Raw genomic sequence first — 115,125 nt, 5'->3', positions numbered from 1 at the left:
TGATTCCTTAGTTCATTTCAGGTTAATTGAATCCTTTAAAAGCGCAGAGACACGTGAAAGAGGAGAGCTGGAGGTATGGGTAAAGAGAGTAAGAGAACCGCCCGTCACTGGTAATGGCCTGGTTTGTTTGTTTTCATATCCATGCTAGAGAACGTGACCCAAAAGTAAACTTGGGTCAGACGCTGCAGCATTACTCTGACAGCCGAATGTCTCTTTTAGTGCTGTCTGCAAACAAAAATATCTCTGTCCTAAAGACGCGCCACCAGCAGGAGGTCACTAATGAAAACTTATGTAGCCTTTATCACACTAAACTTTTGCTTGTAAGTCGAAGCCATATCAATCACACTGCTGTGTGAATTCAAGCATGCTTCAGTTCTCCTCCTTCTCTCTTTGCATATTTCTGTTCTGTTGATGCATCCTGTTTTCCTTTACTCTCCCTCCTCTTCCATCCTCTCGTGTTGCTGTTAGCTGATAAGGGAATTGCGCCTTTCATTGACGGATCCTTTCATTCTCTCCTTTTAATCAAGCCTGTTAGTACTTCTTAATTAAGACATCACAGTCGCGTTTGATCACACTTGCGTTTCTGTGTGTGTGTGTGTGTGTGTGTGTGTGTGTGAGAGAGAGAGAGAGAGAGAGACAGAGCATGAGAAAGAGTGGGGATACTCTACCAGTCCCTATTCTGTGTGTGAAGATGACTGAACAGCTTCAAGTGGGGCAGATACACCTCCTCCAACTCTGTTCTGCCAGCCCTTGAGGCTTGTGGTGTGTACATCTCCCAAGCCAACAGGCGTCAACCTCCAGAGATCCATACTAGACAGATGGTATTGGAGGCTGGGTAGGACGGCTATCGAGCTCCCTACTGTCAGTTTGTTGTGATGATCACACACACCAGGCTGTCAATACTCACAGTCCACTAATCAAAGAGCGGGGGAAAAAACAAACCCCACACAAAGACTATTTAGAAGGCAAAACTTAACTTTTACGGGATTTCATTAAAGAAGTGGGGCTGTGAACACTAAAAGTAACTTGTATATTGTTGCTTGTATTGACACACTGTGTGCATGCAGTCAGTATAGTGAAGGGTTTTAGCCTGCCTTTGGCCTTAGTGTTTTCCCCCCCTAAAGGCGGTCAACACTATTAGTGCTTCTTCTCTCTAATGGTGCGGGTGGGTGGGAATATGTGTTAGTACGGGGTGGGGGGCCTCTACTGTACATATACTGAGGGTCCTAATGGAAAGCTATGGGACCTCTATCCTCGGGCAAGAAGTGATGCATAGAGGGCAGGGAGGGGAGGGGGGGGATGACAGAAGCCTTAGTCTGACAGGCCTGACCTATATCCCACTTTGCTTAATAGAGAGAGGGAGAGAGTAATTGGTAGATACACATTTGCAGTTGGGAGTGCTCTCTTTCTGGATAGTGTTTGCTGTGGTGGGTATATAGAGCAGGAGGCGAGGGTGCAGAGTTTCCTCGTCTCTTGTTTGTCACCTTTGGAAAAGACCCGAGTTAATAAGACAAGCCTCGTCTTGACACAGGAAATTGTCCGTGTCATTAGCAGGGTTGGGGAATAACGGAATACAAGTAATGGGATTACATTCATGAAAGGAAAAATATGTAATAGTATAAAATAGTATTGTTTCAGTTGAAATTGGTGGTATTATGAATGCATCTTTAAAAATAGATTACTTGACTGTGTGTGTGTGTGTGTGTGTGTGTGTGTGTGTGGTCCCCCTGGCATGTCCTGGATCCTGTAGTGGGATACGCAGCCCTTTCTGCCTGGTTTACTGATGGGGGCTGTTCGGCTTCCAGACAATTTAGCAAAGGAAACTGTGCACAACAAACATAAACAGACACGGACTGATCCAGGCAATAACAGAGAGAGCATACACAAACACACACAGTGACACACGTGTAGATATGCAAACAAAAGACATAGTAATTATCATACATGAAGGGCTTGGATGAGTACGTACCACATGGATGATTCAGATGACACTTTGCCATCCACCCGAGTCCCGTCTCTTATTCCTATACAATCACTCCCTCTCTCTCTCTCTGCTCCCCCACTTTCTAACTACAAGCTACAAGATTCTCCTCTCCGGATTAGAGCTTGCAGCTTCCCTTTCTCTCGACAAGCAGTCCATTTGCCCCTAAGGTAGAGGAGAGAAGGGGCAAAGAATGGGAGAGGAGAAAGGAAGGAAAAAAAGAGAGGTCAGGATGGAAAACAACTTAGATCCTTAGAGCGGGACATGGGCCCAAGTGGTGATGGCGAGCTGGCATGGGGAAGCAGAGCATTGCGTGCGTGTGTGTTTGTGTTCCTCTTCGGTCACTGTAGTTCAAAAGCTGAACCGCGTCCAAGCCTTGGTAATGATGCAGCCGGCCACAACAGACTACAATAACCAACAGTCTATGGCTGGCCAATTACTGTCCGCCACAATTATATTTCCAATTCAGAGGTAACAAGGGAAAGTGGCCCAACTCAACTAATCATTTCGAGCAATTACTTTTAAAACTAATTAGAATGTCAGGTTTGGCTGTGCGTGCCTGAGCTCGGGGGAGGTTTTTGTTTGTGTTTTTGTTGCTGTTTTCACTTTGTCAAATGGGTGGACTTGAAAGGAGAGAGCAGGAGGAGGGAGCAATATCAGCAACAGTGCAAGCCAAACATCAACCACAGCCATGGATTGAGAGACTGGGTCATTATGGGAGTTTGGTGAGATCGGGGGAATCCATTGTGCGAGAGAGAATGCTGTGCTCATTCTGTTGATGCCAGGCACTTTGCTAGACTGGTAAAAGGAGTTCTTGGTGATGTCAGCTGAAATGCTGTGAGAGAGCACAGATCTGCGGAGCCTCTGAACTGAACAGAGACAGAGAGAAGAGACACTTTGTCATAAAACATCATCAATATGTGTTTGTTCCAGTTGTAACGAGTTGAAGACTTTAAAAGAATTGAAGGCAAGCTGAATGATAAGTATAAATAGATTTTAAAAGATCAGAATGTAGGCCTATTCATTTTTGAAATCATTTAATATCATTCTTGTTGTGCAGGAATAATCAATCTGAAAATGACCATTTGTATATCAATCCCCTTTTCACAAACATTTTTCTTGCATGCCTCTATGATGAACGTGGTATCCAGAAAGGGAGAAAATCCTTGATGAATTATAGTAAAGGGGGGCCATGTTTAACAACAGCAAAATTATATCAAATCATCCATTTACAAAAACTCTCAAACAAATCATGCAGCATAATTCAAAGTCTCATTATCCAGTCGGATGCTTAGTACTTTCCAAACACATTTTTTGCTTTAATCTTTTTATCTTCTATTTAAAACGCATCCAGTCCAAAGACTGTTTGATAATAGTGGACATAGTCACCGCAACGTCACCCATTGTTTGTGGACTCCGGTTGTCTTCCACCATCTTGGTTTATGGCTATCACCATATTTTTATTTAAATGATGCTACATCCTCAGCTAACACTAGCACTAGCTATCCTGTTTGTAAGCAAGGGACAATGATTCTCTTTCTTTTTGTATAGTCGGAGGAAGTGACAGTTTCAACACTTTAATGAGATGGTTAATGCGTAAGTGTTTCAAATAGAGAGACTTAGGTTATCTATCTATCTACAAAAGCAAGAAGCGTCTGTGTGCGTGTGTCTAGGGCATATCTCTCTGACCCTTAGTCAGACTGACGTAATATTTAGTATGTGGCTTGTGCATGGCACGAAGGTGTGCATCCTCGATTTTGAAGATTTTTGAATTCATTTTTCAAAATATCATCATTATTTACGTAGGACTTGTTGCGCATTGCACTGTTTCTGATCGGACGCCTTTTAGGGGAGCTCCGCCCCATTGCGTGATAGGCCTACACCTGGTCAGTAACACAATTCACTCTGGATTTCCACGACTAACTCATCTCATCTGTAAGTCTATTTAGCCTACCTATCTTTCAGAGTTTTAAAGTGCGCTACAAGGTTTGATTATCCAATAATATTTGAATAGTTTACAGTGAATATCAATGTTCAGTGTGTATGTGCTGGATGGTGTACATACCTTATGAAAAGTAAGTGTTTATGGAGTTGCAGACGTTGTAGTGGTCTGCATGTAATTTGAAAATTCTGTTATTCAACGGAGATTTAGCTTTATTCACTTCTTATGTTGCATTACTATGTAATTCAGGGATGACATTCATCTTGCTTAGCATAATGCCCATAATCATTTGATATGAGATATTTACATGCAATATAGTATATCAGCTAATTGGGTTCATGTTAATGTAATTTTAGTGGAGCATACTGCATAATGTGCTATCTCACGATTAGCATGCTAAGCGGAGATTTAAGCCCTTTCTTCCGCATCAGTTTGATTGAAAACAGTAAAAACAAAACTTTATTAACTGACAGCTAAGCATAATACAGATGGAAATATAGCATTTCTGTGTTATTTAAGGTTACACTAGCAAGAATAATCTACTTACTTCCAACGGCCACTGCACTATAGTAATATATGGGAGTTTTCAAAAGGATGTTTTGATATCATTTCTATATTGTTAAATGCTGCTCCCATTTACTTCAATTCATCAAGGATTTTCTAATTTCTGGATTCTTCATTCACTGTGGAGGCATCTGAGAAAAACAAGTTGTTTTTTTTCAATAATTCAAAGAAACATTCAAGGCTGTAATTAATATTCAAATGCATTGCATTGCATTGCATGTGAAGTATTCCTTTAAGTTGATTTGTATCATAATGATGTGATCAAATAATGTTTTAATAGTATAACAAACATTTGTTGTCATTAGCAAAATGTAATTAGAACATAATACAAACCTTTTTTTATCATTTGAAAATTGGGAAACAGGTCTTTGCTTTGAACATCAGTTAGATTACCTGATGTGGTTGCACATACATTTGCTTTGTCAATATAGTATAATTCTAGGAAATATAGTCATGCATTCAAACTGAGCAAAGAGTGGGACTAGGACATGTAATAATAGTATTCATTTTTTTTTCTCAACAGTAACACACGGAATGAATGAGTCATGTCATTTAATAGTAACAGATTAAACAGACGTGCTGTACTAACCGTTTTAAAGGAGCATTTCCCCTGCTTAAAAAGATGACAGCACACCAGAGTGTGAGTGCATGTTGAATGTGTGTGTGCCAATGTTTCCAATCGGAAAATCTGCAAGATGGGCTGTGTTATATATTTTATGAGTCTTGGGGTTTCTTTTTATACCATACCACTCTCAGACACGCAAATACCTGCTATACATAAAGCTGGTTAAGACACACACACGCACACACGGTGACTTGTAAATGTAAAAAGCTTGCTTTAAAAAGAAGTGGATGGTCCACCTCAATAACACTGATTCATCCAATAATGCACAGCAGGGTTACATCAGCTCACGCAAGTCGAGTACGCACGTGTAGTTATTAAATGTAAATTAAGACATTTAATGTGATTAATTTGACCAAATAGCTTAAATGAATGCCAAAAAATATTTATAATTTCCATACAAGATAAGTACTTTATGTTCATAATATCAGTGCTGAGACTCACATTTTTGATCCTTTATTTTTCCTGTTGCATTCTTGGACAAAAATATAGTTGTCTATATCATTCTAGTGATTCTGTCCTCTGTCACAAGTGTAATTATTCTTGCCTCTTCCCCTGCATTAATATTTGTCATGTCCATCATAACAAATGCACTGTAGGTCTTTTTAATCCTAGAAATCTTCATTATTCAGTGTTTGCTTCAGGCCACGAGTGTCCAAATATACACACATACACACATACTCTATACAAACAAACAAAAACACACAAAAATGCCTCTGGTAGTTGTCATAACAGACCACTCCTGATGGAGTGATGTCTCATTAATAGACAGCTCGCAGCGAAAGAATGGCGTTACCTCTCCCACTTTTACTGGGCCATGGTGACAGTTCTGCTTTTATCAACGAGCAAGTTTCCATCTCTGGTCCGTCGCTAACACACGTCCATACTGGAAGTGGAACAAGTCAACAAGTTTCTGTTGCAATACAATCAAATATAATGTTTTTCATTTCTGTTAAATATGTTGTTGGGCGCTCTAAGGTATGACAGTATAGTTTCATCAGTCAAGGGAATTTAATCTATTACATTTAATCTATTAGTCGAACCCCAATTGACCAGACATTTCAGAAAATTCAATATTAAAGCATAAGGCATAATAATGCTGTTTAGCCTAAAATACTGTCAATAGGAGGCTTTGTAGTGTGCTATAATGTTTCTCAAAATAGTTTTACTGCTGTAATTATAGACAGTGTGAGCAGTGCAGTTGTGGAGGCCTGTAGCGAAAGCAGGCCCTCTAAAAATGTGTTGGACGGAATACGCCCGGAAATACACCTGTGTTAAAAAACAATTAAAAATGGTGCCATTTGCTGTGTATGCCCTCAAAAATCCAAAACAATCTCCCTCAAAGTTTTCTTTTTCTATGTGTGTGTGTGTGTATTCGTACTTCCTACATATTGAGGACCAGAACAAATTTTTAACCAACAGAGTGAGGACATTTTTGGGAAGTAAGGGCATTTTGGCTGGTCCTCACTTCTTCAAAGGCCTGTTTAGGTAAGACTTGGTTTTAAGGTTAAGGTTACAATAAGGTTTGGGTCAGGGTTAGGGTAAGGGTTGGGGTTGTGATGGTTAAGGTTAGGGTTAGGGGTGAGGGAAAGGGAAATTATGTTAATGAGTCCTCACAAAGGAATAAGTAGAAGGATGTGTGTGTGTGTGTGTGTGTGTGTGTGTGTGTGTGTGTGTGTGTGTGTGTGTGTGTGCGTGCTTGTGAGAGAGTGTGCAGCATTAGTAACAAGTAACTAGCACTGTCTCCGCTCGTAACTACCTTATGCCACTGACATGGAACAAATTGAGACTTGAACCTGTTGAATGAAGTTGTCTTTCTTAGATTTTGGCTTTGTGTCTTTAAATGTTATTCAGCATTTTTCTTCTACAGGAAACATTATAATCAAAGTCTTCAGGTGGGCATGTGCATTGATTTATTGTTTCAAACATCAGTCAGTCACAGTTTCTGTTAATTCCTTGTTCCTCTTTCTTCCATGCAGCTTATTTTGTTTTTGTTTTTTAGAATTGATGGATGGATGATTTAGACTTTAGCTACAAATTAAACAAATTGAGAGGGGAACGCACTTTATTCTCATAACAATTTGTTTCATGCCATTGCACAGTCGTGTAATTATCATTCTGGTAATTACTAATTAGGTAAAAGGGATCCACCATTGTTGATTGTTATTTGTTATCTAATGCACTAAGGGACAAGGGGGGAATGGTTGGACAGAATGTTCTGATGTTTGTTTTCTACTTCACTGTGGCTGTTGTCCTTGCTGATATGCAATTAGCTGACCCATTAAAATGCCTTATTATTTACAGATACACATCTGTAATTGATGTTTGCTGTCATCGGTGCCCCGACTGATCCTTGTCGGAGCATCATGCTCATTATGTTCACTGCGAGGTTCTCCAGGCTGGAGATTAGAACCACAGTTTTCTGGAGTGTGCACACTGTGAAGGAGAGGAGTCGAGATGGAAGAAATAGACACACATAGAGAGGAGGGGCCGCAGAGAGCAAAAGTGGAAAAAGAGGAGAGATACTTTGATTGACAGTTGTCTGGCTTGGTGCCTGCTGAGGTTGTTCCCCCCGTCGACTGCTATTATCAGCAGAAGGACTTCCCCATCGCCTTGGCAGGGACTGTGTCACCCCTCTCCCCTGGAGGATGCTATCCCATTTGGGAGGAGATGAATAGGGGTCCCCTTGCCCCGTATGAGGTCTCTGTGTACAGAATCTTTACAGAGGGAGCACAGTGGAGTAAACAGGCTTTATGTCAATACCAGCATCCCCGACATCATAGCAACTACTGGCCCTCCAATACATTGTAGTTGGGTTTTAAACTGGTCCAGCTGGGGAATTTGTCTGTGATGTGACTGTAGAAGAAAGATCCATTTAAATTATTATTTTCCACTTTTTTGTTTCAAAACAAAAAAAAAACAACAGAATACAATACAATGCCATCGTAACAGCCCAGCAGTTTCTCTCAGTTAGAATTAATTCATAATTCATTGTTCATGAGGTTTTTACTGGGAGCACAGGTCTTCTCCTCTCTAAAACAAATAGACCAGGTGATCAAAACCGATTAAAACACTGAATATAGTAGTTTCACTTTTTTTTTAAAATCAATGTTTTTCTGATGTTGTTTGGCATGCTGACAGCTTCTTACAGACAACCACAATGCTGAGTGGTTATGACGCCATTGACAGGAAACAGGCACTGAACATGTCCTTGATTAAAGTTACAGATTTGATTCGGTTTAAATATTGTTGAAAACATTTCCAATAATGTAAATGCACAACTCAACAAAGTATGTAGTACAGTTCTAGTTGTTTTGGAAATATTACATATCATAGTATATCTTTAATGTGACAAATGTGAATAAACATTACTCAAAATATTTTCATGGAAAAACAATATAGGTATTATACTATTAGTATTTAATGATTTTCAGTTTGTGGTTTATTTACTACTGTTTATACTTTATCCACCTGTGGATTTATAACAACAGTATTGTCAGTTGTGGTTCCAGAAACAGAAATTACAACAGTTGTCTGTCACTATAAGGTTCGGCTAAGCTTACAAGGTATGACATCCTGAAATTAATCTTGGAATTAAAATGCGGTGAAGGGGTGTGAGACTACACAGTAGCAGAGCAGCTCCGAGTTCATTTGTGTTCTGAATCATTGCAGTATGAATTTAATATCTTGGTCAGCATTAGTCATTCAGTTATGGTAATTAAAAAACTATTTGAGTGATTTTGACATGCATCTGATGGAACAGCTTGTCACGACATTTGTCCCCACTTTAGCATTTAAAGCTGCGTGTCTGAGAGTATTTGAGGTGCACAGTTAATTTCCAAAGGAATGCAGACAGCTCACAGACAACACACAGACAGCTGCACTGTTGGGTGATTGGCATGTTCAATGTACTGTGTGTAACACAAGTAAATCCTTCACTTAGGCAGGTGTGTGTGTGTGTCATAGAGAAAGAGAAAACACAAGAGACGCTGAGAGAAAGAAAGTGTGTGTGCAGGTGTCATGGACAGGTTTATTAAATTTTGTTCTTTTGACAACATCCCCGCAGCGGTGGGTGTGGACAGCCTCTTGACTCACTTTTAAATTTACATGTGTTGTTCTTTCTTACTCTTGGATCAGCGGTGAGCAGGCCACCAGGAGGGAAAGTCTCAGGCAGACCACATGTGAGCGCAGACGCCTGCAGTTTGAAGTCCATGTCTAATATTATCACACATATGATTTTCCTCCATTGAAGAGCCATCTGGGTAAATGGGAACACTTTTATCTACAGTACTGTGGCCTAATGTGGTTAGTGAGTGTGATAAATACAGACGACAGTATCCCCGGTGAGAAACTATAGGCATGTATTGTACACTTTATGTATACCACGACACCTGAACCCACTCACCTACACTGTCGTCCCTGCTTTCAACTTGCAGCAGCATAAAGCTGACCACACACACACACACACACACACACACACACACACACACACACACACACACACACACACACACACAAGCACACTTCACTTCTTCACTCTCAATTTAACCCTGGTGTGTGATGGGGCCCATAGTTAGGCTCCTTGCGGGTGTTAATGGCCAATGGAGCAGATATCGTAATGAGTGATCAATCTAGTTGCTTGCCGTCACAGCAACACATTAGCCATTCATACAGATTCAGTCCACTCGCCCAAGCAGAAGATCTGGATGCATATTTAATGTTTATCTTTTACAGATCTCGTTTAAGCGGACCTGTTCGTACAGCAAAGTCTTTGAAAAGGTGGCAAAGTCCATGTGAAGCCAGCGCCTGCCTGACAGAATCAAACAAGTTCGCACTGGATCTCTAAGAAGTGATACTCGATTTTTTAATGAAGAAGCTAAACAATTCTGACTCTGTGAATGATAATGAGGTGATTATTTTAAGATCTGTTGAAACTGTCTTGCAATTAAATCTTGCAAAAGGTGCATTACATCAATTAAAAGAGACCTTAAAAAAATGTGGCAGGAGATGAAAGAGAGCTGATGCATATAATGTCAGGACTGAAACGCATGAGGAGAATCACTGCAACCCTGGGAGATCAGTAGAGAGGAGGAGAGTCGCTGAGAGTGTCTCCTTTTAAGTACCTCAATCATGCACCTGTCACTCCGTTTCCTCACGTAGACATCAGTGTTTACCAAAATGAGGGCTGACAGAAGACATCAGGGCTGGTTTGTGTGCAAACAGCTTGTGCGGACAGCCTCATGGAGCCAGCCGCTTCTCGCACACTGATGCATTTTTTAGGTTTTACAATCATGCAAGATCCCATTTAGTGCTATTTGAAGCAGGAGAAACTTACACGTGTCAGGAAGTCATTTTGCGTCAGTTGCTGAAACAGCATGAAACACTGCACACAGTTCCCCTACCATGCTTTACTGGCAGGCTAATTGTAATTATTATCCCAGGCCAGTGCAATACAGTATGAAACATGTGAAGTATCTTGGTATGTTAAAATAACCCTGAATTCATTTGCAATGGAGCCCCCATTTCCAAAAGCTCAACAATTGCAGCATCATGCATCCCAAGTCACCCGAACAAAGTCTGAAAGCAGGTTTCAGGCAAGGCTGGTTCCAATTCAACTGTGATAAATGGGCAGATAAGACAATCAGTGCACACCGTGACATAGAGCAGCGTTAGCTGTCAGACCAGCACTCTGCTGGGGAGTCCAGGTGCACCTACAGTCCTCCAGCCAAGGAAGGAGGGAAAAGAAAGGGCACAAGGAGGCGTCTTGCAGCCTGTGTGTATAAATACCCAAACTACAGTATAAAAGGTAACTCCACTGTCAAGCACGTGCATGTTATTGAGGCCTGTAAACGTGGAGAAGTATACATTTTTGGGATGATTAAAACCAGAGTGTATTAAGGACTTGAACTCCAACCACAACCAGGATGGAAAAGAGGCCTGCAGTTGAGAAACCCGTACCTGTGTGAAGTGGTGAGTTGGCCAGATACCTAAATACCATTTGCCAATGACTGACGAATGTAAACTGTGTGCTTGGCTGGCTGTAGAGTGTATGAATGGAGCAGGCTGTTTGAAGTGCTTCTGGTGTATTGTTGTGGGAAATGTCTACATGTGTACATGATTCACTGTCTCCAAAGGGTGCCAGGGCACAGCAGGGGAGTGCCCACGTTGCATTTCTCTCATCTCCAGGATACAATAATGAGTCTAATTGTGTGTTGTACACACCATGCGGCTGTTAGTGCCTCTCTTTCTAGCTCGCTCTCAGCGTTGGAACAAGCGCTGCTCTGCACGCAAAGCTCCCACCAACCTCAAACCAAAACACCTTGCTCCATATAACATATGAGGGATGCACACACACCCCAGTGCCTAAAATACTTCAATGTAGATGACTGCATGGTTGTGATGATGATGCTTTTTTTGCCCTCAGCACTGGGATGACTTCACCTTTGTGTCATATACAGTAACTACTGCGTCCTCTTGAACTGAAAAGTATTTCTTTAGACTTAATGGAAAGGGATAGAATTTTTTTTACTCCACAAGGTCAGCTGAGAGTTTCATTCAAACAACTTTAGTTGGGAATACATTTCTATAACATTGGTAAGAGGTGCTTTCATGCTTATGTACAGTGGATGTTAAGTCATGGGTTTTGTTTAAATATAGATTTTTCTGACTGCAACAACTTAAGCTTTTATGCTGGATCAAACACACATAGAAGGGCCCTGTGGCACCTCCTGGAATGGAATATTTTATGTAGTATTGAGTATTTTGTGCTGCATTGAGAGAGTGCAAGGTAGATAATCAGCTTTTACCAGCAGACATCGTATTCTACTGCGGCTGAAGACTGTTGAGATTTTTGTGGAGTTGTGCAAACTGAAGAACAGAGAGACTAGTTTAAGAGGTTGATATGACAATACTGCCACCTAGAGGTGTGGGGAGGACTGAGGCAGGAGCACAAGGTTGACTAAAGCCTCCTGCAGTCCTTCTACAGTTGATGACAAAGGCCAACTAAATACATATGTCGCTGCCATTTCACAGAATTGACGCTCAGTCTGAATTTAAGGCTATAATTGTTTGCACCTCTCTGCTGTGGTTATAGGAAAAGGCGTCTCTAGCTGCATAATGGTTACATCAGGTGGGTCATTCACCGAATGTCATCCCATCTGGCCCGCAGAAGTAACCCTGCACATGCTGACCTGCTCCCATTTGAGAAGCGGGACATGACTTTAAAGAAAAGGATCGGCAGAGGAAAAAAGAGGACTCACCTGTGAACCAGAAATGCCCCATTCAGGTGGGACCTGTTTTGACCTGTTGCATCGGGGACCCTAATGTCAGGGGGCGTGGGGGGTAGACATGTGGTGTGTGTTTGTCAGAGAAAGTGTGTTCTTTTGTTTATGTTGCTATCAAAAGGCATTAATAGGCCAATGGATCTTTCATGGAACAGCATGAAAAATGATAAACAATCTCAAACTTGTTGTTAACGATGTACAAATTTGCTGCACATTTCATAATGAAAACATGTGCCATAAAACTTGACATATACATGAGGAATCTTTTATGTTATAACTCCCTTAATATCAAGAATAAAAAAATCTTTATTTTTATTACTTTAGTACACACTTGGCATACATGAAAGCAAAATATTGTTATGTATACAACAGATGACACACACCATTATAAGAATTCACCAATAAAATAGTGAAATGAGACAATAATTATGATACATATAACATATTAGATGGTTGCAAAGAGTTTGCATCTTATACCATATATAATTTCAGGCAACCCTGCCTGGCGCTGTGCATCACAGCAAACATGGTATTTATTTTGTATGTCATTTACATTTAGGTAACATCCTGACCACAGATGTGGGGAGCTACACTAGTTAACCATACAGACACCTAAAGGGAAACTATTTTCAAAATTCATACATGTTATTGTTATGGTCTTAGGCAGTCAGAAAGCATTAACAACTTTCTCCTGGATCCAAAAACTAGAGTGTGATGTGATCAAAAAGCACATAAAAGTCTCAAAAAGCTCCATAGACAATAAACTTGGGAAAATACACCCAGAAAATCTGTCTCCCCTTCATTGTCTGTGGACCAGACTTTATACTTCATCATCAGTATTGACTCATCATAGCATGATAAGAAGTTTTGAAAATCCTCTGACAATGACAATAATGTGATCCTCTATTTTTTACAGTCAAAGGTCATCTGCTTCTACGATTGTAACAATAACAGTCAAAACAAAATCACACACACTAATCGGAACAATAACATACACCGACTCCGACAGCGAATGACCTTTGTTGTTTATACAGAAGAGCTGGTTGTCTGACAATCCACACGCATGCACGCAAACATAAGCATGCACAAAAATATACAGGCACACACTTACCTCTTGAGAGTTTGTGATAAATCTAATTGGGATTTAAATTGGTTAGAGGCCTGGGGGCCTTGTTTGGCTGCATGGTTTGTCTGTCTCTTGTTTCTTTCTCTCTAAGGTCATTTAGAGTGCTTGTTTAGGGATGAGTGATTAGCAGAGATGTCCAGGGGCTTGCTACTCATCTGAGGCTTCCTGGAAAGGCAGGGTAGACCTGCTACAGTGGCATGGCTGTATAGTGCAGGCTCCGGGGGCTTTGCCATCCAATACAGCAGGGATTCTGTTGTGGTTGTGAGCTTAGTGTATCAGTGACACGGAGGCTTTTGTGTTTAAATTGCATGTGTTGTGATATTGTAACATTCCATATTAAAGGCACGATGTGCAGGAATTGTTGTTTTCTGTTTGCAAACACAGCATTCAAACTTGGCCCCTCCTCCACGGCTCAATGTCAGTGAATGCAAACCCCAGATTTACTTTCGTTTTGGATTGAACTTGGTGTTTCGCCTTTTACGTTTTTCTGCTGTTTTAACAGCTTTGTGCCCAAAGGGTGAAGTGTCCTGAACACAGCAAAATGAAAATAAAAGAGAGAAACCAGGGCAGGGTCTGTGCAGATACAGACACAGCTATAAACTGCATGTCATAAGTGATGATTGAGAGGAGTCATTTCTGTTTGAGTCTATACATTGTTTTTTTCTTTTTAATTAAAGTCCTGCATATTATATCTTTAAAGTTTGCTTTTGGGATTTCTAAAGTGAAGGTATTTCAGCAGTGTTTTATTCTCTGACCCAGACCCTCTAATACCAAGAGACAACATGTTATCACATTTAAACGACGACATTGAACACGCACACACACATTTATGCGCACGCAGGCTTGCATGTGCACACAAACAGACAAGCATTCGATGTAACAAAGTCCTCTGTTGACCCTGACATCCAATTTAACAAACACCAGTTTAAAGTCCTGTTGACAAGAAGCAGGAAGCGAGAAGAGAAAGAGGATATGACATGAGGAGAAATCGGCTCCTTCTGTTCCTTGTCACTCCATATTATTGAAGACTTACCCAACATGCACCTGGGGGAATCAGTGTCTGTCCACCCGAGTCTCTCTGTCTCATGTTGCTCTGCCTCCCTCAAACACACACACACACACACACACACGCACGCACACACATGAACGCACACACACATTTCTTCTCTTTCTCTTTCCTCTCTCCTTCTTTTCCTCTAAGTCTTAATCAAATGTGCTCCTACTGTACACTCTCTTTCACATTCTTTTTTTTTTTTTTTTATCAAAGCATTTGGGCTCCAACGGGTCCAGCGTGGGCATGTATGTCAGCCTGTGTATGTTTATACATATGTGTACATGTGTGAGCAGATGTTTGCTCGAGGCGGTCTCGCATGTCCGTCCCTGATAGCTCAATAGAAATGTGGGACAAACTTGAAATCACAAAAGAACTTCGCATTCAGATGTATTCAGCACACATACGGAATAACTAATACGACTGCAATCAGCTCATCTCCATCAAATCATACTGTCCCCATTTTTGGCCTGACTATTCATTACTTGACAATTTATTATAATTTGCATTATTTCTATGTGTTCAAGGAGGAGGAAAAATACATCTGTTAATAGCGCAAATCCCTTGATAACGTCCCTGCAGAATAGACTTCTCCTCTCCATCTGATATTAATAGGTCTTAGAAACACAGCTATAGTTATTACAGTTATTTATATATTTTACTTCACAAAGCCAGCATACCTCAGTGAGCACCAAATATATTTTGTCAAACTCTTTAATGGTAATTTAATGAACCGTGACCTTTGGATGACAATTAATGCCAGATGTATTTCTTCAATGTTCATTTATTACTGGCTAATTTTACCTTGCCTGCATTTTCTCCTGTGCAGATATTCATGCAAGTCTCGTCTAAATGAGCTTTTCATCATTAGTTAGCCTCACCAGGACAAAGACATCCATGTCCACCTCCTGGAACAGTATTTGAAAATCCAGCTATCAATTCTTAATGAATATGTTTATGAAAAGCAGATGTATTAACTGCCCTTTTTTTATCATGAGTGGTTTTGATAAAGATGATAAAGCCAGATGGATGCGCTCATTATTGGGGTACAAATATTTTAGGTTTGTAGAGCTTTTTTGAGAGTTGAATTCAATGCTAAACCAAAGATTTCCAGACTCCCGAGGCCTTCATCATCACATCTAAATTTTTGCATGAATGTAATCAGAAAAATAAGGTTTAAATTATCATTTATACCTCCGGCAATTGTTTCACTTAAAAAAATTAAAGATTTGTGCTTTACATGAGTAAGTTGAAAATCAAGCATTTTTAAAGCAGTAAGCATATTCCTTACCTTGAAACATAATGGTTAAAAAGAAGCACTTTCCAAATGTCAAACACTTGTGTTAACCCTGAATGTATAGCTAGACTTTGAGATATGTGTCATAAAGATAACCTGCCTGAACAAATGTGGTTCTATTCATTACTTCACTAAAACAATTGATCCAGAACCAATTGGTCTGAGATTGGGCGTTCTGAGCATCCTTATGAAGTGCTTCTAATTTCTAAGCCTTATCATAAGTCCGGAACAGTTGTTTTTTTTGGATCAAGTGAGACAGTCATCACAAGATCTCAGAAATATCTAGTTTCCTCTCGTTCCCTTTTCTCCCCCACCCTTTCTCACTATGTTTCCAGTCTATCATACATCCCCCCCTTACTGGGATCAGTGGGGCCATCACGCGCGCACCTTTGATGTCTCCCAGAGTTAAGCTGGTTTTGAAGTCAGATTAGTGAATTGTAAACACCCTTTTAGACCTTCAGACTCTCTCCGCAGAATGAGAGAGAGTGAGAGAGGGAGAGAAAGTGAAAGAGTTGTGGGATTAACCCATACACTGCAGCTCAAAGGTTAGCCGATCTAAAACCATGCTCCATATTGCCATGTGCAAAATCATAAACTGAGGTGTTCCACTCCTTTATCATCTGCTTCCCTCCCCTGTCTCACCCTTTTTCCTTTCATTTCATCATATTTTTGGGATGCTGTTGAAATGGCTGGATTGAAGCAGACAGTATATATGTGTGGGAGCAAGAGTGCCCTCTCAACTCTCACACACACACATGCAGACACACACATATATACACACGTGTACGGAGAGAGGGCACTGTTTTTCAGACGAGAAGCCCGTCTGTCTCTTTCACATTCCATTAGTTCCTGGAGCTACATCAGAGGGCAGAGAGAGCACACAGACATTCCTGCAAGACGCAGATGTCAGGATCAAAAGTCAGACTGACTCCTGTACGCAGCAGGGGAGAAAGACAGAAAGGAAGAAAAGAGAGGGAGAGAGCAAAGGAAGGGAAAGAATTTATGCTGGGTATGGCGAGAAAGCGAGGCTGCATCTTTTTGAACATCCCTTGTGTTGAAATCCATAAAAGCATTATACTCCCCAATTTTCTGCAAACAAAGGCCTTATCCGCTGCCTTGTGTTTCCATCTACACCTGTAATGCTTTGTGTATTTACTGTTCTCAGGGCTATTGTTGCTATTGTTACTTACTGCTCTCTCGCTGCCAGGCTGATGGGAAACCATGCACCATGCTGCCTACATCTTGTGCCTTGTTTCAGTTATTAAAAGGCACGGGACCAGATGGTGTGTGTGTGTGTGTGTGTGTGTGTGTGTGTGTGTGTGTGTGTGTGTGTGTGTGTGTGTGTCCAGGTCTACACTCTGGCTCCAGGCTCCTCCAGAACTGGCACAAGCCCAACTGGGTCATCCATGCAAAGACTATCTCTCTCCTCCTCACCAAGAGCGCATCTGTGTAGGCCTTTACATGGGGAATGTGTGTGTGTGTGTGTGTGTGTGTATGTGTGTGGTTTCAGTAGAGATAGAATGTGTTATAGAAAGGCGGGGGGGGGGGGGGGGGGGGGGGGGGGGGGGGGGGTAGGGTGGTGCTGGGCAAAGTACAAGCGCTCCTCAACAAAACATAAATTCTGGTCTGCATATGTCCATCTCTCCTCCTGGGTCTCTCAGCCTCTCTCTCTTCTCTCTGTTTATTTTCCATCTCATTTGTTTTTTTATCTCTTCCTCCCTCTCATCTCGGGCCAGCAGAGCAGCCAGGTGAACACTCACTCAAGTGATCAAGTGATGCTATTTTTTGCTATTTTCACAGGAGAACTTTAGGAAGTGAGAGAGACAGAGGAGAAAATAAAAGAGCACTGTGGGATTAGGAAGAGGGGGGGGGGGGGGGCAAAAGGGAGTCAAGGTGGGTAACAGTGAGCTGCAGACATATGTGCAGGGACACTGAAGGTAATGGTAGAGGATGGGAGGGTAAACACTTTCAGCATCGGGCTGAGAAAAAGATAGGAAGACAGAAGGAGTTAAGAAGAGCCACGGGCCTAGTAGAGCTGTCAAGACGGCCAGGGAGCTGCGGGACTACAGACTGTCAGGAAACATCGAGTCCCTCCCAGAACAACCAGAACTCATCTCAGCTCACAGCGCGGTTGTGATTTAACAGATATGTCTCCAAGTAGCAAATCACTGTTTTAATATCTCCTCATAGATTCTGCTCAAATATTTACGTGTCACTGTTAGATTAAGCGAGTTTAAGACGAGACATCAGGGTCTGGGATTCAGCTTGGAGCTCTGCCGCAGATATTTTGTCCGTCATATTGTGTGTATTTAAGTTATGAAACAAAGATTGAAATTTGACACGCAAGAGACTGCCTCTGTTTGCTCCAAGCTGTGCTTTCACTCTGCATAACCTCCTAAATGAAAGAAATCATAAGAAATTGTACTTTACTTGAATATTTCTATTTCATGCTACTTTATACTTCTACTCTAAACAAATATAGCACTTTTTCCTCCACTACATTTATTCTATTGTTATTACATTATTATTATCATTATTAAAAAAATCTAATAAAATAAATGATGATGCATTATGCTAGATTACGCTACCTGATTTTATAAAGTGTGCATCAATAATTATTATCCAATAAGATTATATTTATATGATAAAATATGCATAATGAGTACTACTGCAATAACAATATCTCCGTTTAGATTTATTTTCCTATTTATTTTTTTATTTTTTTGTAGCGCAGTCAAGGGAATATCAAACAAACTGCTGTGGGGTTGTTTTAATGAACTATATGAACATTTTTTTCCAAATCCAATCATTGTTTATTGTCAAAAAAGTCAAAAAGTGTTGGTTTATTCATTTTTGTCTGTTTTTGCAAATTAACTTTTCTAATACTCGTTCTATTCAAGTAAAATAATTAAGTATTTTTTATCGGTTGTGTTGCCACTTTTTTTTTTAGTAACAAGTACTTCTGTGTCTGTTTATTTGTGCTTATTCATGCACACTTTCTCCTTGCACAATATATACTGTAAATATAACTGTAATATATAAGGCATCCTTAGTGCTCGGCGTCTGCCTCTTCTCCCACCTGTCTCACTGCTAATCTTTCCCTCCACCACCTGCCTTTCGGCCAGCAGACAGCACTGATTACATTGGTCCTCAGAGGGCTGACCAGATCAATACAGAGTCACTGTTCAATCCAATACAATCAGAGCCTGTCGCTAATGAGAGGGAGAAAGAGACAGACAGAGAAAACTGGTAACGCTCTGCTCTGTGTTTTCTCCTCAAAGTGGAATTGAATCATAGATTTGTCTTCTGTGGATGACAGATACACAGACCTCCATTTTTCCTTCATCAATACTGCATCGTGATTTTGGCATTTACTGTAGTGTGACTGTGCCAATCTCCCTCTTTCCTTTCATCCGATGTCCCTCTTCCATTCTGCCTGTCTCCGACTGTCCCATTGTCTATCACAGGCTCTCTTTTTTTGGCTCCCTCTTTCTCTCTCTCACACATCGCTGTTTAATGATGGTAATTTTCTACCCAGGTCCGAGTGTGAGCTGATGTGGTGAGGCTCTTGGCCCCCCGCTGTTCCTGATGAGGCATGATGGGAAATTACCCAGAGCTCTCTGTTGTCAGATTGTAACTCACTGTTTGGTTGTAATAAGCAGGCAAACCCCTGCTCGCTTGTTCGCACACACACACGTATACAGACACCTCTGATTGTGTGCATTAATTACACTGTGTGAGATCACCACAGTGACCACAGCTGTGTGGGCCACGCCTTGCTTTCCGGGTCACTTGGGTCATCAACTCCCTATAACGGCTACAGCACCGTCGCTGTCAGACAAAACAGCACATAATGAGAGTTCTCCTCGCTATGTTGCTGCTCAGATACCACTCAAACACTCTCCATCCATCCATCCATCCATCACTTCCTTTCTCTCACTTACTTTCCCTCTCCGTTCCCCTCAATGTTCCCAGGTTGCCGATGATGTGTGTGTGTGTGGGTGTGTGTGTGTGTGTGTGTGTGGGGCCGCCTGTGGTTTATTGACTGACGTGGCCAAGGTACAGGGCCCACTGGGGCACCACCGCTGGGTGAGTGGATGGTGGTGGAGAGGGTGGAGGGTGGAGGGGGGCTGCCCCTGTCACTGTGGTGTGTCACCTCTGCAGCAGTGCTGTCACCAACAAATGGAGCTGTAGTGGAACCCTGTAAAGAGAGTCCTGCTGAGGTACTGTTTGAATCAGCTTGGGGCCAGTGGGGGACTGCAGGTTCTGTTTGATCAACATCAGCGGATGTTGGGAGGATGTCCACTGTCAGCTTAACTACAAATGACCATCCACAGTCAACACAGACGGTGGGTATTTGTTTTTAAGTGGCAATATATTAAAGCAAGGTTTAAGAGAAAAGGATGTCATATTCTGCAGCTTCAAATCAATGTAAGAATTAGATATGCACAATATGGATTTGTTTTCAGCTGATACTGATAATTGCCTGCCTTTAATAGTTAATACCAATATGTAAAGCAGATTTTCAAATTTAGTATTTCCAAAAAAAAGATACTGATACAGATGACCAAAGCCCAAGGCCCAGAGGGGTCCCATCAAAGCGGCCTTTGATGCTGGAGTGGGTGTGGATGAGGGGCCTAATTTAGAAAATCGTGTCACCTGTCAATATTTCCTAAAGGCTGGCTTGAGAACATTTTTTGTATTGCAAACTGCAGTAGTGTAGTCTTCCTCTGATACTGTGAAAAATGTCCACAACAACATGTTTGGCTCTAGTCAGCATGCCGGCTTCTTCCTTCCTCTTTTTCTTCATGTTAATTTGCAGATCAAAAACCAAGTTTAAAGATGCATACTGCCCCCTACTGTATCGGAGTTTGCAGATGCTATGTCAATTCATTTGGCTGATAATTTCTTTATTGGAATAATGCATAACAAAATTAATTTGTTATCATCGACTGATAATTAATGGGCTGATGAGAGTGCAGTGGTTTTCAACCAGTGGACTGGGGTCTCCGAGGGGTCCTTGAGGGAGGTTAGGTCCATCAGGCAAACCTGGAATAATCTTTTTTTTTTTTTTTATTCACGCAAGTGAGCCCAATGTTAGTAAGAGTCACAAGAATCAGAATCTTTCAGATGGAGGTCTTTGATTTATCAAATGGGTGTCTGTGACCTAATGTGGCTCAATTTAGGGGTCCTTGACACAAAATCAGGGAATCACTTGTCTAGAAGACAAATTTTGTTCGAATGTAAAAATGTAACAACTGGGAACACTACCTACGAAAGCAATAATTATAGTGTCCTATGTTTAAATATCCGCACTAGACATACTTTGAGATATATAAAAATATTCTCGTTTTAATATTATTTTATAATATTTTGTGTCTGAAGAGGCTTGTCTTGTCCTTCTCTTGTTCCTTACGTATTCAAGAATCTATAAATCGGCAAATATATTTCTTGTTTCAAAAGTCTCCTTATTCACATTATAGTACATTCTTGGTAAAAGTGTGCAGAGAGTTTTGAAACACTTGAACCATGGCTTCCAAACTAGCTGTAATGTCCAAAATAATCCATTTAAGGTACACATACATGTCTTAACCTCAAATTTAAGGTGAGAGCATTGAAACCTTCACCCTTCAGCAGCAGAATGTGAAAAATCTTCTAATGTCAAACACTGTTAACATCACATCATTCTGCACAGTGAAGGTCAAATATCCAATTAAAGAAAAGTAAAACTAAAATCTAAATATGAATCTAAAATATTATGTATATTCTGAAAACATGTTTATTGATAACATGGCAGATGCTGTAAAGCATATCAGGAAGGTACTGTTCAGTCTTAATTATGAATCTAAATCTAAAACAAAATATGTTCTAAAAATATGTCCACTCATGATGAAAAGCACAGACTTTACAACACATTAGGCACACTTCACAAAGTCCCCCTGATGAGGTTGATGAGGACATTTTAACTGACATATTTCCTAATTATTGTAAAACTATAAATGGTAAATGATGCGATGCAGACAAAGAGGAGCAGATCTTTGGATGTTAAATCATCAAACCCACTGTGTAATTCATTGTAATTTAGAATATTTAGAAAATGTGCATACTGTACATTCATTGAAATATGATTATAGATGATGTAATGATCTCCTTAGATTCTATTGTGATGCCTCAGTGAATCTCCACATCACATCTTTGATATATCTGTGATATCTGTATCATATTGAGGGCATAGTAATTACATTTCTCCCCGCAGCGCTGGCTGCCATGCCCAGCACCTCCCTGCTTCGCTGTGGAGATACCCTTCTAAGAAAGGCTTTAGCTAAAGGATAACGGTCAGCATTACCACTATCATAGTGCCGCTGGCTGAATGTGGGCAAAATGGCAAGGCCCAACTAAACTGGTGTGACTGAGAACGGCCTCAGATAGGGCAAAATCAGTCCTGTGCTCACACACATACACACACACACTCACACACACACCCAGGGGCCAGGAGCTGACAGTAAATAAAACCAGAGTCCCTCCTTAATTAGCTTTCTGCCTGAGGGTGAAAACAGAGAGAAAGTGTGTCAGTCTCTTCCCATGTTGGACACTAAGCTGCCACCCCGTCCCTCTGACCAGGGACACCAAGGAACACATCAGCACACTGATTTGTGTGTAGATGTAGCTAGATTGCATGTATTTACTTGAGTATAAGCTGTTCTAAAGCCCACGCTCCTTCCTCCTTATTTTTTTTTATTTATCTCTCATAGTTATTTTTTAATTGTCACTTATACAGCTCAAAAAACAATGACAGTCTTGTGCAGAGACAGCAAAAATAGATAGTTAGACGTGCTCTCTAATGGTATCTAATTAGACGTAGAAATAAAGTGAATTTCAATTTGAGCCAGAACGCCATGAGATATCTGAATTCACTGAGGTGAATATTATAAACGCTGATTAAATTTAACAATTACAAGGTAATGTCGGTCTCTACCTTTGTGCATCAGTGATGTCTCAGCCTTTTACTCCAACCCAAGTTCATTATGATTTTAAAATGAGAGCTCTTGTCCACGAATTACTGACCCTCATCCACATTTTTAATATGAGCTATAAGCATGAAAATAATTATCTTTAATAATATGTGTTTTGCTTATTTTCTGCAATTCCAAGTGATTTAACTGGATATTTAGCATCACTATCCGCTATGTAGAATACAGACAATTATGTTACATTGTAAATGTATTTCACATATTTAAGTAACCATATGTGAAAGCTTGGTGCAGTTGGTTTGTAAGAAGCCGGCTTAGCTCTGATAGTAGGGCACTACTGACCCCTGCTGGTGTGATGTTGCCCAGAAAAACAGTAGCTTTAAAGTCAACATATATCTTTTTCCTGACTTAAAATGATCTACTTTATTGCTCTTCAAGACGTTATCAATATGTTTTTACTGAGTTTTACTGAACCTGAATACATGGTTTTGAATTAATGTACTGCCCATTACATGAGATACTATCTTTCCCAGTAAAAACATAAATTCATTCTATTATATATATTGCAGAAAGCTTTTTGCAGGACTTACCACGTACGGATTGTTTATTTGTCGTTTATTCTATTCTTTTTTGTAGATTAGTGCTGTTATTGGATGATTGGCCATATAGTTCAAAGGGCAGTTCTCCCCAAAATCGTAAAAAAACAAACATATTTTACCCGTATCTTACCTTTATCAGTCTAGATTGTCGTGTTGCTGAGTGGTGAGCTGCAAAGAGTTGGTGGAGTTCTCCTCTCGAAAAAAATGGAACTAGATGGCACTCCACTTGTGGAGCTCAACAATGTCCCTTTCCAGAAATCAATTTTCTATCTAGTATAGTTCCTACATGAAACTGCTCTCAACAGGATCTGTGGATTATCTTCAACTGAAGAGATATTGCTGTTGAGTTTTTCAAATGCTTTTTTTTTCTTCATTTTGCTCTTTTAGCACCACAGTTCTAGCCTAGTGTCGTCATGTTCCCATTGTTAACAAATAAAGCAGACTTCTCCAACTGATTTCTTCAACACTAAGCAACTCACGACTAAAACAATCTACATTGAGACACAGCACTACAGGCAAAAGAAGAAAAAAATACATATATAATATATATATATATATATATATATATATATATATATATATATATATATGTGTATATATATATGTGTGCGTGTGTGCGTGTGTGTGTGTGTGTGTGTGATTTGATTGTAAACTGTCCCTTTGAGAGACAGGAAACATGGAAAGAGATAGAGTGGAGTTCTATAAAGAGCAAAGGTAATGAACTTTATTCTCATTTTGAATGACATACTATGACTTTTCTGAGGCTGAAATCAAACCAGGAGCATTGCAGTTATGTTCATCCACTAGACAACCAGAACACCCAACGAAACATTTAGTTAATCTTTCAACCTCAACAGCACTAGAAGCACCAAAACAAATCTCAGCTCAAGTAGATATACAATATATTTTCTCTGTCTAACAGGCTTGTGTGTGTCACACCTGACTTCACTGTGGCAGGGGTCCATAAGAACAGCGGATTTACACCTCGTTGACCATCCGATGTCACTAAGCCATGGGTCAGAGGGAGGAGGAGAGTGCTTGTAAATAAAACCTCTGGGGAGGAGAAGGTTCAGGAGGTTAAATCCATCTCGTAGTGAAGGGACACAGAAGGGACTTGTTAGGTCTCAATTCATCATTCAACAAGCGCTAGAAGAGTGGATCATCCTAAAACATGATGTGCCTGAGAAGTATAAAAAACATGTTTTTCTGCTCTACAGCTTGATGATGTTTGAAAGTGCATCCTGTCCTCTGACTACAGTGTACAGCTGAGTGTTGTCTTAGACAGATTCTTGTATAAGGCCAGCAACTGTATGAGATCAGACAGGCACAGGACACACGTCATTAACAGCGGATGGCAGTGGCCCTGGAGCCATGGCTGGCTATGAGTGGACTATCAGTCGCCACTGTAAGGAAAGGCCCAATTAAGAACATTAATTATGCTTCCTTGGCACTAACTCTATCACTCTCTTTTTTGCCCGGAGAGCATTTAAGTCGGACGCCGCGGCTGCACGCTCCCTCTCGTGCTGTAATCCAATCTAGTTGAGGAAGTTTGTCATGTTTGGCAGAACTGGACTTTCTGGGATGAGCTGGGAAATCCAGATGGACAGGGGAGCAGAGTGGAGCTCATCCACAGGGTAAGGATGTGAAGTCGCACAGAAAATGCGGTGTGATCTCAAAGACTGATTCTACAAGGTTCTCCTAATGCACTGTGAAAAACCTGTGAGGGAGGCAGATGCAACATGTTTCACATCAGCATGCCTCATAGCTCTTTACTGACACAGAAAATGCTAAACTGATACAGGCTTAATGTCAATTAGAATTTCTAAATACAGTGAAAGCGAGGAAGCTGTGGAGAATGTGTGCAGTATTTCTCTGTAGAAACTGACGTTAATTATAGGGAGTGAAATGTGCTTTTACTGTTAACAGCCCCATGCTGCCTGAGGCAGGCTGCCTTAATATATAAAGGCTTTTATTTGTGAGGGTTCTTTTTTCCCTCAGACTTAGTTCCCTTGCTCGTCTGTTCACTAATTAGTAACATAATCAGGTTTACCAACTCCTGCAGATTAGCTTGATGTCTGTCACATTAGAAAAGGCTGCATTCTTCCAACTATATAAAAACTTTTTAGGAGTCTTTATCTCAGCAAATAAGTAATTTGCATTGAACTAAAGCCCTTTGACAGGTTCATAAAAATATGTCTTTGTAGGGGAGCAAATTACTTTCCAGTTAAGGACATCACCTCAAAACATAATTATAGAGCCTGAGCGATATTGGTTCAGCACAGATATATCCGTATCTACTGGTATTGCCGTATATTTATTTTCTGATATCCGCAGATATGAATATCCTTTTACACAGAACATATATTGCAGAAAATTACACTTGATGTGATTTAGAATTCATTTTGACTATGTATTTTTTTATTTCTTTATTTAATGGTCAGCAATTGACTGATACTAAACATATTAGCTGTTTGTTTCATTTTTATTTATTCTTTATTTTTTCAGTGTTCATTTCTAGATTTAGTTGACAGTGACATTGTATGCATGCTGTGTAATAATTTATAATAATGTTAAATATTATGTTTTAATGTATAAATAAAATTATATTATTATTTATTTAAGAAAACAGACTACAGACTACCTTAACAAATCTGCATTATTATCAGTCTCAAAAATCCCATATCAGTCGGACTCCAATAATAATTGTCCAAAGACACAAAGCAGTTAGTTTGTTAGTTTGTGATCAAATTAAAACAATTAATATTGGACTGAAAATAAATTGAAAGTGAAAACGATACCAAAAATGTTGTGTAGCCCTTTATTGCCAGTGAAATGTTTATTCTTTGGGGCCTAGATAATTGAGATGATACAGCTCAAATAAGCATGCCCCGTAGAGGGCCAAGAGTCTGGAAGTTTCACTACACTACGTTAGCTGATTTCACTCATCACTTCCTCCTCTCTACCATAACTTCTGCTAATCAGCAAATCAGCTGGTGTAGTGGTTAGAATAAAAACCTCAATACTCTCTGCCCTCCATGGTTGTTCATTCCTGTAATTGAGCACAGAGGAGAGCAAAATGAAAAAGAGATCATGCCTCTATGAGTCTTTCGTGAACTAAACTGGCACAGTGCAGCACACCTGCTGCCATGTCAGGTCAAACAGTTTTGAGTTTCAAATAGCATGCAAGCAAATGCTAAAAATGCTGGGGAAAAAAATAATAAAAAAATTTGTGATCACTGCCTGCATCTCACATGGCACCTGGAACATGGTATTTTCTGACTTAATGCCCCACCCGGTCGGTCAATTCTTCAATGTTCTGGCAGTCTGTCCTTTAACTTAAAATTCACCCAATCTTTGTATCACACCATCCAATCCCAATCTGTGTTTTGGTAGCCAGTTTATGGTGTTGCCATAAAACATATTTTGCCAAACCAAGATCCCATTGTTGAAACATAATGATAATTACTGTAGAAACTGGCTCCAGCACAAGTGCTCTGGCAAGTTGGCAATGATAATTAGCCGGTTGGAAAAGTTGCTTTAATTGAGTTATAGAACACACTATAAGCATTAAAATGTGTGGATGTAACTCTTTTGGTTTTAAATGCTTATGTCCAATTACAAATTCTTTACCCAAGTTACAAAATGATCAGTGGATTTCACAAAGGGTGATAAAAGCATGTTGATTTTTTTTTTCAAATTTACAGCATTGTAGTTCTCCTTCATAGTCTACAATATATCCTGTATTTATTTGGATTTTGAATAATAATCAAAAAAATTTAGTTCCTGAAAAACATCATATTACACAGAAACATAGCTGGCAAAGGAATTGTTGCGTTGATAATGTCCATGTTATCCATGTTATTTCCACATTACAACTCAAAGCTCATGAGGAAACCAAAGTTGTAAAAACAACTTCTCAACTCAAAAAAATTGGACCATCCAAGCTGCACATGAATACACCATTAATAGACCTATATCAACTCCAAGTCCTGGAAATTAAAAAATGGTAGAAGGCCTATTGCACTAAAAGTTACACCGTATCATCAGAAATTGCGATGGAAAATGATAAGACATCTGTACACTTTTCAATACTATGCATCCTTAGATTTCACTCCCTGAAAGTTCAAAAGTTTTTGTTTGATCAAATCTTCATGTCCATTACTGTCCCAAGCTGCAGCTCACACAACTCAGTCATGATGGAGCTCTAAAATAATTCCCAGATTACCAGACCTCAGTTTTCATGGCCAACAGAACATTAGCATGCTTATTGCTCTCACCGATTATCCTCACTATGTACGGTACATTAGCGAACTGTACGATTGGCCAACCCCCTGCCTGCACAATCAACAGAGAGCGTGAATGAATGATCAGCCATTAGCAGGTCGGGTGTGAACTGTGAAAATGGGCTCTCACACCAATGACTGCAGGAGGCCTTGATTTGCTTTTAGCCTAGCCTAGCATCCTGCTAGCAAGGCCCTGCACTTGTTACACTGTGGTAGTGCATCAGCTACCATTAGCCTGCTCTGCCCAATGTAATGCAGTGGAATACAGACAAGTGTAGCGTACTGAAGCCCAGTCTAGTGGAGTGCTGTGTGCAAGATCATAGTAAGACTCCTTGCTAGCATATGCTTGTGTTTAATGCAGCGACCTGCTTCTGCATGGTGAGTTTACACATACCCTGCAGTGAAGGTAGTGTGTGTATGTTTGTGTGTGTGTATGTGTGTGTGTGTAATATCAGTAATCAGTGTACCTCAAACAGGCAGAGTATAACTAGGCCTGGTGTGTTGAGAGTGCTGTAGACCAGCTCTCTGCCGGCCCATGCTGACTGTTTCAGTCGCTGTGTGAGTGTGTGTGTGGTCATGGATACTTAAATTGGAGTCTCCACCTTCAGATGCCACCAAGACGGTGAAGGCCCAAAAGGTTAAGGTAACAGTGAGAGGTGCCACTGTTTGTGTGTGTGTGTGTGTGTGTGTGTGTTGTTTGTTCCTCACAGTGTGTGTGTTTTTAGAGTAAGGAAAAGTTCCTTTGGTGAGGAAGAATGTGATTGTTCATGTGTGTTTTTGTTCCATAGTTCAACAAAGACCTCTGTGTGTTTCACGTCTCAGTGTGTGTGTGTGTGTGTGTGTGTGTGTGTGTGGCGGTTTGTGTATGTGTGTCTTCGTCAGGTCTCTGTGGATGGTATGCTATTAGAGCTGCCAGCATGAAGGCAGCAGCATGTCGAGGGTCAAAGGAGGATTGCAGATGGACAGAGAGAAATCTGATGGAATGCAGCCAAAAGATCCTCCGTAGTGATTTGTCAAAATTAATGGAAAAAATAACACAAAGAAATACAGATGAAGATACAGATACTCATGATGAAGCTAAAAAAAAGTTAACCACTTTTTCATTATCTTACAAATTGCAGTCTCTTGAAGTCAAATGCTTAGAAAAGTGAGACATGAGTTTCACTCTGGTTTTCAAACAACTTCATTTTGTTGGTTGAGAGATATGTTCATGGCTTAATAATTCAAGTTAGAGAGAAAGGAGACAGTATTTCAACAAGCTTGAGGCAAAGACGGCACATTAGTCACAACAGAGAAGCCGAGATACTTCTGATTGTGGACAATTTTCTTCTTTATCGAGTTTGACAGTGTCGAGGCGCAGGAATGAGACAGGCGAGAGAGCGTGATACCGTGTTTCAACCTCATGCTTATTTGGTTTTTCCACTTTCACACCCCAGTCTAATTTCACAGTACAGAATCCTGGCTGCATGATGGCTCGTTGTAGTCCCTCGAATCAGTGGACCCGAGTGGACTCGGGGCCACTGCCTGAGCCCACGGCTCACCGATATCAGCTCAACATGCCGACGCCTGCATGTGTGCATGGTTAATTTGGTTGTTATTGTCGCTTATGTGTGTCCCAGTGGAGCCAAGGCGTGTTGGTTTCGCGGGCCAGGTTTTAGTTCCACTCACTAGTCTAAATGCACACATGAAGGCTGATGTGAGGTCCCTCTGGGCCGCTCCCCTCTTCATGTGTGACAACCTGAAACTCTTATCTGACACTGACTACATTAGTTTGGTATTTTTTATTTGATAGAAATGGCGAGGCCCCGGTTAGATATTTTTGGGTCTGATTGTTTGCATGCACTTATGGTTTCATTTCGTGAGTCAAAATAATGGTTGTTGGCTTATGAATAATGTAGAAAACACACAAACACACACACTGAACATTATCAGTGTTACTACCACTATTACATCCACAATGAACACTTTTACTGACATCTAACAATAAATCAAGTAATTGCAGTAAGTAAGTAAACAAAGCGTGTCAGTCAGCTTTTGTGATCATTTTGTTAATATTCTGTTTATTATTCAATGCAATAAGAATAATGTATGAGCAGCTGAACACACATAAAACATTTCACAGTCGAGTTGCTTTACTGTATCTGCTCCAGCACAGATAAATGATAAACTCTATGTTCTCTGCCACTGAACAGCCTAAGGACCATCAAATCCTTATCCCACACTCACATCACAGTGCTCATTTTCAGTCTCCCCTTCAGAAACAAACATTTCATTATCGCTTCAAATCACTGGCAGATCATTAATTCATCGCTCACACACTCAAACCAGACTTTTTTTAAAAAATAAATAAATAATAGCACCTAAAGTTCATCCACATATAAACATTTCACTCCTTCATCCTGACTGCCTCATCTCTGGGATGTGGTCAGTGGCTGTGTGATATGGACATTGTGTGTGTAGTCGCCAAATAATGAGTAAGCTTTAAAACAAATAATGGCTGAGCTTTACTATTAAACTCTCACACTAGGGATTTGTAGATTAGTGTCGCTTTTTGATCTCATATCCTCGACCCGTTGATGTGGCATCGTAGACGCCGTTGCCCTGATCTTCATGCAGGCTTGATAACGAGCAACAGGATGGGTGCAACAAGGGACCGCGAGACAAATACTGGATGCATGTGCTGTAAAGTGTAAACACTCTTAACTGGATTCACCTGATTTGTGCCGGTTTATGCCTCAATGTGCTGATCTGCGTTAGATATTCAGCACCCAGACTCATTATAAGCCCTAATTCAATTGACCTGGAGATGTAAACACATGTGTATGGGGATATTAGAGGGCCAATTAGGAGGGCCACGACACTGAACTGCAGTGATTTGAGGATAATCGCCGCAGAGCCTTAAAAGTAATAGTGAGAAACACAGGCAACCTCGTGTTTTGTAGTTCCTTGTCTGAGAGGGAGACAAAAAGAGAGAGAAAGAGAGGGGGGTCAGTGCAGGCCCAGCTAGTGTCCCATGCTTACTTGGGTGTAATGACCCATCAATGGTGACATCTTGTTTCATCAACTTCTGCTTCCCTTCACTTGTCTGTCTGGGCCTGCTCTCTCCCTTTCTCCTGCCCTTCTCCCCTCCTGCCTCCTGAAATCCATCTTCCTCTCTCATGTTTTCCATGTCTGTGTAACTACCAGAGAGCCTCCGCTGGATGTAAAGGAGAACCCTGAACCATGTACTCGAGGACATCCAGATTCAGAGCATGTGATTTATTTTTATGTGAGGCAGTGTCCGTATAGGGCTGGGTATAAATGGGTAAAATCAATACCACATTTCAATACCAAGCCGTGTGGATGCTCATAAAGTTGGAATACATTTTATTTTATGGTATATATTTTATTTTTTGAAGTGTATATCTTCTCAAAATTGTATTAATCAATCTCTTTCAAACTTATCACAATGAAAATGAGACCACAATTAACACATGATTGTTTCTGAAAACAAAATGATTCCAACTTCATGGGCAATGGTGTCTATCCCATTTCTTGCAATGTATGTGCAAAATTAAATCTTAAATAATCAAACTCATGTTCAACACAGAAAACTCACTGTGCTCACTTTGCCTTAGATACAATTCTTTGCATATGTAACAAAAACTTTTTTTAAGTTTGTCCGAACTCTTTAACTTGGACAACAGAAGTTTGTATAACAATTGCAATATGATCATATGGTCCTAATATAACTCAATGTAAAGTAGATTTTTTTTTAAAGTTATTGATTAATCAGTCAGCCAGTCTGCATAAAATCAAGAAAGAAAGAAAGAAAGAAAGAAAGAAAGAAAGAAAGAAAGAAAGAAAGAAAAAGAATCCCTGCCAAGAGATGAAAATAGTTCCAGCTTCTCATATGTGAGTATTTTATGGTTTCTTAGTCTTCTGTGAGAGTGAATCCTTTGGGTTTTGAACTGTCAGACCAAACAAGTCATTTGAAGATGCCTTCTTGGACTCTTGGCAAAGTGTGTGTGTGTGTGTGTGTGTGTGTGTGAGTGTGTGTGTGTGATTGTGACAAAACAACTGATCTATTGAGAAAAGTGTGTGAGATTATTCAATAGAAAAAAAATATTGTCAATCCTTTTCACATTTAGCATTTAAATCCTTTAACTTAATAATCTCAAAGATTTTCATTTAAATACATTTCTGTTAAGTCACTATTGGCGATTGAGGTAGCACAAGTGTGACTGAGCCCACAGCCCAATGATGAAAGTCCTTGTGTTTGCAATATTACGTACTGGGAGCCTGTAACTTTAATGCCTAGCAAGTTTTTTTCAAACTTGAATCAATTATGCAAAAAGAAAACTGAAAAGAAGTTAAATAAACAAAAATAATTGTAAGAATTGAGGTTGTGTTGTAGGGACGTATAGTGATATTCTGAGGAAAGGTGAAAGTGGTGTGAATCAAAAATGCCATAACAGCATAAACTGCATTTTTAATGTTCTCTGTGTTTGTTTGTGTGTGTATGCGTGTGTGTGTGTGTGTGTGAAGAGGCAGGGGGCCCAGCTGACTAGGCCTCTCACTGGGACACTGGCAGGCCCAACTCGCCGCAGGCCCGGCCCTCAGCTCTTCCTCTGACAGGCTTCATACTTATTGCTCAATGACATTCGATGTTTTCCTTCAGTTTGCTGTAAGATTGATTTCCCAGATACGTTTGAAATATCTCCAGAGCCCTACAGCAGGGTGACTGGCACAGTGGCACAGAGAGAGAGAGAGAGAGATGGTGTGTACGGTGAAAGGGGAAGGAGAAGAAGTACATACAAAAACCAAATACAGACTTCGAAATCAACAGATGAGCTGTCAGTTACCTGCAGAATACTTAGTTGTTTGTTTGATAATTTAATTGTTTAGTTAGAAAAAGGTTTTTAAATAAAGCCTATCAATCCAAAGTTAAAGATGCACCGATGTTTAAATTCATAATTTTTCCCGAAAAAATGTATTAAATATATCCCTGATGTCAAACAAATATGCTGAATGCATTTCCTTCCTTATAAAACATCTGCAAAAGCTGGTTTTAAAAATCTTTTATGCTTTTATTGCTCTTTCCTCCTTTACTGCTTTTGTTGGTGCATTGCTGCACAGCTTTGCACATTACTACCAACAACTGTCAGTCAGCAAAAAGTGTAATACTGTATTGTGTTGCAAGCATGCTTATGCAGATGTGTCCAATACAAACGTATAACATTGTAAAACATGTAAAACGTTGCTCTGTAGGGCTTATATTGGCCAGAATCTCCACATGGTAGCTGTAATGTCCCCATTCTTCTAGATTTGAACAAGCAGTTCAAATATTTTACATGTTTATAAGAGCTGTCAAAGTTAATAATATTGAATTAAAATCACATATCACATTGGACAAGACCAAAGTTTTTATGCAGTAACTGTTGATGTGAATTGTAGTATAAATTTGGTTTTAAACCCCATTTGCCAGCAAAGCACACAGCTAATGCAGACAATCCTGCAATCCACGACAGTTTTGGGGTCTCGTCCAGGATCACCACTTGAGTGGGACCAGGATTATTCTGCAGTTGAGGAACGATCTTGGAAGTCATATACCTTCCCTCAGGCACAGGCTGTTTGAGGTTTGAGCGCCTGCTGAATGATCTGGAACTACTCAATGCGTGATTTTACCGGAAGTAAACATGGATGAGCCATCACTCAGTTCTACTAATTTAAATGTAGCAGAATATATGTCCTGTATAGTTGTGTAAATGTGTAGTGCAGTGTAACTTGCATGTAAAGTAAACACGGGGTGTCTCCGATGGGTCAAATCTGTAATGGGACCATAGACTGTATATAAATAATGGACGTAGTCACCGTGACGTCACCCATTGGTTTGTGGACTGCCCATTGGAAGCCTCGAGTTCAGCGTTATACTCGTCGCCACCTTGCGTCGCCATCTTGTTTCCAATATGTGGAGCAGACCATAATTGGACTGTGGCGGAGCGCGAGGGATCTGACGACACTGACTACACGCCTCTCTACACCGGCAACCCGACTGAGAGAAGCTGCTGCTAATTCATGTTAGCATTAATTGGAGCATTAACTGGGATGTTAGTTTTGGCTAGCAAAAAAACAAAAACAAAATGTATCTTTCTTAACTCAGAAAACTGAGCAGCGACTCCTTGGAGTGTCTGTTAGTCCAACCAAACACTGAACAAGACATTTTTACTGAACAAAACGTTCAAATAAACTGTCATTAAGTGAAAATACAGTGTGAAAGGGTCAAATATATCTATCTATATCTATCTATATAACGTTATATATAACTTAATTGACACGTTGCCATGGATATGCATTGCTCTGCTTCTCTCCTGATGACGGCTCGCCTTGTCAGTGACCTGTAGCCACGGCCCAAATCATACGATTCTTTATCTTCTATTTTCTTCTAAATGGGGCCATTATTAGAACTATTGACATCAAATTGTCTTGAAGATGATTTTTTACTAGCGATTGAGACCATATTGTTGGCCTGAAAAAAATTTCTGAGGTAATAAATCAAGTCAGAAGTTTTAAAATTTTGCACTGAAATGAATGGGCAGATTTTTTTTGCAGCCAAACTTAGAACCCCCTGCTGGAATTTTCGGTAGATTGCAGGCTTAAGGCACTTCCTGGTTGGCCTCCATGCTCAGACACGGAGATTGCCGCCTGAATGGGACTCAGATTTAGATAGATGGATGGATGGATGGATGGATGGATGGATGGATGGATGGATGGATGGATGGATGGATGGATGGATGGATGGATAGATAGATAGATAGATAGATAGATAGATAGATAGATAGATAGATAGATAGATAGATAGATAGATAGATAGATAGATAGACTTTATTTATCCCAAGCTGGGAAATTACAGCGTAGCAGCAGCATTACACACAGAGACAATGACAACACAATTAAATAAAAAGAACAACCTAGGCATACTTCAAGCAATAAAATATAAAAATACAATAAAAATACAATAAAAAATAAAGTGTCTAAAGAAGAGTATGTATTAAGGAGTGGAATGGAATTCCAGTGCAGAATAAATATGAATATACAGTATAAAAATGTTGGTGCTATGAAACAAATAAGGTGCAATGAACAGTGTACATAAAAAACACATAAAGTGCATAGACAGTATGTAATGAACCAGGTTATTATTTGTTATTGTACAGTGTGATGGCATGTGGCAGGAAAGATTTTTTATATCTGTCCCTATGACAGCGGAGCTGGAGCAGCCTGTGAGAGAAGGTGCTCCGCTGTCTTTCTACTGTGTGATGGAGAGGGTGCTGATCATTGTCCATGATGGACAGCAGTTTGTTCAGTGTTCTCCTCTCCACCACAGTCTCAAAAGTCTCCAGCCTGAGACCAAGTACAGAGCCAGCCTTCTTGATAATCTTATCAAGTCTGTTGGTGTCGCTGGCTCTGATGCTGCTGCCCAAACACACAGCAGCAAAGAAAATGGCGCTGGCAACAACAGACTGGTAGAAGATCTCCAACATCTTGCTGCACACATTGAAGGATCTCAGCTTCCTCAGGAAATAGAGTCTGCTCATCCCCTTCTTGTACACAGCCTCTGTGTTTAGTTGGGCTTACTTGTGTAATTAGGAATTACATATTGAAGAAAACACAGGGTGTTTTCATGGCCAACTGCAGACCGATGGGTCGAATCTGTAGTGGGACTCAGATTTAGTTGGGCCTTTTTATTACATACAAGGTGTTTATTGTTTTTGTTTATCCGTCTATACATGTCATAGCTAACAGTAGGAATCTGTGTGGAACATGTATTATATTAGTTACTAGTCACATTTTAAAAAATCCATTCCCATTTTTTAGATCAATGGCTCTTTAAATTTAAATAAGTGTTAATTATGTTAACTATGTTAACAAAGAGGGGGAGAGAGGTGTTGACTGTCCATGCCTTGATTGCTTTTTCTCATCTTCGGTGAAGCCTTGAAATCTTCCCTTTTGTCTTGTATGTTAAGTGAAAACCCTAGCATTGAAGAAAATGGGTTGTTCACTGGGAAAAAAGACAAAACTAATTCCATTAGCTGGGCCAGCAAGATTTATGTATGAAAACTATGGTGAGTGGACATGTGAACAGCTTGATCTGTGGGATAAACTGGGATTTTCAATCCATCAAATCAAAGAAATTAATGAAGGTTAAAGTTGACTGGGAAGCACTTGAGCTGTGGGTGATAGAGGCAGAGGCCAGGGCCAGACAACAAACTTCTAATGTTGCAACTGTTCCAGAGACAGAGACAAGCCTGGAGCCAGCCCTGGACTGTCTCCCCAGCAGCCAAGCAGTGATGACTCCTGGCCGAGAACCCCAGCCACCACGTCACAGCCAGCTTGTCCACAACCCAAAGGTGATGGGTGTGCCGGAACCAGTTACCCACCTCCAACAAGGAGATGAACTCAACACATCTCCACCTTCTGCACCAGCATTGGACACTTGCAGTGATGCAAGGAGAGATCTGTCTGTGACTTCCCCCATACCTGGCCACTGCCCCTGCCACCAGCCGTCGACGCCAGGGATTGAGACTCAATCCACACTGCACGGTGGCCAATCAACACGACAAAAGGAGTATTTGATTCAGGAGCTGGACCATGGAGGCCAGTCAGCGTCTGAGCCCAGAGGAGAGACAAGCAATGCCTGACCTTACGGAACTATCCAAGGAGTGGGGGAAGAACTTCTCAAAGGCCTTGCTGCCCTTGCTGCCCTTGCTCACCCATTAACTTAGTGCAGTTGTCAAAATTGCCACGATACCTGTTAGCCCTGAAACATCTCGCATTCGGCAGGTCGGATTACATTCTGGAGGATGAGGGTCTGCACTGACTATTAAGAGTATGAAGTGCGTTTGAGAGCCACGCAGTATGAGAGATACACAACTTGTTTGAAGACCGCACAAGGGAACGACTCAATTAAAGCACTCACTAGAGACTTTTCGACTCAGCAATCACAGTTACATATATTATTTTATAGTTAGAATATTCCACTCCCATGTTGCTAAATTGCTATTCAATACTTGAAAAACCTCCATTTAAGGTACAGTATTAACAATAAAACCATACGTGATTCATTAACTATTACTTTATTCATATAAAATACAGTAACAGCAAAATGTATTAACATTTGAGAAGTTAAGACATTTAAAGTTTATAATTATTGCTTGATTAATGTCTTGAATGACTTTTTCCAAGACATTGATTTAAAAAAAATGATTTTTGTTTGTTTGTTCAGTGAATCACTTATGGATTAATTATTGCAGTAGTAATTGTTTTAATGACTTATGTTGAACTTTCAGTATACTCTGCTCTTCCCTTTAAATACAGTAATGTTATAATAAACTGCTTGACCCGTAGCGTCCTGACAGTCCCTTTGCTGAGACTGCTGCTGTGGCATCAAGTTCATCTCCTGAGTTGTTTATCAGGATTGGATTAGGCCTCATGATGAAATGTTCTCCTTTGTGAAAACGCACCCTCGGTGCATATTACATTATGTCACGCCTCGTCACTGAGCATTTGAGCACATTTACTGCTTTGTTTTCTTGGGAGCGTAGAGGGGAGGGGCAGTGCACATATCTACTGTTTTAAACTCTTTAATGCAATTTAACAATGCCACATATTCTTTTCACGTTTCATTGGGGTCCTTTACGTGTGAAATTGCAGCGGCTTGCCCAGCCTGAGCGACACGGCGCAGCAGAGGCAGGGTCACACAGAAGCGCCAGATGTGGGAGGGAGAGCGAAATTAATTGCTACACATTGTTCAGTGGGTGTGTACGCACCTTCAGTGAATTAACCGCTCTCAGGGTGCGACTGTTTGAATAACGGGAATTAGGTATGAGGCCTCTCACTCACAGCTGAAGCCAACTGCAGGCATTGCATCCAATTAGCTTATCTGGCCCCAAATTCACATGCTTAACTTGTCGTTTGTTAGTGCATGAAGAAGGAAAACACGTCGTATATTGTTTGTTGTGGAGTTCTCACACATACAATACACCTCTCTAAACTCTTATTTTTAAAATTGTTTTCACATATTTCAAAATGGGAAACCATTTCTTTTAAGTATTTTAACATTATTAAGTACATTTTAAGAATCATTAAGGGGCAAGCCACTTAATTCAAGTGACATATTCAGATAGACAGTTTTAATAGAGATGCCCTGAAAGCTATGCATTAGGTGAAAATGGCAAACCAATTAGAGGGACCATCAATGTGAGCCCATTAATGTGACTCTTAATGCTGTCTGTTCAGTCTTGTATTGCTATCAGATTAGACTTCACAATGAGGTTGAGTGCAGAGGTAATGCACATTAATGACAGTTGGATGGCAGACATCAGGAGCATATGGTGCTCTCCTATGGCCATTACAAGTTCAAACCATCCCTTCACCCATATGGAGAACGACAAATAAAATCCATTTTGTGACAGAATTCCTCATATATTTAAATAATACAACTATGTTACTACTTTAAATAACATTTGATCTAATTTAGCTCAGATGCAGCTTTATTGTATGAAAGCTATTTTCATTCCATTCCACACACCGTTACCTTAAGACCTACAGTGTCAAAAGTGGCAGTACATATTCCTCTGAGGTCTACAATTACCATCTAAGCAGCTCACACTGACCCTAACCCACGCTGCCAGCATCATCCGTATCAGAGGAACTAGCAGTGTCGTGCCCACCGTAATCTTGACCCGAGTGTAGTCTCCGGTGTGGAGAGCTTCTTGTTGCCTAACCCAGCTCAATAGAGCACCTCTTCCCTCCACCTGCCCCCTCCTGTCTCTCTATTTTCCTGGGCAATAGGAGGTTGGAGGGACGGAGGGTGGGTTGGGGGGAATTTGATGGAGAGGTGGTGGTGGTGGTGGGGGGCACTCTGCTTCCCCTGGGGCTGCCTGCTGGAGCGAGGTGACCCAGCTTGTCGCTCGGTGACCTGTGAGAGGGACATTATGAAGTGTGAGTGGCTGTCACCCTAACCGCTTGTGACAGCACGGCTCCCGGCACAGCTGTGCCAGCCTGCCCCAGCCAGAGACCCTGGGCCCATGGAGAAGGGGGCGGGAGGGAGGCTGCTTTGGAGAAGGCGCGGGCTAGGGTGGGGTGTTTGGAGAGTGTCTGTGGTGGAGCAGAAGGGTAGGAGTAGAAGGAGAAAGGAGGTGAGGGTGATCAGGGCCTTTGCTCTTAGCGGTGTAATGACTTCTCCATTGATTCTGGTGCTTAGGGGACAGCCTTGTGGCTCCGCAAAGTCAAAGCCAGCACAGTTGCGCTTTGAGCTACAGGACGATGTAGAGATGTGACGGTAGAGGTGTTAGCGACCAGCTGTTATCCTTTAAGCCAGCAGGGTTACATACATGTGCTGTGTTTGGCATCTATATGTTGTGCCAAAAATAACTTCTGAACTTGACGTCAGGTTCTCCTCTCAGGCAGAAGTGTTTCCTCCTCGTCAAGCATGGGAGAGACACTTTTATTCTATATTCAGAAACATGTTGGTGCCTTCATCAGGTCTGTGTAGAAAAGCATCACAGTACATGACAGTATTGGTTCTGTCACTTTCGGTACACTCTCCACCTCATGTTGAACCTCAGCTGGATTTAGTTCTGTTTCGTCCTCTGCAAATCTCTCTGATTAAGGCTCTAAAGAAAGGGTCAGAGACCTATGACATGTTTGCTGTCACCTTGCTTAACTCAGTTTGTTGACTCACCAGAGGGACAATATAAGATTAAGCTGCACACTTTTTTCATCTTCTTGTGATAGTTCACTGCACACTCTAACATCTCTTCATTGATTTTTAAGTTCAGGTCATTATTTTACCCTTGAAACTTTTGGATGTGGGCTGAGGTCTCAGTGGCTGATGTTGAAGGTGGTGGAAGTTGCCAAAAGTAAAATATTCAAGTGCTTTATTTAAAAAAGGTGGAGTGTTAGTCACCTAAGATTTTACCTGCAAATAAAGTCTGCCCAGTAACACAAGGAAAACAAAGAACATTAGTTTCATTTAAAAATCGAAATATATCAATATCAAATAAATTTCAGCCCAACCCTAAACAAAGTTGTGATGTAAATAAAAGGAGTATAAAATTCACATAATTCTGAGCAATTTGTTCATTTCACAAAATTGTGTATTGCTTACAGACTCGGGGTGATCGAGCCTTTGAATCTATAGCACCCAAACTTTGGAACGTTCTGCCTGCATCCTTACGGTCTGCGGTGTCCGTGGATTCTTTTAAATGTCAGATTAAGACATATCTCTTTGGACAAGCATATAGTTGACTTTATGGACCCGGTCAACTAGACGTCTAGGTTTTAATTGTGTTTTCCTGGTGTATTGTGTTTTTCTGCGTTTGCCTGTATGTTGTTTCATGCCCTTGTAAAGCACTTTGTGACCTTGTGCCTGTGAAAAGCATTTATAAATAAAATTCACTTACGTACTTACTTAAATTTGTTGTGTGTGCTTCTTGGCACACATTGGCTGTAGGCTTTGAATGCCTGTTCTTGCCATATGTTCCCAAAAGAAGTATGCAAGGTTTTACGACACTAACACCCCCCACCCCCCAATTCTTTCACATATTTGGTGAAATTGGCTCTTTTTTGTTGGAGAAAATGTTTTTTTCTTCCTCCTTTTGACCTCCCGACTCGCTGTGACTAGCCACTGTTAGCCAGTTAGCTGGCTTGTTATGCCTGGTGTAGTTGCACTTGATGTTTGGCTGTGTTAGCAATGTATTCAAATGTATTTTGATCACAAGTAATGTAAATATTAAATAAGGAGTATGTACAGTGGTTCATATTTGCGACAGCATAGAAATGACTTGCACTCTGGAACTATCGGGTGCTATATTGTAAAAAATGACCAATTCTACAAGTATTGCATTGGCTGAGCTGTGAGGGACTGAGAACATTGTAAACACAAGAAAAACTCTGAGAATAAAGGGCATACCATTCTGGAGGTTTATGCTTATACTGCATCTGGCAGTGTTTTTTTTTTAAGTTTTACAGTCGCACAGCCAGCATCAATGTCTGAAATTGTACATTGCATCAACCCAACTTCCCCGTGGATGAGCACACACTGTGATTTTTTAAAACATGTCTGTAATTCCCCAAATCACTTTACATTGCAAAACATGTTAATTACACATGGATGAGCAAACAAAGAAACAGAGCCTGACTTCTCTTGAGATATTCCCACGCATCAAATGAGTCCATGCGGCTTACATTCACCTCCTTTATAAGAAAAGTAATTTGAAAATGTCAGAATTGAGCAATATGATGCATAATTCCTTTATAGCTACAATTTAAACATTTAAATCTTGACATCTTTGTGTCCTTTAGAAATAACAGTTTGCATCAGCTGTTGATGGTGATGATTTGATCCACCTCACTGCAGGCTGCAAGGAGGCAGCTAATATGCAAACATAAGAGGTGACGTGAAATTGGCCTAATTGAGTAATAGAACTGGAATAAACCTGTTAAATGGAACAACCTATTTTCCCACAATACAAGACATCTGTATCTTAATGCTAATTCACCCAGCCTGACAGTCGAACGACTAAGTATGGAGCGGGATTTAAGGGGCAGGTGTATCCATTCCAGGTTCTGATAAGTTTGACTCAATTTAAATCCATAAAAATGTAATATTCCGTTTTATTTATGTATTATGTTTGTTTGTACTTGCAGTGGCTAAGATACACATCTATACATTATAAAAACAGGTTTGGCCACACAGCCGGTAAACTTTCATTTAAAATAAATAATTTGGCAAACTACTGCTGGATATATGACATATGGTAATGCTTAAATTATGTTTTGTGAAAAGTCATTATTGATACAATTTTAACTTGTGATAAATAATAATATTAAATTATAAAACCATTTTCTAAGTGATGGCAGATACTTGTTAGAAATGTTATCCCTGAACCTTTTGCTGATAAAAACTGCAGATTTTTCAAAGATGTAACTTACCTTTCTGCAGTTTAAACTGTGACAGATACAACAATACAAGTGATGCCATGTGTGTTTTGAATGCTGTTATAGCTAACTATGTGCTGCTTTTGTTAAATGCATCACATTTGCAGTGCAATTCAATCAGTATCCTTTATTTAACCAGGTGAAAAACTCATTGAGATTAAAAACCTCTTTTCCAAGAGTGACCTGGCCAAGACGGCAGCACAAAAGACAAAATTGTTACGCTAAACACATAAGACACAAATAAAATACAGTCACACTACAAGAAAAACGAGTTGGCCGACAGGATTACACAGAGCATTCACATGATCCAATTGAGCTTATTTCTCTGTCTTTTAAAATTGACTTGAATTCCCCTAGAGTTACAAGAAGAATTGGATACATTTACAGTTAATCTCCTCCTTGATGTTAAATGAGAAGTTACCAAGTAAAATATAGGTGCAATGTAAAAAACTAAAACAAACAGAAACAGAAAAAATCCTCATGATGATGGTACTTCCATCAAGTGTAAAAAAAAAATAAGGACTTCATGGGATTGTCTTGCAACTGCATCCCTTCCAGTATCTCTGCTCTGTATCTGAACCTCACTACTTTACTCTACACCTCTCCCTCTCTCTCTCTCTCTCTCTCTCTCTCTCTCTGTATCCCTCTGTCACGGCTGACCTGCGTCCTCTCTCTGCAGGGCCTCTCCTGGTAGCGCCCAGCTGGCGCACTGCGAGTCGGCTGGGCAGAGGCAGGAGGCAGTGCCAGCTCTACTGGTGCAGAAAGGGGCACACCAGGCAGACAGGCCCAGTGTCAGCAGCAGCAACAGCATGCTATCCCCCGGCTGCCACATTCACAACACACACATATGCCCTCATATATATTGCTAAGACCCAAACGCGTGAACACCGGCATCAGCGGACCAATGCCAAATAGGTTTGGTCCGACTGGGACCTAGTTAACTGGGACAAAACATTTGTTTACACACTAGACTAGTGCAAACAGGCACACAGACACATTGAGCCACACACACATTCACATGGCAGGAGATATTCACATGGAGAGAAGCAGTGCTGTTTGTAGACTCCTAAGTGATTGTCAGCCTAGGGCCTGTTATCCCCTGAAGGACTCAGAGCAGCACGGAACATGTAATAGAGCACATATTGAACGGCACGCATGTTATTGGCTTGTATTTGTCCTCAGGGTCGACACTTGAAGCTACTTGTAATTAAGAAGATGGAGACAGGGCCTTCAGCCTGGGTGTTGCTCACTGTTCTCTGCCTACCACTTCATCTTGACCTTCCTGTAGCAGCTACTTTATTAACCCAAGTAAAACCCTGCTGCCCTGAAATCAGACCTGCGGTAATTAAGATCAGCGGGGAGAGAGGAGAGCATGTTGCACCTTGACTTACATAATTTAAAAACTGGTGAGCTCAGATGCCACGAATGTAAATGTCAAGATATATACAACATAATGCAATGTATATGTGACATGAATTTAACTTGCATCCATCCATATTGAGATTCTATCTCAGACATTCATGTGGGGATTGTTTGTCTCCACACAGAAAAGCTAATTTGCATACTCTTTGATTATCGGACTCTTGAGTATTCAGCCAAACTTCCTTATTTGTGTTTGTGCCGCTGTGTGTGTGTGTGTGTGTGTGTGTGTGTGTGTGTGTGTGTGTGTGTGTGTGTGTGTGTGTGTCGACCTCTTTCACACAGAGAGACCCCCAATTGTGTTCCAGTAGCCAGCCGAGCTCAGTGAAGCAGAGCCTATATGCTCACTGGCATTTCACACACCCAAACGCGTGCATGTAAACACACATGAATACCATTTATCCAGCTGGGGTCCCATGCGACACACACACGCACACACATATGCACACTGACAGTGGCTCAGATATGGAAATAATGGTTGGGGTCTTATCCCCTAATGTACGTCTCGCTGGCGCCTCTCTGCAGCAGCAAACCCCTTAGCAATATCTCCACTGTTTTCTGTCCAACTCTTCTTTGACTCTGCAGGTCAGCCCACCCTTTGCCATCCCTGGGATTTGAGGCACACTTCCGCCTTAAAAGTTGTACGCCACTACCTTTGATAATCAAGATAGAACCTAATTGAGCTCACCCATGCAGAAGGATGCTCTCGCCTTTTCGCGCACACACACTTTTTGAGGAGACGGGGGCCTATACTGTTTCAGTTCATCCAACTGTGAGATTCTCCTTTCCCCTCTCTAGTCCTGCCATCATCTCACTAATGGTGTTTCTATCTCTTCTCCATAGGAGGTAAATGAAGCTTTTAAGCAGGGTGGAGGGAAGGGGGACCACTGCAAAGATTAATTGACTTTCTGCAGAGCTTCACTTATCCTCCACCGGCACCTTTGACTTGTGAGTGTATTTGTGTTTGGATTACATGATTATATCACCATTATTGCAGCAATTTGTGGTTTGTTCAAAACTGTGCCAGGAAATATCAAACTGTGTCCCATCAACCATTTCATCTTCAGTGGCTGCTTGGTACCTTTATGCAATTAGTGAAAATCTTGGTGGCATGCTTGGTAAAATATTTTGTAATTATAAATCATTAATGTAATAAAGATGATTCTAAACTCATATATTTATGCAGATTTATAAATTTGCAATTTCAAAATGGTGGAAATAAAACAACGTCACAGTGAAGCAGATCACACATTATGTACAGTATACATAGCATTTTCTCTTGTTTTTTCCTGACATTGTATATGGCCCTTGTTAGTTACTTACTTTTAGAACATCTAATTCTGAGGAACAGAACACAAAAAACCGGGACCACAGACCTGCATACGCTCACTGCTGTGATAGTGCAAGTTAAAGACATAGTTCAGATTTTTTCAAGTAGGGGTTTTAAGAGGTACTGACTATCAGTGTATTACCTGCTAGTATTACCCAGTAGATGGTATGTAAATATGCTGCCTTATTATAAAAGGTGTTGGTTATTCTGTATGTTGCTGATGATGATAATGTGTGACAGCGATCCCTAACAAGAAGCTCTCAGAAGCTCTTTCTTTATAAATACGGATTGAACATCTCTTTGCATATTTTTAGTATAGGGTAAGACAAGGAGCTGTGCATGTTTTTTGCAGATTTAAAGTGTGATGCTCAACCTTTGTCGACTGTGGGGGGCCTCAGTATGAAACCTTGAAAACCCCTGATTTAGATGGTTGAAATGCTCCTCGCTGACTATTTTAGTGTGGCAAGATATGATGTACTGTATTGTGGAACAAGACTATGAATGGCTGTATGGTGAGAGTATGGTGTTGGACTTAGTTGACAAATAAAATCTCCATGTCTGTGTCCAGTATGAAAGTGTGTTTTATTATTATTTTTTGACATATTTTTTTTATTTTTATTTGGTGAGAGCATTATCATACAGTGCTTACTTTCAGACAATATACAATAGTATTTCTGCCACTCACAATCAAGGTTTTTTGTTTACAAAACAAGAAACAAGATACAGAAAGTTAAACGTATTACATTTGAGAATTTTGAACAAACTGGGAAAGGTAGACATATGTAAAAGAGCAAATAGAAAAAAGAAAAAGAAATTATCCACCATGGAGTTTCGAAATGAAATATAAGTAATACAAACTAATCATTAGACCCAATAAAACATAGTACAATGTTACAGTACAAAACAGCACTACAGGGTCATCCTTACAGTACTTCTGTCTGTTCCAGATTAACATATTTAACCCACTTGGACCACAGTTTAATACATTTATCTTTCTGAAGGCGAAGGGAGAGGGTAATCCTCTCCATAAGATAAATGTCATTTACTATACCTATCCACTAGTGTGTTTTATTCTGATCTCACAACATCCTCTAGTTTCCTCCTATCACCTTCTATTAACCTCCATAACTTCAGAGTTGATTCTCCTGCAAAGTGAATCACCCTTCATCTTATTTTACACAGTAAAATATTTAATTTTTTACTGTATGTGTATTGTCTGTTTGTCTCTCAGAGACTCAGGGACAAGCGTACATACGATCGACAATTTGCACATATCTCACAGAGACTGAACTAAGTTTGACTTTGACTCCAAATGCTGCTCTGGTGAGAAAAGAGCCAAATGTGTGAATGCACAAAGAGTTCGCTCCCCACCCCCACCTCGCCACTGTAAACTCCACCACCCACAGCTGCACACACTTCTCCTGTCACGGTGATAATCTCTTTGTCAGGAGCCGTCTGTTAGAGATTTGTCCGTCTGATTCGGTGAACGTCCGAGTGGCAGGTCTAGCTGTAGTGCCACAGGGTGTCCGTGGGTCTGTGTGTGTGTGTGTGTGTGTATGTGTGTGTGTGCGCGCCATAGGTGGTGGGATCTCCGTCCATGTCAGAGTGTGTATGTCGCTTGTCTTCAGAACTCTGTTTTGTGACAGAAGAGGAATGTTGAGCAGAAGAGGAACAGATACAGATACACGAGAGAGTGTATCTTCAAGAGAATGCATTTTACATTTAAAAGCCAGTTCAGTATCAATCAGTATCATCTTTATTTTACTTATTTTGTAGCCAGAATGACTGGAGATATATCATGACACTGTGTCATCCATAACTAAATGTGAAATATGAAAAAGCTTTTATTACCTTCATAGAAAATGTGAAATTGGAGATCCACTAGATGGCTCTGCTTTCTGCATAAAACTATGTGTAATTGCTTTCATAAATTAACAAGCGATTTTTATATTAATTTCTTAACTAGGTGTTTGAAGCATAAAGTGATATCTAAGTGTTTCAGGAAAAAATAAAAATAATTGTTAATAGATAGAAAAATAGATAATAGTTCCAGTTATATATTTGTCAGTGGACATCAAGTGATATTTTGCAATATATCCATTAATCATCTTTCAAATGTTGTAAAATCCAAGTTTTTAATACTACGCTAATCGCAAAATAAGCATCATCTCTTTAGTCTTTAATCCCTCAGAATAAAATGTGATTCATGCCATCTTTGTTATATCCGCCACGATAGAAAGCACCTACTGTGATAAATAGTACCCTCTTCTCCTGTATGTTGGATGCAGTAATTAGTACTTAACACTTTTTCCCCCCAGAATTTTCTAAAATTTCCTACATATTCTTTTCTACAGTGAGGACAGTATGACTGCCTCTCCTGTAGTATTCAAACTGAAATATGTTGTTGATGATGAAGAGATGATGAGCTTGATGATCTGAAGCTTGTTAGTTGTGGAGTACACAGGATTGCTCCAAGAATAACTGCCTGCATAATCTGCAGATTGCTGCCAAACATTTCTTCACTTGACTTCATGGTGTTTTGTGTATTCTTGAGGCAAAAAACTACAGACAAAACCATCATTTTTTTCATACCCAGTCAATTTTGAGAGTGTTTCTTCTGTCAGGGAACTGAAAAAAAGCATCCAAACTACAAATTCAGATTTTTATTTTACTACACGTTGTTTATTTATGTCTGAAGATTTCTCCTAAATTCACCATAAGTTAGCACTGGATAATGCCTCATTTGTACATTTGAAAATAAAGTTTCAGAAAACTTGTAATACAAAAATTGAATGTTTTAATGTAAGTAATCACCTGGGGAAATTTTATATGTTGGTTTAAGTTTTCTCCTATTCGCCTGTAGCGTCTTGCTAAATGTATGACATTTTTACATTACATAATAATTAAAAGCTGTTTTCTCCAAAGGAGAACATTTTCAATTTTTTCTTATACTCTGAGTCGGAAATTAAATGATATCTATATTCTGAAGGTTTCAACTCCTGGGTCTGTTATGATCATATATCATCCATATTTTAATTCATAGAATATTTCATTCCTAACAACATGCCCAATATGTTGGCTGTTGACTGATTTATGAGTAATGAAAGAGATATCCAATATTTCCTCAGCAAAAACATGACTACTATCTGAACAAAATGAAATAAGAATGTTGAAAAATGTTCAGATTTCTGTTCTTGAAATGTATGTAATTTAGCATATATTTAAAAATATAATGCCTTACTGACATATTTTCAGAAAGGTCAGAGATCAAGTAATGCTACACAGCAGCACCTTCAGAGTGGGTAATTATTCAGTATCTTGTTCAACGACACTTTAGCATTTTTGGCATCACAAGGACCTAAACATTCAGACAGTCATTACAATAAAGAACAAAGCTGACTCTATAACTAATGGACTGTATGTCAGAGTGAAATTATATGATTTGTTCAAGCTACACAAGTGTGACAATATTATCTTGCAATAGACTATAAACATCATTATACAGAGTTTTAATAAGATGAGAAAGTACATTTTGAAGTTCTTCCTGTTTGAAAGATAATCAAAATTCTGACAAAGCTGTAATTGTTGGGTTGAGTTATTGTTTCTCGAAGCTCTTCTTCTTTCTTTTGCCTTTCATCTCTCCCCTCACGACACCTTCTCCTTCCTCTATCTGTTGTTTGGTCTCCTCTTGTCACTCCACTGCAATCATCTTCGCAGGGGGGCTTGTCATCTGTATCTACTCATATCCTACAATCCCTTTTGCTCTGAGCACTACTGCACTTAAATGTCAGGGCTGATGAGCCTGCCACACCCACCTGACACATCAGCTCAGCGCCTGCTAAAAGCTTTTATGGAACAGAGTGTGAGCCTGGTGGTTGATATAAATTAAAGTGTTCTTTGCTTCTTTTTTGGGGGGATTATGGCTCTAAAGGGACAACTTCTGGGAAGAAATAGAAAGAGAGAAAGTGGGAGCAAAGGCTATGATTGGTTGCCATCTAGTGGCTAGCTGTGACATTATCATGGATAGAAAGAATAACAGAACTCTTAAAGCCTAAAACTACATAACAATTCACACAAATCAAAGACAAAGCAAATAATATACATTTCCTCCACCTCTGGTAGTTATTAGTAATTCTCTTGTTTTGATTTTAATGCATGCAGTTTGACCGACCTTTCAAAATAAAAACAGGTAGGACTAATTTAGAAATAATTATAATCACAAAGAAAGTTATTGTTAATAGTTATAAGGTCAAGTCAGGGAAGCTAAAAGTATATTTATAGTATTCAATATCAAGAGTGTCTTAGTGTTGCCGGCAAAATTGCTGCAAACATTCAATAGGATCTGGAAAAAGCTATGCAATGAGAATGTATTGAACATAAAACTACATTAAGATAAGATAAGATAAGATAAGATAAGATAAGATAAGATAAGATAAGATAAGATAAGATAAGATAAGATAAGATAAGATAAGATAAGATAAGATACTTTATTCATCCCAGCAAAAACTTAGTTCCCTGACCGGGAATCGAACCCGGGCCGCGGCGGTGAGAGCGCCGAATCCTAACCACTAGACCACCAGGGAGCTGCGCGTCTACGAGAGGCTCGGACTGGAGTGATTCAAGTGATACTCGTAACTAATATGATTGTATTTGAAATAACGTGACAAAATAAAGTATTCCAGGGCAGATTTAGATTTTACTTTTTTTTAATTATTTTTATTTTTATTATTTTTACGTATTTGCTATAATTCATCGTCTAAATTCACATTGGAGTATTCTAATGCACCAACACCTGTCTCAGATGTTAGGTTTATGTATAAATGTCAGTTTGAGAGAGGCTTTGTGTTGCCAAAAAACGTATTTTCTGTTTTTTTAAATTAACTTTAAATAATTTATGGCTTGTTACAAAAAAACTGCAGGATATTTCAGGAGAAATTTTAACCCAAAGTCCACAATAGTGTAGTGCCCAGACATGGGTACCACAATCACTTTCTAGCCACTTTTTCACAGTTCACCTGATGGCTTATTGCAGAATTTAAAAGACTGTTTACTTTGTTATATGTAAATTAATTTTAGTATTTCATGTCTTTATTCACTAATCTGCCTGTCTTTAACTGCAACTGTACAATCAGGGGTGTTCTGATATACTGGTGGTAATCATTACCATGCTTTATTTATTTATTTAAATAAAAAATGAAATATTGATATTGTAAATAATTCCCATCTTCTTTTTTTGCACGCTTTTGTACAGTTATGGTTACGGATTATGTTTCCACCTCCCTACACTTTATATTTTGAGTGGAATGTAATTATTTTTTATAAAAATAGGCAATAATAATAATAATAATAATATGAGGTACAAACTTTTCTTGCTGCCTCTCACCCCTCACAATTGATCTTTCGCTTCATTCTAACCAGTTCTTGCTTTGAGATTTAGGTGCTGTCTTCATCCTTTAAGCTCCACATTTTTTTTATTGGATTGAGGTGTAATGTTGAATATTGCACTGTGCTAATACACCTTTTTCACAGACATCATTTTGATGGGTCATAGTAATTAATGATGACTGTATTCCAATTAGCTCCTTCAATTTCAGGATCCTGGCACAGTGCATGCTGGATCACTGTCACATTGTGACAGCTTACTGAGACACTTGAATTAAAAGCTTTAAGAAGACATCACACAACGCACTGTGTAGTGTTTACTCTGAATGGGGGCCATTATTTAAAAACTGAACATCATCCTGTATTGAAGAAAACTTGAAATTAGAAATTGAGACCAATAACGTATTATGAGAATACTCACTCAAAAGTTCTGCCATACTATACTTTATTTTTTTCCTTTAATTTTTACTATAATATGGTGTTTTATGATGGGGGTTTTTGAGAACTTCACGATGACCAGTTTCTCCCCCATTTTTCATATTCATGTATAGTATTTTACAACATACGATACAATTACCATGATCAGGGTAGTATTCTAAAACCTTTGTATCCATTTTTGGTAAAAAAAAAACAAACAAAACTGTAATATTTTAAAAAAAATTTTTTACATTTTTCTATACTATGGCGTTTATTTTTTGTTTTTTTTGGACAGACTGTAATATAGTGTTTTTATTATATTTTTGAACATATCATGCTATTTACTTTGGTACTTAATTACTTTGGTAAAACACTAGAAAGGGTCAAATATGGCATCTTACTTGAAGGACAAGTCAAAATGTTTGCTTTAGAAAAAACGCGCTGTTATCTATGAGTTTATTTCATGTGATATACTCTGATTTAAAGAATAAAATAAAATGCTTCACTTATTTCAGCTGTGTTTCTTTTATTTTCTTTTATTTGTAAAACTTTGGCATTCTAGCCAATAATTTCAATGATTGGCCAGGTATAGACAGTATGTACACTCAGAGCAATGGATGCACGACACAATATATTATGTACAATCTCTATATATCTGCAAACACAATATATACAGTCTTCCTGCTTGCCGATAGTTGTACAACACGATATGTACAATCTAGATTAGTAAACAATATTTACAGCTTTACCTGGAACTCGTGGTTGTACGGCACAATATCTACAACCTGATCTGCATACTCTTAGTTGCATCAGCCCCAGCTCCACCTTTCACAGTTGTGCAATGCATCACAACACAAACAGCCTGCGTATCGGCAAACACCATATGTACAGAATGACTGTATCTCTGCTACAGTACTTTTGGTTACACCTCACAATATGTTTTGTTTTACCTCTGACCAGTAAGTATGCATATTAACTGTGGAGCATCATAATCTACATTCCTACTGGTACACAGTATAACACTGTTATCATACAACACAAAGTGTGCTACTCATGTCTGCAAAACACCCTGTTCAGTCTTACCTCGTATTATTGATTGTACAACTTATTAGATACAATCAGGGCAGCAGCAATAGACAGTATATACAATCCTCTGACACAGTGGCTCTCAAACATTTTGGCTTTCAGACACTAACAGCAAACAGAAGTGTACCGGCAGCTACTTGCACACACTGACAGATTATCTATCACACTGAATGCTGAGTTCATAATACAAAGCAGTGTAGGCTGCAGAGTTTTGCTATGATTGTGACTTTTACCAAATGGTCTTATGATGCTCTCCATGACTACTCTTAGGCCAAATAACATTTGGAATATGTTATGAAAAAAAACACAACAAACTACGTTCAACATAAATTCCTTCATAACCCACTGTTCTATCTGAGCTGGGAAATTCAGTGTGTGCGATACATTTAACAATACATTTTACAAGGCTGTATTTATGGAAGACAACAATACATACATTTAAAATTATTAAGCATAGTATGAACAATAAGACTTCAATGGCATTGTTAACTCAATGATTCCCTTTGGTAGGTTATTTACATTTTTAACATGCATAAGTCTGTAGAATTCAGAGAAAAAAATCCTATAATCAGAGTGAGAGTACTCTTTCAAATACAAGCTAACACTCTAACAAACCTATGTCTATAGTTAGATACTATATGTCAGAGCGATGACTGTGGAAGACAGTATTGATGTATGTGAACTCCTTGTGACATATATGTGGCACTGAATACTGCTTTTTTTGTTTTGGTGACCAGACTAATTTGTCTCACATTAGCTGCTGGAGCTGCTAAGGATATGGACAATTAGTCTATGTATATTGCACTAAACCTCTTATTGTACATGTAGGACCAAAAAATGTCCATGTGTTCACTTTGATATCAGCTGCACATTAGTTCCTGACACTTTTATTGCCATGACCAAACTTTGAGAAATGCTTTCTTCTGAGAGTCGGGCTTAAAATTAAAGTGAGTATATAATTTAGGTAAAAGGTTTTCTCAACCAGTTGAAATCAAGGGTGACTTTCAAAGTGAGTTTGTAATACCCACAAGACAAATCCAGAAGGATCGACAAAGGCTTCAGTGTGACTAAATAAAACCCTCTGTGTTCAGGATTAAGAATGATTCATTTTAGCACAATAATAGTCAACTCATTCAAGCCATTGGGTTTGTTCAGATTGAAAAGTGCAGGTGCACATGATGGATGTTATTTTGCACAGTATCAGATTTGTTTAAAAATTAATTTAGTTTTTAGCTTAGTTCCTTTGTGATGGGATTTTTTAAAATCTGATACATTTTATGGGCACTTTGGAACAATGTTTATCCTTTTCTAAAGCTTTTATTTTGTGGTCCATGTTGAATTTGTTTTGAGTTTCATACAGATTTATCAGGCTACTCCTTTTCTTTAGGGTCTGGATTTAGTTTGGGACTCCCAAGTTTTTTCATTCCTCGCCGCTGAGCCAGGCTGGAGGACTGAACCGGCTCCAGGACCGGAGCAGGAGCACAGCGCTTCAGAGCAGAGTAGGTGGCAGACAGCGCCCCCTGGTGGAACAAAAAGGAGAACATATGCAATCATATTAATAGTGGTCTAATCTGTTCAGAAACTGAATTTGGTGGTAGACAGTGCCACCCGATGGACAGACAGAGAATTACAAAGGCTTACAGGTTTTGCTGATGCTGACATGAACTCTGTTTTGAATAAAAAAAGATTCTAATCACACTTTATTTCACAGCTCAGTCATTTACGGCAAAAAAAATCCTGCCACATACAAACTCTCACAAATATTACATACAATGAGGCCTAAGTGTTTCCTCAGCCCTTCCGATTGGCAAAATAAATCACAATTTTGGCAATTGTTTTTCAATAAACTGTGCATTCACTAGGCACGGAAAAAAAATGTTTTTCATGCAGTTCAATTGTTGATCAAGATATTTACTTCCATAGCATGTAAAAGAAAACATTCAAAGTACACACTGGGGTGTTTATTTTACTGCATGTAGTTCATTTGGAGATTTCATACAACAAACAAATGTCTTAATGTAAGTGAGAAGTTTCCTGATGATAACTATTTGTTAACATTTTAACAATATTCACCTGTAGTCTCTCCCCTTAAACTATCATTCTCGTACCGTTATTATATGGCTACACTCAGACACACTTAACTGACAATAACAAGTTTTTTATGTGATGTTCTGATAATATTTTCTGTATAGACATGGACACAGGGCTGACCTTTACAGTGAGAGCATCTTGTCTGCTGAGAGCTCTTTCAGAGAGCTGGTCTCTGTCTACAATCCAGGGGTGACGAAGAACCTAATGGGCATCACAGCAAAAATTATTTCCTGATATTTTTTTAAAAGACTGCTCCTAACGTTGATACATGCAACAACAATACATCAAGTTAATATATATATATATACATATATATATATATACACATATATATATATATATTATATATATATATACACTGTAATATGTTGTATGTATTCAATAATGCTTCCAGTCAAGTTTGTAAATGGTCAGTACTATAGTAAAAACTATTAGGATGAAAAGTAGCATCAGTGGGACGTGCAGTAGCAGTACCATATGAAATATAAAGCATACCAAGTCATATTACAAAGTAATCGTACCTGGGGTGCAGTCAGGCGCTGGTGAGGGTCCACATGGAGCATCTTGATCACTATGTCCTATTAGAAATAAGCACAGGTGAAATTAGTATATTTAGACAGTACCAGCAACACAATCACCAAGTGTATCTTTCTCCAAATGAAATTAAAAAAAAAAAAAAACAGAACCTTGGCAGCTTCTGAAACCAGGTCCCAGTTCCCTCCTGTGATGATGAATTTCCCACAGCCGATTTGAGCCAGAATTTCCTCCACTGTGTCCTCAGAACTGCTGGCAAATGGGCTGAAACTGCACCCAAAAAAATTTTAAGTATTTAATACGTTTTACATAAGTTTTAGAGAACAGAGAACAATTCAAAGGTTGGGTGAATTACAATAACAGAGAATAAGTTAGTCCAAAGGGAGCCTTCTAAAATCTACAACTGGTGTAAAAAACATATGATAAATTAAAACCTCTTGCATTATGAAATCTGGCGACAGTAAAAGCTCACTGTGGAGAACATAAAGAGCAATAACCTTTGATTTGACAGGGGTAAAATCATTTTTAGAATAATAATTAACATCGAACTGACCCAGCTATCATGGTGTAGAGCAGGATCCCCAGACTCCAGATGTCACAGGCTGCATCATAACCCTGTTTTTTTAGGACCTGTACACACACACACACACACACACACACACACACACAGAGGTCATTTCAGTAGAGTGCCTGGGGAAATGTGATTAGTTTGTGTGATTAATTATTTTAAATGCATTTCTGATAGCAGTGTCATGAAGTGTTGGTGACATATCAGATACTTGTTGTTGTAATTACTGATATACTGACCTCAGGAGCCATGAACGTAGCTGTGTAACAGGGGGTCATCAATAAGCCATTCTCAGCCCTGAGCTGTTTGGCAAAACCAAAATCACAAATCCTGATGCATTCTGGGAGTCCACTGTCATCAGAATAGCGAATGTTACTTGGCTTCAGGTCTCGATGCACAACCTTAAAAGGGCACAGAGACAAAAGCACACACACACGATTAACCAATTCAACCATAACAGACATACAGTATTTAGCAAGCATAAACAAGCATAATTATCCAAAGAAGTCTTGTGTTAAGCTTTTTTTTTACCCCCTGTGAGTGTAAATATTCCACAGTCTTGGTCAGTGTGCAGATGATGTCTGACGCATCTCTCTCTGTAAAATTTGGCACAGTCAGAGCTCTGTCCAGCAGCTCGTCTCCTCTCAGTAAATCCTGAACCAGGAACACACTCTGGCCATCGTCAAACACCTGATGGTAAGAGTACACACACAGAATTAGGGGTTATAAAGATATAAAAGGTAATAAAAATGCTGAAGAGGCTCTTCTGACACCGCTTTAAAAACATGCACTGTGTCAGGTGTGGGTGTGCAGCACTTACATCCTTCAGGGTAATAATATTTGGATGCTGTCCGTATCTTAACAGAATCTCAATCTCCTCTGCTGGATCTTTCCTCGCTCTGTCAATGATCTGAACACAAAAACAGAAACAAACACAGAAAATTAAACTTATAAATGTCTATATATACATGGCCAGGATGCACAAAGTGTGTTGTTTGGGTTGTTTCATTAAGCCATCCCAGCCTTTTCTACTACGCATCACTAGTTCACCTCATACATATGTTAATACAACATTTTATTTGTAAGATTTGAAGGTCAGACTGTGAATAACAACAATATTTTGGAAATATGATAATGTTAATATCATCATGTTGTTGTATATCTAAATAAGTTATTGTAAACTCAGTTCCTACACCTTTTCCAAAGTCCAATTCAAGCACTTTTCAAGCATTTTCAAAGTGCGTTTAAAGCTTTTCCAGCACTTTACAACTGTGGTAGGTTACACACAGGGTCGCCCATAAGGTTGGAATAATTTTGTTTTTAGACACAATCCTCTGTCAATTGTGGTTTCATTCTCATTTTGATATGTTTGGAAGAGATTGATTAATACAGTTTTGAGATGATATACACTTTATCTTTCAAAAAAATTAATCACATTGTGATTATTATTTCATGGAAAGAGGTAGAAAAAAATGTATTCCAAATTTTGGGCAACTGTATATTTATATACAGTATAATGATTATTTATCTTCTTCTTCACATTACATTAAATGTTATTGTGCTTTAAGCAGCCAAAACTATTGTATGTTTTGTCACAGCATTCTATAGAAGTCTGACAAATCACAACAAAGTTTCAGATTTTAAAATATTGTCACCTGTTTGTAAGTAGTGGACTTTGCAGCCTCTATAACCTACATTTCAATCAGCTTCAAGCACTTCAAACCTTGAAAGCACCACATTAAAAGTGTTCTCAAGGATTTTAAACACTTGTAGGAAGGAAGGAACCCTGTGTAAAAGTTTAGTCTCTACTACCTTCACTGAATACTCCACAGCGGTCACTCTGTGTAGACATCTTTTGCAGACAGAAGTCGATGTCTGTCCAACTTCCTCCTTAAGCTCATAAACGTCACTGAAGGCCACATCACCTTGTAGATGCTGCAAACAATCAGACACACTCTCCATTATATTTCATATATCTGTCATAGTCCAATGTGTCAGAGTAATATATTAGCTGAGAGAATAATGGCTTCGGCAGTCATTTGCTGGAGTAATGTGCCTGAGCTTGATTTACGAGGGTAATGTCCAGAAAGGTCAGCATAATTAAATAGCCAATCACTTATTATCCAGTCTGTTTATCTGTCAGTTAGCTCATAAAACAATCAGTTATTTATTGACATTGTTAATTTGTTATCCAATCATTGTGGAAGTGAATCATTGAATTAGATGAGGAGATATGTGGAGACATGAGCTGCTCTCTTAAAGACACGTACCTTTGCTATGGGGTTGATGTTGTTCACCTCCTGACGAGAAGCCGCTACCGTAGCAACACTAGGCTCCTGACTTTGATTCGTTGCAACAAAGCTGAAACCTCGAAACAGCTGGTGTGTGTTTGCGCTGGGAGGGATGCCGGGAGAATCTGGACAGGCAAAAACACACAGACACAAACATGTGCTCACAATATGTTACCATTATTTCTTGTAGACATTACAATTATACTAATATTTGAATCTAAAGTCAGTAGATCATCAGATGTATTGCATCCGTCATCTTTTCTATATAAAAATATGCATGTGTGTGTATGTTTTTGTGTGTTTTATTTACCAGTGGGCGTTCTGGAGGTGAACTCAGGGTCAAAATGGAAAGTGTCTTCAGGTCTTCCAACTGTAGGTTTGAACGGCGGCCTCATTTCCTTCCTGTACAGCTTCTGCAGAACACAACAACAATAATCAATATTAGCACTTATTGGCCACTGCTTACTAATAGTGCAGAGACCGGAGACGGGAATAGAGAGGGTATGACATGCAACAAAAGTTCCAAGGCCGGAATCAAACCCAGAACATTGTGGTAATGTGGGATGTGCTGTAACCACTTGGTCATCAAGGTTCAACTACAAAATGATGCACGTTCTGGTGAAAATGTATCCTCATATATAAGTTTTCTGCAAGAAATTAAGGGGGGAAAAGTCTCTATAAATAAACAATGAGCCGCTACAAATGTTTTTTTTTGTGTACTACTTTTGTTCTGTCTGGATGTATATAGTTACCTGTTTATTTTCTGAAAATGAAGGAAACAGAAAAGGATACCACTGACTCTAATTATACAAAATCAGGCTATATTTGGAAAATACTATCTTATTTCTAATTTAATTTTATTATCATTATCATTTTTTTTGCATTATTATTATTATTATTAGATTTTATTCATGTATTCATTTAACCGTGGACTTTGAACATTTACCGTATAAACAGCAATAATACACATGCACAAATTTGAAAAAATTTAAAACTTTTATTAAATTATTTTTTCATCTCCTAACTCACCATTTGTCTTAATGTACTAGAATATGTAATACAAATGTACTAAATGTATGACAAAAGATGTAGGTATGTGAATTTCTTTTTTTTTAAACAAAAGAAAAAAGAAAATAAACTTGTTCTACAAACAAAACGTTGCTTTCTTTTTATTAAACTGCAGTGTTTAATAGTCACTGGATCCATTGTGAACAATGAAATATGTGTTGGGTTACACAGCAGTTACATTAAATGCCCCACTAATGTTTGTCGCACTGCAAGAGTTGATATAATGATGTTCTGAGTCAGAATAGAGCAACTTAGAAGATAATAATATTAATATTAGATCGTAAAATAACACTTGGCTTGACCTTGCAGTTACAGAACATGCAAAACAAGAAAACCCAGAGTACTGTATTTATTTTTACTTTAGTGCATTACTCAGTATGACCTGCAGGTGTCGCCCTTGTAGTGTCAGTCAGTCAGGGTCTCTTTGGGTAGTAATCACATTAAATAACTGTAACAGAGGCCACCAGCAGTGGAAAAACACTTTTTTTTCTCTTTGGTGTAGTAATACACACTGCTTTGTGAAGTACGGCTGCTGGGAAGGTGAGGATGCAGAGTTTGTCAGTTTAGTAAGCTTTAGGAAAAAAAACTCATTCAAACATTCAAACATTCATGAAAAACCAGAGGATCACAGAGGAAAAGTCAAACAAGATTCTGATGGACAACAGAGCAAATCGTTTGCCTGACACAGCACAGGGATTTAATTAGCATAGTATGGAGGAGAACGTAAGCCTCTTATTGATAGCTTGTCACATCATGCCAGCAACAGCATCTGTAAATGGGAAAATGTGGTGTTTGGCAGAGGCTTGTATGTAGTAATGTAGCGAGGAGTACAGTGAGAGCCGGTGGTGAGGCCAGAGATTAGTGGGCATGAAAAGCAGATAATAGTGGATTTTGTTAGAAATGAGACCGTCACTCCTCACAACAGCGGATAAACAGGAGTCACAAGCCTTGTGAGCATCTCTCATAAAAAGAGAAACGGGTGTAACAGTGTAACCATGAGCTCTTACATTCATGAACGCCCTGTTCACATTCACACTGGTTGTATTTACAGTACAGATGTACTTCTTGAAAGCATTGTCTGTTATTGTGAGAATGACAAACTGAAAGTATCCTGTATATGATATAGCGTAGTTACATAAGTGCCTGCTCTGCCTGTTGGGTGTGCAGTAGGAGGCGTCTGCAGCAGGAATGTTACTCACATATAATTCAGATATGGTAAACAGAAGCTTTGGGCATAAGGGCATACAGCTGAATGAATAATCTATTTTAAGTGATGCACATCCAAGGAATGGGTATCAAGGTTGGATCGTAATAGCAGGTAATGTCTGTTGCCAGAACATGTGCGCATGAGCAAATTTCTGTGAGAATGATGTTATACATAAGAGGATTAGTTTCAATAAAGTTGGGCATGACAGGCAGACAGGGAAGTGAGGAATTTTGCTTCAAACTAATTCTCATACTGAGGACAGCAAATGATTCATGATTGTGGTAACTCTTGAGGAAGTAGATGAACAGCTGTTGGGTTTTGTGGACAGGAACAACTAGTCACCACAATATGATTCAGATGTGTTATTCTGGGAACAAATGTTTTTAAATTGAACCTCGGCCACCAATCTGAATCGTGTATCTCACATGTGTAAATTCCAGGACACCTTGTTGTCCCATGATGTTGCAATTTATGAGAAATGACTTTGACAGAAAAATATTTTTCAGTGTGAACAAGCTAACTTTGTTTCACTTCCAGTCTGTGGTCACTTTTCTCAGCATACTTTATAGAGCATGTTTATAATGCCAATGATTATACGACTATGTAATACAATACAAGTTAACTGGAGAGCTTAAATGAATGTACATGACAGAATATTCTTCTTCAGTTGTACTTACATTCCAGTCTATTGATGCAAAGAAGCGATGTCTTTTTATTTCCTCCACTCCATCTGGCCCTGCACCTATCAGCCACACAGATTCAGACAAAATAGAGAGAATGATGTCATTGTTAACATCTATCATCAGTATGGCAAAACATTCAATAAAACTGCAAAGAGCATGAATACAGTGTGCTGTTAAATGTACAATGCATGGAGCTTGGACACATGTAGCATGGCATTGCTTAACATTATTGGGATGACTGTGGAAGCTGTGGCAATCATCCAACGTAGCACACAAATGTCAATGTACTATCACTGTGAAAACATATTTGCCTGTTAGTTTCCACCTATTATTTGTATAATACCTAGTCGATTAGCAGGGTTCCTTTTGAAGAGCGCTCTTAATAAACTCTGGACTTCAGGACTGAGGAACTGTGGCATTCCCAGCTTTGCTCTGTACAGAAAAGACAAGAAACAGGTTTATGGACATGTATTATGTTGGGTAGTGCTGTGATATATTGACATTGTTAATAGTATTGGACTAGTTTAACTATGTTCTTATAGTATGTTGTAACAACCTTGTTATTCAATTCATTCTTGTATTGTAGGATATTCTGAGATTGATAATAAAAGGTTCATATGGGCAAATTATCTTAAATGAACCACAACTAGGAAATAAGTTTTTATTTAAAATATCAGTCAGAATGTAGAACAGAGAAACACAGTTGCAAAAGGAAAGAGGATGCTGAAACTTCAACTTAAATATGACCAAAATGATACAACATCCCATACATTTAAAACCACCAGGAACATTAGGATTTGGTCATAAATAAAAAGCTTTAAGGATACCAATAATAAAAGATAATAGTTTGCATTGGTCTTACTTTAGAATAAGCGCCATTGTTTCCTTCCGATCTTTTCCTTGGAATGGTAACGATCCGGTCAACATCTCAAACTGGAAAACAGAAGATTTTAATGTCAGAGTAGCAAGATAATAAAGGATGATAATATAGATTGCAATAGCAATTGTTAATCTGTGACCTTAATGAACCTAATGGGCTTGTCAAAACTACAAATCTATGAAAACTGCAAACTGACCAGTAACCCCACTCATAAACTGTAAAGTGATGTTTTAACAGTAATGATCAAAGTGGAGAATCCAGTAGATATACAAGAATATCATCATGCATTTACAAATAATACAATAACAAATTGATTTTACAAACTGTTGTAACAAAATGTATTTCATTTTAGAGCATTGACCCCTGAATCTTACATCAGTCTTTCAAACTATCAAAATGCAAAATAATAAATGGGGAGAGTCGCCTTAGTGGCTCACAAGTTTTCTCTCGCTAGGTGAATTCCACCTATCTCTTGAGCATGTGGCCAGTGCAGTACTAAACATTCCTGAGAAAACCAATAGGATTCATCCAATCTGCAGCTAGAAAACTGGTTTAACATAGTCAGCAAAAAATAAATTAAGAGTTTTTTTTCAATATAATGTATGTTGTGGAGCTAAAAAAAAAATCACACAATTGTCTGCATTTATCTGTTTTTCATCAGTTTGCAGTTTGCAATCCTGTGTTTATTCCTATTGAAATCCTTCAGTAATCACAATCAAGAGATTGATTAATAAAGTTTTGAGAAGCTATACACTTTATCTGTCAAGAACAAAATCACATTGTTACAATCATTTCATGGAAAGAGGTAAAAAATATATATTTTATTCCAACTTCATGAGCACCAGTGTAGTTACTTGTAACTGCCTAGATCTGTGTGCACAGCCAGATTAATGTTCTCCTTTATTTGCATACACCGTAATGGCCAATGCTCTGTGTTCAGTCAGATTTAATTTAATTACATTCTAAATTAGATTTGGGTTGAATGTTTTTTTTTTACAACTTCCATTCATAAAATTACACTATGTCAGTGTAATCAATGCATTTGCCAAGGAAGGACATGACATCTCTCAATGGTTTCAGTAAAACCAATTTATTTTATACATTATTCGACCACAACCTTGGTATTTAATTAATGTAAAACAGTTGCTTGATATTGTTGATTTTCTGTTAAAACTGTTACATGTGCTTCAATTGTAACATCAGACAGTGTCCACTTTCAGCTAAATTCCTAACAACTTGTTTTCCAAATGTAAAACCAACATGGTTTATAATAACAGACACATGTGGGTTGTTTTCCTGAAAATAATACATCTGCTGAAAAAATTTCTGAACGATTAAAAGCGTGAAAAGTTAAAAATGAAAAATGCCACAATTGTGCCGACTTTCCCCAAATATGCAGTACTGTGACACATTTTGTGATTAGAAACAACATCATTAGTTATGGATAGATTATAGTTTAGTTTTCCAAAATCTGTATAGTCCTGAGGGAGTATTTCAAACTGTTCAGCTATTTGTTTGTCAGATGTCAGTGAATGTTAACCTCCTTTTCAGTATTAGTAAAAATAAGCCACCAGGCAAACAAAACAAGCAAAATCCAACAGATGCACGATTACAGAAAGTGATGGAACCTAATCTGCCAGATACGGTAATTAAGCAGCTTTACTGCCAAAAGAAGGCCAAATTGAGAAACCAGTACACTGGCACATTATGCAAGAGCTGAGTATTTGGCTCTTATGAAATAGTAAATTCATGCCTGCTGTTAGACAAATCTTGCAACTCAACAGAAAAGGTGTCTATTTACTCCAATCACAAGTGCCCATTTAAAGTGAAAATAGTCCGCCAAAGTAAAGGATTGTTTTAAGATTAAACGATTCTTACCATAAGTACCCCAAATGACCACCAGTCAGCGCTTTGTGTATGCCCTCTCCTGTTCACGACCTCTGGAGCCATGTACTCTATTGTTCCACAGAAGGAATATGCTCTTTTATCATGGTCGATGGCCTCTTTACTCAATCCAAAGTCTGAAACACAGAGAGAGAAAAAGAAAGAGGAAACAGTGTCAGCAGAAATAATGACATTAAGTAAAAGATCAATAAAAAGACAGATGGATGCACTGACCAGTTATCTTAATATTTCCTTCTTCATCCAGAAGAATACTGTTGGGGAAAAAATAACATTAAAAGCTGCTTTTTAAATTGTTTTGTTGAAAAAACATGGATACAAAAAACAGAGCACTTATGAAATATGAATACTTTTCAGGTTTGAGGTCCCTGTAGATGATCCCCAGACTGTGTAGATGGTCCAAGGCCAGGGCCAACTCTGCGAGGTAAAACTTTACATCCTCTTCTGTAAACATTACCTTGAAGAAATAAAGACACATAGATGCTAGTTACAAAAAAGATAATAAAACAGGAAACAAAATGCAAAATACTTAAAAAGCAGAAGGATGGCTCCAATTGGCACTTAACTCTCAAAAATAAAGAGGTAATTTTAAACTTTGTTAATAAGTATTGTCAAAGTATTTAATTTGACATATTACTTCAATTTAGGTTTTTAGGAAATATAGGTGTGATTATAGGTCTCTTGGTGACGGTGAGATGCATTTAACTTACTTTTCTTTTAAAACTTCCAGATATCCAGAAAAAAAACTCCAATACACTTGTGTGCAGTGGCAGTCCTAGAACCCTACTGAGGCCCCAATCATATTCATTTAGTAAAATAATAATAACCACACACATATCTTGCTGTCTTACATTAGTGAGAAGGAACCCCACTTGACCTTGCAAAATGTGCCATTATGAGTGGCCATCAGCGCCCTTTTCCCTCTATTTTCATTTGCCTGGTTTGCCTCTCCTGACAAAGTGTCCCTGCTTGTGTGGTTAGTTATCTGTTGACAGATCAGCATGACAGTAATAGAGGCTGGGGTCATATCAACACAGTGTTCACAAGGAGAATGATGGCAGGTGTATGCACTCCTGATGAATCTGTATTCAGTTTTATACAGCACATAATAGATCTTGAAAAGTGAAGGCTTGCAATTCTTTTAGTGGCGATGAAGAAAGAGCCAGGGAGCCTATCAGTAGCAAACCCACCTCTTTTGACAGACGAGTGAAAAGATCTCCTCCTCGGAGGAAGTCTAGGATCAGATAGAGCTTTCCCTCTGTCTGGAAGGCTATGCACACAGACACACGGTATATATGAGTTACGCTATATTGCAGTGTGGTGTTATTTTGAGGATGCATTTAAAGTAGAAAAGATTTTTATGAAACAAAATAACATTCAGCCAAGAACTTTCCTACAAAAAATGTATTACCAACTAGCATATTGTTTTCTTTCTGCCTTTATATTTTAATAAAAGAGGATGTAGCACCTCAAATTGCAATAATTTCCTGAAAATGTAACAAAGCCTGAGGATCTTGTTATAGATGGGAATACACTGTGATTTCATAGAGGCGAATATTCAAATCAATGCCTAAATGAGACCACCAGACAGACTTACCATAGTGCAGTTTAACTATAAATGGATGGTTCACTTCTGCTAGAATGTCTCTTTCCATCTTCGACCGGACACGATCCCGAACTGAGAAAGAGATAATGGGGCGAGAAGAATTTGTTTAATAACATAAAATGCAGTTACTTCTATCTGCGTGCAGATTAATCATGTCAAGCGTCTAATACTGTGAAAATGTTTTATGTAGGATGGCACTGCATTTACTTAATTGAAACATGTAAATTGATTTAAACCATCCCATGCTGCTGCTGGTCTTTCATGCAGTGGAAACTACAACAGCAGTGTTATTGCAGCATCTGTCTCTTTGACGGGCCATAACTATCCAAATTACAGAGGTGCAGCTAAGAGGATTGAAGCTTGTACAAAGACACTAAATCAGCACGACATCTCATCTTTTACAGTACAACCTCATTTACAATAATCCCATTCACTTTATCTGCATCAAAAGTACAAACCAACCTCGTTTACCCCAAATCCTCCTGAATGTAGGGCACTGAGAGAACTCCCAATCAAATATCTCTTATTATTCCTGGACACAATATTATTCTTAACAGAAACTACCACTCAGCGCCCAATAAAGAAGAGAGTTGTTATTGCAGCGTATTATGTCTCAGTCAAGACTGAGTAATTCATTCCATTGTTAGATGCTTCAGACACACAAATACGTTAGAAAACAGCATTTACAAGTACTACTTGAAAATGAAAAGAAGCTTAAAAATTACAAGAAGAGCATCCTCTGTGGACTTTTGTTTTGTTTTCTAGGCATATTTGTAAGCTTTGTTTTCCCCAGTATAATATAGGCCTAAGGGTTTTTTTTCTTTTGTCATTTTCTCTTTTGAAGAATAGCTTCTCTACTATAAAAGTTTTATACACATATCAGTTTCCTCTTCATTTTTACCTTTCAGTGTGGCTTTCTTTAGGACCTTCATGGCATACAGCTGTCCTCTGTCCAATCCTCTGATTTTTCTCACCAGAAACACCTGGAATCACCATCATCATCATCATCATCATCATCATCATCATGGTAGTGTCGATAAAAACTGTGGCCCCCTCCAACATTTAAGTTGCCCATCCCTGACATAGATTATAACATTTAAACCATCATCAGAGGCATAGTGGGTGTTACTTTTCCCCCAACGAGGTGGCAAAGATCCGTCCTACTCCCGCCCTACTCTCCCTCTAATTGGCTTAGCTTAATATTCTTACCCTAACCTTAGCCAATCTCACTCCTCATGCCTAAACCTCAAGGAAGATAAGGAGTACTTGAGGCAGAGTAGGGCGGATCTTTGACCACCGGGCAAAGTGGGGGGCAAAAATAATGTGTAGTAGGGCGGGTCATGCCTTTAGCTACACCCACAGCTCTTTACCACGCCCATCTGTCGTTGCTAATTATTCCTTATTCCCTTATTATACTTCTAAGGTAAGAGCAAGTTAGCTACAACACGTTTTTATAAAATATGCAGATTAAGATTTTTTTTTACTATGATAGAGACAACAACCAAGGTTAAACATGGTTTCAAACACTTAAGTATAGCTAGCTATGTTTACCTGATGCTACCCCTAGCTATGCTAACATGTCATCACTCTGGTCTGTAATAATCTAAATATACTTGGTGAAGGTTTCAGCAGTGACGATACACACACACACACAGATTATATGGTGAAAAAAAGTTGAAATCTATTTCCCATTTTACCTACTTCTGAGGCTGTTTTTTTTTTTTTTTTACGTTATTAGTCCCACAATGGGGAAATTCAACCTCTGCATTTAACCCCATTTTGACACACCAGTGAACACCCCATGCTAAGTAGCTGTGGGAGGTTAGGCGCCTTGGTCAACGGCACTTCAGTTCTTGACCTGTCAGTCATGGGATTCGAACCAGCGACCTTCCAGTTACAAGCTTGATTCCCTAACCTCTAGTGCGGACTGTTTGATCAGTGCCTCTTGGTTCAAATTAAGAGAAATTACACAGCATACAATGATATTTCAGGCAATAGTGCACTTCTGATTTTTACCAGTTTGGAGTGACAGAACTTGACCGTCCCAAACAGAACCCTGACCTCAACCCCATCCAAACTTTTGGGGTAAATTACAACGCTGACTGTAAGACGGGCCTTATTGCCAAACATCAGTGTCCAACCTTAGTAGAGTCCATGTCACGTGACTCCAGTCAGACTGGAATTACTTAAGACTCATGTTGACAAAACCAAAATAGACTTGCAACTCTATTGCACTATTATTCTATTATTTTAACTCTTAGGACTCGAAACTCAAAGTTTAGGTTTTGGGACTTAGTCTCGACTAGAGACTTGTGACTTTTAAAACAATGACTCACCTCTGCAGCTTTCACACATTGTACTAGTGCAGTCCAGTTATTACATTGAATCAGTTGTAATCGCGTCTTACAGACAGTTCAGTTGGTGTTAATGCTATAAACTGGTAGTGCAGCTGAAGATGTCCTGCCCCACTGCAGCACTTAAGGCAAGTACAGAAAGCCTGAAGGCAGTGGTCGGCATGGGGCCTAGTGTCATTGGTTGTCATTGGTTATTTTTGGCTTTCAGAGTCAAGACTGATATCCTGGAGTCTGATCCATTAGCTCTGAGAGAGCCTGCCGGCTTCGTTAGCTTTGGTTTAGGTATTCAGGTGTGGTTAGGGTTAACATTTGTATTGTGTACCTTTCCATAGGAGCCTTGTCCCAGCACCTTAAGCAGCTGGAACTGGGAGGGGTCAGCTTTCTCACATCCCTCCTTAACATGGTGGCTGATGTCAATCTCCTTAAGTATACTGTCATCCTGAGGAAAGAGAGACAGATGTCACTATTAGTTTATTTACAAAGACAGGGACAGAAAAAAAGCTAAGAAAAACTGAGGAGAAAGAGCAACATCTGCCTCAAAGGTGAAACATGAACAGGATGAGATGAATGACAGTTGAAATCTTGTTCAAGTACCATCTATATTCGTAAAATAACCCCCACAAATATAAAGTAAAGCACTCTGCCCACAAAGACAGTTTGTTATTTATGAGCCACTATGATATTGCTATAAAGGTATGGGCTGAGGTCACCGGCAGTGATGCATAATGTAAGCTGCCGTTTTCAGCCTATTCACCCTGCTCAGTGAAGCAAATGATCAACTGCCAACCCAAGGCACGACTTAGATTGATCAGTGTGACAATATACTGTAATTCTGTTAACTTGTCATTTATATTTGAAGAGCCTCACAGCCCACTTTCAGTCAAGTATGAAAAGCTAACAGGAGTTAGTAAATCTAGAAAGGTAATGGTTGCAAATACACTTACATAAGCTAAATTTTTAATGATTTGTTGTGGTCCTTCCTTCCCTGAGGTTTTTGTTGCTCAGGGAGGCTATGATTGAAGCACAACACAATATACTGTGTGAATTACTAGATATTTTACAAGGTTAGTTATTTCTCTATATTTACTTTATTTTTTATTTTTGTTTGTAGAATATTGCCTGTCACTGTCAGAACATTTTGAGCGCCCAAGCGTCGTTGGGTTTTTAGAAAGGTGCTATATATATTTTATTGTTATTATTAAATCAATACAGCAGACAATATTTCTATTTGGAAGAGTAATCAAAGTCCATACAAAACAAAACAAAAAATGTCTTTTCAATCCGTTTCTGCGAAGACAGTAAGTTCTTTGAGGCAGTACAGCTTACCTAAATCGAAAACATGTAGCAAAGCAAGACATTACAGTAAGTTTCAAATTCAGCTTTCAAGATTTATTGCTAACATAGAGGGAAACATAATCAAATTGTCCCAGTTGTTTCAAGTATCAAGAATTTTGTAGAAATTAAGGATAAGTATATCTAGATTGATGCACTCATTTCAAGACAATTACATTTGATTCTAGAAATGTCATGAAGTACAAAAATATTCTTATTGGAAATATGTGAATTTAACTCATTCTCTTGAAAATACCTTTTGCTATTCAAAAATGGAGATAAATACTAGATGTCTTTTCCAGTCTAGAACCTAAAGGACATGTTTGTCTAGAATTAATTTAATAATTAATAAAGAATAATATATAATGGAAAATGTCCCAGTACCAGCTGATAATATTTCAGTACCAACATATATTGTGTATTCCTAATTACCATTTGTAAATTGAATTATTTAATTCAATATAATTGAGCACTGTTAATAAGAGACAGCTGTATTCTAAGCAGATAAGTTACTTTGTGTAACACAATATTATGGTTTTAAAGACAACAAAGCTTTTTGCACACTAAAACTGTAATGTCACAGCTTTCCCAACATCACTAGGCAGCTCTGATGTCACTTTTTTGTGTATGGCTTGAAATGTAAAATGCTGAAAAGTTTCCGCACATAGAGAGTAGTGCAATAGCAATTTGTCCGATGTTAATTGCTGCTTTATTCTTTAAACAGAGCTGAATGCATGAAGTCCATCCACCAGAAGGAAAGGGGTTCAAGGCCTCAGTACCAGCCATGGAACCCACGTCTGTGCCCTTTCCGTGGAGGGGAGGGAACTGAAAAGAGTACTTCCCCACACAAGCATCAAAGCATAATGTTACAGATGATGCTTTGGACAACAAGCTGAACAGGTAAATAAACACAAGCAGACAGACATTTGCCAGCCAGGAAGACTAACAATCATACAAAAGGGTAGATAGCCTTTCAAGATGATTCATCATCACCTGGTCACAACAACAAAAACCAGAGGACGGAAGGGTTTCTATTTATATCTCAAACAAACAGGTAGATGTGCTGCAAACGGCATACTGCCTCTCTCTCTTCCATGCTGGTTTGTTTGGAGCTATAAATAGACCTCCACTGCTGTGGCTGTCCACTGAATCAATCTGCCTGTATTCATTTATCTATCAACCTGCCTGCCTGGTTGCTTGTTTGCCTGTTAGCGTTTTTGTCTCTCTGACTGTATGTACATGTAGCCTGTCTCTCACTCTTTCTCTTAGTCAAAACAAAGTGTCTCTCTGCCCCTCTGTTTTCTGGATTATTGACAGACAGGCAGAGGAACAGCTGTAACAATGCTGCAATGACTCCTGAACCACTCCACAACAAACCAAATAACACACATTCTTCCCACACCCATCCCCATGTGCACATAGACTCTTCACACACATCCTCATCTACTGTTGATATGAGACGGCTGCTGTTTTGGCCTTGAAATTCACATAAACACTCACATGGTGCAACTGTGATGCAATCCCCCCTTCCAGCACGCACAGATTCACATACATGTACTAATCTCTGGCTGATAGGAATTTGTACTGCTACTGGGTGGGGGTCTAAACAGCTTGACTTACCTCTAGTTGACAGAAGCCAGTGGTGTTCTTGTTCCTTGCCGCCTTGTTCTTCAGGTAGATAGAAAACCATCTCCGCACTGTGAATTTTCGCGTGCTGGTATCCATGGCAACGTGCAGACCTATGCATCTATCCCATAATGATGAACATCTCCCTGCAAGGGGGTCCTTAGGTAGAGGTGCAGAAACAGAGCTTTTTTTGTTTTGTTTATCTATTTGTCCCGCAGTTTATCCATTGGCCCATGCTCAATGCAGTCCTCGCTTTTTAGTTTTCCCATCATTCACATTCGCCGCTCGTCTCTCAGGATGTCGTGTCCCCCTTCGGTCTCTCAGACGCAGTAGACGCCAGTAAGCACGCAGTCAGAGTTGTAACAGTGTCGCTAATCTGCGCAGACAGACAGACGGGTTGACGGACGGGGCAGGTGCTACTGGGTTTGGGATTGTCTTGTGTTTTGCAGCCGGCTCACTGCGTGAGGCTGCCGAGAGAGGTGACGAATAAATCTGTTCCGCTGAATCAGGAGGAGGTGTGTGTGTGTGTGAGCTCCCTCTTCACATCCCTGCCTGTGTATGTGTGTTCATCCCCTGCTGCCTCTCTCTCTTTTTTCTCTCTCTCTCTGCAGAAGGGATTGTCACCAGTCACATTGTGTGCCGGCAAGCTCCCCGACCCCTCCCTCCCTTATTCTCCCCTGTTCCTGCCCCTCACCTCCCTCTCCGTTTCTCCCAGCAGCATACAGCAACAGCTGGCGAGGTCACATGGTGCTACCCAGCTACCTCTCTGTCTCCCTCTTCCTCTGTCCCTTCTCTATTGTTGGAATCCAGTATCACAAACTGACTGAATAAAAAATTATGACAAATGACGAGAGGAACGTCAGCAGCATACCAGTAGAGGTCTGTGGAAAATACCATGGCTCAGATTCAGTGGCATTACATCAGAATTCAATCTGAGGACAGCAATCAATGTTATGATCAATAATGATGACAACAATCACACAGAGTACAGCATGATCTGGTTGATCACAGGGCATGGGTGTGTGAGTGTGGATGTGTAGGTACTTGGATCTGTCACATCAGCAGCTTTGCAGAACTGCAGTATTACATAACCAGAGAGGGAGAGGGAAATAGAGACCAAGGGATGTGGGGGAGATGGAGGGGGGGCTTTATTAGATGACAGCAGGGGCTAAAGTCAAGACCGCTGCGCTACCTGGGTCGAATGTCAGTTGCTGATGTGGGCTTTAATTTATTTCTAAAACAGGATTTTAGCCAGGTTAACTCACCTCAAACACTCAAACTATGATCCTCAAACTTGGAACATTACTGAAAGCAGAGCTTATAGATCTGTTTGCATGTGTCAGATAGGATTTGGAGCATATTTAGAATATAGCTGGCACACAGTTTCAGGGCACTTTAGCACTATTGAAAATGTAATCAGATGTGTTCAGTCAATCTGCTGTGATGTGTTGTGGGAGGAGATTCAGGATTATGGACTGGTGTCTTTGTCCCGGGAGGATTAGGGCTCTGTAAGGAGATCACAACATTAATATTCATACACACCGAGTCGGTGTGGACAGACTAAAAGATAAACATAGTACTATTACTTCACTATATTATACTACATGATAGACAAAAATTTTGAAAGATGTTAAAATGCAACTTAAATCCTGACACCAATGTTTTCAGGCAGATGGTCTTTCTATATTTATTTACCTAGCTCTATTTATAGGTTGAATTCACTTTCCATTACAGAAATTAAAAATGCATATGGATATTGCATGTTACATAATAACTCACTAATGACTATAAGGCAGATTGACTAGATTTTGAATGTTTTATTCACATTTTAAAATTGACAGTACAAAAGTTCCTTTCAGTAATTTCTCACCACAACATTTGTCTGCTGTAGCTGTGATAATTATCATTTTACCTTCCAGTTTACACTGAATTGATTTATCCATGTACATAAAAACAGTACCAAAAGAAGCATGTCGGAAGCATGTGTAACATCAGTAAAAGTAAAAACATTTTCTACAAGTATTTTATCTACATTGGCCTCCAGCATGTTGTGACAAATGATCTGAATATTGAAAAAGCATTTACTTAATAAAAAAGAAATCCAATCACCCACGCAAAAAAATGGCACTTAATAGGTTGCACATGAGCGCACAAATGTATAAAATATTGCCAGCAGATTCACAACATATGCACTAGAGTTTGACATCTTTAAGACCAATAACAAGAAGTAAGAGTCACCTGTAAATCTGAGGCTAGGCTCCAATCTTTGGCAGATACCTCACATAAACTCTCCATCTGCCCGCCGGCCTGCCTGACCTGAACTCACCACAATGCCCCCTGTTGAGCTGTGGAAAAAACATGCTGTGCACTATATCGGATTCATCTACTAGCAAGGGTCAGGAAGGGACATAATTCCATTAAAACACTACGTAGTAGAGGTTTTTGTAGGAAATAAAAAGAACATTGCACTTAAAAGAGTTTCTTTTCCAAGTACCTGTCACAATCAGAATTTTCAAGCACTTCAAAGATGTTTTCAGCCTGCTCTGATTGTATGAGGCTTTTTTTTCAATACATTATCATTAAAGGAACAATTCAACCCAAAATAAAAAATACAGAATTTTCCTTGTGTCCTTAGTAGTATTTATCAGTCTAGATTGTTTGGGCGTAAGTTGTCGAGTGTTGGAGGTATCAGCTGTAGAGATGTCTGCCTTCTCTGAAATATTATTAGATGGCACTTTGCTTGTGGCACTCCTATTGCAAAATAAAAGAAAAAGAGTGATGTCGGTTTCTCGTTACTCAAGATAATCCATAGACCTTGTTGTGGGCAGTTTCATGTAGTAACTGATTTCTTTCAACAACCTTGATTCAAAAAAAGTTTGGACATGGTGTAAAACAGAAATAAACAGCACCACAGGCCAAATATCAAAACAAATCTAGATTTATATTAAATAGTGCTACAGGTAAGAGAAAACATTTTATTTTGTGGGTAAACGGTTTCTTTAAATTCATGACAGTCATTTTAAAGCCTGAGAAAAATGTAATCATAGTCCTCCACTGTGTGTTCACATGTTAAATCACAGTACAGTTGATTTGTTTGTATGTTTTTGTGCATCTAAAAGGAGGGTTGTAGTGTACTGCTACATTTCAGTTTGTGCATTTATGCATTTTCTGAAAGTGGTGGGTAGTAAACTGGCATATCATGGTCACACACATTGAACCCAGATGCCTTGTCAGCAGCAATGAGATTGTCCCATTCTCCCTTAAATATCGTCTCCATTGTAAACTGTTTCTCACAGTCCATGAGGGTAAAGTCGCGGTCGAAACAGATCTCGATCTGCCCCAATGTCTGGAAATCCGCATTCTGTGAAACACAAAAATACAGTCATCATTAGAAACATAGCCCTAATACAACGATACTAGACACAAAAAATACACCTAGAAATTTCTCAAAAGCAGGACCATAACAAACACAAACAGTAAACCATGATTTCGTCATTTGAAAGAAATGAGGTATTTATACCTTTGATGGATGGATACATTGGATCTTAGGTTTGATGCCGTAGAAGTTCTCTATGACTCCTTCAACTTGTGAAAGCTACAAACATTAGGAACAGAGCAGAAAAGTTAGAGGCACAGGTATGTGTATGTGTGTGTGTGTGTATGTGTGTGTGTGTGTGTGTGTATATATATAATAGAATATATAGTGTATATATATATATATATATATATAATAGAATATATAGTGTGTATATATATATATATATATATATATATAATATCACAGATATTTAGTGAGATGCTCAATTCTTAACACCACTATGTGAGATTTTTAATCATAATTTGACATAAATATAAAAATAGACCTACTTTGTAGTATTTTTCTGAAGGGATGATGTCAAACTTCTTCAGGATGCTACAATAACAGAAACATATATTTATATTTGAGGCTTTGAGGGGTTCATGCTTTTATCCAGAGTGATTTAAAATAAACATCAAAACAATACTGAGAACCAAAAAATTTCACCTGTCCAAATCCACTTTATGGTATAGTTCCAGTGCCTTGCTGAAGTATTTGTGTTGACTGTCCAGAGAAGGTGCTTTGGCCGCACATGTACCATGTTTGTGCCACTCGTACTTCCTGTTTAAGCAAACGAGTAGCAGTAAATTTTACAATGATAATGTGCAAAGTGATGCCAGGAATACACTACATGATGATAATAATAATAATGTCAATGTGCGTCGGAACTGGATAACGATAAATATCTGAACAAAGTTTGTGGCTTTTTTAAGTATATAAAATCCAGTCAGGTCAACCAATATACAATTTGTTCTTTTAATTATGTTCTGTCTGAAAATAAGGTCATACATATGATGTAAACAGTGTGATATAGTAAAGTACAAATATGTCCCTTCCTACAGTCATCATTAATATATAGTAATATGGTCTTTATTATCTTTATGTCAAATTACTTCCGGATCTAAATCCACTGAGGAGGCATTGACAACACAGACAACCAAACAAACAATGCATGTGCAGTTGTAAAGACAACATAATATGTTTTTATAGTGCAGTACTATAGTATATATAATTAGAACACATCAAACTAAAAAAAAGTGTCATAGGCAGAAAAAAAATGAATTGATTGATTGATTGACAACATACCAGAATTCAGGAGATAAGGGCTTAAGCAAGTCAGGCCAACTCTTCGTCATGTCTGGAAGCAGATCCTAAAAAACACACACCAAAAGATTTTATTTATCTGTTTGTATCCTAGCAAGAAAAATTATATTGTCATCAGTGTAAACTGAGCAACTAAAGATTTATGAAAACAAAATAAATTACTTTTGTGAATTTTACATCCAGTTTTTAAGATACATTCAGCCTGAACAGTGTTGTACCTCTATTTCGGATGAGTTGAAATGCCATGATGAATTGCAGTCAATTCCTTTATCTGGCCTGGAAAACAGTAAAATTCACAATATTAGATATCTTGCATGCCCTTTGTTACTTACAGAGAGAACATTTTCAGACTAATATGTACCCTTAACAACAGGTAGTTGTTAAAAGATACAATGTGTAACTGGCCAACTGACAATTTACCTTTCACCCAACTAATACATGATTTACTAAATACAGTGACAGTACTTGTCAATTATGGAGCTAAACACTCCAGGGAGTTAACCATTGCACATCTCTTAAATGCAGTCTGTGTGTAATGGTAGGTGTTATTTTCAGATGTAAACTAAAGCTGGTAATGTTGCACAGCTAACAGTGTAACTGCATCTACTTCCTTCTACACAGCTAACAGTGTAACTGCATCTACTTCCTTCTATCGGAGGGTCGACTGGACACCACCACAGTGACTCACTATCACTGAGTATGATGGATATCTTTGCAACACAGTACACAGATGTCTTTGACATAGCTGTGTCTGTTTTTCCAACTCTGTAATCTTAGTTCATTCCTATGAACTATTCTAATGTTTTAACAAAAAATCTGGCCTTATCTGTAAGTAACATCTGCCATGCTGATCGAGAAAAGACTCTTATCCGATTACATACAAACACATACCAGAGTCCATGTAGTGTCCAGTAACTGATGTTGACATGACATTTTTCCATCTGAAATGTGAAATATTCGTATTGTTATTCCATCTGGACACATAATCCCAATTTACACTATTCTTTTAACAGTGATTAACATTCACTATAATCAATTGGCCATGACTCATTGAGTTGGAAAATGAAAATCTGTCACAACATTAGTGAAAGTGCATGAATAACAAAGGTCTGAAATAAACAGAAGGCAAATTTTGGAGAGTTGTAACTAGAGTACAGTCTAGAGTAGATAGACTATCGTTGAGTAGACTAATCAATTAATTGTTTATTAATGTAGCACCACTAGGTTCACTGTTTGTTCTCCACAAAAAGAATTGAGCAATGAATGAAATTAACACTTTAATGACGCAGTATGTCTTGCAAGTTGTTTTTATTTTGCCAACCAGCGTACATTTCAAAAAAAGGTCTTTCTTTTCCACTAAGAAAAGTCACACTGTGGGACGGAAAGTGGAACTTCTTGGCTTTGTAGTTAAGGGTCTACATGCATTTCTCCTTAGTTGAGTCTTTGTATGTTGAAATTTGGTGTTTGGTTTGGTATAAAAAGGGAGAAAATTGCTGTCAAAGCCACAAAAAAGGGATGTGTGTTTTGCATTGTGACTTTTGGAATGGTTAAAACTGCATCTTCCCATATAGAACAGACTTTTGCCTAATCAAACCAGATTGTTGACACACAGCCAGTCTCATGACTCAGGCATAGACATCACATGATTTTTAAGGATGAAATGCTGCTTTAGTGATACAGTATATACGAGATGCTTATTTTCCTACTGCAATATTTTAAATTGTGTTCTGTGATTCAGCTCTATTGCATCTTTAAAAAAGGGCAAAATATTAAAGACTAAACAACTAAAAGCAGGATAAAACTCACCTTACAGAAGGTGGTTGGCCAGTGGTGGGTCAGGATCAGTTTGGTCCACATGTGTCTGAAATACACACACATATACAATATTTTTTTAGTGGAGTCCAGTTTGTTTATTCGTAACAGAATGACAAGGACATGTTATATATTGAAAGTTGTATGGTAATTTACTAGATATACAAATAAAGAGCCAGAAAAGTAGTTCATTAGACCATGTACCATTATTTTCATATGTACATCACGTTCAGTTGTACTTACGGTGGTGAAATCACATAGGCAGATGTCAAGGCTGCTGCCAGGCAGAGCAGAAGAGGGAAGCACAGCCTCATGTCTGACCTTAAAGTAGATAACACACTTGTCCGCTTATTTTGTGTATAACTCTGTATTGAGCATCAGAACAACCTGAGATTCCTGCTACATCCATATTAAAACAACTTTGAGAGTGCAGAATTGGTTAAAAATGTGACTGTGGAAAATGCATGCATTATTATCAAGGTACATTTCTGTAAGAATGGATTAAACCATGTAATACACAAATGACAGTTGTTGGACTTATTCAAGGAAGAGACGCGAACTGGCTCATGTGCACAGTGGCAGAAAAACAGGTTGTGGCTTTAACTGGAGGAAGTGAGTGGTTATTAAGACCTCATGTGACAACTTTATTGGGCAATCAACCAAAACATTAAACATAGCAACTTCTAACTCAAATACACAAAGAAGAACCGAAAATGCGCTTGAAAGCAGATATACTACCAGGGCCAGTCAATCATGTCGGCGACTATTGATCTATTTAATAATAAGAAATGAGCTAACGTTCATACTGAGACTGGCAACAGCGATAATCACAGTATCTCTGCTGAAGTGTGCAGTCGTGCGGTGAAATTCCCACTCAAGATACAATTGTCCCGTTTGTGGCAGTACAACACAAAGAAAGTTCTACGAAACATGCCCTGCTACAAGCAGCAGTCGGCAACAATACCAAAGACGTACTCATGCACTTCCTCGAGACATAGCAGCAACCACAGGAAGAAAGTATGTTAACAACAACTTGTTATCGCACTCGGAAATGAACTGTTTAAAGTTAACAAAGAGACGGTGACTGGCAGTTTTGAATCCAAGGGTCAGACGCAACAAATAAACATATATAACAACATAACATTAACCAACTTAATTAGAAACTACAGTACGTACATACACACATAAACGTTATAACTAAGCAGAGCTAAAAACTGGAAATATTAAGGGCAGTTAATCATTAGCTAACTTACAATACTCAACTAAACTAACACTCTTCAGTTAGACCACAGCGAACAGAAATGAACTTCAACCGTTGGTTTAAACAGATGTAATGTTTAAAATGACCTCACCTTCTGTCTGGTGTGTTGCACGAAAGATCTGTAGTGGTTACTCAAGCGCTGCGTACTTTATCTTTAAAACCCCTAAATAAATAGGCGAATTACACTTCATAGAGTGAAGGGGAACAGTCTGTTGTTTATGTGCCGCAGCTGCTTCACTACCTGCTTGTCTGCTTAGCCAATCGTTGACGCCGTATACGTCATGCGTCATCACGTGTTAGGATGGGTGGCTCGATTTATTGACCGGCTTCCCTTGTCCAGAAGACTTGCAGTGATGATCTGAAACTAGGTTCTCTGATTTTACAAGAGAGCCTGCATTACAGGGGGATAGTTAAACCTAAGGTTGTCATGTTACAGAAGGAATTATTATCAGACTTTGTAACGTCAAACGTCAGTTTTCTAACAAAGCTGTCATTCTGGAGAGATCATACCAGATGAAAACAGTCCTTGAACAGCTTCAGTGCTGAGGCAATAAAGTTTGTCAACAGAACGGCAGTTTGGCAATCCATTCACCAAAATGGAATAAGCTGTCTGTAGTCAGTTATATTAAAAGGGTGCTTAACAACCACACAAAATAAATCATTAATGTTATTAAGTGTATGTATTTGATGTTATAAATTGCTCTCTTTTTTTCAAGATAGATAGTCAAGATAAAGGGGACATCAACAGTTGGGCTACATTAATTATATAGTGGGGGATTTAAGAACGTAATTTATGTTTATCTCCTTTGTTACTCTGAACATTCATGTCTTTTCAGCTGTTGCAGTTTTTGGCAAGCTGCCATACTTTATGCCTCTAAGCTCAACTGAAATCATGTGACCTAAACAGAAGTTTGCAAAGCCCAGTAATGAAGACACTCTGTAGTTAATGAAAGGGACAGTTGATATAATTTTGTGATCCAAGATTTAAAAAAAAAAAAACAATGGTAGGCCTATGTGTATGATGAGTACAGTGTTGTGTTTTTTTTCTTCTGAAAATGGGTGTATACCAAATAGTCCCAATAGAGAGACAGCTAAATGTATTGCATGCCTACCTGATGTTTCTTCGATGAAAGACAAATATTCAGTGAGACATTCTCCTTTGTAAATTGCTCTGCACTAACGATTCATAATTTAAAGTTAATCGGACAGGCCTGACTTATTTAATGTATGAAGTGCCCAGGGGTTCCTCTTTCATAATGACTCATTATAAGGCAATGTGTAAAATTAAGCATGTCAGGGGACTAAAATGAGAGAATAATTCATCTTGTAATGTCTCCAGGGACTAGAATGTCAAAAGGTGTTGCTTGGAATAGTCAAAAAGTCATAATCTCCAACAGGAAGAAGCAGCGCTCGATCATCCAACAAAGCTGTACAAATATTTTAAATTTTAGATACTATTTCTTCCTCGTTCAGCTTGTCTAACATATACCACCACTTAATTTAACTGGAGGCCTGGCTTACCAACGTCTTACTGTCAGCCAACAACATAATGTACTAAAATACACTGGGCTTTGGTTACAGAGTATACTACCACATGACCAACAGAGGGCTCTTTTCAACCATGGACAGACATCATGCCTGTTTCTACATCACACACACACACACACACACACACACACACACACACACACAACACACACACATACACAGAGACACACACACACACACACACACACACACACACACACACAAACACACACACACGGACAAAAACAGTAAACAAAGATTACATAGAGTGGCTGCCATATATGTCTCAGGTGTCTGTTCAGTTTTTAATGCAGGATCCTATTGACTCGTTATCACTCTTACCTCTCACAGTTTGACAGAAATTTTTATAACTATAAAACTTTAAATATACTTTGTTTTTATAACTTATTATAAAACACACACACACACACACACACACACACACGCATACTGTATATATATGGCATTCATGACTTTATTTGGAATTAAATCTCATAAAAATTGATTAAATATTTGATTTTTTTTCAAATGCTATTGGGTAGGTAATGGGGACGGGAACCTTGTAAATCCAAAAACCAAGGCAACATCATCTACACTTAACCCTCTCACCCCAATTCCCCATTTTAGCAGTCTCTCTCTTTCCTTTTCTCAAATGTAACTCCATGTTTTCTCATCATATGATTACGCCTCAGATGTGAAATGTGTTTCACAGCTCCTCCACTGTGTCAGGAATAGTCTAGCTGTAACTGTAGCTAGTTTTATAAATAGGCCCTGGCCAAAGTTCAGCATGCTACACAGTGTCTTAAGACGTTTCTGAGTGCAGATGGGGAAAGATCTTACAGAGGGACTTAAGTACTGTTTAGAATGCAGCTAGGAATATTTAAATGTGAAACAGCCATATACTGCAGTTAAATGTTGCAATGTTGAAATAAGAATATTTTCTCTATAAGCTCTGAAATAGTATCTAAAGTGTGTTTCTATGATTCAGCAAGTATGCCACTGTGATATGGAAGAAATTATAGTGGCCAGCCAGTTACAATGTTTTTGAATAAGCTCAACATATTGCTGCCTATTCTGTCGGGCTAAATATGCTGCCTTAAAATGTGTTGCACCACCCCCCATAACAAATTGTCTGCATTGTCTAGATCACCTGGTATACTTGAATAACCATTGGGTTAGCATCAGTTGTCAAGCTAATATGCCAGAAATCAGCAATTGGTCAAACCACTAAAAACTGTAATGGGCAAACTTTGTTAATCAAATAGTTGACTGGTTCTAGTGGGCCTGAGTCTTGAAGAATACTGGTTATATATAGGCAGCTCTCTCTCCTTATAAGGCCTCAGGGAGAGGCAGGTGGGGGTCGGTTGGAGACGGGTGGTGGTTTCGTTGGCCTGGTACTTGGTTCAGGCTGACTCCCTGTGGATTCAGGCTCACACCGAAGTCGCTGCAAAGGAAATCTCAAGGGGTAAGAAAACTATATTTTTGTTCTTTTCATTTTCTTTTTGATCACCTCTGTATGCTCTGCTTTTTAATATACTTTTTTTTATAAGTGTAGCAGGTGGGATCAATGTGGTGAAGGAATAGAGAGCAGATTAGGGCACGACCAAGATATCTTGCATGGAACCTTACCAAGGCTGATCATACTTAAAGTGATGAATGATTTATGAAGGCTGTGCTGAATTAAATTTTACTAAATGAGTTTTGAGAATAACTGCCTTGTTTGAGACCTGACAGATAGACAGTAAGGTCCTTGTGTTTATGATGGACTGTTAATTGGATAAGATGGACTCCCACTGGACGGTCAAATTTGCTAGAGACACTTAGGACTGTTGCTTCAGTGCACAACCTGCTGTTGTGTTGTTCTGGGACTCATATTGTGTTGATTTTATTTGATGTTTTTAGGGTACTTAGAATACAATGAGCCATTATTATTCCTTTCTATTAGTATAGCCATTAGTAAGCTTATAGCAAGTGTTGGTGCCCAGCAACTGTTTATGATCAAGCTTCGGAATATGACAGGTTTAATGGTTATGGTATAGAGTTATAGAGGTATACTGTTTCAGACGCAGAGGCTCGAGTGTCATCTGGCAAGCATTTGTGCTGTTACAGTATTGGCTGGACTGACAGAAGCAGAGGACAGCCTCCGGGGTGCAGGACTAATGGGACTAGAATATGACCTGCTTGCAGTGAAAACTTTTCTGAGGGCAGTTGAGTTTAATGCTGATTTTCTTTGGAAACAAAATGTCCCAATGGCTGTTGCTGTGATTTAGATTTTGTGACATAAGCTTGAGAAGGTGTTATATAAATAAACTTACTCAAAAGTATGGCTGCAAAATGAATCTTTTTTTAACACTGTATGGACTAGTGGAATATCCAGATTGAAGATAAGTCTAATACCATTCTGAATTAAGTATTGTGGTGCTGCATATATGTCTAGGCATACAACATGTATTCTGCAGATTTAAGAAAAAATCATCTGGTAGAAATGAAAATAATGATGGAAAAAGGCTAATTCCGACCAATATCATAAATCCTGTCGCAATTGCAATATCAGTCAAAATAATCACAATTAGATCATTTTTTCCAAATCATGCAGCCCTACTCATAAAGAACAGCAGTGACTTCAGTTACTTCAGTAGTATACATGTAGATCTGTGACACTGTTGGACAGGCTGCTTTACTGATCCTCAAGTAGGATGTGTGTGGAACCACAGAACATTTTCTATGACAAATTAATAATTTGGAAACTTTTCTACTGCACAGCCACATGATTCAACCAGGTATGTAACAATGTTTATGAACTTTAGGGGCCAGAGGTTAGAGGTCAGGGGCATTATGGTGCCATCTATATGCTTGACTGGCTGCTTGATTGGCAGTTTTGGGGCATTGGAAGTAAGTTGAACATGCTGGGTGTTTCAGAGGAAACAGCTTTCAGGGTGAGGCTAGGCAGGGAGAATCGCTTCACGTTTCAACTGACCTTATTTTCGGTCTCTGAGGACTTGGGTGATGTAAGGAAATTATGTTCCAACGCCGCGGTGACTGCATGATGTAAGACAAAGTTATGCGCTTTCTTTGGTGTGTATACTGTAAAACGTGTTTATGTCAGATACATAGCAACTTAACTGTCGATGTAGCAGTGTTTCCCTTTATTTTTCTTTTGTATCGGCTGTAACATCATCAGTGTTGTATGTATGCCATGTCATGGCTCAGTCTTGTTGTTAGTACTGAATATGGCCTGTGAACAATAGAAATGTGTTATGATAAGAGCTGCTATTTTACAAAGCTCACACTAACTAACTATCCTTTCATGTTCAATTTAGTATTACTTCATTTACTTGTCTTTGATAATAAAGTATTCTCAAACCTTCACTGTGTGTTAAACTGTAATAAATATACAAGTGCTCGTGCTGAATTTGCAGCTGTCAAATTGATGGTCTTTGGTGCAGCTGTACTGTCAGTAACTGTTCATTCATATGCATGCTGGTCCAACAATAGCCTGCAGTCATGTCTTTTGTTTATGTATGTGTAGCGTGTGTCTGTTCCTGGCTTCTTTAAATCACTCTTGTGTCACCTTGTCATTCCTGAAGCTGTCAGTGACACTGTTGTGTTTCTGTGTGACAATGTTGGCAACTCCATGTGTCCAAAATCCAGGAGGGTTTTTCTTTGTGTTGCAGAGAAATGTATTGTCCACTTATCTTACATATCTTTCTACAAATTGTTATGAACAGAGAAAAGACAAGACCCAAACACTCCCTGGAATAACGAATCGTCTCTTTCCTTCCCTACATGTGGCTTTGTGACAGCTTTTTTGACTGCATCTACTTCCTGTAGTCACTTTGACAATCTTTTAGGATTAGTAGCCCTTGTGTTTGTACATGTTGGTGTCACTGTGTTGCTGCTTGTCGGACTTATAAATATGAATCTACTGTACGTTGTTACCATGTCAGTCTATGTGTGTGTGTCGCTGGTCCAACAGGTCAGTATCTACAGTGTCATCATGTCAGTGTGGATGAAACGTGGGAGTTACAACCACGAATACCACCACAAACAGAGCAAATATGTGGTTAAAGAATACAGCAGGTATATGTTGCACTCTAATGCTGATTATAACTTACACATTAAGCTAACAGTAGTATTGTAACAATAGTAAGCTGGAATAATAAGGCTTACCTGGTTAACATTTAAACTAACATAAAGAACAAACTAACCCTGAGCTGGCCAAGCTCACCTGAAAGCTGTTTTAACAAAGCTCATCTTCAAAATCGATTAGGGCAGATCAAAACATTTTACTAATTGTATTATTATTGGCTATATAATTTTTTTAATTTTAGTATTTTTTCAGGCTTAAGAGAGGCTGTTCAAATTTTAAAGCAGGAAACATCTGAAATAGATGCCTTTTCCACAGCTACAGTGACTTGTTAGATTCCAAGTATAACTTGCCTAAATTTGCCTACCTTTAATTAGCTATAGTAATTTTAATGTCGACCTCTTTAGGAAGCTGTATGATGAAGAAAACTGGCAAATATTGAGTTGAATATTGAGTTTTCACAGTAACAAACTGGCTGATGTAAATTCTAGATATGATGGGAAAAATCTTTTGCTTTTCTAAAACTTGCTTTTCTTTTTGTTGCATAGCACTGCTGTGATTTGTAGCTATGTAGTGTGTGTGTGTGTGTGTGTGTGTGTGTGTGTGTGTTTGTGTGTGTTTTTGTGCTGTATTCCATGTCTATACTTACCACTTAAAAAAATCTTATTCTTGCTGCATCTCACCTCTTGTTGCTTCTTCTTTTTTAATTTTTGCTACCTAGCAGATAACTAGCACAAAAGTCTGACTTTGTGAAATGAGGACTACTTAATACGTTTAACAGTGTTAAAGTGTTCAGTGACGTGAAGTGATTTTTTTTTTTACTCTTGTGGTGGTAGTGCTCATATAGAGTTTATTTTCCTAACCTGTGTGTGTGTGTGTGTGTGTGTGTGTGTGTGTGCGTGCGTGCGTGCGTGTAAATATCAGTTAACTATTGTATGTTCAAAAATTATTATTCCTGACTAATGAGGATTTATTTTTCTTCTGCTTCAAATATGATTCTTTCTTAGTTGTGAAGATGATAAAGCATATGGACTATCCACTCTCCTTTATGGAGCAGCTCACTTATTTTTGCATGTTACTTATTTTGGCAACTTAGGGCGAACCTATAAATCCTACAGGCTGTGTAAATGGCCCAATCTTGCATCAGCTTGCATCACAAGACATTACTTTTGGTCATCTTCCTTCCTTAATATGCAACATGGCCCCTCCAGCCTCAACCTCATCACACAGCTTTGTGTGTTGCTGCCAGCTCTCAGGATCCCCCTGACTCTGTGGACTGCAGGCCCTCTATTTTGTGGTGACAGTGGTGGAATGACATAAGGCTGAAGGCTTTATGGACAACAGTGATGAAAGACTCAGAGCTTCCCACTGCTAGCTGTCTCTCTCATGTTGACCATCTCCAGGTCCAACAGGCCTGTTGCCAGCTCTGCTGCCGCCTCTTGTGGTTTGGGCCCTCAGTGATATAGTCTACTAAATATGGGATTTGGGCAAAACGATTGTGCATAGCAGCAAAAAACAGGATGTTTTGATTGTTCATCGTCCTCCATTGAAACAGCTGTGTCAGCCACAATGGTTTATGACAGAAATGGAAGAGGCTCCTCTTACAAATGAGGGCAACATGTGTTTGGCAGTTAAATATTTATTTGTAGACATTCTGAAGGCCATATTTCCGATACCCAAAGGTGCACAGACATACAGTAATAACCACATCTGAAGCTAATTACTCTCTACAGACTGCCACGTCTTGTTGAACAGTAAAGTGAAATTCTGTATGCATCCTCTTTAAAAAAGATTATCTCTTTCTCTAATGTCAACCATTTAAGCCTCCCTATTAATCTTTTATTAAGTTGGTGTTTGTTGATAGCCTGCTGTGTAAGGTCAGTTTCAATCAGGGAGGCTTTATTTCTCTCTCCCTACTTTGCAAAGGTCTTGGAAGGTGCCGTGCATTATTTGCATGAACAAGGCATGAGGCTTCACTCCCTTACGATTTCAGAGGGAAAAAAACCTGTGTGGAAAAATAACAAATCTGATTTGTTGTCCTAATATCACAGGCAAAATAGCCCATATATCAGCAAGTAGTAGGTGGGATTGGTAGATCGGTACTTATTGACTTTACTGCTCACTTAAAACATTGGCTCACTGCTTGGCAGAGAAAAGTGAGTTGGTTTGCACCCTTCATTAAAAAAAAATGTACGAAAACAGCAGAAAACAATGTAGAATCAGATTACAAGCCCTGTCAAGAACTACAGGACATACACACCAAAACAAACCTACACACAACACACCAGTAAAGCTACTTTGGAGGCTTGTTGGCTGGTAGGGATCTGAATAATTGAATAGTCTAAACAGTCAATAAGCCTCATATACCTTCAACAGTATTATTTTAAAAACCAGTGCTACTTACTGTAAATGTTATTTGGGCAGAGATTAACCCTTATATTAGGCTAATGTCATATCTTAAATATTTTAATAGTATGTTTTTTTTAAGAATCTACTCATTTTTTCAGCCTGTGTACTAGAAGAAACACTGATTGAAAAGCTGATTGACTGTTTGTGTTTAGTTCTAAGGCGATGGAGGAAAAGTATGAACACAAGTCACATGTTCGCATCCAGGACGTGGTAAGAATCTATGAACCTTCCCTATACAGACTTCCATATAAACATTAGATAGAAAAATGTACCTATTTATCTGTACCTGAGCTTACATTGAGACAATGGTAGTTGTGTGGTAAATGTGTGGAGTTTATTACTGTTTATTTGTTTTAATATGGGATCTGTTGGTATGCTTGTTTTTCTGTCTAGGTGAGCACAAAGATGGTGGACAAATACATCCATGAGGAGCCTATGATCAGGGGACCAAAGTTCCTGGTCAGACTCAGATCCCACACCGTGTTTGAACACACTCCAATCAAACTCTACTGTACTGTTACAGGCTTCCCCATGCCCATTGTAAAATGGTGAGCAAGAACTGAAAATATGTTTTACTTTCAATATGGTAATTAATACTTAAAGGGACAAAAAATATTTTTGATGATAACTCAACCATATATGATTATGAAGATATTTTTTCTGAGCATCTCTCTTTATTCTTTTAGATATCATAGTAATATGATCGGAGATCTAAATTGTTATGTTACAAAATTTGCTTTAAAAAATTGTCTATCATGGTTCCAACTGTCTTGGTGCTGGTGTAAGCAGTAATTTTCCTCGATTTCAGGTATAAAGATGATGTGATCCTGAGCACGTCATCTGGATCCTACCTCTTTGGAGCTACAGGTGGAATCCATACTCTGGAGATCCCAAGGTATAGTAAGTCAGAAAACACAGACGTCAAGATAAGGATAGAAAAGTCTGGGGTGAAAGATGAGGACATTTATCAGGCAAAAAATGTTTAATGAAAGATGCTATTGAGTTGCATTGTGTGAATTGTGGGATCAATTGTTTGTTAAGTTTGAGACATATTAGGGATTAAATGTGAGGATATCTCAGTCTCTACTGCATAATTCTGACCTTTTTTTATGACTCTTTCAAGATCCCCAACTTTATGTGGGTGCAATTATTAAAAAAAAAAAAAAAACGTTTTATTGCATCTTATTTTCTACTACCCACACAAATCTAACAGGGAATATGATACACATTTTGCCAATGCACTATTATAGGCTGGAATGTACCAATAAAATCTAACAAAAAGAAAACTAGAAGCTGATGTAAACAAGGTAGGTGCCTAAATATTTAAAACAAAGGTTTGCCAAATGGTGAATGCTTAGGACAGAGATTCTCAATCTTTTTCAAGGACCCCTTGCAAGATAGATAATATAACAGGGAACCCCTTATGTATGTGCCTTGACATAATTTGACACATCCTATTTTTTACACTTCAAATTTGAAGTGCATTTCAGATCCCTCATGCATATCAAGAAAAGGTGTTTAACCCTTAGTGCATACATAAATAAAACATGAATTAAGATTTTTAAGAAGTATATATAATATATTTGTATATAATTTATGTTATATAATTTTATGTATATATATATATATATATATATAATATCATTTTTTTAAAGTATTAAAAATAATAATACAACTATAAAATAGTTTGTAGAAAGATAAATAATATTATTATATATTATTATAATATATTAATATATTAATAAATAATGATTGGTAAATGTCTAATCATAAATAAATACACTTGGCATGCATTTTAAATGTTTGTTGGGCTTTAAGGATACAATTCATTTTTGTCAGAAACTGTGTCCAAATGACTGTCTTAGACTAAACTGCTAATCTTGGTTTTGTAATTTACGACCCACTGCAACATGTAAATATTCACGACACATGCTCACTCCCACTGTTGGGCTTAACACCTATCCCGAGACTACGTGTTGAATCATCGGTCTCTTCTCGTCGGTTCCCATCAGGATCGCCACACAAATTCAAACTAGAGTAATAACGTCAGAGTCAGCTGACTGACTGCTCTCCCTCCAGTCTTAGGAAGCTCAGCTGTTCTGAGTGCTGACCTCAGTGCTACGTGATCCTCCAGGATTCTTTCAGTCATCACTCTCGCCATGGATCCAGTCACCTTTAGATCTGTCTGTCTGCTACTTACACACTGTTCAGCCAACAGCAATTACTCTTTGTAGATAAAACTCACAAGACTGTTAGATAGATTACCATTTCACTGAATGTTGTGTGATTTAAGTGTCAAAAATAGTGATAGTATCCAAAGTTTAAAAATAGTCTGGAAGACTTTAGAGGATAAATCTAATTTGAATTACAAATTACCAGCAGCTTGTTGTAATGCAGAACCCATCCCCCCCAAATTCTCATTCTTTCACCATGGCATTCCTGTACACCAGCCTCCGACTGCCCATAATCATACCCACACACACACACACACACACACACACACACACACACACACACACACACACACACACACACACACACAAACAAACATTTCTCTACATTTGAAGGACTTACTGAATGCTATTATGATTAATACATTTGCTGCTCTCCCTGCAGTTCCCTGCTGCAATGTGCACTAGTCACTTCCACCAGTAATGTCAGAGACTCATCTTCTTGTAACTTCACCAGCCTCTGCATTCTGCACGGGCTGAAATTCCCAAGTTAGCTGATACTGGTGTAATACGAGGTTGTGGAAAAGTTGGTAAGAAGAGCATCATTAAGAGAAAGAGATATAGAGAGGGACAGAAAGATAAAGACACTTAAAGGGATAATTGAGATTTCTGTGTGGGGTTGTGTGAGGTACTTATCCGCAGTCAGAGTATTACCTACAGTAGATGGTAGTCGGCACGTCTCCAGTTTGTTGGAGTCGGCTGAGCTATATGTAAGTGAAGCTATTTACTGCCATCTAAAAAAGGCCCACCTAAAAATCAATATCAGGGTACGATATATTTAGAAAACTTTCACTGCTATACCTTGCCACCAGGGCACCTTTTTCTTGGCCTCCAGTTTTGGGCCTGTTCAGTCTACCTCCGCAAAAGTTGTTTCTCTGTATACTCTTATTTATTAAGGTATCCTCTTGTCTCCACAGTGAACAGCATTTCATCACTGTTGTCATAATCACTCCTTTTTGATTTGTTGTATTTGCTGTGGTGACCAGAAACTGGAAAGTCTGACTCAAACAGCAGAATTGCAGAGAAATACATGCACAGTTATGCATAGGAATATGACAGCTCTACTTGAGAAAATGTAATACCAAAGGAAAGGGATGTCTGACAGCAAAGAAAAGCAGTGAAAATATTCTCAATATATTGTACACTTAAACTGGAATGGATTTTTTAGGTGGGCCTTTTTTTAATGTGGCTAAAATATATTTTGCTGCAGCTCCCGTCCACAGCAGTAAATACCTTAGATTCCATGTCAGTGCTCCTGTCTGCTTCTCCAAACTGGGAGCATGTCAATGGATTAGTAGCTCATACAACCCTACTTAAATAAAAACAATATACCTTTAAGGATAAAAGAGAGAAAGAAACAAGAACTCAGAAATTGTTGGTCTTTCATGAATGTATGGCAGTGTAGAGTGAGACCAAAACATGACTTTGAGCCCTGTTGCAGCCCACTTGGTCTTTCTCTCTACATCTCTCCCACTAGTCTGAAAATTGATTTTTCCATCTGAGAACTAAACTTGATTGTCTAGATCAGAAGCTTCTGCAGTTTGCTTGCAGATTGCTAAGAAATCTGTAAGGCTCTGGAGCAAACAAAGGCAACAACATCTCATGTAAACAGGACTTAGATGAAACATGCAAACAATAAGAGACAGAAGGTAATGTCCTATATCCTGGAACATGAGCAAAGCATGCATTTTGCAGCTTGTAAAATAAGCATTTTTGTGAAGATGTCCTGGAAATGTAACCAGTTGTGACTGAAAAGCACTGCTGTCTATTCACAAAGAAGACAGGGTTATGTTACAGTGTTGTGACACTTTCTCCAAATAATATCTCAAATGCCAAGTCTTATCAAAGGATCTATCCAACCAGGTCCTACTGTATGTTTTTACGGAGCTTTGCTCAGTCTTTTTCGTCTACTCAGCTGCTGATTATCCCTGGCAACATGGTGCATTTAAATTATTGCTCATTTGGCGCATTCATTTCATACAGCTTGTAAAAGCATATTCCCCACTGGCACTACTTCAGTGGTTGATAGTTAGTCTTCTTGGAGTATATCCTTGTGCATACAATACATCTGGTATGTCTGCATTTTGCACATTTTTTACAGATGACAGTAAACATTACTAGACTAACATAAACACCCAAGACCTCATATAAGGTGACTAAGAACCTAGCCTTTCAAGGATAAATGCTGAATCATTGTGTCATTTACACCAGTCAGAATCCTGAATGATATATTGACCCAGAAACTTTTGTTTTCATTGTTTTTTTCACTGTATTTATAGATCCTCAACTGATGATACCGCCCAGTACACTGCTGTGGCTTGTAACTCCCGTGGACAGGCCTCTACTCAGGCCTCCGTCATCGTGAAGAGTAAGTCCTATAATCTCGTTACCCTGTATCCGATTGTTGTGGTTTGTTGTTTATCATACAGTTCTACGTGCTGTTGTAAGGTCTGAATGCATTCAAGCCAGACTTGTCAAGTTCTGGCTTGCACTACCAATTGCAAGTGGGTGTCTGTGGGTTCCATAAAAAAATAAAAATAAAATTACATTCAGGTATTGGAGGTGTTATTAATGCACAATGGAAGCTTTAACCCATCACTCAAGATTAATCTATATCTAACATACTTTTTGGACACAAGACATTTGAATGTAAACTTAATGAACTCTGGCAGAGCCCAGATTCAGCGTTGTTAATTAATATCCGTTATGTCAAGATACATTCTAACATCTCTAGTGATTGTTCAATTCACAACAACTGGAATTTTAACGGCAACTTTGAATTTAGCTAAGACACTTGGATCTATATCTGCACGCTTGAGGCTGACAGATTTCCATTACTGCCATCTGTTACACTGTAAAAAAAAAAACCTGTCGTTTTTACGGTAAAAAACTGGCAGCTGTGGTTGCCAGAATGTTACCGTAATAAATACGGTGCAACTTTTTTTCTAATATTACGGTAAAAAGATATTGACACTGTTGATTTCACGTTTAAGATTGCATTTATTCAATTTTTTACCGTATGAATAAAAGGTTTTTCCATCAAAAGATTTGACACATAATTGACAAGAAAATACTTTATAAATGCCGCATAAATTAAAGATTTTACCATTAAATATTACAGTATATTTCTGTTAGAGATATGGTGTTTAGTACATTTAACAGTGAGAGAAAAGTATTTTACAAAAAATAAATGCAAAAATTACAGTGATGCTTTTTGTTACAAACACGGTGCCAATGTATTTTACAGTAATAGAGTAATGTTTTTTTTTTTAATTTAAAACCTGTAAAAATACTGTTCTGGCTGATTTATACATTTACAGTGTTTCATTGTTACTGAAACTGAATTAACTCATTTATCATTTTACGTCTTTTACTGTCATGGTTTAGCAGTTTTTCACCGTAAAATCTACAGACATTTTTTACAGTGTAGCTTGTCAACTTGCTTTATTATTACAACTGGCTGCTGTTAATAATTATGAACTTTTGGTATGTTTTTAACCATATAGGGTTCAAGGAGGAAGATGAGTCCTGTTCATATGCATGGCTGCCTTTCACAGGTAAGCATCTCAGTTACCTTCACCAGCTCGCTCTAAATAGGTCCAGAAATTCCAAAATCAGTGTCACTACTAGGCTATAAAAATATGTCTCTCTTTTATTGATTTAATCTTGGTTGTGATGAAGCAGCTAATTTCATTCTTCCAAATAGACTCTTTCCATCTATGTAATTGTTAGTTGTATATTTGTATATTTGTATTTGTATTGTAATTGTATAGTCTGTTTTTTTTCTTCACATATGGTACCACATCTTTCCTAGGGCCCTTTGATGTCTTTCAGTTCTCTCCCATTTACCAATTGTCTCTTTTCACAGCAGTGTGTTAAACAACAAGCAGTTACCTCCAGCCCCTTTTTACATCCATCTCTCACTCTCTGCTTCTTATTCCCAATCTCTCAGCTGCCATGCTTCCCAAGATCCATTACACTAAAATCCATATTACTTTTGTGGATAAGTTTGGCCCAGTGTTTGCCACTGAGGGAGGATCTGCCAGTCTGACTGCTACCATGACCCTGAGCCCCAACCTGGCCAACCTGCAGCCTGAGGCACAGTGGTATAGAGATGGTAATTGTTATAAAGTAGCTTTTTATGACAAAGTAATTACACTTTAATTGCTGGTAATATATACTGCCTGCCACTATGAATACCAGACCCAATCTAGTCGACATGCAGCCAGAGGCACAGCAGTGGAAAAATGGGAATATGCTACGGACACTATTTTCATTGCTAATTAATTATAGTGAAAGTAGTTAAATAGACTCTAGTGATATAGCCTCAGTTCAGAAGTAGCTTAATTTGCCTTGTGTGTCTGTAGACATTACATAAAAGGTACCATGTGGGATAAAAGCATATTTAAAGTGGTTCATCTTTTATATTTAACATCGCTATATACAGTCAAACCTCATGTATAATTTATAGAAACATATTGCTACATCAATTAAGAATGGAGGTTTCTAAGAATTATGCATGGAGGGACACTGAATTCATGATCTGGTCTCATTTCCAGAAACGCGTCTGTTTGACTCTAAATGGGTGAAGATTGAAACTGGCAGAGGAGTCTCCACCTTGACTATTCCGAACCTCTTCAAAGATGATGAAGGCCTGTACACACTACGCATGGTCACTAAAGGAGGCACTGCAGAACACAGTGCATTTATCTCTGTGGCAGGTAACACAGACTGGGTTTTTATTGTTTATTGATTTGCTAACGTGATGCATGATTTCACAGAACTCTGTTACTCTACTCATTTAAATGTTTGTATACTTTTATCATTATTTAAATGTCACTGTGTCACCTCCTGTGTAGATGGTCCTCCCCCAGTCACTAACGCACCTGGTGCTCCTATGGACATCAAGATCCACGATGCCAATAGAGACTATGTCATTGTGTCATGGAAGCCCCCAAATACCACCACAGAGGGACCAATCCTTGGATACTTTGTGGACAAGTAGGAGTTACTGATACAAACACCATAAATAGATAAACTGACCAACATAAAGACTGATTACTGTAAGTCACCACATAGCTTGACTATCTGTGTGATTGAAGGGGTTATTGTCCTTAGGTACAGTACAGGGAATCTCTTTTTTCCTACATTGAACTTTTTTTATTTACTTGTCCAAAAATGATAAGCTCTACCCTAAAAATGTCAAACTTTTCTCCTTTTCTCCATCTCTTTTTTATTTTCATTTTGTAGATGTGAGGTCGGAACTGAAAACTGGACCCAGTGCAATGATCACCCCATAAAGATTTGTAAATACCCAGTGTCTGGACTGTTTGAGGGACACTCTTACTACTTTAGAGTCAGAGCAGTCAACTCACATGGAATCAGCAAAGCATCCCGCATGTCTGACCCCATCGCCGCACTGGACCCCACTGAGTTTGAGAGACTCCATGGTGAGTTTAACTGGATTAGTAGAGAAAAAAAAAAATTCTATATACACAACACATTACCTGCAGCCTTGAAGAAATGTGCCCTGTAGTCACTAGCTGTGTTTGTAAGTGTATTATGATGTATAGGTATAGATGGTAAAATTTGATGTGCTAAATGATGTGATAAATATGGAAATGCCATTGGCAAATAAGTTCTGACATATCACATGACATGACACATCCAATCTCTAGCTGAACAAACATTTTTACCAAATAAACAATAAATGAAGCACAAACTTCAACAGGAACATAAAGCAGATTGGAGATAACATTGTTTTTTTTTGTTTTTTTCCTGAAGCCAAAAAACTTGGAGGAAAACTAGATGTTGTGTCTTATTATGATGAAGTTGAAGGTGAGATTTTACTGAAATTGACACATTATGTATGTATTACTGTAATATCCAAAAGATACTTCTCATACACTTTTTTACAGTACAATTGTGAATGTGTACTTTGTAATCCGTGTGTGTGTGTGTGTGTGTGTGTGTGTGTGTGTGTGTAGCTGAGGGAAAGCCCCCAGGTGTTCCATCAGGAATTGTTGCCTCAGAAGTAGACAGGACATACGTTGTCCTGAGCTGGAAAGCTCCTGCATATCACAGCAAGGCTCCCATGTGGTACTTCTTGGAAAAGGTAATAAACAATGGCACATAATGCTGCTTTGAGTACTATACTTTATTTACTATACTATTTTAACTTTTTTTAGTTTACTATACTACTGTTGTGTTTGTGTGGCTGCATGCATACATTTGTGGTACTCCTCTTTCTCATCAGATGTCTAGTCTCTACACTGCTATATTTGGACAAACAATTTTCATTTCAACAGCTGACTTTTGTGTTAAAGACTTCAATCTTGGTATCAAAGAAACAACGATATACCCAATCAGTCCAGATGCTGCAGCTTAAACTGTAGCAAAGTAACAAGCATGTGTGGATGTATAGTAACAACATGCCTCTCTCTCTCTCTCTCTCTCTCTCTCTCTCTCTCTCTCTCTCTCTCTCTCTCTCTCTCTCTCTCTCTCTCTCTCTCTCTCTCTCTCTCTCTCTCTCTCTCCTCCAAACAGTGCCAGACAGACAGTGGTACATGGCAGCGTGTTAACACTAAGGTTCCTATTCGCTCTCCCCGTTACGCCGTCTTTGACCTGGCGGAGGGCAAACAATATAAGTTCAGAGTTTTGTCTGCTAATATCTATGGAACCAGCGAGCCATCAGAGCCAACTACAACCATCGAGACACTGGAACTCAAAGGTCTGTTTCAGTCCATTACTTTTTATTGTGACAAAGATTTCTACACTGTCTACACTCTACACATTATCATTTAACATTTCCGGTATATTTTTACACTTGCTATTTTTCCTTGTCTTCAGGTGTGCCATCTGCTCCGGGACAGGTGATTTCTACCAGGGAAACAGACACCTCTGTCCTCATCCAGTGGGCTCCTCCAAAAGAACCCAACCAGCTGATTGGCTACTACATCGACCAGTGCGTGAAGGGGTCAAAGGACTGGACTTCAGCCAATCACAAACCTCGCAAGAACACCAAGTATGCTTACCACCAAATAAAAAAACCTGTTTTTTTATTTAATTGTTGTTTGGCATACAAAAGGCCATACTCATGCATGTGATTCTGCTTCTGTAGGTTTGTGGTTAGCGGTCTGACAACAGGAGAAACCTACATGTTCCGTGTCCAGGCGATCAATGAGTTGGGTCTTAGTGATGAATCCCAGGAGTGTCTGCACCTCTGACCGTTAAGGCTGCCCTCAGTCAGTATTGACATATTTCTTGATTATTGTTATTGACGACAATGATTATTTGTTTTTTAATGTCTTGCTGCTGGCTTGTGATTATTATTTTGATGATTCTGAAGTATAATTTCTGTACTGCCTTTTCAGCCAACCCCTCTGCTCCTTATGACATTGCATTGCTGAACTGTGACGGCCACTCAATGGTTCTGAACTGGAAGAAGCCTCTTCACTCTGGAGGAGTAAAAGTCAAGGACTATTATGTGGACAAAAGACGCAGTGGAACAACCATGTGGAGGGAGATTAACATCCCACCCGTCACAGAGAGACTTTATAAGGTACAATAATATCTGTGGTTGAGCTTACCTTAAAAGAAGGAGATCAAAGTTTTGATGACTAAGTGACAATTTAGGGAGCCAGCATGTGATTGAGATAAATTCCTTGAACACCAAATTCACCTGTTTGCTGATAATGCACATCAGTTTGTCTGTCCCCCAAGGTCCAATGAAGTAATAAATGTATCTATTTTTTCTTTTTCTTCAGTCGCGAAGTAAGGTATAAAAAATGTCACCTAATGAAAGTGAAAAACTAAAACTAAAAGTACTAAAAATGTCCGTGAATTATTAAAATATATGCATTTCATGTCAGGTTCACAGAATATTTTTGAGGGCCAACGGGCCACACTTTGAGCAACTACCACTTAAAGCATCAAAATACACTGAAGGGGGAGTAACAATGTTGGCAGAAATTGGATAAAAGTACTTCAGTTGGTTGTTCTATGTTACCACAATAAAGCTTAAGCAATGTACCTACCTATTAAACTATAGTTTGATTTTTCCAAATCCGAAAAAAAAATTCTGGTCATCACTTATTCACTACAACTATTCACTACTTTCCCATTATGTTTAAGATAAAGATGATATTAGTAACCATGTTATTATTTATTAACAGGTGGAAGGCTTGACAGAGGGAGCAGTCTATCAGTTCCAGGTGTATGCAGCCAACCTGGCTGGCCTTGGACCAGCTGCCAAACATTCAGCCGACTTCACCTGTGAGGCCTGGACTATGCCCGAGCCTGGTCAGTAGATGTCATCTTCTGACAGACCGTCAAACTTTGAAACTTTCCAAAAAATCACAAAGCCTAAACATATTAATGTTTATCTATCTGTCTCCTAAAGAGCCTTGAGTATCAGAAGGAAGAGAGTGAATGTAAAATGTTGACATACACAGAAATGTAATTATGGGTTTGTGTCTCTTCTTCTCTCATTCTGTGCATACTTTAGGCCCTGCCTATGACCTGACTTTCTGTGAAGTGAGAGATAAGTCAGTTGTTGTTGAGTGGAAAAAGCCTGTCTATACTGGTTCTGGACCAATCACAGGTTATCATGTTGAGTACGCCAAGAAGGGCACTTCTGATTGGACCACAGCCAATGAAAAAGCTGCCAGTCACCGCTTCCTCAAGGTGAGATTATCTTTCATATCGTTTATGGTTTCTTTATTTGATGGTTACCAGTATGGTTATTTGTCTGAGATCCTGCCATAAAATATTATCTAATTAAATTGCAGTTTGTCATTAGAGCTAAAATAATAAGCTGATTGATTAGTTGCAATTTTTTAGATTTTATAGACTAACAATTCAGTTTTTTGTGATCAGACATTTATTACAAAGTGTAAAATATATATATAACTTAATATAATTTAATTTAAGCTTGTTTATAACCCGACTGTAACAAATTGTGGAAGTAGAAGCCTGTGTAACATATTCACTGCCAAGGTACAACTGTTTTGTGATCCAGATGCTACATTGTATGTTGCTTATGTTAATAATAACTTCCATAAATCATATTTGAGCCTTCTGAACCAGCCCATAGTCTTTATCACCCTGTTGTACAATGCAGTGATCCACTTCCAGTGTAATAAACTGTGAGACACTGACATCTAGTGGACAAATAAACAGTTACGGGCTGAGCTCAGCAAAGAAGGTAGATGGGCATGCTTGTATTTCAGAATGAAAAGTAGAAGCAACTGGATCTCATGTGGCACAGGCAAGTAAGTCAACATATCAACATTATATGTCTTTGATTACTGTGTAATTAAAAAAATATGTAATGGCCTAATAAAACATGGATTGCAAAACAGTAAAGATTGGTTAATAAATTATGTTTATTAACCAATAAGTTTATGACAATACATTTTGCACATATTAGCTGCAGCAGCTGTTGAATCACAGAATAAACTACTGTTGCCACTCTCTCATGTGGCAAATAAGTTACCTCAAAAATCAACAATAGTAAATGTCAGTTATTGTGGAGCTACACTATTTTTTTTCCTGTCTGTTTGCTTCCTAGGTAACAGGTCTGGAGATGGGCACTAGCTATGTGTTCCGTGTGCGTGGAGTCAATGCTGCAGGAGTGGGTATGGCCTCAATGGCCTCTGACCCCGTGACTGCTAAGGCTGTGGAAGGTAACTTTTACACTCAGTCGAAGATGATCAAATTTTCATCATCAACTTCTGAAGAAGGCCTCTATGAAAATATACACAACATAGTCACCAAATGGCTTTGCAAAGTTGGAATGACACACTCTTTTTCAAAGTGCTGAAAGTGGAGAGTGGAGTACAGTTACAATAAAAACCTACTGAAATATAAAAAAATGTACCGACAAACCCTTCTTTGCCTTTTTTGAACACTGAAATGAGTGCAGTTTTAAAAAAGATGACTTTATGTGTGCTTGTCTTTCTGTATTCAAGGCGCACAGGAGATGTCCTGTGGTGTGGATGAGAAGACAGGTGACATTGTTCTGTCATTCGAGTCCTGCCAGATGAACGAGGGCTCTCAGTTCATGTGGAAGAAGGATTATAAAGAAATTACAGATTTCTCCAAAGAAGTCATGGTTAAGACTGAAGGCAGCCAGTAAGACAAAACACACACAGACATACACATATTTGTGTACACATGTAGACAGTTGGATACAGCAGAAAATGGATTTTGAAATCTTAAATGATCATCATGTGTCTCTCCGTGTCTCTCTCCTGCCCTGCATTGTAGTTCTAAACTGATCTTTAAGCACGCAGAAAAAGAGGACTTCGGCACGTACTCTGTTTCTGTCACCAACACAATGGGAGTGTCATCCAGCTACACAATCACTGCTGAAGGTAGGATTTACCAGTCACTGTATCAGTGTAGCTTTGGTGTTTATAAAGCCAGCCCAAGTCGTGCTTTTAAAATGTGTAGAAATCCAATACTAAAAATTGTCTCTGTTGCAACCCTTACTGTTGTTATTTACATAGACTGACAGATTATTTATTCCTGTTGACATCCTGTAATTCGAATTGTTTATAGTATCATCTCTATCGTCAGCATTACATTTATTGACATTAAATATGAATTTCCTCAAGCTGTTAAAGACGAGCATGGAGTATCTTTCATGCCTTGATCATTGAACATCTGTACTGCAACATAGACACATCAAAACTACACTTGTGTTTCAAAGAACTGAGGCGATGTGTAGGATGAAATAAAGATGAAAGCAACGAGACAGTGCTTAAAAACGATCACACACAAACAATTTTAATACACATCAGATGAACACTAGCAGAGCACATTGCTAAAAAAAATTCTCCCAGCTTCGGGCAGTCTGTGTGTTTTAAAACCACGTCTTCATGGCAAAGGGCTTTCTGTCAGGAAATTTCACAATATTTCTCCTGCTATTGCACCACTACGCTACCAGGCTATACTATTATTATTCAGTGCGCTGTACACTCATTGCTTCCCATTTGGCCCACAGTTTTTTCAGCCTTACTTCTAAAAATGTTCAAACTACTAGTATCCATTTGTTTTTGTTTTTACACTTATATCAAAGGGCTTTGAGAAGGCCCCAATAACCAGCCATAATGACTATGTCTTCCATATCGCTATTTTTGTTTCAGTCTTGCTGAGTGTATTTATCTGAGTTTTGATTTCTCCAACTCCGGACTTAAAGCTCCCATCAGAATGATAAAATGACATCGCTGTAAAAAGTGTAAGATGCATATTAATTGCTTGTTTGTGCCCACAGCTGCATGAAATGAATAAGCTGTCTCTTTATGTTTCAGAGTTGGCAAAGATGCTGGCACTCAGCTATGAAATCAGACACCCAGGTAGGTACCTTTGGCTGATTCTTTCGATCTCTCATAATCTCTCTGTCCCTTTTAATCTCTCTTCTTTTACACTTTTTCTCCACTGCCTCTAATCTGTTTCACGCACTCTCTCTATTTATCCGTTTCTCCCTTTCACGCCTTCATTTTGCTTTGTTCTGACTCGCTTTGAACCTTCTAGATTTCTTTCTTCTTTTGGGAGCGCATTTCTCTTTTTATTTGATCCAAAAAATTCTTACCTGCTTTTGCATCACCTGCCTCACCACTTTTCTCCTCTCCTCTCCTCTCCTCTCCTCTCCTCTCCTCTCCTCTCCTCTCCTCTCCTCTCCTCTCCTCTCCTCTCCTCTATATGTTAACAAGACTAACTATCCCTTTTCTTCTTCTTTCCTTCTTTCAGTCATCCCCCTGAAATCAGAGTTGGCCTATAAGATTTTGGAGAGAGGCAGGATGAGGTTCTGGCTGCAGGCTGAAGAGATTTCTTCCAATGTCACCTACAAATTCTTCGCCAACAACAAGGAACTGTCTGGAGCTGCTGTAAGATACACTGTAGTTTCAGGCATGGACACACAGTAGTGAGAATGGAAAAAAATGACATTCTGGCTTCAAGCTGAAGGAAATGTCAGTCTTCCCACAATGTGCACTGCCCATGATTCAGTCAGCTACATGTTGCAACATTAACGTCATGGTTAAAAAAAGAATATCCACATTCACCAAGTCTTTTTTTCATGCATATTATAGCTTTTTCTTTTTTTTATACAACCATCATCTCTATTTTTCTGCAGCCCAACAAGATGGGCCATGACGTCGCTACAGGTATCATTGAGTTCATCATGGACCATTTCACTGACGAAAATGAGGGGACATTTACCTGCCAGATCACAGATGGCGGCGGCAAAGGACAGAGCTCACTGGTTCTGATTGGCGATGGTAAGAGAGGCCAAGTCTGATTTCTTAGCACAACACTGCTAGAACTAAATATAATGTACCTAAAGAATGGTGAACAATAAGACGTTGTAAGAGGTATATAACTGCAACCATAATCGAGGCAAGAATGACGTTTTTTGCCATTGTAGCTACCGATTTAGTAAGTTGAAAAGGCCATTTTCACATTCTTATTCTCATCCTTACTAATCTGTGGATTTGCTGTCAAGCCTTAGCCAGAATGAGCACAGCCTTTTGGATGTAGTATAATGTATATATGTGCTCTCTTAATGCATCTCTTGCATAAGAGACCACATTATGGAAATGTATTCAGCTGATAAATATATAATATAAAAGGTGGGTTTGAAGCTGTTAAGTATGAAGGACACTCAGAGATTCAAATAAAGAAGCTTGATTTTATAAATGAATATTCCACTCTCATACATAGGACTATTAGCTATCTAATTCAGTGACAGGATGTATAGCTACTGGGAACACTTTGATCTTTTAATTATCATCTGTTTATGTGTATCTGTATTTGCACACAGCTTTCAAAGCAGCACTGGCTGAGGCTGAATACCAGAGGAGAGAGTACATCAGAGTCAAGGAGGGTAAGAATTACAGAGCGTCATCCTCTCTTAAGGTTGTGCAAGCTTCAACTCTGTTTTGCCAGCTCACCACTCTGCTAAGATTCTTACAAACATTCAATAATGGAAAGGAAAATTTGAGCCACGTAAAATGCTTTTACATGTAAAGACAACAAAAGGTGCTTATGTTTGACATACAAATGGGTAGTTAAGCTATTAGATCAATGTGAAATAACAATATAAAAAAACAACAACGTGGCAGCAATAGCGATGGCATTCATGATGGAGGAATATTCTCCGGTTCATTAACCATTTCTAATTTAAAAATTCTAAAAAAGGATTCTATATTTTCAGATCAATTGTTTGTGTTTTTGTTTTGTTCCTTTAACCTCACGGATGGTATTTACATACTCTTCCTATGGAGAGCATTCATTTATTTGGTCTAAAGAAGTCCAAAGTCTATCATCATTGACTGCTAAAGAACTGACAGTTCTCTGGGTGTATACCTACAACATTTTCAGTATATGGGTTGTAAACAGTTTTACACCGGTTTGATATTAAGAAGACACTAGTCTGGTGTACAGAATCTTACCACTAGGTGTTGTAGGTAAAAACATTTTCTTGCATTTGCATATTATGTCTTTATGGCTGGTGTTAGAAGTTAGATGCTCACTGTTATTTTAAAAATAATAACAATAATTTCAAGTAATTAATTTTGTAGCCATGAGCTCTCTGAATTGTTTGATAACTTTGATCAGGTTTGGAATAACTTCTTTAAGACAACACATCAGCCTATGTTCTTGTTCACATATTTGAATACCCAATAGCCCTGTATGCGCTCTGGTAGTTTGGCCAAAAGTTCCATACCTTAAGTCAACAGCATTGGTCATAGAACCTTAAAACACACAATTGACTCATCTACAATGGCTCACTACATGACAAAAAAGTCCCAAATTTAGAAATGTAATTACACTTGCCATAGGTGCAAGTGTAGATGCTTTAATAAGAGTTTTAACACCATACTTGTGCAAAAAAAGGTAATAGAGTGCTTACAATACGGACCCACAAGTAATTTTTCAGCTCATGCCTTTCCTTGGCCTTTCTCTCCTGCCTTCATCCACCACAGGTCCCCACTTCAGTGAGTTCCTGTCACTGCAGGTTGGAGATGACTGCTCTGTCACTTTGGTCTGCAAGGTAAACACAGGCACACTCAATACTTATTGAGTTGTTGCACTCCAAACAAATGGGAGTCTGATTAGCCATTCTCAGAGGCTGAGTGCAGAATGCAATGCTATCCAAATAAATAAAATAACCAGAATTACACTGTCAGGACTTTGTTTTGGCTTTGTGAACATGAAGCACATAATTAAGACAATTTTGAAAGTGTTGTTTATATCCCTGAAGACAATCTGAAGCCGACATCTGTTTAAACTGTTTGTCAATTTAGCCCAAACCAGTGCATTTTGAATGAGAGAGACACACAAGAGATATATGCAGTAAATTAAGTGTCTGAGTGTTGTGACTATACACAGCAGACGTGAACGTCTTTTCAAGCATCAACCATTTTGCAGATATAGGCCTCCCAGTGAGAGGTTAGGGTACAATATATATTTTTTACCTGACTACAAGCCAAAGTCCTCCTGAGGCAAAGAGTGGATTTTTTATGTGTGAGATTGGGTGAGAGTAACTGCCCAGTTACTCTCACCCCAAGTGCAGACGCTGAGATATCTCAGCACATAAACTGAACTTTCCACACATCACTGACTTGTTGGATTTGCATCTGGTAATGAGTTATAAAATCTGAGGAATGCTGCATTAATGGTATTGCTGACAGGTTTCTCTAAGGTGGAACTATATATACTCAGAACACCTCTAATGGCTCTGTTTCAATTCAGGTGTTAAATAGCCCTGGTTGCAGTGAAAAGATGAGGTGCAACACATATAAATTTGGGACTGATGAGTAACTTTTAGAGGCAGATTAATGGGGGTATTGCAGAAATGCAGTTTTGGGCTGGATTTGTCAAAGACTTAATTGGTGCCATTGGGATTTGATGATCTGATATATAGAAGCTATAAAGAAAACAAAAGCCTCCCTTCCTTTTGATGATAATCATGTTTTATTAATATGTGATTATGTTTTTTTATTGCAGGTCGCTAACTTGAAGAAGGAGTCAGTGTTCCACTGGTACAAAGAAGAAACAGAGATCATCCCTGATGTGAAGCCTGACCTGGGATCAGGAGTCTGTAAACTGCCCATTAAACTGGTAATTTCACTTTGGTACTGTTGATCATCTAAATGCTCTTAAACTGTATATGATACTATTATTTATATTCATGGTTATACATGCACATAGCAGACTATACTAAGACAAGGCATGGATGCTACATTTTGTTCACTGATTTGGGTACAAAAATGCTGCAATGTTTCTCTGAGGATCCAGAAACAAGGACACATGAACCTCGCAGTGTATCCAAATCTAATAATCAACAAGTCATTCTTTACATCCCCTACACTATTGTATGTGTTTCCTCTATTGTTTCTTCTCCAGTTTTCACTGAAAACAGCAGGAATTTATAAGGCCACCATCAGTGATGACAGAGGAAAAGATATGAGCCAAATTGACATCTCTGGAAAAGGTAAACATATTGGTGTTGCTTAATTCATCTTTCTGATTAATTAGGGAAATAATTCACTGACTTGCCGGCTGGCTGGTTTTATAACTGAGCATAAACTGAAAAAGAGCTTGACGCTCATTAAAAAGTGTGAGACAGGGGGGAAAAAAATGATCCAAATGTATAAACTGTATCTGTATGTGGTAAACTAATGAATTTTTAAAAAGCCCAACAAACCCCAACTTTGTTTTTCCAACCACTGTATAAAAATAGTTCTTGCCATGTGACAGCTCTCTCACCTGCTGGCTGTATTTACTGATGAAAAAAATCAATTTTAATCTTCCTGTAAAAGTTTGTGTGAAAAAAACTTGTACTTTGTATTACCTCAGAGTTGAACTTCTGCATGTTTTGACAACAGAACTGAATATTATCATCCTTATCAGATCCTCTGTGTTAGAGGTTAGTTAGTATTTAAACAGACCTTAAGGGAGAGATTGACTGATAGAGCTCTTCATATCTTTTTGGCATTTCATTTAAGTTGAGATGTCACAAAAGAAAATAAATATTCAGTTAATTGGTAAATAATGACAACAGGGATACTGAGTCACAGGGTATGGAGACAAACAAGCATCTTTCTTTTGAACTTTTCCTTACTGAAGTTTTAATGCAGCCACAAGAGGGTAGCATCGTGTCTTTTCCTTGCCCAGGCTCGTTCCCTGACCCCATGTTTTTCTGTCTCTCTCCTAGTCTTTGACGATGCCATAAACAAGATCAGCCAACTGGCTGGTGGGTATCTGCCTTTTATACACACACACACACACACACACACACACATGCATTAATTATCTCACTAACACATATCCATTTTAAAAACACTACTAAACATCACCAGCATCATCCTCTACCCACTGAAGGGATCAATTGCAAATTATCTTAACACAACACAATCACACCACATTGATAGGAGATTTAGTAGATCCATCACCAGGCTGATACATTTCTGGGTTTAAAATCCCACTGCTACACATGCACACACACACACACGCACTTATCAGCGTGTGGCAGAAGTTGTCATGCTGGAAGCATTTGGCCATCATGCCATCATGTGGTGAAATCACTTTAAAATTCCACTGCGCTGTCACAGTGACAGTGTGGAGGAGCATCTTACTCCTATTTTAAGAGACAGTCACTTGACAGCTCTGCAGCAACTGTTACAGCAGTGGTTGCAGAGGAGAAGAGGGTTCATTACTGTGATAATGGGAAACCATGGTGATGTGACCAGGTGGATGACACACTTGTACACTTGTAATGTGCACTGAGCAAAGTACCACACAGACATAGTGTAGTATAAAACTCCCTTTTTAGGTTTAACAGCTTAAAAAAGAAGTTATCAAAGCTTCTGCTGTTTCAAGTGTTTTATTGAATGCAACATGCAAACAACCCGCACTCCAAAATTTGCACTCTGCTTCATTAATACAATTCTGCTCTCCAGGCTGGATAAAGGTTACATAAAAAGAGAGGTTCTAAAATAGATAATACAAATGGCTGCACATAAAAGTTTGATTTTAAAGCAATGTGCATTGTGTAGTGACCGTGGAGAGGCCAGGGTTATCCAGCAGCAGATGGAAAATATGTCTCTGAATCTAATTTCAAATGTGTCCCCCCACAACCTCTATCACCTCCATCACCTCCTGTAGGAGCCAGTGCAGCAGAGCTGGTGATTAACTGCACAGCAACAGGCATTCAGCTGCAGTGTCACATGAAGTATTACACCTCAGAGATGAACATCACCTGGTGTCATGGGTAAGAAAATATATTTGTAATACTAAAAACTAGGGCTGGGTACCAAACTTTGATACTTTAAGTGAATATCGAAACAAGCCTTGTCATTCAATACCTAAAGAGTAAATCTCATCAGCGCCAGTGAGCCAATGAGCATGCAACTTGCATGTACCAAGATCTAATAAGGCTGGTGATTGGCTGTCCAATATATCACCTTAAAGTTATGCACTATGTTAGGCACAAAGTTGGGGCTCACCTGGGTGCAGTTGTGTTTTGATAGGCTTGACTGCAGTTTGTGTGCAAAAGTGGAGGAGCTGAAAATACAAAAATTTGTATCACAATGCTGTTGTTTGCTTTTGTTAAAAGGGATTTTATAAATTTGGTATAGAAAAAAATATTGTTCAGGAACATGTATCAAAGTCAAGGTATCGGAAATTGTTGAACGATATCCAGCCCTACTGCACTTATAACATTACTACTACTGCCACTACAACACTAACAGCATGAAGAACAAAAAAATAATGACTACTCAAAAAGTGCACTCAGTACAGTGGAGTGCAGTGCAGAGCCTCACAAGGCTTAGCGTATATCCATAGCACACCAAAGCTCTGATCAATCCAAACACACAGCATTTTAAAAGTTGTTCCCATGCATCCAAGACATCTACAACGGATACAAAGCAGCAATAGTGGTTACTTCGGCAACAATTGATGACAAAAAGTAACGTTAATGGCAGCACTGTTTCCACCGGCACGTTTTTGATCCTGCGGCCAAACTAGCAAGGAACTGAAATGTGTTTGCCATGTATCTGAAGGAGTTGTTGATCACTTGTCAGCAGTCAGTGACGATATAAATCATATCATTATTTTTTTTTTTCAAATGTGTATGACTGCAGGCTTGTGCTTGGCAGAGATAATAACTCTTGTGTTTGTGCAGTCGTAGCAGTGGTTTCAGCAGAAATAACAGTATTCTTTTAAGTCTACCTATAAACAAGCTGACCACAAACACATTATTGGCTTTTTTTCTCAAGTTAAACTGCCGGGAGTTGCAAAAACAATAAGCAACATAATAAAACTTGTGATGGCTGTTGGCAAGTGTTTTCATTATCCTGGTTATTGCAGTAAAATGGCCCTGTTTTGTGACAAAAATCCCACCCCTATCATTTTCTATAGAGAAGCAAGGATTTTCTGCACTTAAAAGCACTCTGTCGTACCCTGGAGATTAGAAAATGTGGAGGGATGGGGAAAGAGTGATAGTGAGAAAGAAATAATGACAAAAAGAAAAAAAAGAAGGAGAAAGGTGACAGGGGGAAGTAGAGGCTTTCTGTTATTCAATTATTCAAAGAAGAAAAATTATGGAGATTAGATATTTAACCTCTCCCTGTGCTTTCTGTTAGTGTGTGTGAGAGAGCGTCAGATAGCAAGAGAAAGAGAAATTGGTATCGCTATGCGTAACATTAGGCAGGCATGTAAACACGATTTTCCATTACCTCCGCAACAGGCTTCACATACTCTCACACAAACACTCCACACACACACATCCTCACTAACCTTTCCTCTCCTCTCTTCTCCTCAGTGAGACTAAACTCTCCCACAGTGACAAGATTGTGATTGGAGGAACCCCTGCTATGGCAACCATGGAGGTATTATTGTCTCCTGTACAATGCTGAACAGTATAATCCTGCTAGGTGGATCATACATGACTAATTTTATGACAATAAAACCCCTCAGGCAGTGGCACTGTTACTTAAAAGTCCTCAGGGTGCCTTTGTAGATGTGAGACCAGGGCAGCTTTGAGACAAATTAGACAGATAACCTCACCTTATGAAGGGGTAGCTAATAAATAAAAAATATCATACATTTTAAAATTAATTAAACAGCATATCTTCCTTTTGCTTTTTGTCAGAAGGCTTTATAATTGTAATAACCTGGTAGATTATTTCATTATTTATGAGTATGTTTAAACCACATAAACAGCTTGACAGGGATTAGTTTATGGGTTTGTTAATTTATTGATTTATTTACAGGTGATTGAGCCAGTGGATAAGGATAAAGGAGCGTACTCAATCATTATCACCAACTCTGAAAACTCACATAAACGCACACTGGACCTCAGTGGTGACGGTCAGTATCTTCTCTCTTTCTCTCTCGGTGTCACTCATGCTTTTTATTGATAATACTGTAAAAAATGTGGCTGGAAAACAACACAATCACTTTTTTTTATTGAGCTCTTGGCTTCAGTGTGTAGTTTAAGACTATGAAGTGATACTCCAACCCAAATCTATCTTTTGAGTATCAAACACTTATCCCCAAAGGCTTGAGAACTGGCTGTAAACAGTTCCCTCTGTAACAAAAAAAAACTGCAGCTGTATTGAATTCATGATGGTAACCATTGATTCCTACGGGGACAGGTCATGCAGAAAATATCAAAATATCCAAAGAAACTCTTCAAACCACAGAGTCAGTTCTGTCCTTCCATTATGCTCCAAAACTCTGGATTGGATGTTGCATTATTCCCCATGTGTGTTCTTAAACTATGCCAGATGTAGTGTATTTATATCTATATTTATATTCACACCATATTATGTAAAACAGACATTTATTAAAGTTGAGTACTGCTGCGGTTGTTCATGAAGAAGCAACCAACATCTTAAGATAGGGTTCAGTGTTTTTTTTTTTATCATTACAAGGTGGATTTTTATTGGAGAATTACTCCAAAATGAAGTGAAGAGTGAGATTGCAGTGGTATGGGATTTGCAAGTGTTTCAGTATACTGTATTACACAATTTTTATTAGTAATACTTACAATAACCCTTAAAAGAATGAAAATAGGTTTATAAAAAATATTTAAAAAAGAAGCTTTCCGGTTGTATTTATACCAATATATATGGTTTAATAACTAAGTGTTATTCAGTGTTATGAACAGTGACCGTGAAATTCTGCTTTTGTCTTTTACAGTATATGAGAAGGCCTACGCTGAGTTCCAGAAACTCAAGTAAGAATACACTCTCCAATGTGTTTCTTTTCTTCCTTACTGCCTTTCTGTGTATATTTTGGCTGGACTAACTCTACTTATGACAAATCACTGTTTCCTTCCCATTTAAACTTATACTTCTTCACCACTTCAAGCACCTGGAACCTAATGCATAATGATTGGTCAGGATACTTTCTTTTAATATACTGAAAACCATATTATTCATCATGGTTTCAAAAGATGTAAAGCACAGCGGTTTGCCATGAATACATGTGGTACTTTGACTGAGTGGTGTTTATTGTATTTGAATATTAGAAATAACATTTCCAAGAAATGACACTGATTTATAGTTCAATCTCCACATTCAAAACACTTTGCTTACTCGATCCTGTCAGAGTAGCCTGCAGCCCCGCTCAGCCAGAGCTTCTACCACACACAAAACTTACTTTAATGACAGCAAGATGCATGTACTGTACATCCAACACACGATCAATTCAAAGGGTCAATAGACAGCCCACTCTTTTGATCCATCTACCCTGACACTGCTTTACTGTACTGCTTGCAAACATTGCAGCTACTGCTTGTATTGGGTATTGTAGCAGTTGGTAAGGCTCAACTCTAACCAGTCACATAGCCCTGAACTCCTACTATTGAAATGTTCTGTTGAAACGCCGTCACTCATCTGTTACATTTTTTTTAGTACTTTTCTGTGTTAAAAGCACTGCACACATTCAAGTGAAATACCTGTATTTCACTTTTAAATGCTGACCATTTTCTAAAATTCAACCCCCCTCAGTATCGCTGTATGAAAAAGTCTAGAATATTATAATTTGAGCTAAAAAAAATCAATGTTAGAAAATAGAAGCAGTCAGGTAACAGAGATCCTTTTGGGTCTTTTGGCTAATTGGGCCAAAGTGAAACCCCACATACTGAATTTTGCAAATCCATTTAGAAAAATCAATTGAAACTCCAAACACTAAACACTGCATGCGGAGTGGAAACTGTCTAAATCCCTTTTCTAATTAACATTCAAAGAGAGACAGTTAAGCACAAGATTTTACAAACACATTGAATCAAGTGACACCCTGTTGCCCTTTTGATTGAGCATCAATATGCCGAGAGGAGAGCAGAGTTCCCAGAGCCATCTGGTCCTGTGGCTGACCTCTGGTCCTCCCGTGCTGCTCCGACAGCCCTCACCCAGTGATTACAAAGCACTATAATTTTTCCCATAGAAAAGATTCTGATAAGTCCCCGGCTTAACTACAGTATTATGTGGTTTGGCTCTAAACCCAGAATAGCTTGTGGCAAACCATCTGACCACTGCTACTGACGCCAAAAATGGCAAAGGTATGTGTGTGGTCAGTGAACAGAGCAGGTAGCGGAAACAGACAATAACCTACACAATTTACAATACAGACTTAAATTGTATACTCTTCTAATCATTATTTGGTGGTTGTTTTATTTTGAAAGATAAATATTACATAGAAATACAATTTAAGTTACAGTGTTGTACTTAGTTTCGCTGCTCTCTAACTGTATTTTCTGTGTGTTTCAGGGCTGAGGCCTATGCAGAGAAGAGTGAGTTTGTCCCTCGCTTTTCCTTGTGTCCTTGCTTAATACAATTACTTTTACTACAGTAAAAGGTGGTGTATGCGACTTTGTGAACGACTTTAAGTCCAAGCTGGGATTGTCTGCACATGGCTCTCACCTGACACCACAATCATGGAGGTGGCTGAAATTAAATGGCAGTGGCTAACAGAGTTAGACACCATTACTGCTCTATATCCTTACATAGAAAATAGTTGTTCTGAATGTCGTGTACAGCCCCTTTACAAATGATCATTTAGATGTTGTCTCAAAAAGCATAAAGCTCCTAATTGTTTAGTTATAAGACCAAAAGGTCATTAACAATATAATAAGCAATGGTAATAACTGACATTGGTTTGTTTCAGACCGTGGTAAGGTGGTGGGAGGACTGCCTGATGTTGTCACCATTATGGAAAAGAAGGTACATCTCTATATGTGATTTAAGTCTCTATAAATCTGTGCATTTTTGTCTAAGAAGTCATCTTTGATCCTCCTCTAGACCCTGAGTTTAACATGTACAGTGTGTGGGGACCCCAAGCCTCAGGTCTCATGGTTGAAGAACGGAGCAGATGTTGAACCTGACGATCAGGTAAATGTTTCAGCCACACCAAAAGACAAAAACAAAGAGCCTCGTTCTTTTCTTTGGTTCCTACCTGCTACACGCTGCTGCTGACTGCTGGAGCTGTTTATTCCCTTCCCAAACCCAGCCCTCCCCTCTCTCTCCCATGATGAATTACCTTATTAATCAGACACAAATGCAATATCGTGTTTCTATTAACTTGTCCAGTGATGCTGTGGGGATCCCACACTCAATACACATCTCCTGGATTGTGTTACTCCCAGTGGCTTTGAATGTGTTTCAGTATTTCGCACACTCACACTGTACTGTACAAACATGACTACAGTTACGGTACTGATATCATTGCAAGTGTTTTTGACAGAACAAGACATTTTAGCTTTAAAATTACATGCAAACAAATGTAAAGTAATTGAAGGTTAATAAAAAGTAATATTTCAATAGGAGATTCAGGAAACACTGGATGAAATATGGAGGTGGTAATAAACAAAGTACTTTCTAAGTAGTGTATGTTTCAATTAAATTGAACCCCATTAATGTACTTTAGTTACTTGTTGAAAGCTGAAAGATTGAACCTCTGGAAGTCTCTGTATAGCGTCCATATTTACTGCTGAGGTAAAAAGGATAAAGGGAAACAAAGGACCTCAAGCTGCTTTTAGGGGGAGACTTCAGCAGTTACAATCCCTCACTGGAGGGATCTGCATGCTTTAGGTGAGGTCAGCATTATCAGCACACTCCTGGATCGGTAATAGAACAAATCTACCTCTCAAAACTCATTGACCTACTTGCCAACCAGTATAAGTCTACAGCCTATCCCCAGTCAGTGGAAGCTCTTTCAACAGCATCAGCATCCTGCGGCTCCTAACGGCTTTGAAGATTTAAGTTTGAGAAACCGCGGTCCAGGTGGAATATGTGTTGAAGTCTGCCCTCTTCTTTATTCATTCCCTCACCTGCTAATAATCTGTCTAAAACAAGAACTGACGTCCTTGGTGATGTGTTTTCCAAACCTCTGGAGTGTGTCTCCCCTGTCTCGTTACCACAGAGGATACTGAAGCTATTAACAGAAAAACAAACAGAAATATATACAGATCCAGAGAATATGGAACTGAAACTCAGAGTAGGAAAAGCTGTCATTGTAAAACTATACAGCTTTAACTAGAGGTGTGTGTGTTGGAGCAGGTGGTGAATAACGGAAAACAGTTTTTAACATTTTGTCACAAATCAATTATAATTATCCAATATTGTGCCTTTTCCTAATACAGCAACTACCTTTCATCAATCCAATAAAAGAAAAACTAGCAACCCACAGATTAGCCTACATTGGTCCAATAAATGAAAGCAATTATCCAAGACTGTATAACATGTTAATTAGAAAAACGGCCATCAATTGCAAACATCTTTCTTTTTTGTCTATTCGATTTTTAGGCCAGCAGAGCTTTTAATTTCTCAAAATTAAAGGCAAGTGTTTCTCTTAATAGGAATATAATTAGTCTGCTATGAGTGCCACTCCATAAAAAATTTACTAATGGCTAGACCTTGCAAATGAGTGTGCAGGTACTGTATGAGAGAGAGAAATTAAAAGACTGTGTTCTCATGCCCACAGAATACTCTATCTGGTCTCAGGTGTCTGAAGAACATCGACACAAATATATTAAAGTTTCGAACATCAATAGTTTTGTTCTTGATGTCTCAAGAAGTATAGATAGACTATATATTTGTATTGCCATTTAATCCAGTCATATTATGGTTGAGCTAACAGCAGATTAGAATAGACAATAGACTGGAATAGATCATTAGTCCTCGTGTCCATCATGCCCATCTAACAGTGCTCAGTTTTTGTTAAAGTGAGGTGGTAATCAAAGCTCATGCTGCTGCTCTGAGTAAAAGATAAATCAATTTCTAAAAAGAACTCAAAGTGACAGGCGTTTTAAATGTTAAATCCTGTTAAATTCCCTGTGCTGGCTTTCTCACTTCTTTAACCTTTGATTTCATATTTCAGTACGTGGTCTCCCTGGACCAGGGAAAGTTTGCCTGTCTGACGATCAAAGGTGTTTCCATGGAGGATTCTGGCAGATATACCATGATTGTCCAGAACAAATACGGAGGGGAGTCTGTGGATATAGTGGTGAGTGTCGCTGCTGTGTACAGCAAATGAATGGATTTACTCAGAGCCGTGAAATTTTTCTGACCATCTGTGGCACAAATCTTGTCTTTTCATCGCAGCCCCAACAGGGAGGTATTTTTGTGATCACACTTTTGTGTAACTCAGAGCCGTTACAAAGCTCATATTTGACCTTGTGATTTTTGTCTGACCCTGATTTGACAGTCTTAACATGAAAAAAAGGAAAGACTGACCTAGAATGTTCTTTACTCAATGGTACTGTACAAAGTTCTGATAAAAGGTGTGGAAACTTGACGTACAAAGAGTTGAGTGAATGCATGTTAATACAGTAATAGCTTCTTTCATTTGACATCCTACATTGGTGCACTTTCTAAATGGAGGCCAGACAACTGTAGGCAGGTTCTGAGTCAACAAGCACTCAGAACCTGAGTTCTGTCAAATTGCTTTGATTTGTGCAATTCACGGCTTTTCGAATTAATCAAATTGGTAAAAACCACGAACACGTTTGAGTCCAGAAAAAAAGTAGTACATAAAGGGGAGAATAAACTTAGAGAAATGGAAGGAAACGTGGATCAAAAAATGACATCTTATGTCTGGATGATCATAGTTAACTAATGTTAAACATGCCTCAAGTTGGTGTTTCCATGCAGTTACAATGTTCTGTTACAACTGCTTGATTTTTTTTTTTAGCCACGACCTAGGTTTTTAGAAAACAGTAGCTAATGTAGCATGATGCAAGCAGTGCATCCATATAGCATTGTATATATTTCCAGTTTGCACAGTGCATGGATTTTATTACCTCCTGCTCTCTATTTGAATTTGCTAGTCAAACAGTCACATTATTGCAAAGAAGCTTTACTAACATCATGTGTTATTCTGTCTCTCTCTCTCTCCAGGTCAGTGTGTACCGTCATGGAGAAAAAATCCCTGAGGCAAAACCAACTCTGACCCCTAAAACAATTATCCCTCCTAAACTCCCCATTGAGATGCCTCAGCCCAAGACCCAGCCTGCTCCTAGCCCCGCCCCCTCCGCTCCTAGCCCCGCTCCTAAGGCAGCTGCAGGAAGGGGAGTGAAGAGTCCCACTCCTACGAGGAGGAAGTAGAAAGCATGACGATGATAAATGAGGAGGAAACCTATTCACAGACTGGTGCACATGTACAATGTAAACCACACAAGCTTTCATTGGTATTCTCTATCTGGACAGATATTTAAAGCCTTAAATTAAATGGAGCTAACGCACAAGGTTAAGTTAAATTAGAGAGTCAAGAAAACCCCTGAAAGCTTAAGTAACAACTGTTAAAATAGCAAAAAAAAAAAAAAGGAAAAAAAAGTGTTACTGTGATATCCCTGTATGAAAACAAAAAAAATATGAAATTAATAAAATATTAAACTAGCTCATATCTGAATATGACATTTAAAATGAATCATTTAATTGGAATTAAACTTGAATAAAGCTGAAATTTCATTAAAACGAATGCTGGAAAAAGACTGAAATGTTTGTTCTTTTTTAACTGATGCTGGAATGTTAGAGAGGGAGAACATATACCACACACTTCTTACAGAAAGCCCTACATAAATATAAAACAAAAAAAGTTATCACCGTGGAGACGTCTGCTCAGAAAGCTTTAGCCCCTCAGAGAAATATTCACTGTCTCACAACAACTTGATACTTTAAGAACAGTAGCTTTAACTGACCTCATCAGTAACCTCTCATTTTTTATTAATGCCTGCATTTTTGATGGAGTGCAACAAATTGTGCTTCACTATGAGGCCCTTGGCAGAACATTTGAATCCCCCCGAACACAAACTAATTTCCACCACCCTTTGAAGACGAGGCCAAGCCAAGCCGTGGCCCAGCGGAGAGAGGTGGGCCCACTCGGCCTATCGGGACGGGAGGCTCTGTGTACGATCAATGGTTTGGCTTAAGTTCATGGTCATGAGACGTGTTTTAAACATGAAAGAATTAATTTACATGTTTCAGAAAATCTCTCTTCTATAAGGCTCTCTGCAGAATGTTGATGCACAAAACAAAAAACAAAACTGGCTTAGTATCAAAGTTCCAAGTCACTGCTACATCCAACAAGATGAATGTTGAATGCATTGTAAGGGTTGATTTCAAAATGATTTTATTGCTTCAGCTTAAAACATAGCCCATTAGATTCTTCAGTTGGAGCTGTATCTCAAGTAACGTAAAGCCTGTAGCCTTCTTCTCTGACAGTTAGTGTTACGGGGCAGAAGACATCAATCAGGTGCTGTTCAGTTTGTTGAAATTGTCTTTTCAATGAATCAGTCATTAAACACAGCACTGGGGATAGTTTGGGGACTGCTCACTGTTCCAACATCCCATTGGTCTGGCATATATTAGACGTAGCCTGGTAAGACCATCCTATCACATGAGCTCAACAGTTCTGTTCGCTCTACGTGATAGTCTGGCCTTTCCAAGTGCTCTCAGTAGGCATGAGCTGGGAGGGAGTACTTGCCTTGACAGACAAACTCCTTCGGCGCTCTCCAACAAAGTCCCTGATAGGTTGTTTACATTGTCAACTATGGTGCACTCTGATTGGCCTGTGTACATCTTAATTTCTTGAAATGAGGTGGAATGGGTGAAAGACCAGACTATCACATAGAGCAAACAGAAATAATGAGATCATGTGATATGATGGTCTTACCAGGCTATAGATATAAGGATACAACACTTTAGACTCCAGTGACTGCTAGTAACTTCTTTAAAAATGTTATATTTTACAACCATGTGGTTAAGAAATGGTTAGCTTTTGAGACTATTTGGCTGTCGGAACAATGGCATGGCACTGACGGATCAGCCATTAACCATTCAATGAAGAATGCATGCTCCTCCTCCTCCTCAGTAACCGAATGTAAATGTTTTTGCCATTGCCGCTTTAAAATACCGGACCTCTTAATTGGACCTCGGATTAAAATGACTGAACATGACATGGGTCAGAACTTGCCAATAACCACAGAACACTGTTATTGACTAATCAGACACAAGTATTCAACAAAGCTGTGTAATAGTTAATTTTTACCTTTTTTGTTTTTACATGGTAACTCAGGTACTGAGATAAATAGCTCAGGCTGCATAAAGCTATTGCTCAATATGTTCC

The 115,125-nt window shown here is 38.8% G+C and overlaps 3 protein-coding genes and 1 non-coding gene across 4 annotated transcripts; 1 reads left to right on the top strand and 3 right to left on the bottom strand.

Moving 5' to 3' along the window:
* Positions 1-48,959: 48,959 nt before the first annotated feature.
* On the bottom strand, positions 48,960-49,031 carry trnae-cuc (transfer RNA glutamic acid (anticodon CUC)). The gene has a single exon. It is a non-coding gene; the product is annotated as a tRNA-Glu (tRNA).
* A 1,731-nt stretch (positions 49,032-50,762) lies between these two features.
* On the bottom strand, positions 50,763-69,997 carry rps6ka2 (ribosomal protein S6 kinase, polypeptide 2). Its single transcript, XM_059349088.1, has 22 exons — positions 69,470-69,997; positions 66,840-66,956; positions 65,065-65,146; positions 64,155-64,235; positions 63,748-63,827; positions 62,908-63,014; positions 62,774-62,811; positions 62,534-62,676; positions 60,638-60,708; positions 60,119-60,207; positions 59,770-59,834; positions 57,128-57,230; positions 56,797-56,942; positions 56,339-56,461; positions 55,347-55,436; positions 55,058-55,216; positions 54,766-54,927; positions 54,512-54,588; positions 54,111-54,228; positions 53,946-54,002; positions 53,545-53,625; positions 50,763-52,853 (listed from the first exon to the last, which is right to left on the bottom strand). The coding sequence occupies exons 1-22, from the start codon at positions 69,572-69,574 to the stop codon at positions 52,704-52,706; spliced, it is 2,244 nt and encodes a 747-aa protein (XP_059205071.1). The 5' UTR covers positions 69,575-69,997; the 3' UTR covers positions 50,763-52,703.
* Positions 68,578-113,105, top strand: LOC131984178 (myomesin-2-like). The gene is given in 39 exon segments (XM_059349085.1): positions 68,578-68,749; positions 85,405-85,462; positions 85,646-85,800; positions 86,061-86,147; positions 89,763-89,851; positions 90,990-91,040; positions 91,436-91,600; positions 92,043-92,204; positions 92,343-92,484; positions 92,734-92,933; positions 93,268-93,321; positions 93,471-93,598; positions 94,030-94,213; positions 94,333-94,507; positions 94,604-94,694; positions 94,697-94,727; positions 94,857-95,044; positions 95,658-95,784; positions 95,990-96,168; positions 97,055-97,169; positions 97,455-97,617; positions 97,753-97,859; positions 98,799-98,843; positions 99,238-99,374; positions 99,623-99,767; positions 100,310-100,372; positions 101,475-101,542; positions 102,499-102,612; positions 102,898-102,985; positions 103,709-103,747; positions 104,659-104,764; positions 106,319-106,385; positions 106,770-106,866; positions 107,701-107,737; positions 109,272-109,294; positions 109,669-109,724; positions 109,803-109,892; positions 111,880-112,005; positions 112,899-113,105. Coding segments are annotated over 38 exon segments (4,149 nt in total). The 5' UTR covers positions 68,578-68,749; positions 85,405-85,414.
* On the bottom strand, positions 71,914-77,477 carry rnaset2 (ribonuclease T2). The gene is made up of 10 exons (XM_059349089.1): positions 77,321-77,477; positions 76,212-76,289; positions 75,963-76,017; positions 75,048-75,097; positions 74,375-74,432; positions 74,139-74,203; positions 73,500-73,613; positions 73,343-73,388; positions 72,996-73,070; positions 71,914-72,836 (listed from the first exon to the last, which is right to left on the bottom strand). Exons 2-10 carry the CDS (start codon positions 76,280-76,282, stop codon positions 72,633-72,635), a joined length of 738 nt encoding a protein of 245 aa, XP_059205072.1. The 5' UTR covers positions 76,283-76,289; positions 77,321-77,477; the 3' UTR covers positions 71,914-72,632.
* Positions 113,106-115,125: the final 2,020 nt, after the last annotated feature.

The sequence above is a fragment of the Centropristis striata genome, chromosome 2 (genome assembly GCF_030273125.1).
Source record: "Centropristis striata isolate RG_2023a ecotype Rhode Island chromosome 2, C.striata_1.0, whole genome shotgun sequence".
NCBI classification, from domain to species: Eukaryota; Metazoa; Chordata; class Actinopteri; order Perciformes; family Serranidae; genus Centropristis; species Centropristis striata.
Note: the sequence above shows the minus strand (reverse complement) of the source record. Positions and strands in the feature narration are given on the sequence as shown.

Bases quoted from the DNA above. Each gene is read 5' to 3' on its own strand.
- rps6ka2 (XM_059349088.1), bottom strand. From the start codon at position 69,574: ATGGATACCAGCACGCGAAAATTCACAGTGCGGAGATGGTTTTCTATC. The intron at 62,677-62,773 runs GTCAGTGCATCC...TCTGTGTTTCAG, and splicing joins AGGAAATATTAAGATAACTG to ACTTTGGATTGAGTAAAGAG. The intron at 56,943-57,127 runs GTAAATAAAACA...TTGCCTGTCCAG, and splicing joins CACCTCCAGAACGCCCACTG to ATTCTCCCGGCATCCCTCCC.
- rnaset2 (XM_059349089.1), bottom strand. From the start codon at position 76,282: ATGAGGCTGTGCTTCCCTCTTCTGCTCTGCCTGGCAGCAGCCTTGACA. The intron at 74,204-74,374 runs GTACAACACTGT...TGTGTTTTTTAG, and splicing joins TCAACTCATCCGAAATAGAG to GATCTGCTTCCAGACATGAC. The intron at 73,614-74,138 runs GTATGTTGTCAA...TTGCTTAAACAG, and splicing joins CCCTTATCTCCTGAATTCTG to GAAGTACGAGTGGCACAAAC.